This window comes from Nannobrachium achirus, assembly GCF_963921795.1.
Source record: "Nannobrachium achirus genome assembly, chromosome: 3".
Classification (NCBI taxonomy): Eukaryota; Metazoa; Chordata; class Actinopteri; order Myctophiformes; family Myctophidae; genus Nannobrachium; species Nannobrachium achirus.
The window spans coordinates 33,397,679-33,541,857 of NC_137812.1; the positions used below are offsets into that span (position 1 = coordinate 33,397,679).

Below are 144,179 nucleotides of genomic sequence, written 5' to 3' on the forward strand. Positions count from 1 at the left end.
AGCGACATTGTCATCTCCACTATCCCAAACCTCCTGCAAGTAGGCATTGTTTATGAATATTGAAATACAGTACATTAGCTGCTGTTATGCAATAGTGACACTTTCAGATTCATGCCTTGACGACTCCTCTGCACTAGTGTGCACAACAATGCGCATGTGTGATAGAATAGCCAGGAGCTAGCAGTGACATTATGACATTCTCTTTGCCCTCGTTTGAACAGAACTTGAGCTTTGCGAGTGTTCATCATTGTGAAATCGAGCCCTAGGTGTGGCTAACATCCATGTGTCAATATTGTAGTTCAAAAGCTCAACCCTAGAGTAATGGACTGATACACCTTGTTATGCAATTGAGTGAATGCAGATGAACAACAATAAGTCTTGGACAACTAAATTAATTCATCAACCAAATTAATAGGTAGAATAAGTACATTATTATATATTTTTTATATGAATCTGTTTTATCTAAAGATATATATTTATTTATCAGGCGCAAATAAACAAATTACTTAACTGAGTGCTTTAGTTTGGAACAGCCCACTACTTTCCACCCATAATCGATCTGGATTAATGATGTAGGGCCCTTTCCAAGCATTTCCATCCTCTCAGGGGTGAAACGGCAGCAGTAATGTAGCAAATGTGTAAAAACAAATGCCTTATGATTTTACAGTGGTTCCATACATCAGTGTGGCCCTGGTCTGCTTTTGTCCTCCAAAGGAAAGCTACTTGTGCTGTGTTCCAGCTTGGATGATTGATGTCTCCCGGTGCCTCGATGAGCCATATCCCTCCCACCTTCCCCCATAACCCCCATACCCTTCCACCCCTCTATCCTCCATTCGTGCTCCTCGTTAGGTACTGCAATGCGCTGGAGAGCACTGAGACTCAGCTGCTCTTTCATAATGTTTATGCAAACAAACACACTCACCTCTCCCTTTTCCTTTGTCTCTCTCTCTCTCACACACACACACACGGACACAACCACACTCAACCACACAGCCATTCCCCATGGGAGATTTATCGATACGATCATCACTTACGTAGGTGTTCTCACCACCGCGAGCATGAAGTCACAGACAGAAGTGATGACCGGATGCCTCACTGTGCCAGGTTTTGTCTGCCTCTTGGGACTCTAAGGGCTTGCATATACGCGGCACACAGTGTTCTCATTCTCATGTTAGAATCCTGCAGTTGTTTGTTTCATCCGTGTGACAAACCACTCTGCTCTTAGGTTCCGTTGCACCGTACCGCCCAGACATGGTCAGGCCCAAGTGAACTCTTGTGATTATTCTGCCTTAAAATAGGGGGGGGGGGGGGGGGGGGGGTTGGTTCACACTCAGCTGATTAAGTGCTATTGGTGGAAAGGGGGAGGCTTCGGGGGGGGGGGGGGGCTAGACGCAGTTGGAGGCTAGAGAAGTAGAAATATTTAAGTGACAATAGGGATGGGAGGGTGGAGAGGAATCGGGGATGACGAGTAGCATAGATTCTAGGTTGTTATTGACTTGTTAAATGTTGCATGATGGGTGGGTGGCATTGTGTTCCTTAACCATGCGCCCTCCTTTCCTCACCTCGACTGCGAGTGATTGTTTGGTTGCATCATTAACCACGTGGTCCTTTGAAAAGAGAGCTATATGTGTTCCACCTGAAGGCTGACACTAGGGGCTCTATTTTCATCCATGCCTTAGCTTACTCCCTTATCCCTAAACCTTTTTGCCATTTTTTACCATTTTGAAAATCATTCTTTAATATTTCAAATAGCTGATCTAGAAGCTCACAACGTGTTGATGTAGATTGGCTATTTGAAGTATTTTAAAATGTTTTTCTAAATTCAAATTCAAATTAATATGTATAGGCCTGGAGACTGGGCCATTAATATGTATAGGCCTACACCATGTTAATTACATTTATTTAAAATAAAATGGAAAGATTAAGATGTTGATTCCTTGCCAATATCCAATATGAATAATTCATATTGGGTGTAATTTTCTAATTGGCTGACAGATGGATACTTATAACAAGATGAACTTGGCCTCTTTAACTTAACACTTATTTGGCACAGAAATGCTGCAATGATACAGATGTTAAGGCATTTCAATCTGTATCGGTTGTCAGACGTGAGATGACATTTTGACTGAAAATGGTTTGAAACACTTAAGTATTTCAGTTGCATTTTTCTACTTTTGAAATCAAGCACAGGATTTCCTGTAAAAAATGGACAGATCCCATGAACTATATCCAGATTCTATTTTGCTTGCTGTTGGTTGATGTTCAGTATGTCTATATAGCGTCCTTTATACTATTCTATTTGCTGTGCCTTGATTATGCTGCCTCCTAGTGTTTAAAATAGAAATAGATCTATTCATTTTCCATGACAGACCTGGATTTGAAAATGTATACATCTACTCTTAAAGGCATCAATACATTATTTCATTTCAGACGCTGCTTTGATTCAATTTCATATACTTAATACTGGCACAATGTGAGTAAAGGGAAAATGGCAACATTCTTAATTGAAGATTCAATATGTTTACTTCTAACCAAAAAACAAATTTATGCTTCAGTGAAAAGGTGTCATCAAAAAGACTGCTGGAGCATCAATTCGGCATTGAGACAAATTGTGTCATTTCAGAGTTTTCCAAAAACCCATATGACAGCCACACATATTGTCAACTTCTTGTCACCAAAGGTTGGGTAGAACTCGCATTTCTGCTGTCTACTTCGTGAAGGACATGGAACCCCTTCAGGCCTGAATCTCATTTCCAACTAGAAGCCTCTGTGATTGGAAATAGAATGAGGACCAGCAAGAGTGTCCCAGTTATGAGCCTAACATAATATTGGATGACTAAGGCTTATGCTCAATTTATGCTCTGTCATATGACAAAGTATATATCAGACTTTAATGTATACTCCTTTACTCCTTGTCGCTTGACAATGAGATGCAAATCGGTTCTTGTCAGCAAGTGACACATTGTACTAGAGTATAAATGAAGCTATACACTCGGCTGTTGGTATGTAAGGGCTCAGCCCCCAAAGATACTTGAAATTGTTTTTTTGTTTTTGTTTTTAAGTCTTTACTGCTGCTTCTGAAATATTATCGTGTCTATATGTTTGTGTGGGTGTGTGGGGTCATCTTAACTGAAAGACTTATTTTCTGTACTTAAAAGGTTATAGAGATCTATTTTTTCCACTTGACAAATGTTTTTTTAATGGGGGAAAAACAAAATTAAGCAGTCTACTGGAGTGTTTTCTATTGATCAATAAAAATGGAAATGGATATGACAGTGTACAACTTATTTTAGTCCAGTACTAATGGTACATTATTTTATACACACATACATACTGATAGTGGCTAATCAATACTTGTTCAACGCTTGGAAAACCTGATTTTCAAATGAATGATTGTGTCACCATTAACTGTTGCTACACTACACTTGCACATACAAAGAGTTGGCTGCAATACCATAGAATCCATTGAGAGATTTGGGAGACAATTACAATGAGTATCAGCTTTCAGTTGTGGTTCTTTACTGACCACCACAATGTGAATACAATGACACCGACTCACCTCAGTGCATGAATAGTCAAGTACTGTGGTGGAAGGTAACTAATGCAATTGACGTATTTTAAGAGGTAAAACAGAGTGCTTTTGTACTTTGTTACAAGTAAGACCTGGATTATTTTACTTGAGTAAGAGTATTAATACATTGCGGTATTCCTACTTTACTTCCAACACTTGTGACCCTAATGATGCGAAGTATCCATATACTGTACTAGGGCATTCACGAATAGTGATTTTTAGTATTCGAATTATTCGACCTCAAAGTATTTGAATAGTCGAATATTCGACAGGACTGGCCAAACTGTCAATTATTAAGTAAGCAAGAGGCGAACATTGTGAAAATAGCCGATCTACATGCTCACGAGCATGTAGATCTGCTATTTTCACAATATTTATCTGCGGAACAGTCACATTAAATGTAATACCTACAATTCCAAGTGTTTGTCAGGGTGGGGGTCCCCAGTTGAAATATGTTTATTTTGTGGGTCACGGCCTAAAAAGGTTTGAGAACCCCTGGTATAGGGGCATTGACAACTCATTATGACTTCCTATCTAGCCAAGCTTTATAAACTAGATATTTTTTAAAGAGAAAACAATAAAATAAAATAAGCGAATATTCGACTTCGGTGAACAACGTCGAATAGTGACTTTGATATTCGAATGTTCGAATATTTGGTGAATGCCCTATACTGTACCATATTGTCCAATATCGACTGCAACCTGAAAGAGAAACTATTTTCTTTAAGAATCTAAATTGAAATAAAAGCCACAATGGTATTATCATACTGCTTGCAAAGTTTAATGCATCAATTTATACAGTCTGAATGCAACAAAAGTAAACTGTAAAAAAAGAAAGGGAAAAGGAAAAAAAGGGTACAATACACACACTCGTTTTATACATTTATGCCCCAAGCATTCACATGACTACTTAGAACTCAGTTAAATATATATGTATTTATATATTTATATAGTCATGACTTCTGTACAGAGGGAATCAGGCTACAAATCAACTTTATTAGTTCAATTTTTTATATATCAATAACAGGCCACTGTGGAAATGTAGACATCATACAGTCAAGTCTTGTGTTTAGCCCATTCAGGAGGCTTAAAGCAACATGTTACATGCTTTGGCTATAAAAGAAATCTTGCAATAACAATAATAATGGCTAGATCTGAATAATATACACACATACACAGAAAATTGTACATAGCTTCATGTGCTTGATCTCTCTCTGCATTTTGTTTTCCGAGAGCTAATCAGGTTTACATTTTCTGTCTTTGTTCACCGTTAAGAAAGAGGGTTAAAGATTTTTAGGTGGCACACACGGCAATCATGTTGCGGTGGTCACCAACTCTAATCTATCAGACCAAGCCGTGACCATTTTTAGGCCCCTGACTGTAATGGCTAAATTATACTTCTTTGTACGGCTGTGTCGCTTGCAAAAAAATAATAATCGGCAAGCAACACAGTCATACTACATAGTAGAAATTGGGCTTAAGAGAAAATACACTCCGTCATGGATTGAGCACTGGGTGAGTGACAAACATCAGGTAGTGACCGGGACGCAACAAAATAAGGCTACATGCAATAGTTACAGCAGCCCATGAAGAGCACAAAATGAAAATCAGGAAGAAGACAGTCATGGAAGCCTGACTGCTATGAATGGTATAGGAATGGAAGTCCCATAGTTGGGAGGGGGGAGACAATGCAACAGACAAAAGCAATCCCTCATTAATATGATATTTCTTCACATCACAACTTTAGTTTCGGCTCGCACTCCCTCACTCATTTACAATGGCACATGAATGTACTCTCTCATTCAAAACACTCTTAAGGATCTTTGTTCAAGTAAAATACCAGAGAGACAACTCTCATTTTATTTCACAGGTAAAGCAAGCTCAAGGGGTCCGGCTGACCTGTATTTGATATTATTATAATCATAGTAAGTGGCAAAACAGCAGTATCATGTTCAGGCTATGCTGTTAACTTCATTACTCATGGATGTTAACATATTGATATGATTTACCCAGGAAGCACTATCAAATCCATACGTTTTAAATTAGGTCGCAGCAAGTTGATTCACAGTACTTTGCAGAACAGAAGCATTATCCCGTAATGCGCAAGCAGAGAACAGCTCTGCCACTTGGAAATAACAGCAAGGAAAAGCAAAAAAATATAAAAGGTCATCATGAGTGCTGTGTAACATCTTTTACGTAGATTTTATATGGTTGTCTTTTTAGAGGGGTTTCTGTAAAGACACATTTTGTTATATCTGGAAAATTAATTAAAACAAATTCACACTGCTTCCCATCTCATACTCAATGGAATTTGGGTTCAAAATTATCTATTTGGGTTCAAAATTATCTAACTAAGCTTATTCTGTGGGGTTAGCAGTTCCCATTCGGGGGCTGGACAGTTATTAACCAGGCGTGCTTCAGTCAGGGCAAGCAAAATTAAACAATGTGCAGGTGTAATAATCGGAACAATGTTGGAAACATGTCAAAACAACTTCAGCATCAAACTTCTAATAGTGAATTGATTAATTAACTGCACTTGCATGGAAGGGCTGAATACAATATGACTAAAGTGTACTGTAAGACTGTTCCAGTTATCTTGGGAGGGGCATGGGACAGCGGTGGGTCTTCCATACAGATCTGGGTTCAGTTACATTATCAGCCTCAAGAATCAGCAAGGGAGGTAAAAACAGATCCAAGTACTATACTACAAAAACAAAAACACTGGAATAGGGTGTAGTATAGCGTGTGTGTGTGTGTGTGTGTGTATGGGTCTGTGTGTGTGTGTGTGTGTGTGTGTGTGTGTGTGTGTGTGTATGGGTCTGTGTGTGTGTGTGTGTGTGTGTGTGTGTGTGTGTGTGTGTGTGTAAAGCATGATGCAAGCAGCTCTTTATAATGATGGTCTTAAGAACAATTCAAGTAAGGCAACATGTCGAGATGAGATGACGGAATGGATGCTGTATCTTTTTTTTCTTTTCTTTTTTTTATCGTGTCATTTGCAGTGATGTGGGTCCACTTCCGTTAATGGCTGAAGAACCCGGGAAGGCGAAGGAGGACAACCTAAGCGGGCCAGCCTATCCCAAACTTTAACGTGATCTTAATTGAGTTAAGGTGAAACTTTAGCCTACAGAAGTGGCGCAGCGCTGTGTCGGTTTCTGGAGCCGACCGTAAGCAGCATGGAGCACTGTGTGAACAGGAGTCCTCTCCTCCTGTTCTAGGCTCGTCTGATAAAGAGCTTCACTGCGACCCCGCCTGACCTCCCGAGGTGATTGCCGCATGTAAACTTTGTCACTCAATGATCGCTGCGTGGTTCGGTGTGCGCAACTGGCAAAGTGGATGTGGGCGAGCACGGCTTGTGGACCACAACGTGGTGAAGCAGTCATGGGAGGCAGTTTTTAAACATTCAGATATTTGTACGCATGTGTGTGTGTGTGTGTGTGTGTCTATGCACGCGCGCTGTGTGTGTGTAAAAGAGAAAGGGAGAGAAAAATAGAGCGAGAGAGAGAGAGAAGAAAAATAGAGCGAGAGAGAGAAGAAATTGTACAACTAGTAACATCTACTTGAAAAACAAAGGGAAGAAGAAAACAAAAGAATCTTCCTGACCTACAGTTTCTATGGCCTCTGCCAGATCAGATTGTCCATTAGTATACTGTAGCAGGGTGACACAGCGATCAGAACAGCAGTGTTTTATGTGTGTGTACCACGCGATGCCATAACAAAGTCTGCATTTCTTTTTTGCGGTCTGATTGACAAAGCAGACAGGATTTGCGTTGCTATTAACATCAGGGAGTCAATGGCACCGTTTAGTTTAAATGATCGCTTGTGTTCTGCGTCTTTCTCACTCCCAAAGTCAAAACACAACTTCCAAACCTCGAGTTCCGCGTTCAGGGCCACGTGTCCACATGCTTAACGCACCCATGCCCTGTAATGCGTTGGTTCTCGATGCAATATCCAATCCACTATTCCCTCACGTCCAAGTACATCCGGCTTCTCTGTGGCAACATTGAAGGAGTGCCCCAAAACCAGGTCACATATCCACAGCAAAACACTGATCATTGTTCTTCTTATGTAAAGTGCTGTGCTCTCCCCCCCGTGGAGTATATTTGTGCCGAGGTGGGTAAAAAGGGGAATTCGCGGTTGGGTAGGCGCTGTAGGGGCAGTAGAGACTAGAGAAACAAAATGGCAAGGGTAAAAGGATCTGAGCATAGATATGGGGCAGGGAAATGAGCAGAGGCTCGGGCAGTGCTGGGCACACAGTACATCTCTGATGAGCGGTGCAATGGACCAAAGAGATGGCAGGACCCAGTAGAGGAGAGTACCAAAACCTCCATGGATCCAGGAGGATAATGCGCTTAAGAGTCGGTAGTCCAATGAAAAGAGGGCGGAAGGTTACGGAGGGTTAAGTGGCTTAACAGCTGCTGTGGGGGGTAGGGGGAGGCACTTACTTGTCTTCTGTGTGCTCGGGGATGCCGGCAGCGACCAGTGCAGCGCGGTACTGTGACATCACACTTTGGACGCTCTTCATGAAGCCCTTGGACAGCGGGAAGAGGGGGAAACCGATGTCCGGGTAGCCACTGCGCTCGGGGAGGAAACTCCGGTAACTCTTTCTCCGCTTCTTTGGTCGCACCGCAGGCTGCTGGCTTCCTGCTCCTGCGGAGCCAGAGTCCGACACCACCACGCCACGTACGAGCGGGCCAGTGGCGGAGACGCCCCCGGTCTCAGCTCCTGAGGAGGTGTTGGCCGTTGCCCCATCGCAGTCAGAGTTCTGGCTCAGTTCTTGATGAGAGAGTGCAGTGGTGGATGGGCTCAAACCTGAGTCCTCCAGCTCCTCCTCTAAAATACAGCTTCCGATCACACCATCATACCCAGGTTTATTAGGGCTGCTTTGAGCTATGGCCTTCACCGATGACGCTGAGACAAGGGTCACCTGTTCGTCCAGGGGTTCCACCGATGGGGGTCTGTCCCGGGAGGGCTGAGACCTGGAGGACGGCAGTGACGCAGATCCCCTCTCAGTGGCCTCGTGAAGCTCCAACCAGACTTCCAGGCGGTGTATGAGCCGCCAGCCATTCGTAGAGAAGTGCTCCTTGATCTCCTGGCTGAACACCTCAATGGGCGACTGCAGGAGTTGGGTCATGGACTGGACCATCTTGATCAGGGCCATCTCATTATAGCAGCGGCTGTTCTCATAGCCTTCCTGCAGGCCTCGGTCACTATCGAAGCCCGCCTCGTTGTAGTAGGGCTCGTTGACAAGGATCAGGCCTGTGGGGAAATGATATGATAGAATTACTTACGTTTTTATAAAGCATGGTACCATTGAAAGTTTAGTTTATCTAGATTAATTTATATAATCATGATGAAAAAACGAAAAAAACAAACAAACAAACAAAAAAAGGTCAAATATAACATAGGAAAAGACCTTGCCTAAGTTTAATTCAAATCTAACCATCCATTATCAATCTGGACCTTAAGCTTTGACCTTTTTGACCCAAAACATAAGCATCTCTTTGGGGCAGCCTACGGATCAGTGTTCCATTAAAGATATTTTGCCAAAGACTGATGGAATGGGGCAAAAACATAACCCCAGCCAGTCTCTGCTGGAGGATTAGAATCAATTATAAGCAAAATATCAAAATGTTTCATATGCTTATGTTTATGCTATCGTACAATAAGGTGTATGACAGATTCAATATAGGACAGGTTCAATATAAAAGGAAAAGACAAGATGTCAGTACATTATGTCTACCCCCCGATAGATATACTGTGTAGAGCAGGGGTCTTCAACGTTTTCAGGACAAGGACCCCTTTAATGAGAGAGAGAGATGAAGCAGGGACCCCCACAACCTTTTTTTTTTTTTTTAAGATTTGTTTTTGGGCTTTTTATGCCTTTATTTGATAGGATAGTAGACTGACAGGAAATGGGGAGAGAGATGGGGAATGACATGTGGCAAAGGTCGTCCGGATCGGGAATCGAACCGGCGACGCCAGCAGGCATCATAGCCTAGTATGTGGTATGTGCCTTGACCACTAGGCCAGCGGGCACCCACCTGACCTTTCACTCTGTCTACTCTTTTCCCCCTCTACACCGAAGCTCTTTGCTGAAAATAGCCAATCTACAAGCTCACAACGCTTCGCAGCGCGAGGCGTTGTGAGCTTGTAGATCTGCTATTTTTTGACTAAAGTTCTCCCAATATGGACACAAGGGTTCAAGTGGTTAATATAAAAAAGGAGAAAAAAAAAAGTTTGTATCACACAAAGATTTGGAGGACCGCCCTGTAGTAACTGAGCCCCTGTTGAAGACCCCTGGTGAAGATTATGATGAAGTACAACAAAATATGTTATAATGCCGATTCAAGATCCTAACATCCAGACAAACGTACAAAGTGGTTAAATGTCAGGAGTGTGTTACAGCTCTACAGCTGTGTGCATCTGGAGCAGGTCTGAGCAAATGAGCCTATGAATAAAACATGCTTCGGTTGCAGTGTCTGAATGCATGTGAGTGTGCGTGCGTGCGCGTGTGTGTGTGTGTGCATGCGCACTCACCTTGTATGGAGATAAGAACCTGCAGAAGGCTAGACTTGCTGGTCCATCTTTCAGTGCCCTGTGGATCACATCACCATATAAGTAGGTAGATATACAGTGCCATTTATGGTTAGCCTTGTACAGTCATGCAGTAAAGCCGAAATTAATTATTTGTCAGACGAATAATAAATGTATATAAATTAAACCATAACGTATCTCTTAGCAAAAAGCAAGCAGACGTGTCCCGATGAAGCCGGTCGATTTGACATATGGCCCAAGTGAGTGCCACCAAAACTGTCAACCTCTGGCATCCTGTGTTAAGCAATCGTCTTTACTCTTTAGTAGGGCATTTTTTCTTTGGGCTTCCAGAGTAAATGTGTTGAATACTAATGCATGCAGAATCCTTTAATAATTTATTTTTGGTACAAAATAACATTTCGGTGTGTATGTAATTATTTCAAGGGTCTATGGTTCTTTTGTATGGCTTATTCTCTGGCGAGAGAGTGGTGAGCAAACGGTTTAATTTCAAGGGCTCATCACCAGTAGTCCAAGGTAGGTTCAAAACAATAAATTGAAGCACCAATGGGCTCACCCAGACAATCTCTCCCTCGTTCTCTGTTTTACTGTTAGTTCAACCTGATGTTGGGTCAATCCACATCAAGGAGACTCAAGTGAAATTCAATACAATCCGCACTGAGGGAAAAGTACTTATCTACAATTTGGCCCATGCCTTTCACAGCAGCTACATGAGGAAGACAGAAACTAAAGGCATGTTTTCACTACAGTTCCGGATTCTTTCCTGCAAAATAATTAGCATAATCATTTTCAACTTTCTGGGAGTTTTGTTTTTTGGGTGTTTTCACATGCCCTCATTGGCAGCAAAAATGCAGGCATAGCCATAAAATACGTAGTTTTCACTCAACCATTGTCGCGGTATGAAAGTCTTACTCTGTAATCATCATACAACGACGAGAAACTATTAACTAATGACGCAGCTCTTTGAGTTGGTAAAGCTTCCAACTTTCATCACAGCATAATGAGCACATTGCGTCCCAATCAGACTAAAAATAGGCTAGTATAGAATAAAATAAGTTTAAACCATGAAATGATCTTGCAAGAGATTGTATTTCTCAGCACCCGCGGCCGTAGGCTGGAGAAAGAAAGATACTTCTGTCTTTGGCTTAATTTAGGCCTACACATTCGAATTCAATATGGATTCTAGCCTAATAATTAACCCCCTGGCCTTATGCAAGGTGAAGCTTTCAATCCCAAATACAATGCTTTAACTGTTAATATTGGCTCCTTGCACGCACCTGCTTGTAAAAAAAAAAAAAAGTTGCTCAGTGGTGTTTGAAGCACCCTGAAGATTGCTCTACTTGCGCATTAAATACGGAAGTATTGAGCACCGAGCAGGCGCACTAGGGTTTCAAACGATAGAAGCATGCGCAGTAGCATTTTAAATGCGGAAGTGATGCTATCCCAGATTTGACCACCAGGCGACGGCCGCTTCACTGTTTTACCGTGGCTCTGGGGGCTTGGTTTGGATATAGGAACTGAGCCCTCTGGTCGTTCCTTTATTCGAACGCACCCTAGATTCTGATAAGTCCCAGAAAAGACACGCCGTGATTTGCCAGTAGTCACTTTGAGTGGCAGCGTGTCTTCTGCACTCCCTTTTTTACAGGTCGCTCCAATGAACCGCAACGGCAAAAGTAGGTAGGTTTTTATGACATTAAAGGCCTTTGCCGACTGGAGGCGTGACAAATAAACGATATGAAAATGCAAAGTACTCGCAAGCAAATATTCAGCATTACAGATTTGATACCTCAATTATAAAAGTTGATGCCTTTACTCATAGAAGTTCAGAATAATCAGCCTTGTTCTTTGTAAAAATTGAGTCCTGTGAACTCAACCGGTGTACAACACAACCCGAAACCGCTCGAATCACCAGATGACTGAATTCATCACATGAAAAGGCACCGTAACACAATAACAAATAGTTTTTGGGTGAATTAATCGAATGAAAAAGCAAGGTCACAGAACTCAGAAGTGCACGGTGCAAGACCGAGAGGGAAGAATCATATTGTTTTGCATGTGTGGATTTGTTCTAAAAACTCTGCCCGAAAAATCACACTTTTCCACAGAAACTTAAAGCCCCATACTTTCCTCAGCAAACTGCATACAGGGTTGTACTTTGAAATGTCAATCAGGTGGTCTAGCACAGTGGTTCTCAATCTTTTTTGGCTGCAGTACCCCCTTACACTGATTTCTGAAGCCAAGTACCCCCATCCCCTGACTACAGTAAAATTGACATAAAAAGTCCAGTTACAATACCAATACGTTCAAAAATAAAACAGCATAATGGCAAATAAACATTGCTTTCTATTCAATAACATTTACTAGTCAAGTAATAGATGTAATTTGGTTTAGAAATGTACAGATGAGCAGGTTCACACCATCTCTGTCAATGTTTTATCATTAACCATAACAGTAAAATACATATTCCCATTTTCTAGTTTTTCCCCACGTACTCCCTGCAATACCCCCGTGTACCCCTAGGGGTACACTGGTCTAGCAGGCCGATTCTCACATACTGTAGACGTTGTAAAGGTGGAGTGTGAAAGTGAGCACAGCAACAGAAAGCACCCATGACAGTGTGGATAATGTTATGGCACAGCATATCACTTCTAGCCAAGCAGTTTCAGGAGGACTTGCACAATGTGACCGGCAAAATCAAGCTCACCTTGCCAATCCAGGTGCCCAGCAGACTGACGCAGACCTTGCCGTTGTCGTAGAGGTTGGGGTTGAGGCGACCGCTGCACTGGGACAGGTAGCGGAAAAGGGGCGGTACAGCAGGGTAGATGTTGGGCAGCTGGATATCAAACAGGAAGAGACCGTCCTCGTACGGTGTGCGGGTTGGACCCTTGATCAGAGCAGAGAATATATCCTGTACAGAGAAGAGAGGGAATTAAATGAGCGTATTTTAAAACGGAGTATAGTATTTTTCTATTAGAAGATCAAGGTTAACGTAGAAGAACATTTTATTTAATCAAATTCACAACAAAACAATTAAGGATGCAACCCTGGAATACTTTTTGCTTGTGTGTTCATTTGTTAATGGCCATCATACCATGCGATCTTCAAAGGTTTTGACCATGATGCCGTCAGGCAGAGAGGTAGCCAACAGAGCCATCTCTTTCCTCACTGTGCTGAAGAACTTCTTAGGCTCCGCTGGCTGGAACTCCATCTTCTTAAAAGTGTGTGTGTCTGGGGAAAACACAATAGAGATCATGTTTATGGAATAGCAATAGAAAGATATGGTAATTTACATACGTGTGTGTATGTTAAAGCCCGATTTATGCTTTGCTATAGTTCTGAAAATAAGTGTCAGTTTGGCAATACGAGAGGAAACTCGTCAAACTGACATTTATTAGCGGTTTATGCAATGCAATACATTCATGTCTAGTGGTATGGATCAGTTAAGAATCCACACCACACCACAGTTTAGTCGCTGAAGCATAAATCAGGCTTAAGGCTGGAAGACAGTTGGAGAGATACAGTTATGGATTATGGAATAGAAATAAAGGGCAGATGTGCTGATTCATAAGATATGAGGAAACACTGTATATTGGGAGCTACTTTCTTTTTTAAATATCTTCCAAAAGAACAGAACAGAAGTCTGTTCTCTTCAGAGACAGACGCGAAATATTCTCAAGCCTTCACAGGATCACTTTAAACAGAGACAAACTGGCATACAGAATCTCCAATTACAAATAAACGAATGAAAACAGACACAGATGAGATTTCTGTTGAAGCAGCAATGGCAGATTGATGTCATTGTTGTGATGTGCCAACCACATCTGTGGTCCCGTCAGCATAACCGAGTCCTTCTGTTTCACTCTGTCGGAGGCCGACGTAGATCAGATCGGCCTGTGTGTTGTGACCAGAGTCGGATTGAGTTGTATCAATCCGGTCGAGTACACCAGTGGTTCTCAACCTTTCATTCCCTCTTTTTATTGAACGCGGTTTGAATTGGGAGACGTTCATTAAAGCACCTACTGACTGGAATAATTTACCTACCTCACTTAGATCAATTACCTCATTTCCGGTTTAAAAAAAAAATCTTTGTTTGATTCAGTTAAATGCAACTGTTCCCGTTTTTGATTCCTGTTTTATATAATTGATGTTTTTGATTTTATTTGGACAGTTCATTTTTCAGTTACTTTTTATTTATCATTACCGTATTTTTAGATGACGTTATTAACAGATGTAGAATGGTCTGGGATGGTGTGAGAGCCCTTATATATTTTTTTTTAAATGTATTGTAGATTGTTATGTGATTGTTTCATGTCATTGTTTGTGTGTTGTGCCTGCAGGACACCCTGGAAGACGAGATGATGCATCTCAAGGGATTTATTCTCTAAAGAAATGTCCAAATAAAAACTCCTTGCATCAATGTCCTGTTGTCTCACCTGGTGAGTAGTCCAGCACAGAGAACACCTCTCCCTTTGCGCTGGTGAAAGTGACTCCAGGTTTGCCCCCACTCTGCTGGCACAGTACTGGTGTTTTACCGGGCCACTCGCTGGGCCACTCACTGGGCCACTCTGCACCAGTTGGTGTCTGGGGTTCCGGCTGTGGGTGATCCTCCCCGGCTCTCTCTACCTAAAGAGTTAACATGACAGATTGTAAGAACATTATACTGCAAATGATGAATAAATTACCTTTCGGTAGTGTTTGATATCTAAGCTTTATGGTATGTGCTTACTTCCTATGGCAGATTATAAATGGTTTTAGATAATCTTACATTCCATTTTCTTAACTCAGAAATAATTCAAACGATAGTTTAACAATATGTCAGAGCCATAGTTGTTAGTTGGTGTAGTGAAACCTGTATCGGCAGATCAGGTAACAAATATATTTACTAAAACAATATGTGCGATAATGTAAATATTGTTATATGTATATGACCGAATGCTCACAGTAACTGCCATGTACTGTATGTAAAGGTCGGTGTGATCCATCAACATTTCTCTACAGACGTGCATTATTATTACAAAAGTAGCATAGAGCTCTGTGACGTCACTGCCGCTAGATGGCGCCATTACCCGAGTTCAAGTAATTTGCCCCATAGGGGAATCTTTGATCACATGAACACTGTTTTCCAAAAATAAACAAATAATCCGGATGTTTCTGTCAGGGGGGTGGCTCTGCATCGTTTATGGTATTCATTCATATTTGATATAGCCAGTTTCTGGAGAAAATACAGTTAGTCTGCCGGAAAAAGTCAGAAACTACACTTCCGGGTTGAAATCACTGTTCCCTACCAGCCACGTTCATGGCAAATGCAGTCGTTGGGTTTTGTTTGACTCGTTTCTAGCGTTTATGGCGTTACTCTTTGGGTAAATGTGTACATTTCCACCTTTAGTTGATGCCTCATATCCATATGAGTAAAATCACAGACGTGGTGTGTTTATTTTTGGAACACAGTTCTTATATGAGGCGATCTAAGATTCCCTTATGGGGACATCAATACAAAAAATAACGTGAACCTGGGTAATAGCGCCATATAGCAGCAGTGATGTCAGACTATTGACGTCAGAATATTGAGACCCAATTTTACGATTTTCTCAACATGACAGAAGATCAATGGTGGACAGACAAGAGTCCCTGGGGACAAAACTCTTGTCTTCCTCCCGTTAAGCATCAGACCCACATTAGAAGAAGGATTGTGATTTTCTTCAAGAAAATCACAAACCTCTGCTCCTGTTGCTGCAGCGCTGCCTGGACTTCCCACCACGGCCTCCATCTTCTCCTCCTCTGCGATGGCCACGTTGTCCAGCGTCTTCCTCAGGTTCTCCTGGAGCTTCTTCATGTCGTCCAGGAAGCGCTTCTCCTTGGTGGGTTTCTCTGGCGCGGCAGGAGTCACCGAGCTCGCCGCGTTGGCGGCGGACGCAGGTTCGACGGAGGTGGGGGAGGTGGGTGAACCGCCGGTCCACAGTTGTTCCACCGTCATGTTCTTCAGGCTCTCCAGGATTTTCAGCGCCTCCTTCAGTTCCCTGATGCCCCGTGCCATGCCCTCCTTACCGGGCTTCTCTGACCCGTCGGAAGGCCCCGCCGGGGTGTTCAATGGGCAGATGCAACCACCCACCGCGGCGCCTTCACCCTCTTCTCCCAGGGTGAAGGAGGCCCCTGCTTTGCTGCCCTCCTCCGGTGGGATGATGTAAGGCGAGGTGCCCGTGGGTGTGGGGGCCGGGGTTGCCGTGGCGGAGACATTGTCGGCGTTGTTGACGCGGTTTTCGTCTTCCGTGGTGAGACCGTTGTCCGTCTCCCAGCTGTCACTCTCGTCCTCCCACTCCTCGGTGGACAGACCACTGCTGGTCTCCTCCACCGAGTCGTAGTCCGTCTCCTCGATCTCCGACTCCACGTTGTAAAGGTGCTGTGTGCATGGACAGGGGAAGACGGCAAGACTCTTACAAAGACTCTCTTTTGTCAGTTTCACTTCTCATGTTGTGTCTTAATTAATAGACCATGGGCCACAGACTGATGTAATCCATTTTGTAGTCTGCTGCAGGGCAAACCGTGACACTTCTTAACACATCTGCCGCCTTACACGTTTATAAACGTTCTATTTTGCCCAGCTATCTACCGCCTTACACGTTACTGTACGTTCTACCGTTTTTGGCCACTGGGGGGCACTGTTCACTAATATATGAGACAGCAATGTGTTCACAGCTCTTTGGGCAGCCTGTGATGCTGATAAAAAATTATAAAAATGTTATTCATGTAATCAGCTTTCTGCACACCTTCTTCAAGATGGCTGCCAAAATGGCCACCATCCACATGCTGTAATTGTTTGTGTGTGTTAATCTAAAAATAGATTTTTCTTGGGGTTGATTATATTTTTCTGCCAACTGCAAGGGGGCAATGGACATCTTCTGAGAGCTTATTTTTTTTCAAAAAATGTTTAATTTTTTTTTTATTTTCATTTTAATTTTTTGTAAAAAGCCGGGCAGTACTAAGATAGATTTTTTTTTAACCCTTGGCAGGCATTGTGTTAATAATGATAATAATAATAATAATAATGGATTGCATTTATATAGCACTTTTCTAAGCACTCAAAGCGCTTTACAATATCCAGCATTATGTGCATGCATTTGACATAGAATTTGCTCAGACGGTCCACGTTCTGTTAAGTGAAGTTCAATTTGAAATAGATCACATGGTTACCTGTGGTAGGACGATGGTCATGGAGTTGTCAGCCCACACTACCTCCACTTTGCTGCTCACATCCACCCTGGACACCTGGCCTACCGATGTCTGGCACAAAGAAAGAATATATACAATACATTTAATGTTTTTGATGAGTCTCATAATAATTATTATTAACTGAAGAAATTAAATCAGTAAACAATAACATCATCCAAACAAGGCTCGACATATATACAAATGTCAATATGTTTCAATAAAACTAGGCTTTTAAGAAGCAAGTTATAAGCTACTGATTTATCCTGAGCTGCTCATGCAGGTCATTCCAGAGCTGAGGGGCCTGGACAGTAAAGGGACGTTCACACTCGACTTCAACCAACTCAGAAAAGCAAGCAGATCCTACTTATGGACCTCAGGCTGCATACAAGCGTGCAATGGGTTAATACATTTAAAATATAATTAGGCCATGAAGTGCCTTAAAAGTAATCGTAGAAGAACCATTTCCTAAAAACAGACTGGCAATTAGTATAGTGAAACAGGAGTAATAGGTTCTTCTCTCCTGGTTCCTTGATAAAGTCTCTTTGGCAGAAGAAATCTGTTGTAAATGGGTTTCAACTTTCATGAGATGAAATATAACTGTACAATTAATCTGGCAGTCTCTCTGGGTGTTGAGGGGGCTGTCTTGGTTGATACGTCTTTTCAACATTGTGTGGAAGTCTGGAACAGTGCCGAGGGAGTGGCAGACCGGGGTGGTGGTTCCACTTTTCAAAAAGGGGGACCAGAGGGTGTGTGCCAATTACAGAGGTATCACATTGCTCAGCCTCCCTGGGAAGGTTTACGCCAAGGTACTGGAAAGGAGGGCCCGGCCGATATTCAAACCTCAGATACAAGAGGAACAATGTGGATTCCGTCCTGGTCATGGAACAACTGACCAGCTCTTTACTCTGGCAGGGATCCTGGAGAGGGCCTGGGAGTATGCATATCCAGTCTACATGTGGTTTGTAGATTTGGAGAAGGCATATGACCGGGTCCCCCAGGAGGTTCTGAGGGAGGTATTGCGGGAATATGGAGTGAGGGGGACCTTGTTGAGGGCCAAAAGTATAAGGTATCGGGTACAAGTGGCCGAAATGAGTTTTCTCAGAAGGGTGGATGGTATCTCCCTTAGAGATAGGGTGAGAAGTTCAATCACCCGAGAGAGACTTGGAGTAGAACCACTGGTCCTTCACTTGGAAGCTTAGGTGGTTCAGGCATCTAGTACGGATGCCTCTCGAGCGCCTTCCTAGAAAGGTCCTCGATGCACGTCCCACTGGGAGGAGAGCCTGTGGCAGACCAAAGACCAGATGTAAGGATTATATCTCCACACTGGCCTGGGAACATCTCGGTATACTGCCGGAAGGAGTGGAGGAAGTTGCTCAGGATGAGGAACACTGGAAGTCCCAGTTGGAACGGTTAACCCCGCGACCCGATTCCGTATAAGCGGTTGAAGATGGATGGAAGGTTTGTCTTGTTTAGACGAGGCTGACGTGAGTGAAGACCGTCAAGGGCAGTGATTTGGTTGAATTATTAAAACATTGAGAAGCAGTCACACCAAGTAATCAGCTTAAATAGTTTATAATCAACTGCAAACGCAAAGTCGATGATTATTCAAGGTTCGATTATTTATTTGACAACCCTATTTCACATTTCACCTCATTTTCACAGTCGTTGGTCTGTCCATTCTGTCCATTCTCAGAGTTCCATATTCTGATGACAATGTCGGTGGTGCGGAAGTGGAAGTCTGGGTGGTCCGCGATGTCGTAAACACTCACGTCCTCCTCCTCGCCTATGACCTGGGATTGAAAATGGAAAAAGTCAAAACATCTGCTCAAAAAGCAGATCAAATAAAATTTTTGTCCCAAGGATTTAACATTTGCCTTAAGGACGGATTAGACAAAACTCTTTTACCTAGGCTAGTGATGCATCAGTAGAACATCCATAACCTTGAACAACATACAATAGCCAGGTATCGAAGCATAGCGACCATGTTTCCCCTAATGGCAAATAAGAGCCATGTTGCTATGGTAACCATAATTTTTACTTGCACTCACTAACCTCCCTGACATGCGCATACAGCCATACAAGCTCACGCACTGCCTCTGCCTTGTGTCTGTATCTCTCCCTCATGCACATTAACCCACTATAATTGGGAAAGCATCCGTGTCATTTTAACCATTTTTTAATACTTTTGGGGAGATCGAAAATTGGGGGTCCTTCACATGAAAAGTTTGAGCACCACTGACATAGAAACAGGTTTTTCAAAAGAATTTAGAAGACAAATATATATAGACAAAATATATAATATATGATATAATTAAATAGTTAAAGCATAAATTAATGCTTAATGGGTTCCCGGTCTTAATGTTGAACAACACCGTCTCGTCTCATCGCTCGCACGGCACACACACACACACACACACACACAGTCCTTTGATGTTGACTGACCTCCACGTCGTCACTGGAGGAGTTAAGTTTGATCCACTTCACAGCGCACGTCCTGCCCTTGTGATCCCCAGACTGGATCACACCGTACACTGCAGGGTCTTGTGAGGCTTGAGCTGGAAGGACATGAGCACACAATTTACAATTATAATGAATGCAGGCATTTAGCAGACGCTCCTCTCCAAAGTACCAGGGTGGACTGAGCAACATGAAACCTAGTCAGCCAACATCAGCGTTAAGAGGCTGAACAATTGGAGTTAAGAAAACAGTTGACATGGTTAACAGGATGGTAGGTAGAACAGGCATCTATGAACAGGCAAACAACATAGATCTACTGTACTAATTAAGGACATATGGTATAGAAAACCTATGCACATGCAAACACACAACATAAACAATACCTGGTCAATATACAACAAGCAAGTACACACACAAACTTGTGACAGTTTGTGACAAGCGATCACAGCTTGCAAGTAAATCCCAACATTTCCTGTCCATTTCAAACATGCATAAACGTGATATGTTTTCAGGAAATGGCCTAGATACTGTAGGTGGCTGAAGATAGGTGGCCTAGATAAGGCACCTCTTCACAATCCTTAGGGACTGGCATGGGATACAGTACATGATATGTCTTCCACAACACAAACAGTTTACACTGAAACAATCTATGAACCAAGATTCAAAATGGTCACACACATTGTACAATTAATTTATATTAATCTCAGGGGTTGACACTAAGGTCTCATTGGCACTTGCCTGTCGGGCAAGTACAGGTTGCCCGAAAAGTAAATCGTCCATTATAAAGTATAAGATGTTTAATACAGTTCAATGTAACTTATTTTTTTCTTTACTTTCTGGGGCTGTTCAAATGAGTACTTGCCCGGTCGGGCAACCTGAAAGCAAACTTCACCTGCCCGAGAGTTTTATTTACCTGCCGAGGGCAGGTGGGCAAGCCTTAGTGTCAATGCCTGAATCTCATTAGACATCATTTAATATGCTACCACAATATGATGCACTGAAATAAAAACATTATCTATAATCAATAAGAACACTCAAACTTGAACTTGTTATTTATACACTTTCAAGAACCCCCCCCCCCTTAAATTCTTAATTATTTAGAAAATAGGGCTTAATCTTACGTCGCTTGTCAACGACAAAGTCCCCGGGACAGAACTCATGACTGTCGAGGTGCTGGATGGGGATGAGGGTGTTGGATCGGATCCCCTTCTCCACCCGACCATCCTTCCACATCACGTCTGCTGACGTCTTAGTGGACACCACCTCCACTGCCACCCTGAAGGAACACACAACACTCATTAGATCAGGGGTGGGCAACTTTGATGATGGAGAGGGCCACACACTCACTCCAGAGGGCCACAATGCATATACAGTCAAAAATAGCAAAAATAGCCGATCTACAAGCTCAAAATGCGTCGCAGTGCGAGGCGTTTTGATCTTGTAGATCTGCTATTTTTGCTATTTTTGAATTGGAATGCTGAATTATTTTTAGCTATTTTTGAATTTGGGATCCTGAAAAGTAAAATTTTTATTTTATTTCCAATGCATTTATATGTTCTTATGTTAACTTTATGAGCTTAAATACAAATACAAATACATTGTGCATAAAAAAGACTAGTACTAATCATTAAGCTACTAATATAGACTGAAGTAATTAAAGCATGTTTGGAATTGTTACAGCTGAAATCAATAGGCTAATATATCAGTATTCAGATATTATGCTGAGGGCCGCATTAAGTGAAGGTGAGGGCCGCATGTGGCCCCCGGGCCGCCAGTTGCCCATGTATGCCTTAGATAATGAAAATAACTATCAAGTCATTATGGCTGGATATCTTACTTGAAAGGATGATGATTTGGGGAACATTATTATTCGGTTGTGTTTTGCAATCTTCAACAACAGTGGGCGGTTCCTACCAATTGCATGAGGTGGACGACAACTATAATTAGCTCCCCGTGGGCATGTTAATGTGCAAGCAACACTTATCTTCAGAGTAAATAATCAGGTGATTATAGTGTTTACACAGAAAAACGTCCGCGACGTATAGTTTCCCCGCGGCCAATGTTAGACATGATTCTCCTGTCTCTTCTGTTCTCGGTACACATCCACGTGCCAAAAACGTTCTTCACATCGGTCACAATTACATAGTTTTGAACCCTTAAGACCAGGAACATTTTAACCACTTTAACTATTAAAATAATTGTACGGCACTGAAAATCTGGTATATAAAAAAAGGAAAAAGCCTTTGCAGTTAAACTACATTAGTTATGGCAAAACTATGGCAGCATAAGTGTTAAGCTTCAAAAACAACTAGGAAGATTTTATTTGTATTTTTAGGAGTTTCATTATTGGAAATGCTGAAATACGTACATTACAGTTGGAAGGAGCGGTGAGCTCATACAGTATGAAGGTCTGACCATTTACACAGACAAAGAAGAGGATGGATAGATAAACAATGGATGGGGGTGGAGAGACTGCAATCCAGACACTGACAGAAAGCAAAGGACAAAGAGATGGATGGACCGCGGTGGGGTAGGGGTGTAGTGGCTGTGCATGTGCACAAGTGAGAGGGCAAGAATCAAAAATTGAAGACTGAGGCGGATTGAGAGAGACAGTGAGTGAGTGAGTGAGTGAGTGAGTGAGTGAGTGAGTGAGTGAGTGAGTGAGTGAGTGAGTGAGTGAGTGAGTGAGTGAGTGAGTGAGTGAGTGTGTGTGTGTGTGTGTGTGTGTGTGTGTGTGTGTGTGTGTGTGTGTGTGTGTGTGTGTGTGTGTGTGTGTGTGTGTGTGTGTGTGTGTGTGTCCAAAGGTTGAGGATTTGACACCCATTAGGTGGTCAGCACTAAAGGCTGTCCATCTGTGTGGAGGTCACCAGGTTCAGAATGCAGTAAAGAATCGACGCCTTACAGACTGTCCTTTTATACGCCAAGGACAGAGTGAAAGAAAGATGGAGTGAGAGAAAGCAAAAGATAAGAGAAGAATAGAAAAGGACAAGTCAGGCACAATAAACACAGACCGTTCCACAAACCTGTCTCCGGGCTTGAACTCGCGGGAGAACTTGGTCCTCTTCTTCTTGTGCTTTCTCTTCAGGTTGCGGATGGACAGCGGGATGCTCTTCTTACGGTTGGTTCCCAGACCTCCGCTCTGGGAGGAGGCCGTGGAGCTGGCCGAGGAGGTCAAGGAGCTAAGGGTGGGGTCAGATGCACAGTTAAAGCATTGTCGTCACTGTCGGGCAGAACCCTTGTATCTCCAAGTTCAAATGCGTACGTTTTTTTTTTAGGTAAAGCAAAGCCCTGCTTCATCATACAAGACCGTTGCACAAAACCTGTGAAAACAGCATATCTACAAGCACACAGCGCCTTGTGGTGCGAGGCATTGTGTGCTTGTAGATCGGCTGTTTTTGATTGATTGATTGATTGAAGAGTTTATTAGCAGTTTGCAATAGAACAAAGTACAGTTTCATGACAGCACAAATCACTGGTACAAGGTCAACTAAGTAGCGAGTAGCAGCCGTCTGAAGGTGACTTTTCAGAACAAATTTGGAGGAGGCTAGGGATTTGCACTCCTTTTCACTAGGAGTTTTCACTAGTTTAGATCATTTTTAAAATGATAAATACAAACAACGGTTTTGGACATACAGTACAAGGTTTCCACGTGACAACGACGATATAACAATTAATCAAAATTGATATGTACCTTCTTGTTTGTTTGTCTGTTTAGAAAGGTTACTAAAGAATGGACAGCCAAATTGTCATAAAACTTGAGCGAATAATCAGAAGGCTTCCCTGAAGAGAAAGTAACTTTTGAGTAAAAAAAAGAGAAGTTAAGGTCAAGGTCAAAGTCAAGGTGAAGTCAAAATGTCATAATCAGTCTGTGTCTCTATAACCAAGAGAATGAAATAAAGAAGTTTAGATATGTGTTGAGTCCTTGTGCAAAATTTGATCAATGATGTAATCATTGTGTCATCACATATAAATCCAGGCTGTCAACAAAATAACTCAAGAACAGAGAGGCAGATTTTCATGAAACCTTTTTGGAATTATCAGTATGCTGCCCTGAACAGATGTGGAATGCAAAGGTCAAAGGTTAAGATCAAAATGAAGAACAGATGTGTGAATTTTAATGGGAAGGTCACAATCAGGGGCAAAATTAATTGGCCATACCCACTGCCACAGGCCCTCTTCACTGATTGGGATGAACAGTTATTTAATCAGTTTTTCCCTGGCCAAGGTCTTGTCCAAATCCATTCAAAACTGCTAGAAATAGTCTACCAGCAGACAGACAAAAAAAAAAGCCAAAAACATAAGGCCCTTGGCGGATGACATACTGACAACAGAAAATCCTATAAAACTTTAATCCATTTAGGTCTAGAATTATTGAATGCTTTAACCAGTTAAAAATAGCAGATATACAAGCTCACAGCGCGGCACCGAGTGCCGCGCTGCGAGCTTGTAGATCTGCTATTTTTGAAAAAAAAGGAGCTTGTAGATCTGCTATTTTTGAAAAAAGTCACTCTGTGCCGTGCTGTGAGCTTGTATATCTGCTATTTTTCAATAGTTAAAGCATAAAATAATGATACACAAAATGTGTACCCGTTCTAAATGGGTTAAACAGACCTTGTGTCATCCGTGTCCTCTGCAGCTTCGTCATCGGCATCTTGCTCCCCGGACTCGGTCCAGCCATCAGCAGGGTTTTGAGGGTCTGTGGGGTTGTGAATGATGGCTTCCACTGGACCGTTGTTGTTGTTGTTGTTGGGATAGGAGGACTCTGTCTGGACTGATTTGTGAGCGGCTGGAGGTGGCGGTAACACGTGGAAAGAGAGAGAGGAGCGGGGAGCGTGTTAGGCTTAAAACAGTAGAGATTATTACCAGGAAGACTGGATTCTCTTTGGAACAGGTTAGTGTGGGAATGGGATGGTCAAAGAAAGAAAAAAGAAAAAGGGAAAAACGTGATCCCCCCTTTTTTTTTTTTAGCTTTTCCCTCATATCCTGCATAAGTGTTTCACATTAAGGCAGAAATCAAGACAAACTGGAATTACCGAATGTTAAGCCTGGCCAAAGATAGCTAATCTACAAGTTCACAAAGCCTTGCGACCCATTGTGAACTTGCAGATCTGCCATGTGACACTGTCATGAAAAAGGGTATAAATGACACAGACATGAGGACATAATACATTATGATGAAGTCTCTCTCAGTCTCAATGTTTAAGCCTTTTCTTTTCATCTTGGGAGATATAAATTAATTCCTTATTTTGCTCAGGTATTAAAAGTCGTTCAAGTGCACATGCTGCTGCACTTCAGCATAATTTGCAATTACTAACTTTGCACTGCACTGAGCTTGGCCTCATTTATCACTGGAACTTTAATCATTCTATGAGTAGGAAGTCTTTTTACAGAGATCTCAAGTTCTCAGCAACTAGTGCCACCCTTAGGCCAACATGTCTAATTGTCTTCGGTTTAAAAGGTAATGTGTAGGTCCTTAATTATGGTACCATTTGATTTCACTTTAAAACTTTTGGGGGCTTTAAGGATGGCAATATTGGTCAGAAGAAAAAAAAACGTTGGTCTGGTTAGATGCAAGGAACAGCATGACCTTTGCTAGTGGGTCTTTTATTTTATTTTGACACACTCCCTTCCAACTCATGGTAAGGGATCCGATTGCGCTACTTGCTTGCTGTATCAGCACTAGCTAACTTTCCTTGAATAAAGGCCAAACAACACATTGGTTAGGACATGTATCCCAGAGGGGGCCCTCGTCTAAAAAGCTGTCCAAATAATGTTTATACTGTATGCACAAGTGCTGGCTGCAAATCACAGGACGCTAAGACGCCTAAGGCAATAAAAGGCAAGCAGAACCTTTCATACCCCAGGCCAACTCAATGTGCTTTACAGAATAAAAACAAATGCAATCAAAATGCGACAGTGCACATTAAAAAGAGATTTAAAAAGTGTGTGTGTGTGTGTGTGTGTGTGTGTGTGTGTGTGTGTGTGTGTGTGTGTGTGTGTGTGTGTGTGCCCACCCTCTGGTTTCTCTGCTGAGTGTTGGTTGGCACTTTGTGGGTCAGCATTCTCAGTCTTTTTCCCTGAATCCTTCTTGAACATTCTTTTCAACTGCAGGAGAAACAGAAAAACAAAGTCAAATAACTCTCAAAAAGACCAGCGACTGTATAACAGTCTGTAATAGCAAACGTCGTCCAAACAACCACAGATAATTCTATCACTGATATTCCTCTAGCATTGTAATCGTCTGTTTGCGTCTGCATGTGACACAGCTTGTTGAAAACTAACTACACAATTGAATGCTTTACCAAAATACATTTCTTATTTGTAAACACACACCTTCCTGGCGACTGGGTCTTCAGTCAAGACAGGAGCACCTTCGGGTCCTTCGCAGGTGATGCGTGTGGCATCTCCCTTAGCGGGGAAGACATAGAGTGCCCTCTCTCCCAGCTGCCTCTGGGTGTGGTCATAGTATCCTAGTCGCCTCACCCTGAGGACAACATACACTTTGACGTTAGTCCATGTTCGCATTCAACCATATTCGTTGAGGTTATGCGTCTTGAGTTCAATTAATATCTATTGTCAGAAAATACCATGATACGTTTAACCCATTTAGGCCTAGAATTATTGAATGCTTTAACCAGTGAAAAATAGCAGATATACAAGCTCACAGCGCGCTGCGAGCTTGTAGATCTGCTATTTTTGAAAAAGTCATGAAAATGTGTGCAAATCTTTGAATATATGTATTTTCAAAGCGAACGTTTTTTAACTCAAATTTGACTTCTGGGTGGTCCCTGGAACAAATATTTTGAGATGGGGGTCCGTGGCCAAATACATATCATTTTGAGGGTCCTTCACATGAAAAGGTTTGATAACCACTGACATAATATTCTCTCCAGAACAGACTAACGAACTGAGCTCCAGTTAAGTGAAAAGGACCTTTTCTTTGACGATGGCTAGCCAGATTGCTGACATAGAAACACAGGTTTTTCAAAAAATCTTAGAAGGATTCAAAAGACACTTATAGAATCGGGTAAAAATTCTACTTTTCCCAATTTTTCAAAAATAGCAGATATACAAGCTCACAGCGCGGCACCGGTTAAAGCATAAAATAATGATACACAATAATGTGTACCCGTTCTAAGGAATAGAAACATTTTAAGTACAGAATAAAGGATTCATGTCAAAGTGTAAAGGCATACATCTATGAATATAATGGCTACTAGCTACAATTTATTATTTAGGCATGAAATGGTTCAAAATGCTGTCCAACCTGAAGAGGTTTTCCTGTGTTATGGTGGAGGGAGGGGGGTAGACACTGTCTGAACCTTTGGGGGAGTAACTTTTGGTAATCCACGTCACCTTTAGCTCAACCACCTTGACCTGTCAAGAGGAACACAGAGTTACCTCAGAAGAGGAATTGTCATGCATTGTGTGGCTATGGTTTTACTTCATTTCCTGACTGAAAAGTGAACCAATTTAGTGATCGGTTTTACCTCTTCGACCACCACCCTGAACTTGCACTTCTTGCTGAGGACAGGTTTGACTCCTGACAGCCACAGTACATTGGAAAATACTTTTGCAGGACCGATCAGGACCTGACCTGGGTAGAAACCATATGCCTCATCGAAGAACAGACCCTGGGCAACAACACAAGAACCAATAATAAAAACATGTCAATAGGCTCAAAACGTGGCAATAGGATTTCTGTGGGCTAATGTGTGCCTGCAGTCATTGTCATTCAGTGTGCATTGCAATTACTACAGTAATATATTGAACACGTTTTAGCATGTAAGGGACATTTTCTTTGTTACTAAAAACTGAACATAAAACTATAGATTGTTCACCTTAACTCAGTCTCTTCCTGGTAGTCTTATATCGTCTTTATCCCTAGGGGGCTCCCTGTCGATTGTCTTATATCGTCTTTTTTTTTTTTACTTTCTACTTCCTACTACTACTTTCGGCATGATCGTGATCGCGAAATGCATGTTTGACCCCCAGAACTCCATCTTTCAAACATTTACATTTGAAGAGTATGGGCCTCTATCTCCTGAATGCCTGAACGGATTTCCAAGCAGATTTTTTTGTTTTAATGGTGGTGCATGATCTGTGCACGATCCGTGCACCATCGTGCACGCTAGTTTTTTAACCCTTTGTACCCTTGGGTGGTTTGTAGGTGGTTCTCAACCTGTGGGTCCCCAAATTATTTTGGGGGGTACCCAGATGATTAACTTAATGTGCAACATCGTTTTCTCACTCAACAGTAAACAAACCAACATAACATTTAAGTGTATAGAGGGTATCTGCACATTTCTAAAGTGACAATCTAAGGACTTTTTAATACCTCTAAAATGACAAATTAAAACATTGGCCAAATTGTCAAATATTAGAGGCCGAAATTTTGAAAATAGCCGATCTACATGCTCACAACGCCTCGCAACACGAGGCGTTGTGAGCATGTAGATCTGCTATTTTCTTAATGGAACCGTGATATACAAAATGTAATGCCTCAACTCTGAGTGCTCGTCATGGTGGGGGGTCCACAGTTAAAATATGGTTATTTTGGGGGTCGCGGCCTGAAAAGGTTGAGAATCACTGATCTACTAGCTCTTGTAGCAAATATGAGGTGAGAGCTTGTGGTTACGTACCGAGTCGCTGACATGAGGACAGACGTCGTACAACTTGGCACCGTCCTCCACACTCATGGAGCACCTGGAGGGAGGAGAGAGAGTATGGTTGGTATATGGTGCTTTTGGAACATGTGTGTCTGTGTGCAAGTAGGGCTGTCACCATTATGACACTTACCATGGCGATTAATTGTCACTTAAATAATTGCGATTAACGATTTAATTGTGTTTTTGTCGTTGACAATGACATTTCTGTTTGGCTTTTAGGCTTTGAAGTTGCACATGGCAGATATGACACAAACCTAAATATACTAAGAAATTACTGACATATTTGACAACTTTATACTTTAAAAAGGACATTGATAGTGGAAATAGGCAATCTACAAGCATACAGTGCGTCACATTGTGAGCTTGTAGATCTGCCATTTCCACTATTTTTGAAAACTTTTGAAAATATATGAAGATTTTTCAACATGGAAACAATTAATGTATGATGATTATGACAAAATAATTGCTATTATGTCAAATAATTGCGACAGGCCCATGTGAGAGTACACACACCCACATCAAGTATCCTCATGTGCTTGGGCACATGTATGCGCATGTAACACACGCACATTCTCGGAAGATAATGCTGACACAAACAGATTTTTGGTCATGATTGTGCACCACCGTACAAAGCACACACAAACACACACTTTACCTGGCTCCATTAGACAGCTTGAGGATGATGTGATTGGTCAGGTCGTATACTTTCCCCAGCCAGAAGTCGTAGGCTATATAGTCACCATACATAAAAGACTGAGGACCACAGTAGAACAGTAAATCAGAGTTTTGCACACTTCATCTTTTACATTACATTAAAAGTACTAAGTGATTACACATGTTTTTAATGTCTACTACAAATAGTTCTATTGATATTAGAGCATGGCATTGCCTGTCCAGAACTCTCAAAAACATTTTTAACCAATACAAAAAAGAATAATGAATAGCACACCATAACGATTAATTCAATAGCTTAGAAGATGTATATTAGAATTTTCAGGGTTCCCACACATTTTTACCAATGAATTTCCAAACCTTTTCCAAAACCTTTCCAGAATATTTAACCCAATTTCCAGGACTATAATATAGTCCTGGAAATTGGGTTAAATATATAACAAAAACTCAGCGCAATAATGAGTCGCTTACTCCTATGTGCAATGCCAAAAACAGGCATTGTAGCAAAAATAAAGCTGCGAACGGACCGTGGTGTGCATAAGGATCGTGCAAGATGGACACGCACGTGCCCACGTCAAAATGTACGAAAATCGTGGCAGGGAACCCTCAAAGTCGATTTATGGTGGCAGTAAATGAGTTAACAAAATCAATAACCAAAAACAATGCATAGCTATATTTTCAAGGATCTTCCAGGACCCCTGATCAATTCCAAAACTTTTCCAGTACTGGAAATATTTTTCTAATTTCAAAATATTTCCAGGAATTTCATGACAGTGGGAACCTGAAATTTGTACAGATCTTCATCGTAGCTTAGCATAATTCCACAGGTATCTCCATTCTTACCCAGATGTGCTGGAGGTCTTTGCTGTTGACTGGGTACAGCACACAGTTGGTCCCCACCAGTTTCACTGCACACTCTATATCGATGTTGGTCACAATACCACACTGGTTGTCCTGGAAGTCAAGCAGATGGCAAGAACGCAAGCTAAGTAAGTGATGTACTGTATACTGCTCCTAATAGTTAGGAAGAGTGAGGACATATTTCAAAACAGAAAATGTAACTTCCATCATCAAAGATCCCCATGACGTGGGTCATACGACCATTCTATTCAAACCTAGAATCAACTTCTTTATTATTGCAAATGTTAGGCTCTTGTTTTCTGTGGTGTCGTGCTAACGTTAGGGGCGTGCTATTCCGTCATGTGAATAACACACATTTTATTTTTACACTGCAACAGTCTTCAGCAACTAACGCTCCTTTGATGCCTGTTATGTGTCAGTCAGTAATGGTATTCCGGTCATGCCTGACGCAATTAAACCAACTAAAAGAACAGAGTGATGAAACCGAGGACAGACAGTAGCATGTGACAGGGATAAAAGGGGGAGTGAGAGGAAAGAGAGACAATGAGGACTCCACTTACATTGGAATTCATTCGTCGCACGATGTCTCTAATGACTATGGATCGATCTTCGAGATTCAGCTGTAAGAAGAAAATTGACAAAGGTTACAAAACAGACAATTGACCTCATTGTCAATGGGTGGGTAGGGGTCCTACTGGGTGGGTGATATTGATCGGTGGGTGATATTGACCTGTGGGTGGGTGGGTGGGTGGGTGATATTGTCTCTCAAAACACCAACCTTATCACATGCTTGTGACTATTCATCTACATTGTTTTTGTTTGTGATTAGATTCCATTCCCTGTTTAGCATTTATCAAATATCAATATTGTTAATTTGTTGAGCTATAGATAAATAGATATAGTATACAGTATACTTTATTAATCCTGAAGGAAATTTGTTTTGTGAAAAGGAATAAAATGGTGCATTGGAACTGCATTGGATAATAATCAGATAAATTATCAACGACACACACAGAGACGTCATTACGTGCGCGTCCCGCATCAGAGACGCGTTCACGTCGCCCAGAGACATTCATGCCATGGTCCCGTGGGTCCCAGGGACGCGCCCTCATTTGAGTACATGTTAAAATAATTTACAGCGTCGCGGTCAGGGTCCCCGCAGAATGAACGTGTCGCAAACAGCATTTCGTTTCATTAATATCCTCGCCAGAAAGTGCCAGCCGTCTGTCTCTTTCTGCATGCAGCGGAGCCACAGCGCTCTGCAGCAGAGCAGAGGCACTGAACTTCAACGCAGTTAACGGACAGGCCACTGCTCGCTCGCTCCCGGGTACATGAACGTGCTCTGTCGCAGTGATGTGATGCTACGTTTAGCTACACGCTAAAGCTACTGCCGTTTCTGTCTGCTCGTCTGAGGCACAGAGTGAGGCTGGCAGAGGGTCATAAACTCATTAAGTCATAAAAAGACGTCTGATTTTCAAAGCGGAGAAACTAATTATCTGTGATTTACAACAGCCGTTCTCCCGAGCGCTCTACACGTTCTCACCGTACTTGAGTAAAAGTATACACTTAGGACTAAAAGTAAAAGTACTCATTATGCACAATTATTACCAAATAATATCCTTTGAAAATAGCCATGGCTGAAGTGGTTATGTAGGCTATACTTTTCAAAGTAACTAGTAAAGTTTTCAAATAATTGTAGTGGAATAAGTACAATATTTGCCTCAGATGTAGTGGAGTAGAAGTAAAAGTAATGAAAATTGGAAATACTCCAGTAAAGTAAAATAACCTTAAATTGACCTTATAAGTACAGTACTTGAGAAAATTACCTTTTTATTACCCCAAGAAAAGAAAAATACCATTATTGCACCAAAGTAATCAACAAACTAAAACTATACTATCAAAAATGTCCAAACATTAGTCAAATTGTAAAATAATATAAGAAAGAGGCAAACGTTTTATAAATAGCCGATCTAAAAGCTCACAATGCAAAAAAAAAAAAAATGGGGACCCAAATTGGGGACCCATACATTTTTTCTGGGACCCATTTGAATGACCACCTGTGGGTCCCGGGACCCATTACATTGAAAACCTATTAACATCACTGCACACATGAATATAATATCAATATAATAGAAAACACAAGATTAACCCATTAACACTTGGGATGCGATTATTTTGGTAATTATTTTCCTAGAGTGCTGCCATTCACTTGCCACAATTGTGTCCATGTTGTGGAAATTCAGTCTTTTAATGGCGACCAGTAGGTTTATTTTCACAAGGAAAAGAGAAATCCTAACCGCAGCCGACCGTCACTGCCCAGCGTCGCTGGAAGTACTAGATAGCGAGATAAAGCTGTTTCTTTGCAGCAGCAATGAATAGGAGCCTATGGAGATGACATGCTTCCTGATGCTGGAGGCAGAGTTGCATCACGAGGTGTGATTTCTTTTCACTCAATCTACATAGTTGTAATGGTTAAAAAAAAGAACACTGCAATTTCTCACATTTTACACACATTTTATTAGGACCCATATCATTTCCCTGGGACACACTCCTGGGACCCACTAATTTGAAAACAACATCACTGAAAAGTTACATGAATGATTTTTGTAGAGAAGCAACCGTGGTTTAAATTAGCCCATGGACTGTAGGTCCACAACTAACGGAACTTCTGCTCACAAGCCTTTCACAACAGCTCTGTTCCAAGCTAGTTGCTAACTGTGGGGAATAAACGTCAAAACCAGTTCCCTCTGTTCTGGTGTCAGCCTGCCTATGTAGACACAGGCTTCAGGGCTTGTGTCTTGTACACAAAGCTGAGCCAGCACGTGGACCATGAGCGCGAGAATCCTGCAGCGTGAGGTACATAACAGAAACCACCCCGGTGATGGCAGTGTGAAAGTAAACACCATAGAAGGGAGTCAAATCCTGTATAGCCACAAAACAACATGATTCATTGTCAACAATGAACACAAAGTAACATTTATCCACAACGTAACACTAGAGAAAAGGGTGGAGCGGTTTGGATGTACAGTATGATAAAAGGATGAATGGGCAAAAGGACAAAGCCTATATTTATCGGTCGCTCTTGTAATAGATAAGCAAGACCACCGGTTCCGACACATCATATTAATTAAGTACGGCTTAAAAGGTTAAGGTTATACAATCTGATATTATCCAAAGAAAAACATCTCAATTATTAATGTGGGATACCAGTTGTTGATGTGGCCCTACAATGTATTCGATGGGTTTCGTTCTCACAGCTTGGAGCTTGGAGATGGAGCCGGGACCCCCACAACCTGTTCATAGATTCCATATAGTTTCATCGTTTGACAGCACAATCATCAGTGTATGTTGGATTCATGTCAATTTGTGCTTTCAGATATTCAACCACTTGAACCGTCAATACTTACTTGACCTTTCACTCTGTACTTGTCTTGGTCTGCTCGTTTTCCCCTCTACACCAAACATCTTTGCCAAAAATAGCCGATATAGCACACAACGCCTCGCAGCGTGGGGCGTTGTGAGCTTGTAGATCTGCTACTTTTTGGCTAAAGTTCTCGGAATATGGACGCTAGGGTTCAAGTGGTTAATATAAAAAAGGAGAAAAAAGGTTCCTATCACACAAAGATTTGGAGGCCCCCCTGTAGCAACTCTGAGGACCCCCTAGTGGTCCCGGACCCCTTGTTGAAGACCCCCTGCACTAGAACACCAAAAAAGCAAGAATTACAAATGTGTATATAATAAGACAGCTTGTCGTGTCGTGATTGAATTACTGTACTAGGAAGGTGGCAAGCAGACCAACGCCACAGACAGCCTGAGTGGGGAAAGGTTGAGACTTACGGAACTTAATTAGGGGAGAGCGTGAAGAAATGACAAGGAAAACGAGGTCTCCTGCATGCCGGGTAATAAGTGGGAGGAGAAGAATATCCATGATGTGATACAGTAATTTTAGAGGTGTTGAGAAGAGGATGTGGGGACCGATGGCACATGGCTAAAGAGATAATGATACAACAGTCTCATAGTTGTCACTGGTAAAGACTGCAATAAAGAGGGATTAATAACGAAGTGTCACTTCATCTTTAGTAGGTACAGTACATTATTAAACAGCATGTGTCTTCAACAAGGGGTCCGGGACCCCTAGGGGGTCCTCAGAGTTACTAAAGGGGGTCCTCCAAATCGTCAAATCCTTTTTATATTAACAACTTGAACCCTAGTGTCCATATTTTGAGAACTGTAGCCAAAAATTGGTATTTTCGGCAAAGAGGTTTGGTGTAGAGGGGAAAAGGGCAGACTAAGTACAGTGTAAAAGGTCAAGTTTATAAGGTAACGACGGCTCAAGTGGTTAAATATCTAAAAACTGAAATTGACATGAATCCAACATACACTGATGATTGTGCTGTCAGACGTTGAATCTATATGGAATCTGGGGGTCCCGGCTTCATCTCTCAGCTAAGGGGTCCTTGGCCTGAAAACGTTGAAGACCCCTGTTATACAGAGTATTATTGTTCCGATTCAATTAAAGGCCTCACAAGGATAGAAATACAGTACTACACACACAGGCTACATCCTTGGCTGGCAAGTATTCCCGTTTTGTCTGGTGCTGTGTAACCCTACTCTGTTGAATTCTTGGGAGAGGAGTGGAGGCAATCGATGGGCCGCCATGTTCCCTTGTAATCTATTAAACAGCAGCCTGTCTAGTGTCTAATCCTGCCATCTCTTCTGCTGGAAGAACATACATATGGCGACATACACAGCAGGGTCCTTTAGAGCAGTGGTTCTCAACCTGTGGGTCTGGGCCCCCAGTGTCTAAAGTGACAATTTAAGGATTTTGTAATACCTCTAAAATGACAAATTAAACATTGGCCAAATTGTCAAATATTAGAGGCAGAACTTGTAGTTGTGAGGCGTTGTGAGCATGTAAATCGCCCCCAGTTTGATTATTATGATTATTTTGGGGGTCGCGGCCTGAAAAGGTTGTGCCACTGCTTTAGAGCAGTGGTTCTCAAACTTTTCAGGTCGAGCCTCGAGACCCAAAAGAGTTTGCCCGGGACCCAATAGTGAAAATAGCAGATCTACAAGCACATATTACGTGTCTCATTGTGAGCTTGTAGATTGACTATTTTCACTACTTCTTAATTATATATATTTTTTAAAGAGTTTCTTTGTTTGTTTTAAACCCATTGAGAAAATGGGATTTTTACTCAAGTCATGACATAACAATTGGTCTGTGATAGTGTTCTCAAATTCTGCCCGAACCCGACCATACCCGAACCAACATTTAGGGCCGGGTAGGGCCTAAAATGTATGTTAATTAGTCGGGTTGGGTAGGGCCCAATGAAAAATAATTATTTACTCTGGGATAGAGTTCTCAAATTCTTCCCAAACCCAACCACTGTTTAGGAACCATGCACTGCTTTAGGGACATTTATTCAGAGGAACAACACACACACACACACACACACACACACACACACACACACACACACACACACACACACACACACACACACACACACACACACACACACACACACACACACACACACACACACACACAGTGTTTTTTTTTCAGTGGGCAGACTTCTGCAAAGTGCATGCTGTAGTAGGCCTAACCAGTGCCCTCACAATTTCAGAGTCACAGGTTTATTCTAATCAATAACAATTTGCCCCACTGTAAAAGGCCGTTATTGCATTACAATGTCTCCAAGTCATATCTCTGACAAAAGCTACACTGCACCGCAGCATGAGCCGATCATAATGAGTAGCATCACTCAACAAAGAATTAGTCCATTACTAAATGTAAATGATCTACCAAAGTTCAATAAAAAAGGTTGAATGAAAAATGTATCCAACTATGGAACTTAAAGTATCCCACTAATCATCTTCTGCCACTTAATTCAGGATGCTAATCCAGTTCCATAGAGACAACCAACCTGTTTGGATATCCTTTCTTTCCCATTCAATTAGCCACACTAGTGACGGGGCTCTAAGGATGGCAACTAACACTTTGCCATCGCCTGCTGTCAAACAGATTCTTGCAAACTCTGACATATTTCACACTCAACTCTACTCTGTATCGTAGTTTTGTTACGGTGTTCAAAAATGTCCTACGATTTCTATCCCTCCCAAATTAACAACTAAAAGTAAGTAATGTCACATTACAACTTTTACAGACACTGCCTGTGTGTGATGAACAATGCCAAGGACACTGGCAGGGGTCACTTCACAGCTTGTGCATGCAGACAGATGCACACTCACAGCACCTGAAGCACTACAACAACAATTTATACTGTTAGTTCTCTTGTTGTTTCAAATCAAAATAGAGTGCACACCAAGCAACATCTCCAGGTGCTCCCCTTAGTACTGGTGCCCAAAGGTTATGAGCACCCCTGGATATGTGTTAATCCTTCAAGGATGATGGGGTGGGGTTGGGTGTAATAAAAAGCATGGCCTCTAGGGAATGCTAGCGGTGCTTTAGTCTTGTTGAGGCAGGCATTTCCAAAAGATGATGCCTCTGTCATCTGTTGCTTGAACAAGCTATAGCAGTGTTTATGCGTGCATCTGTGGGTCTGTCTCACCCCACAACCTAAGTCAAGCAACAGCACAACACGCACACTGAATGCAAATCATCCAGGAGAACAGTTGGCCCAGAAGCACACACTAATGTATGCATGCAAGACAGTGGTGATGTGCATTGTGCACAAGAAACGGGCATATAGATTTCTTGTCAAATGAAACCCACTCCGTTTGGCTGCTTTAAGGCTTGAATGTCTCATGTTTACCAGAATGTGTTGTGTGTGTGCTGTGCGCCAGTGTGCGGTATCAAATAATATGTTATCAGTAGTATCAGTGGGGGGTTGTATGAGCATATGACTTGTCACAATCATCAATGCAAAGAGGAGATAATCATAATAATCTAAATAATAAATAATAATTGTCATCATCATTTGCGTTTTAAAAATAGTGGAAATAGACCTACTAGTAGAACAGACCAGCGTGGGACTGACAAATAGGAAGTAAACAAAGCTAGCTTGCACATGTGAAGTTTCCTCAAGCAACGTGTGTGTGTGTGTGTGTGTGTGTGTGTGTGTGTGTGTGTGTGTGTGTGTGTGTGTGTGTGTGTGTGTATATTGCTGTGCTGTCAGAGCATTTATTTCCTTGTGATTTCTCATATTCCATTTCCAATGGCTAGATTTGTCTTTCAAAGTTTGCAGGAGAGGCCCATTTGGCACAAACTTTCACAAACCATAAACGCATTGTCCAATTATCATGAAACTTTGTTTACACACACACACACACACACACACACACACACACACACACACACACACACACGTGTAGTAGCCTAAGGGAGATGAAATGTTTTCCACCATTTCACATTTTGCTACTACTCTTACAAATTGAGGCCAAAACTCACACAAATCGGTACATTAAAATGTATCAGTCAGATTTAGCAAATAAAATTCCCTAAGTAAAAAGCCACCCAGTCTGGCAGGGATTTTTTTGCATTAAGTTACATAATGTCATCTCTTACACAGCTGTATATATTTTTTCGAGTTGATTTTATGTTGGAATCATTTCCCAAAAAGTAAAATAAAATATGAATGAATCTTAAAAAAACATTGTTCACGAAAACAGACCACATCGCAGAATGTGACAGAGTACAGATGAGTGTAGTCTCCAAAAGTAGAACATTCCTAATTAAAGAGGCATCATTTCATAAGGTTAACTTACGCCAGAACCAATAGCTTACCAAGAGAAAACGTCCCAACTACTACACGTGACGTGACATGCACAATATACTAGGCAGAGGTTTGTGTGCATGCATGTGCATGTTAAATTGCTTGTTTTTTTGCTCTCAAAATTATGATGGCAGGGCTCAGGAACTCAGTGGAAACCGTGTTTTGGTTATGTTTTGTTCAGAGGTCAAGCTGCTACAGTACCAAAATAACACAATGAGAGCAAGTCAGCAGCATTGAGCGTGCAAATGTCCTGCCTCTTGTTCACCAGCCACAATGGAGAGAGGGGAGAGGGTTTCTCCATGATTCCTGGGCTATCTTTTCTCTCTTTCTTTCAACAACCACGTGTATCCTTCTGTCTGGGAGTTTCTCTCTCTTGCTCTTAATGATTAATACACCATCCACCACTGGTAGACACCGGCCTAAAAAGCCCCAATCAAATCCAGAGAAAGCACCGTTTCGTGCACTCACACGTCACGTGTCATGCGCGCACACTCATTAACGCAGGCCTTTAAACTCACACACAAGACACTTTCAAGACACACTCATTATAATGCAGGCCTTTAAACTCACCCACATACACTTTCGAGATATTTTGCATACTTTCGAGATATTTTGCCGTGTCTGAAATAGTTGGGAAGAACTAGGCTTTCAGGTTTATGCAAGCGACTACAGCTCTACCTCATATACAGTAATGTTAGGGAGAGAGAGACAGACAGGAGCCAATCTTGGCTTTCACTTCATCCAGGCCGATAAGGTTATAGCAGCCAAATTGGTTACCGGAATCCAAGGACAAGCAATTGCTTTGACTTCCTGTTTTCCTGGCCTAATTAACACAAGTCATTATTATTATTATTATTATTATTATTATACAGGTGCCGTGCAACTGGGGAGGTGGAGTGGGGGGGTTGGGGGGCCGGTAAAAAGAGAAAGAGGGAGGGAGGGAGGGAGCGAGGGGGAGACGGACAGAGTGACAAAGAGAGGGTGAGGCTGCAGCGGGACTGTAGGCGAGGACCCCGCCCGCGCTCCGCTCTAATAGACGCTCCATTAGCGACACAAAGAGTACAACGAGAGATGTCTTGACTTACAGGTTACTGTATGAGTTAACACAGTGGTTCTCAACATGTGGGTCGGGACCCCCGGAGGGGTCCCCAAATTATTTTGGGGGGTCCCCAGATGTTTAGCTTAATGTTAATGTTAACATTCTTTTCTCACTCAACAGCAAGCAGACCAACATACAGTATAAGTGTATAGAGGGTATCTGCACATTTCCAAAGTGACAATTTAACAACTTTTTAATACCTCAATAAGGCAGAAATTGTGAAAATGGCCAATCTACATGCTCACGAGTCACAACACCTCGCAATGCGAGGCATTGTGAGCATGTAGATCTGCTATTTTCACAATAGAACTGTGTTACACAAAATGTAATACCTCAACTCTTAGTGCTCGTCAGGGTGGGGTGGGTCCCCAGTTAAAATATGATTAGTTTGGGGGTCGCGGCCTGAAAAGTTTGAAAACCACTGAGTTAACACACCTTCCGCACCACTACACCGTCCAGACTCCTTACGGCAGGAAAGTGGCGTCTGGCTGAAAGCTATCGATTGTGACACACAGCCAGCACCCATATCTCTATTAAGGAAGCAAGGGCTTCTTACCCAGAGAGAGACAACATGGCACTAATATCACACAGGCCCTATGATAACACAGCGAGAGAGAATAGGCTGAACTGCACAGTAAAAATAAAGGATTTTATTGTGTGGGAGAGCGAGAGAGATGGATGGGGGAAGCCTGGTAACATTAGAGGAAGAGGAGAACAAAAGCAGTCAGGGGGTGGGTGCTCAAGTAGAATGAAAAGGCTAAGGTGAGTTGGGCTGCAAATATCTATGATCTTATCAATTCCAAGGATTACTCTGTTGATTAATAATCGAAATATCAATACGTTTTTTATATCATTCTTTTTTAATATAACAAATCAATTAGCACAAGTGTTGTCAGAAAGCAGAAATAGTGAAAATAGTAGAGCTTCTACTTCTAGATTTATTATCTTTTATAAATCGATTAAAATGATCCCCTAAAGGTGAGGACAGGCGGGGTCAATGAGGAGGAGGTGGAGAAAAGGATGGAGATGAGAAACGTTCAGCTGGTGATCAGAGCAGGGAGATGGGTGGGTGACAAGAGGGGGGAAAATGAAGACGAGCAGTGGACGAGACACACCGAGCACAACAAGTGGGAGATCAAAACAGAACCAGAGAGAGAGAGAGGAAGAGACAGCAACAGCCACGGCAAGTGCCAGAAATAGACAGTAGCGCTAGCGAGCACAGCAGATACAGAGATGGATGGGTGGTGGGGGGCGCGAGGGGTGGCAGACACCGGTCTCCACCACTGAGTGTCAGGGTCAGGGTGTTTAACTGTACTTGTACTGTACCCCATTTCAATTGTATTGACTATACTTTGTACTGTTCTCCATTTTTGTCTAATAAAATAATCAATCAATCAATACGGCAAAGGGAAGAGTGGAGAAAAGATGGAGACACGATATGAGACGATATTGATGAGGGGAAGGTATGGACGAGAAGCGTTCGCACTGCTAGCGGGCAGTTACTACGGAGGCTGTCCACTCCTGTGTGTATGTGTGTGGCGGGGGGGGGGGGGGGGGGGGGGGGGCAGAATGAGTGCGTGTGTGTATACGAGTCTCTGTGTGTTCTATAGGGAGATGGAAAGAGGATCAGATGAGATCCATTATCTGAGGGCAGGAGCTGGGTGTGGTGCAGAGCACGCGTCTGCGTTTCAGTGCACGTGCGTGCATGGACAGCCATCAAAACAGCACCACATTACATCACTGCAAGTCTCAACATTTTCCATCACAGGCTTAAGCGAGAGAGAGAGAGAGAGAGAGAGAGAGAGAGAGAGAGAGAGAGAGAGATAGATGAGCAGGGTGGAGGGTAGAGAGACACAAAGGAAGAAAACGGAAGTGAAGGAGATGAGCTTTTCATAGGACTTTACAAGGAGAGGAGAGGAGGTTCAGACAGAGTGACAGGAGGGTATGGAGGGCGTGGAAGATAAAAGACGGTGAGATGGGGAGACATGGGTGTCGCACCAAATTCTGGGCCCTGGGTACAAGGATTCACTGCGGGCCCCCCATGAATGTTCTTCATAGGGGGAGGGGGTTTAACCCATTTAGAATGGGAACGCTTTATTACGCATTATTTTGTGCTTTAACTATTGAAAAATAGCAGATATACAAGCGAGCTTGTAGATCTGCTATTTTTTTTAATCGTGAAAAAGTCTTTGAAAAACCTATGTTTCTATGCAAGTGGTGCTCAAACCTTTTCATTTCTGGGCCCTGGATTCACTGCGGGCCCCCCATGAATGTTCTTCATAGGGGGAGGGGGTTTAACCCATTTAGACTGGGAACGCATTATTACGCATTATTTTGTGCCAACAGGGATGGCCAACAGTTAACTGTTACCATTTAACCACTAAGAAACTGGTTACCGGTAAGCACTAACGGTTAATGGAGACCTGCATGCATGCAACTGTGAGTCTGCAACGCTTGACCGTTAACGGTTATTTAACCGATAAGGCCTTGCGGTTACCGGTTAAGAAAATGTCTCCATTTGGCCATCCCTAGTGACGGGTGTGGGAAGGAAGGAGGGTGAGAAGAGAGGGGAAAAGAGACGTGTCATACTGTAACTAATTCCACTTCACACCTTGTTCTGTCGAGTCATCACTGTGATGTCAGAACAGGTCAGCTATGTCCGTAGTCTGTGAGGTCAGATATAGAGGCATTGACCAGCTCCATGTATGGAGATCTAGGTGATTATCCAGTCGTCTCCATGAATGGATATCCAGGGTTTGATGAGGTCAGTGTCGTGACCTTCGGATATCCATGATAGTCAGCAGTCTTGACAGTCAACAACATGATGTCAGAACAGCTCAGCTATAGACACTGAGGCGTTACGGACGAACTGACTGAGTCACTGACGGACAGGATCTGCCGGCTTTCATAGTAAACTGAGACCTACGGTCGTAACAAATACAAATAATAATCGCGGTTATAAACTCGACACCGCGGTATGCATTGATTACATAACCGCGGTATGGTGGTAATTTACCCAGCCGTAAGTGCGAGTGTGTGTGTGCATGAGCACGTGTCTACCCTAAGGAACAGGGCCTTGACAGAAAACACAGGGGGGTGGAGGGGTGTACACGTGTGCTTTTGTGCATTTTCATATTCGGCTTGCATTCACAATCACATAAACGATCATGCATTCAGCGTATGTTCCTGGGACTGGCTGCCTGGCACCCACTAAACTGCGTAACTCAGGCTCTGTGTTCCAGAGCGCTGCTGCTGGGCGGGCCTTGGCAACAACCTTCTGTCCCAGATTACACACCGCCGGCTGCCCGTGCCTGCCTACCTAGCACACCTGCATTTAGCTTCCCTGAGCAGCACACAGGACTGCAGGCTACCAGATGGTGACAAATACAGCCCGTTTAGTGCATGTTCGCCGTTACAAACAACCTGCGCAAACTTAAATTCAACAAAAAAAAATAAAAACGGAAACTGGTCGTTTTTTTCTAATCTTTGATTATACCAATTGGAATTGTATTTTAGATAGTTGATATTGTTGATTAGTCACCTTTACGATGAGGTACAACATGTAACCTGCCGGCACACACCTGCTGGCAGGTCACAGGTGTGTGACCGGCAACCGAGCATGGGTCCTGCGACTTTGACAAGAGCTCTGTCTGTGGTACCACTGTGCAAATCTTGCCTGTAAATCTCTGGAAGAAAACAGTGTTCCTAGGCCGGGTGAGGAACCTGCCTGATTGGGGTGTTGTCCTCCTGGGGCGGCCACTTTGTCTTCACCCATCTCACAGAACTTAGTCCTAAGTTTGAAAAAGGGTACCAGTCTGACACTAGGGCTGTCCCAATTATGAAATTTTACATGACGATTAATTGTCACTCCAATAATTGCGATAAATATTTTAATTGCATTTTTTGTTGTTGACAATTAACATTTTCTTTGGCTTGTAGACTTTCAAGTTGCACATGGCAGATATGACCTAAATGACCTAAATAAACAAAGAAATGACTGATCATGTACCCGATTTTCTGGTTAAAATTATGCAAAGTTCCTCCTAAACAAACTATACTTTTGCGATAAAATGACCAAAAGTTTTTTTGGAAGTGGAATATCCCTTTAAATATTCTTAAAACTTCCAGCTTTTGCAGGTTTGTAACCATGTGGGAAATTAGGGTGAAAGCGCCACACGAGTAATGATTGATATATTTACTGAAGAAAATGTGTTCCAAATGAAATTAGAGATACTAAATCACTGCCTTTCAGTCAGTACGTGTGTCTAATGGAAGGGCTGCAGTCCACCCTTGCAGTGGTGCTAATTGCACACACAGCCACTTAATTATGAATGATCATTATCATATAGGCTAATGGAACAAGGTTGATCTTATGCTTGTGTCCAAACATGTAAAGTCTTCCAAAACTCAGTCTGTCTGGACAGTTATACTGTTTGTAAAATACAACTCAAAAACTCTAAAGAAAACTAGCAAACTAGAGGACTGATAGACAAGACAACAACATTATAGTATTTTAGACCAGTAAGACTCCCTACTCACGGCAGTCTCCGTGCTGCCGAGGCGGACGCGTGGGTACCGGCCCCAGGTCTCCCGGTCGCTCCTAGGCCGAGTTACAGCATTTTTTATTACGCGACCACTTTTGCATCCGTTCTGGAGCACCAGGAGTCGGTGGTACCCGGGAATTCCCTGTGAGCAGCTTGGGGTGGTCATTTTTGCACTTTTTGGCGGCGGTGCCAGGGGGTCCCTGGAGCTCTGGGGGTCCCTGGAGGTGGTCCCCGAGCGTGTGCCACTCTGCAGTCCCAGGCCACTGCTCTTGAAGTGGGTCAGTACTAGATTATGCAATAGAATTAATTCAACTTCTTCCAACTGGTTCGGCAAGAGTATGAACAACTGATGAAGTTTTTGTGTTTTTAGAAATGCTGTTGTGCAGACTTTTCTGTTGAACTGTCACTCTGTGTCCAGCACCAGCAACAAACTGGATTTGTCATGTTTTGAACTGATTTAACAACTGCCACATTCTACGCCCAATAATGATGCTCACAATGAGCAAGTGAAATTTGGCTTTGTAAGAATAGCTGAAGCCGCGCAACATCAGAACTAAGATGTGCTGTGATTGGCCAGTAGTCACGTGACTGGCAGCAGTCCCTTAGTTTTTCCAGGAAGTCCGGACTACAAATGTTGCACGTCACTCCAATGAACTGCAGAGGCGAATGAGGCATCTGTGCTGCCAATATCACTCTGCTCAGAAGAAGGAACTACACTCCTCATTCCTTTGACCAGTGCACTGATACTGTAGCACACTTTAGTTAGATGGATGAGATATGACCTCGGCTTAGCTGATGGAGTGGAGCAACCCAGCGCCGGGCCCAGGATCCCTCTCTCCCTCAACCAAACCCCTTCTGCCTGAGATGGATTCTTCCACCGTCCCATAGATCACCAAGGGACGACAGGCTTGACCAATAACAAAGCAAAGAAGGACCTTCCGAGACTACTGGGGGAGGGGTGGTGGTGGAATATTGACTGGCAAGGAGGCTAAATGTACACTGCAGGCTATCATGTTAATTTCACCCGCAAAAAAGTCAACTTCGCCAAAACTACTGAACAACATACAAACAACTTCAGACTTTGCATCCATTTAAGGGTTTTTCATAATAGGAGTAACTGATGTACCTTGTAATTAATTTTCAAGGAGGAATTGGGCAATCTGACAAATCGTGACACTATTGCATTGTGCTTTTTCTTTTTTTTCTACATGACACGTTAAAACGAGTCTATTCACACACAAGTGGATCCAAGCAATAACTAGTACAAGGCTATTAGCCAAAAAGATATCTAAACAGATATTTAGAACCAATAACTGACTAAGTTGATTAGTCTGATTAACCACTTAACACTGCATTATACTTCACACTACACAGTGCTCCCCTGTAACATGACACCATCCTGATTCCCATCAACGAGGAAGTGACTGGCTTGTTGTTTTCGTCGCAGCGTTTGGAGGATGTTCTCAGTGGACTGGATAGTCACTGGATAACCAAATTCTGGAGGATCAAACGTTTTCATAATTCATGGGGTATGCAATGCTAAATGAGGGCAAAGCTAGAGCAAAGAAGAAATGTACTGATAAGGTCCTTAAGGGGAAATGTGGAGATGAAGGTTCTTAAAAGACATTACTTGACATATTGAACAGAGATGAATTTTCTGAGGATTTACGGCTGTTGGCCGTATGTATTGTATGTAGTTTGAATCTGAGGCCTCTATTAGACGAAAACAGGCTTCACTATAAACGGCTAAGAGCCGTTTAGTTTTCATTTTTTATGTGGTCTTTAGATGAAAACGCAATTTGTCCATAAACGCGGTAATTTGCATGCCAGGTCGCTAGGTGGCGCATGTCGCCATGACCGCACTGCCCAAGTTCCGTTCTCTGGTCCTCCTCAGTAGAAATGGGATTTATGGCTCTTTGAAGTGAGCCGAATCTCTGGGATCCGTTCCTTTCAAAGAGCCGTTCAAAAGACTGGCTCATTCTAGTCACTAGTTGTAGTTACTTGGTAGATTTTGATTATAATTATCACTTATACATTAACCCTATATACATTTATTTCGGACATAATAGGTAGCCTACATAGGCCTACCTGCCATTTGAAAATAGCCGATCTACAAGCTGTGAGCTTGTAGATCTGCTATTTTCAAATGTTTTTTTCTCCCTACATTTTATTCATTGGAAAAATTGTGAAATGGAACATTTTGCATAATGAGTACTTTCTAGCTACTATTAGTAGCCTACTTTAACTACATTTTGATACCAATACTTTGATATTTTTACTCAAGTAGCCTACATTTTTTTATTCTAAACTTCAACTTGTGGCAGAGTATTTCTACATTGTTGTACCTTTCCCACCACTGTTGTTCATTAGAAAGGAACGGCTCCCTATACTGCAAACCGGATCCCATCGTTCATATCAAAGAGCCGTTCAAAAGACTCGATTCGTTCGCAAACATCCCGCCTCTACGTCCTCAGTCAGTCAACACAACTCACTGCCGTCACACAGCACAGGCAGACTGGCTGGCTGGCTAAAAATGCTTAAAAAGTTTGTTCCAGACGGTCGGAACAGACACATGTACCATACACACTCCGGGATATTTATTCCTTATGATACGATACAGAAAAAGGCGTTCACTTCACGTTTCGTTTCAACACAGAGGACTGGAGTCAATGCCTTTACTGCAGCTTATGGAGGGGGTACATACAGACGGCGACGAGCTATAGATGTTGGATCGAGTCATGATAAACATTATAGGCTACTGTCGCTATTTTCAGCGTCGGCTATTTTTGCAGTTGTCTGCTATTTTCACAACTTGTGAGCTTGTAGGTCGGCTATTTTCACAACGCACCGCGACGCGTTGTGAGCTTGTAGATCGGCTATTATCACAACGCACCGCGACGCGCTGTGAGCTTGTAGATCGGCTATTTTCACAAGCACCGCGACGCGTTGTTGTGAGCTTGTAGATCGGCTATTTTCAAATAGCTACGGTATGAATTAGGGCTAACGTTAGCAAAAATGTACTTAATAGTTACTTTAGTTTACACCACTGGGACAGCCCTAGGACGTCCCACATCTTATCATTTTCAGTGGTTTGCTGCGTTTACGGTATTTAGATGAAAGCGGGAGATACAAAGCGTTTTTACCTATTCCACTTTCAGAGGGGGGTTCACTTTGTTACGGTTTCACCCCCCGAAGACACCATTTTCGTCTAAATGACCCCCCACAAACGAATATAAACCATTACGTTTACAGTGAACCGCGTTTTCGTCTAATAGGGGCCTGAAGGACAGAGAGAGTGAGTGAGTGAGTGAGTGAGTGAGTGAGTGAGTGAGTGAGTGAGTGAGTGAGTGAGTGAGTGAGTGAGTGAGTGAGTGAGTGTGTGTGTGTGTGTGTGTGTGTGTGTGTAATGTAATCTTCACGTCATCTTACTCATAAAAGCCATGCTTAAACAAAAGCTATGAAAAGCTAAAATGTACATAAATACGATGGACTCTAATGTCATGACCAAAGGAATTGCGATTTACAATATTATCGCGATAATCAAAATACCACCAACATCCATCGCTATCTTTCTAGGCCTGTGCAAAAAAAAACCGATTTACTATATTATCGTGATGTTAATGCCGGCGATTCAATTAATCGATTTTCAAAGTTCAGAATCGATTTTCCCGATTTTATTTATGTATTAAAAAAAATACATACATTTTTTTTAAGGCAAACTTAACCTGAAGGTGAAATAACCACTTTCAGTCAGAGTAAGTACAGGTCCTAAAGGAACAGTTTTAGGTCATGAGGATGTCATGTTATGGCTAAAGCTAGCACAGTGCTGTAGGCCTGCAGCACAGCGATTTTTTTCTTTTTTTTATGACTGTTGTTGGCATCTTGACCAGGATACATGTTGTTGTAATGTTGTACCACTGGAACTTTGGCTGAAATAAATGTCAGAAAGATTGACTGACTTTATTTGGCTGCATTGATTTGAAGTATATGATTCAACTTTTAATGTTTTATATTGCTTAGAATTGTTTTAAAATGTTTCAATATAAAAAAGCTGTAGGAAGGAAGAAAGAAAGAAAGAAAGAAAGAAAGAAAGAAAGAAAGAACCTTGCTGTTACTGTAACAAGGGCAAAAAGTCCCACATTAACATAACCATCTGTCACCAAACTGCTGGCCTGCCTCATTATTAGTAAGATACTTAATATTCTACAAGTTCCACTGGCTCCTTATACCCTTCAAGACCATGCGATGCACTCTAAACTGATCTCAAACTTAAATCTAAACTCATCAGGTCTTCATCGCTCCTCACTCTCACTCAATGATGGTAGTGTGACCGCTGCATACCGTTCCTCGGAACAGATCACCCTCCGTTTGATGTGTACTCGGGAACGGTACGCTGCAATGTGAAGCCATCCGTAGCCAAAGAAGTAAGTGGACTGCTAATCATATACAATTTAAATATTTTATAATGACACATTATTTTTCCTGTTAATGTTTGATTAGCAGAGCCATTAAGAAAATCACATGTGTAGCGACTGCGATGCTGCTGCTAGGATAAAAATAAGGATTGGTTGAGATGCCAAGGATGCACTGACTGACGATGATTACTGACAACATTACATTGCGATGTTTCAAAGAACGTCAGCACACACTGCTTTGGTTGTCTATTGTTGTTCTGTTATAATTACAACTCAAAACTACAGTCAAACTTCTTATTCACTCTAAACTCTGAAAAGTGACACTTCTTCTGTGACATGACATCTCCCAAAGTGCCATAATCAACAGCGTCATTACAGTTGAATAAATTGTACTCTCGGGTATGTTAGAATCTTGGCCAATGTGAATGCTGGTCAGCAGGGACCAGGCAATCGGATTCGGTAACGGTTCAAATCAATCTGACCCAGTGTGAAATCTGTGAATAAGCCGCCCCCTTAATCCCTCCTGAGTGTTAAGTTGTTACTGAATTTCCTCTGCAGGATTAATACAGGTCTAGTTTTCATTCCATCTTTCAATTCACTCCAACACAGCCATGCGCATAGTTGCTATCACCTGACCTCGACCACTTCAGTCTCAGAAAGACGTTTTTGATACCTGATTAGTGATTAAGTTATCAATAAATGGCTACACCTTCAGTTAATTAATTTACTGTGCAGTGTGCAGTCTATACTGTACTAATAGTCTATAGCATCTTTGCTGAGTGAATAGTTGTAATTATTTTTACACAGTTTACTGTGTCAGTGATAAAGTAACTGTGTACTTTATCACTGACACATACGTAGTACTACTTCAACTTGTCAATAAAAATCCGGATTCTGATGATATTGATAGGACTTTACAAATTCAAATCTAAAATTTAGAGTAACTTTTACTGCAGTGCTGTGTGCGTGACCTTGTGCATTCTGTACCAGCTACAAATGTTGTTACGTCCTTAGAGTTTTCAAGGATACAACGGTTTGCCTGATGTGACTTCGGACTGGGGACAGTGGCAAGCCCCAGGGCAGCCTTGGTCATAGGCCTTGATGTCAAAGCCACAAACAATACTGGTTTCTGATATTCCTCAGAATACATTTAATCACACAGGCAGACAGCACCTCCACACCTGCTCGCTCACGTCTCATAATCTATTTTTATTTTATTTTTTAAAGATTTGTTTTGGGGCTTTATGCCTTTATTGATAGGACAGACTGACAGGAAATGGGGGGAGATGGTGAATGACATGCAGAAAAGGTCATCCGGATCGGGAATCAAACCAGCGACACGCTGTCAGGCATCAGAGGCAATGTGGTATGTGCCCGGACCAGTAGGCCAGCGGGCACCCATAATCTTTTTTTTTCTTCTTTTTTTTAAAGATATTTCTTGGGGCTTTTTTGCCTTTATTGATAGTATATACTAGTGGAGACTGGCAGGACACAGCGACACATACATGTCACATCTTTGTGACATGCAGCAACTCTTGTCTGGAACGGGATTCAAACCCGCAACACACTGTCAGGCTGCATTAGAGCCTATATGTGTGCACGCCTGTACCACACGTCTCATATTCATTAACACTGCAAGGCCACAACAGCCGGTAGTTGTAGATGATGTTTTCGTGCTTGTCAGTCTGTGCGTGTTCGTGAACAGGTCATCTTTGCTGCCACAAATCATGAACGCAGGTCAAAGGCTATATCACCTACACCTGACCTATGGTGAGTGTGTCACATGCTACAAATGTCAGCTGCCGTTGCCGAAATGTCAATTTGGTCAATGACCCCACATGGCCCCATTTCTTACAAAAAATGCCATGCAGTAAATCATGAACACAACATTCAATCAGACGCAAATTGGAATATCATGTTGAGAAGAGTATTCGATTCATCTTCACCCACCTATTCATCTGAGTCAGGAAAACCCCCGTGCAGCCAGGTGTATAAAATTAGAGCTTCATTATAAATACTACATGGCAGCTGCTAGTAGTGACTAGTGACACAGCATAACCACTTTTCTTGTATTTCCGTTGTAAATGTTGAAATGACGTGTCATTCAGCCATTGTTCTGGCCTCTACGGCACTCACCCTGGCTAGAACTTTACTCATTTAACAAATAGAACAAAGCAGGGTCCCAACATAAGCTTCTTCCCATGCATCGTCCCATGCGTGTTCTAGGCTTATCCCCCATGAAACCCAGTGAGCTTTTCAATGAAGTCCTAGAGAACTCTTCATACTGTAGGGAAAATTCTATTCTTTTACAAGGACAATCATCCATATTCAGCATTAGGGATGCGGATGTCATGAGTCCATCACAAGAACAAATAGGGTGAAGAAAGATTATATGAATCTTTGTGTATATCCACAACAGCATTGCATGCTGACAAAAACAATTTGAATGACATACCCAGGCCATAGCACTTTGACATTCTCAATTGTATGCATGAACATAGAACTGGGTTCAATGCAACTGGGAAACAATGCCTAGGTTGGTGTTTTCTTGAATAGTTATTGTAAACCTAAATCAAGATGCATGCTGCCCTCTGGCCAGAGTTAGCAGTCAAGTCATCTGTTAAGTGTTAACTAGTGAAAATAAAGGCCAATTAAATAATTGTACATTGTAAATCAATTACGACACCCTAACGTTACCTATTGCGGAATGTCACAATCTCTAAAATGTACTTTATTATATATTATGATGTAATGTTGCCAATGTGATACTAATGGCCAGTGTTTTGAGTGCAACACTAATCTGGTAAGAGCTCTGTAACCTACCAATTGTGAAGATACATTTTACCCGTCTTATCTGATATAATCTCTGGGTTTCTTTTAATAGGCGCATAAATCGAACAGGAAAGCTAAAGCTACAATATATTGGGCTTGCATTTTTCATGCTTGGAAACAGTCACACCCTTGGGCAAATACTCGTAATCTAACAGCTGTTATTTAATGTTAGCTAGCTACAAACACGTGTGAATGCATATTTATAATCTCCCAGAAAGTTATTGCTGGCAAAGCAGTCATCATAGACGATGGTCGTGATGGTGACAGCTAGCTGGGTGCAATCAGGTGGAAGTGGAACAGCCCTGCTTTGCTCCAGCTGGGTGTGATGGAGCTAAACGCTACATTGCTAGCTAGTAAGCGTGCTTGCTTGTTTGCTAGCTCGCTAGCAAACTAATTGCCGTGTATGTGTGTTTGCAGAGAGATAAATGAGTTCACCTTACTGCTGACAAGCTAGCAAGTTTAGCTAATGCCTCCACAATACACCTGACAAGTGGTCCGATGTTGACAGTGCATCTCTGGACACTAAACAAGCCCTCTCCGTGCATCTGTAGTATGGGAGGGGGGTACCTACCTTTGTCTCTTTGATGTCTTGCTTCCCTCCGTCAGGGTACCACTGGACGCGCACAAAACCCCTTCCAAGAGGCTGACTCTGCTCCGCGCCGCTCTCTGTGTCCGAGAACTGGTTATACGGATAGGGAGAGTCTCCGCGGCCGCCGCCGCCGCCTCCTCCACCACCTCCTCCTTTCCCTCCGCCGTCGTCGAGGTCCGAGTCCGAATTGAATTCTTCCTCTCCGTGGATCATTCGCACAAGGCCGAACCGGACGGAGCCGCGATGCCGCCCCGAGACCAGGTCGTGGGAGAACAGCAGCCGCTGAGAGCCGCCCGCCGTGGGAGAGAACGCCATGGACTGGGGCTCCTCTGAGCCCGGGCTGCCAGCGGGAGAGAGGGCTGAGGTCGGGGATGCTGGAGTTGCGTGTGTCGCTGCCGTCGCATCCGCTGCTACGGGCTCCGCCATATCGCTGCTGTTGTCAGGGAATGATGCGGGAGGGTGAGAGGGATGGTTAGGAGTTTTTTGAAAAAAAGAGAAAAGAAACCTGTAACCAGGGAAGTGCACGTGTTTACGTCGGTACGTAACAAGCGCAGTGCGAGGCTGCGCGCGCTGCATCGCCGCATCATCAACCCAGCCTTTACCCAGGCCACAGCGAGGTGTACTGTAGCCCTATTCGGCCGCTAGGTGTCAGTGTTTGAGTGTTGTCTGACACACGCCATGCTTTAGTGTGTACTCAACAACAATAACACTTACACTTACTGTACTGTAACGCAGCCTACAGTTTCAGATCAGTCTCACACACACATATATATATATTACTGCAGGAGCGACTTAATGTAAGGCTATATATATATATATATATATATATATATATATATATATATATATATATACCCGTCTTGTCTGATATAATCTCTGGATTTCTTTTAAAAGGCGCATAAATCGAACAGGAAAGCTAAAGCTACAATATATTATGGGGAGAAATTTGTCTCAATAATATGTGTGTGTCCAATACCATACTGCACAATATTTCCAGGATTTGCACAAATATTTTCAGGATTTGCAAATGTTTTTTGTGATTGCACAAATATTTCCAGGATTTGCAAATGTTTTTCCGTGATTTACAAATGTATTTTGCAATCCACAAATAGAATGTATTTATCTGTGTGTGCATTCAATCTAAAATATCATTTGTAACTCATCAAGTCTGCATTTGAATTGTGAATCTGCATTTGTGAATAGACCAACACACACACGCATTCCTTTTTTCTGTTCCATCATTTTGAGACAAACGTACCGCTTTTTAACAGAATTTTTACAAATGTTTCCACAATTTACAAATGTGTTTTTACGATTTACAAATGTCTTTCAATAATTTACAAATGTTTTTCCATGTTTTACAAATGTGTTTTTACGATTTACAAATGTCTTTCAATAATTTACAAATGTTTTTCCATGTTTTACAAATGAGTTTTTACGATTTACAAATGTCTTTCAATAATTTACAAATGTCTTTCAATAATTTACAAATGTTTTTCCATGTTTTACAAATGTCTTTCAATGGTTGACAAATGTCTTTCAATGATTGACAAATGTCTTAACAGAGCTTTTCTCTCTCACACTAAGATTTTCTCACAAACACCTGCAGATCCACACGTGTGTCTGCGCCCCCTCCCCCCTCTGCATTTGTGAATCTCTCTCACTGTGAGAGAAATCTCTGTTGTGTGATGTTTGTCTCAAAAGTCACATGATCGGTTGAGAGCCAATCACGTGAGGCCTTTTCCACTAGCCAATCAAAAAGCTCCAGGGTTGGCCAGGCAACCAGGGTTGCCATGTTCGCTAAGAGTAAGTTATTGGGCTTTCCTATCTATAAGTTAAGCTATTTGAATATATCCTTACGATATCTTGTCTGAAAACAATCAGTCAATGGCGAATTGTCTAAACCATTACAGAGTGGCACACGCTCGGGGACCACCTCCAGGGACCCCTGGCGATATGACTGTGGACTTGGGGATATGTATGGGGTTATCTTTGTGCCATAATTAATTCTTATTCGTACTTAAATAAATAACAAAATGATATAAATAAAAAATACATAGTTCTATAGATCTAGGGAGTCATCCATATGTTTTCAGATCTATATGCCCATCCCCATGTTCTATTAATAGATCTATGGAGTCATCATATGTTTTATTGTACTTCTTTTAAATAAAGGGGCCTCGGCATCGGCCGAGGAACCCCCCGGGGACCCCCTGGAGCTCCGGGGACCCCCGCGGACCCCCTGGCGCCGCCGCTAAGGGGCTCGGAAGGGGCCCAAAAATAGGAGCGGCACTTTCATGGGAAATTCGGGACTTTGACCGTGCGGACCCCCTCCATGGGTGACGGGACCGGGGCAAACGTGACAGCGCGGCCTGGTGGCGGCCCCCCGGTACTGCAGCGCACATAAAAACCCATAACTCGGGCTAGGAGTGACCGTTCGAGACGGGACCGGTACCCACACGTCCGGCTCGGGGCCCCGGAGCCGGCCGTGGCGGAGCGCCACCTGGTGGCTGAACGCTGGTACTGCAGGCAGGTAAAAAAGGCCGTAACTCTGCCACCGGGAGAGACGGGGCCGGCTGCAGGGGGGTCCCCGAGGGGTACCCCACCCCGGGGAACCCCACCCTGGGGAACCCCTGCGTTTCCCCGGAGAGACAGCCGCTGATCGGACCGTCCGTGTCCGGACGGAGCAAGCGGACACGGACGGGGACTGAGCGGGAGCTGATGTGTGAGCGGGAGCTGATGTGTGAGGACGGGCTGTGAGCGTGAGTGGGAGCGGACGGACACTCGGACGGACTGACGGACTGACGCTCGGATGGACGGACTGACGCTCGGACGGACGGACGGACGGACGGACACTCGGACGCTCGGACGGACGGACGCTCGGACGGACGGACCCTCGGGCGGACGGAAGCTCGGACGGACGCTCGGACGGAAGCTCGGACGGAAGCTCAGACGGACGGACGGACGGACGGACGGACCAAAAAGGAAGTGCCTCTATATCTCATGAACCATGTGTCGTACAGACGCGTGGGTTGCGTCATATGACTTGATTAGGAGTCCTTGACCTTAATTGGTGCAACAGGAAGTGCCCTTCGCCAAACAGGAAGTGCCTCTATATCTCATGAACCGTTTGTCGTACAGACGCGTGGGTGGCCTCATATTACTTGATTAGGAGTCCTTGACCTTAATTGGTGCAACAGGAAGTGCCCTTTGCCAAACAGGAAGTGCCTCTATATCCCATGAACCGTTTGTCGTACAGACGCGTGGGTGGCCTCATATTACTTGATTAGGAGTCCTTGACCTTAATTGGTGCAACAGGAAGTGCCCTTCGTCAAACAGGAAGTGCCTCTATATATCATGAACCGTTTGTCCTACAGACGCGTGGGTGGCCTCATATCACTTGATTAGGAGTCCTTGACCTTAATTGGTGCAACAGGAAGTGCCCTTCGCCAAACAGGAAGTGCCTCTATATCTCATGAACCGTTTGTCTTACAGACGCGTGGGTGGCGTCATATCACATGATTAAGAGTCCTTGACCCTAATTGGTGCAACAGGAAGTGCCCTTCGCCAAACAGGAAGTGCCTCTATATCTCCTGCACCTTTTGTCGTACAGATGCGTGGGTGGCGTCATATCACATGATTAAGAGTCCTTAACCTTAATTGGTGCTTCCTTCGCCAAACAGGAAGTACCCTCGCCAAACAGGAAGTGCCTCTATATCTCATGAACCGTTTGTCGTATAGATGCGGGGGTTGTGTCATAAGACTTGATTAAGAGTCCTTAACCTTAACTCATACCCTGCCAAAAAAACGTTCTCTATAATAAAAACGTCTTTTTAACTATGGACCTCCCTGCCAGACGTCTTCTGAACGTCTTTTTTAAATAAATAATACAAAAAAAAAAAAAAAAAAAAATCAAAAAATTGTTTTTTTTTTTAAATGTTGGACCTCCAACAGTGTACTAGGCATGATCGCGATCGCGAAATTGCATGTTTAACCCCCATACCAACCACATCTTTCAAACATGGCAGCCATGTTTGTTTACATTTGAAGAAAACATAAGGGCTGTTTTCTCCTGAATGCCTGAACGGATTTCCAAGCGGATCTTTTTGTTTGAAAGCTGTGAAAAGCATGCACATGCTGTGAAAAGCATGCACATGCATAGTGCATGATCTGTGCACGAATGTGCACACTATTTTTTTAACCCTTTGTTTGGCGAAACGGCAATATAAGAGGTCCCACTTTAAATATGGCACAGCCTGAGTTAATTGGTGCTTCCTTCACCAAACAGGAAGTGCCCTTTGCCAAACAGGAAGTACCTCTATATCTCATGAACCGTTTGTCGTACACTTGTGGGTGGTGTCATACGACTTGATTAAGAGTCCTTCAGCAGTGATGACCGGGCCCTCGCAGCTCTACCCATGTCACAAGGGGCAGATGCCAATCAGAAGAGGATGCAGGGCTAGTTAAACCAATTAAGCTGAAGGACTCTCAATCAAGTCATATGACACCACCCACACGTGTATGACAAACGGTTCATGAGATATAGAGGTACTTCCTGTTTTGCAAAGGGCACTTCCTCTTTGGCGAAGGAAGCACCAATTAAGGTTAAGGACTCTTAATCAAGTCTTATGACACAACCCACGAATCTGCACAACAAACGGCTCATGAGATATAGAGGCACTTCCTGTTTGGCGAGGGTACTTCCTGTTTGGCGAAGGAAGCACCAATTAAGGTTAATAAGGACTCTTAATCATGTGATATGACGCCACCCACGCGTCTGTACGACAAACTGGTTGATGATATATAGGGGCACTTCCTGTTTGGCGAAGGGCACTTCCTGTTGCACCAATTAAGGTCAAGGACTCTTAATCATGTGATATGACGCCACCCACGCGTCTGTACGACAAACGGTTCATGAGACATAGAGGCACTTCCTGTTTGGCGAAGGGCACTTCCTGTTGCACCAATTAAGGTCAAGGACTCCTAATCAAGTGATATGAGGCCACCCACGCGTCTGTATGACAAACGGTTCATGAGATATAGAGGCACTTCCTGTTTGGCGAAAGGGCACTTCCTGTTGCACAAATTAAGGTCAAGGACTCCTAATCAAGTCATATGACGCAACCCACGCGTCTGTACGACAAACGGTTCATGAGATATAGAGGCACTTCCTGTTTGGCAAAGGGCACTTCCTGTTGCACCAATTAAGGTCAAGGACTCCTAATCAAGTCATATGACGCAACCCACGCGTCTTTACGACAAACGGTTCATGAGATATAGAGGCACTTCCTGTTTGGCGAAGGAAGCACCAATTAAGGTTAAGGACTCTTAATCAAGTCATATGACACAACCCACGAATCTGCATGACAAACGGTTCATGAGATATAGAGGCACTTCCTGTTTGGCGAGGGTACTTCCTGTTTGGCAAAAGAATCACCAATTAAGGTTAATAAGGACTCTTAATCATGTGATATGACAACCACCCACGCGTCTGTACGACAAACGGTTCATGAGATATAGAGGCACTTCCTGTTTGGCGAAGGGCACTTCCTGTTGCACCAATTAAGGTCAAGGACTCCTAATCAAGTGATGTGAGGCCACCCACGCGTCTGTACGACAAACGGTTCATGAGATATAGAGGCACTTCCTGTTTGGCGAAGGGCACTTCCTGTTGCACAAATTAAGGTCAAGGACACCTAATCAAGTCATATGACGCAACCCACGCGTCTGTACGACAAACGGTTCATGAGATATAGAGGCACTTCCTGTTTGGCGAAGGGCACTTCCTGTTGCACAAATTAAGATCAAGGACTCCTAATCAAGTCATATGACGCAACCCACGCGTCTGTACGACAAACAGTTCATGAGATATAGAGGCACTTCCTGTTTGGCGAAGGGCACTTCCTGTTGCACCAATTAAGGTCAAGGACTCCTAATCAAGTCATATGACGCAACCCACGCGTCTTTACGACAAACGGTTCATGAGATATAGAGGCACTTCCTGTTTGGCAAAGGGCACTTCCTGTTGCACCAATTAAGGTCAAGGACTCTTAATCAAGTCATATGACGCCACCCACGCGTCTGAACGACAAACGGTTCATGAGATATAGAGGCACTTCCTGTTTGGCGAAGGGCACTTCCTTTTTGGTCCGTCCGTCCGTCCGGGGTGGGGTACCCCTCGGGGGACCGCCCTGCAGCCGGCCCCGTCTCTCCCGGTGGCAGAGTTACGGCCTTTTTACCCGCCTGCAGTACCGGCGTTCAGCCACCAGGTGGCCGGCTCCGGGGCCCCGAGCCGGACGTGTGGGTACCGGTCCCGTCTCGAACGGTCACTCCTAGCCCGAGTTATGGGTTTTTATGTGCGCTGCAGTACCGGGGGGCCGCCACCAGGCCGCGCTGTCACGTTTGCCCCGGTCCCGTCACCCATGGAGGGGGTCCGCACGGTCAAAGTCCCGAATTTCCCATGAAAGTGCCGCTCCTATTTTTGGGCCCCTTCGGAGCCCCTTAGCGGCGGCGCCAGGGGGTCCGCGGGGGTCCCCGGAGCTCCAGGGGGTCCCCGGGGGGTCCCTCGGCCGATGCCGAGGCCCCTTTATTTAAAAGAAGTACAATAAAACATATGATGACTCCATAGATCTATTAATAGAACATGGGGATGGGCATATAGATCTGAAAACATATGGATGACTCCCTAGATCTATAGAACTATGTATTTTTTATTTATATCATTTTGTTATTTATTTAAGTACGAATAAGAATTCATTATGGCACAAAGATAACCCCATACATATCCCCAAGTCCACAGTCATATCGCCAGGGGTCCCTGGAGGTGGTCCCCGAGCGTGTGCCACTCTGTAATGGTTTAGACAATTCGCCATTGACTGATTGTTTTCAGACAAGATATCGTAAGGATATATTCAAATAGCTTAACTTATAGATAGGAAAGCCCAATAACTTACTCTTAGCGAACATGGCAACCCTGGTTGCCTGGCCAACCCTGGAGCTTTTTGATTGGCTAGTGGAAAAGGCCTCACGTGATTGGCTCTCAACCGATCATGTGACTTTTGAGACAAACATCACACAACAGAGATTTCTCTCACAGTGAGAGAGATTCACAAATGCAGAGGGGGGAGGGGGCGCAGACACACGTGTGGATCTGCAGGTGTTTGTGAGAAAATCTTAGTGTGAGAGAGAAAAGCTCTGTTAAGACATTTGTCAATCATTGAAAGACATTTGTCAACCATTGAAAGACATTTGTAAAACATGGAAAAACATTTGTAAATTATTGAAAGACATTTGTAAATTATTGAATGACATTTGTAAATCGTAAAAACTCATTTGTAAAACATGGAAAAACATTTGTAAATTATTGAAAGACATTTGTAAATCGTAAAAACACATTTGTAAAACATGGAAAAACATTTGTAAATTATTGAAAGACATTTGTAAATCGTAAAAACACATTTGTAAATTGTGGAAACATTTGTAAAAATTCTGTTAAAAAGCGGTACGTTTGTCTCAAAATGATGGAACAGAAAAAAGGAATGCGTGTGTGTGTTGGTCTATTCACAAATGCAGATTCACAATTCAAATGCAGACTTGATGAGTTACAAATGATATTTTAGATTGAATGCACACACAGATAAATACATTCTATTTGTGGATTGCAAAATACATTTGTAAATCACGGAAAAACATTTGCAAATCCTGGAAATATTTGTGCAATCACAAAAAACATTTGCAAATCCTGAAAATATTTGTGCAAATCCTGGAAATATTTGTGCAGTATGGTATTGGACACACACATATTATTGAGACAAATTGCTCCCCATAATATATTGGGCTTGCATTGATCATGCTTTGAAACAGTCACACCCTTGGGCAAATACTCGTAATCTAACAGCTGTTATTTAATGTTAGCTAGCTACAAACACGTGTGTGTGTGTGTGTGTGTGTGTGTGTGTGTGTGTGTGTGTGTGTGTGTGTGTGTGTGTGTGTGTGTGTGTGTGTGTGTGTGTGTGTGTGGCGGAGAGAGTTGCAGCCCCAGCCTGAAGCCTCAAAGTCTAGTATCTGCCCTCCTTCCATAGGGATATTCCTTTGGAGTAAGTAATGGTTCAGATATTGGACTTTCACGCGGGAGACCCGGGTTCGAAGCCGGGTGGGGAGGTTCGGATCACCTCCGTTACTTACACACACACACACACACACACACACACACACACACACACACACACACACACACACATATATATATAGGGATGGTTTTGTGCCAATTATGCTATAAAGCATTGCATATCAATGCAGCACATCAAGCCTCAAGCACAGAAATACCCAACCTGTCTCTCTGGTCCATAGCATTAGAGTTCTCATTAACGTTATGGTGTTGGCCTGTAATAAAATGTAAAAATACACTCTAACTACTCACCAAAACAGACGGTTTTAGGGAGTTGAAAGCCTGCTTTCCTTAGTGGGAATAGTCGGAGCCCCCCACCCACCTTACATAGCCTATAAAATACACTTTTCTATCCAGACGAGAAAATATTTCTTATTAAAAAATATAGGCAGGGGTCTTCAACAGGGTGTCCGGGACCCCTAGGGTCCTCAGAGTTACTACAGGGGGTCTCCATATCTTTGTTTGATGGGACCCTTTATTTACATTAACCACTTAAAACACCTTAAATATCCCTTGAATGACCCCAGAGTGGAAGAACTGAGAGTTTTAAATGTCTGGTAAATACACTGATCACAGTGCTGTCAAATAAATGACTATGAAGCTATATGACAAGGTTTAATCTGCAACACAAATTGTATACAATATGTAGTGGGGGGTCCCAGTTTCATCTCTCCCTCAGCTAAGGGGTCCTTGACCTGGAAAACGTTTTGTTTAAATTTAGATTTTTATGGCATACAGCTCATGAAAACCAAAAAATCCATATCTCAAATTATTAGAATATTACACACAATCACTCAAAAGAAGGATTTATAATACAGAAATGTCAAACTTCTGAAAGGTTATGTTAATTGAATACTTTTGAACAAATGTCTTCATCAATGGGGCGTGGCATGAAGGTGGTCAGCCTGTGGTACTGCTGAGGTGTAATGGAAGCCCAGGTTTGCTTTGATAGAGGCCTCAAGCTCATCTGTGTGGTTGAGTCTGGAGTCTCTCATCTTCCTCTTGACAATACAACACAAAGGTACATACGGAGGTCGGGTGGGCTCGGCAGCCGCACAGGTTGTAGGTGATGGTGGGTCTGCTGGCAAAAAGCCGGGCAGTACAGCTCGGAATCCAGCACACCAAGGGTCTGGCACAAATTTAGCCATTATATCAACAAAAGTTGAATAGGCCTATCATAACTTGGTGGATATAGACCGTCAGGTCGCAGTTACTATCAAAACCTCCACCGGCTGTCAGTCAGTCAGTCAGTCAGTCAGTCAGTCAGTCTGTCTGTCTGTCCGTCAAGTCACGTCACGTCACGTCACGTCACGTCACGTCACGTCTCACATGGCCCTCTTCTAGCGCCACCATGAGGCCGATTCTTGCAAAACACGTTTTTGGACACTGCTCCTACAGATTTTGCCCTAAAATCATGCAAAGCGGTACACAGTATCTTGTAAAGTCATGTCATCAACATAGATCTGTCCCATTTCCCATATTCCCTCCTGATTGGCTACCATTGCCTTCTAAAGTTTGTGTATGCGACCTGACAGACACTTATCTCCCGATTAGGGAGTCTTACTGGTTGCGACCGTCAGGTCGCACTTACTATAAAAACCTCCACCAGCTGTCCGTCCGTCAGTCAGTCCGTCCGTCCGTCCGTCCGTCAGTCTGTCTGTCTGTCACACATCACACGTCACACTTTTGCCCTGCTCATATCTCCGCAACCGTTGCCCCGATCCATGCCAAATTTTGCATACACACTCCTTGCCTACCAAACCACAAACTCCACCCATCAATTCTCACATGACCCTCTTCTAGCGCCACCATGAGGCCGATTCTTGCAAAACACATTTATGGACAATTTTTGCCCTAAAATCACGCAAATCGGTACACAGTAGGTCTACACTCATGTCATCAACATGCATCTGTCCCATTTAGCGCCACCTTCAGGCCGATTTTTTAAAACACATTTTGGACACTGCTACTACAGATTTTGCCCTAAAATCACACAAATCGGTACACAGTATGTCTACACTCATGTCATCAACATGGATCTGTCCCATATAGCGACACCATCAGGCCGATTTTTTCAAACACATTTTTGGACACTGCTCCTACAATTTTTGCCCTAAGATCACGCAAATCGGTACATAGTAGGTCTGCACTCATGTCATCAAAATGGATCTGTCCCATATAGCGCCACCATCAGGCCAATTTTTTCAAACACATTTTTGGACACTGCTCCTACAGATTTTGCGCTAAAATCACACAAATCGGTACACAATATGTCTACACTCATGTCAGCAACATGGATCTCTCCCATATAGCGCCACCATTAGGCCAATTTTTTCAAACACTTTTTGGGACACTTCTCCTACAGATTTTGCCCTAAAATCACGCAAATCAGGACACAGTATGTCAACATGGATCTGTCCCATTTAGTGCCACCTTCAAGACCATTTTATAGCCCCACCATCAATTTTGGACACTGCTCCTACAGATTGTCCCCTAAAATCAGGCAAAGCGGTACACAATACATTTGCCACACACATGCCCCTACACTCAGGAACCAATGCCACTTACAGCCCTCTTTGTGTATACATGTGACCTGACAGTCGCTTATCTCCCGATTAGGGAGTCTTACTGGTACAATACAATACGATCTCTGTGTAGTGATGCGCGGAAGCGGGGATTGAACCCGGGACTCCCACTCGCCAGACCAACGCACAACCAGTCGTGCTAATAGGGCTGAGCCCGATTAGTAGGGCTGTTGTCGCTGGTTCACGGCTGGTACTAACTGTGGGGGCTACAATCACCCCCCGATCTTTGGAGCGTGCCCTCACGCTTTACACTTCACGCCGCGGACCGCCGCACACAACATAGATCTGTCTCTCACGCGAGGATATCACGCTCCTCGTCCTGCCGACTCGCCAGATTGTAGTGATGCGCGGAAGCGGGGATTGAACCCTTGACTCCCACTCGCTAGACCAACGTACAACCAGTCGTGCTAATAGGGCTGAGCCTGATTAGCAGGGCTGTTGTCGTTGGTTCATGGCTGGTACTAACTGTGGGGGCTACATCTGGGACCCCAATATACACTAGTATCCTAGTTCAGACTGTACTAATGGGACCAAATGGACCTCATAGACCCCTGGGTGTCCGAGACCCCAATTTGAGAACCACTGGCCTATACAATCGACTCAGCGCTGAGTGCTGTACTCCCTCAGGTCCTCTGCGATGCGTGAGCTGAATTTGAAGCCAATTGGTTGGACGGTTCTAGAGTTGTGTAGATACAGCTGCAAGAATACAAAGAGATGTCATGCTTTTATGGTAGGACAAAGAACAACAGGAATCGGCTTCCTTGATTGGTCAAACCAAACCGTCGCCTTGCAGATTGCCCAAGCTTAGCGTGATGTTTGTGCTGCTGAACAGATATAAGTGGTAGTTCACAATAATACAACCGATTACCAGAAGATCCTGTAAAGATTTGAGTGGACAGTCAGCAGAGCAGTTAGAATACATTTAAAGAAGAGGATAAAGAACTGTAGGGTTTAAATGTGATCCAAGGTTTTCCTGCTTTCTGGAATGTTTCACTGCACAGTGCATCAGAAAGGAATGAAAGCAGGATGTTCTAATGCTGTAGCAGTGAGGCACTATGTGTACTACTTTGGTAACACAACCAAGGATGATCAGATTTCTGTGCACATCTTCAACACTGTGTCTTTATGCTGGAAGACGTTGCCACCAGTGACTAATAGAAGAGGAAAATGTCCCCTTGAGGTTCCCTCCAGACGCTCAGGCCACACAGCTGTGCTCATAGAATATGTTGTCTACATCTGGGGTGGGACCGATCCTTCCTGCAACCTTCTTTATGGATTTGATGTTGACACCCACAGTTGGTTCAGACCTAAGATGTATGGAACTGTTCCAGAGGTGAGGCTTTGCCACTCAGCGTGTGTCTTGGGGAAGGTCATGTATATCTACGGAGGATATACTAGTATGAAACTGACATGCAATGAAATCTACACGTTGGACACCACCACAATTGTCTGGACTCGAATTAACACTACTGGATACTCTTCGACACGTGCTTGGCACTCTGCCACCTTAATCAAGACAAAAATGTTTGTATTTGGCGGAATTGAAGAGCGTTGGAGACTACACACTAATAAGGTTAGTGTGTTTGACACAGAGTCCAACTGCTGGCTCACCACGCCTTCCGCACAGTTTAATCCAGATCCATGCTGGGGTCATTCAGCCTTTGCCTACAATGGAGAGCTGTACATATTTGGTGGCAGTAACTGGAAGCAGAACTTCAATGATCTGTGGAAATTCAATCCAGAGGCCTTCTCCTGGAAGAAGGTTGAGCCCAAAGGGAAAATCCCATCTTTTCAAAAGACTACTATGTGCTGTTGCATGGTGGGAGATCGTATCATTATCTTTGGAGGAATACTTGAGGGAAAAGGTACAGATGACTTGTACATCTTAGATGCAAGTCCTAGTCTTAAGTCGTTATGCAAACTAGCAATTATTCAGTACGGTCTTGAGCAGACGGGACTCCCTGACAGCATCAGGTGGGAGCTGAGAATTGAGAATTGTCCCAAGTCCCGGGTCGTGGTACAGGCGAGACAGTTGCCAACCTGGGGCATCAGGTTGGCTAGGGGAGCTATGTAGCCCTAAAAATAAAATAAAAATACATAAAATAAAATTGCTTTTGGGCACCCAGGCCCTCAAGTGCCCTTCCCAATTGAACAAACTATAGAGATACAGGCCCCGATTTATATAGGAAGGGGAGCCTTATATTGGAAGAGGAGCCTCACGTGGCCCTCAAGTATAAAAAAAGGAAAACATAAAATATGGTGAAATCAGAAATAAAAAATGTTTGACAATTCTGGGTTAAAAAAGATGGATAATTAAAGGAGTTCCATGTTTTCAGTAATGCTCTCGTCATTATCCACAATGAAAACCTTGACAGTGCTGGCTTTCTTTCCTCTTGAGAATGCATATAGAGTTGGCCGTGAGACAATTATTGTCCGATATATGTATTTTTTCTTTTGCGACCGTCAGTCGTAAGTTACTATGAAAAGCTCCACCGGCTGTCCCTCCGTCAGTCAGTCAGTCGGTCAGTCAGTCCCTCCATCTCCCGTCACACTTTTACCCCTACGTATCTCCGCCACCGTTGCCCCTATCCATGCCAAACTTTGTCATATTACCTCCTGATTGGCTACGATTGGTAGCTCCCTAATCTCCCGATTAGGGAATCTTACTGGTGTAAACTGTTAAAGCCAAAACTGTAAAATATCTAGACATATGCTACATCTTTCAACTTCTACAGTCCACATTGACTGAACCCTTAAATCACTGGATAGTTATTAAATTATTTTTTCTCTTTTTTCATCATCTTCCTTTTCTTCTGAAAAGTCATCTTTATCTTTCATCAACTTTCTTTTCATAATCACTTAGTAATTGTATTCTTCCATGCTTGGACCCCATTAATTGTAGCCTGTGGCTGTGTATAATGTGGTCCAATGTTTCCAAATATGTTGGCAAATCGTCCTCTACATTTCTAACAATTTAAAATATTTAAATTGGTAGTCCTATATTATAGAAATCATCTGCAACTGCAACCACAGTTGGATCAACAACTTGGTGATCAATAACAAACTTGCCCACCCCGTAGGCCTAATCCTCTTCCCAGCAAGCACGGTCAGGACCTGGACCAATCAGTGACGTCTCAATTGGGGCCAGATCAAGTCAAACCATGACTGGTCACATCTGGCCTAGAATATCACCTGATTTCAACCAACATAAATCCTGCCCACGAAAACGGACATCCTGGATTAATCAGAGAGGGTCCGATCGAGGCCAGATAAATATCATAACTAGTCAGATATGTCCCAGAATATAACCTTACATGCTCATATTTCAACTAACATTACAAACAATAACAATAATCCATATGTCCCTATGACGTCCTGGCAATGACGTCAAGATCACCCCCATATGGGCTGTGATCTGGCCTAGTTCTGAACGTCACTGGAGTCACCGGAGGACGTTATCATAACACCATCATGACGTCATTTGGCTTGCAGGGTTAGTAATGCAGAAAGATAACATAGCCTAATGCCTGGCAAACCAGTCATTAGGCATCAACCAGTCTTTAGTCATTAGTCAATAACCAGTCTTTAGTGAAGACTGGAAAGTTTTGTTGAAAGAAATGTCAGAATGCTATTATCACAAATCTTGGATTACTGAATTATGTCTCAGAGTGAAATGTATTAATTATATTTCGGTATAATTGGTCTTATGATCAGAGTCTGTTGTGCGTAGACCAGGATTCCCATAAGGGGACGAATATCCCTGACCCGGTGCCCGGGTAAATGTTTATCGTTCAGAATGGGGGAGTTGGCCTCATATAAATACTCCAGGGGTGCCACTCAAACGCACAGGGCTGTATTTTGATTGTCTTAAAGAACAACTCCGCCCTAAATAACATCTAAGCTCAGATTATAAACCGGGAGATAAGCGACCGTCAGGTCGCATACACAAACTTTAGAAGGCAATGGTAGCCAATCAGGAGGGAATATGGGAAATGGGACAGATCCATGTTGATGACATGACTTTAGAGATCCTGTATACCGCTTTGCGTGATTTTAGGGCAACATTTGTAGGAGAAGTGTCCAAAAAAATGTGTTTTGCAGAAGTCGGCCTGATGGTGGCGCTAGATGGGACAGATGCATGTTGATGACATGACTGTAGAGATACTGTGTACCATTTTGCGTGATTTTAGGGCAAAATCTGTAGAAGCAGTGTCCAAAGATTTGTTTGAAAAAAATCGCCTTGATGGTGGCGCTAAAAGGGACAGATCCATGTTGATGACATGGGTGTAGACATACTCTGTACTGCTTTGCGTGATTTTAGGGCAAAATTTGTAGGAGCAGTGTCCAAAAATGTTTTTTGCAAGAATCGGCCTCATGGTGGCGCTAGAAGAGGGCCATGTGAGAAATGAGTGGAGGTTGTGGTTTGGCAGCCAATGAGTGTGTGTGCAAAGTTTGGCATGGATAGGGGCAATGGTGGCAGAGATATGAGTAGGGCAAAAGTGTGACGTGATGCGCCCGACAGACTAGCCTTGGAAACCCAGGCTTATTTTGGCGATGCGGACAGACAGACACAAGGACAGACGGACAGCTGGTGGAAGTTTTGCTAGTAACTGCAACGGTTACTTGCAATAATGATCCAAAATGACTGTTCATGGGGTCTATTAGGCACAAATGCCCCTGTTAAGTTTCCCCAGCAGAACCCATTTTTACATGAATGTGTACTATGTGTCTTTACCAGTAAGACTCCTTAATCGGAAGATAAGCGACCGTCAGGTCACATGTATACAGCGCTTTGTGTGATTTTAGGGCAAAATCTGTAGGAGCAGTGTCCAAAAATGTGTTGCAAACACATCTATGCCTTGGTTGTCCCACATAAGCTGCCTCTCTAAACTCTGCAAAACAGATGTTATACTGTTATGTGTTGTTTTGCCAAGTCCCGGAAAAGATGCACTGTGATTGGCCAGTAAAGTACAGTCACTTTGATTGGCAGACACATGATCTCACATGATTTGTGAGATTGTGGTGGCTTGTGTGGGACAACCAAGGTATGGATGTGTTTGTAATGACGACTAGTAACACATTAATGATCATGAAGCAGAAAATCTCTTTTGACCGCAACAAATAGTGGCTTATAGGCTCCACTCTATGCTAGGAGAGCTTCTGGTTTCTGCTCGGGAAACTGGACAACAGGGGCATTTGTGCCCAATAGACCCCATGGACAGTAATTGTGGATCAATAGAACTACGAAAATGAGCCTTATGCCTTAACTTAAAGGCCTGTCCATACTGTCTCCGACCACCAAACTGTTTCTCGTCTGGAGCAATGATAGTGAATGTCATCATATTGTAGCAAATAAAACTACATTGTTTGATTTGATTATTCATATCACCTTCATTTATATTTTTTTGTATTATTTGTGTGTCTACATTTTTTTTATCCCACATAACATAACATTCTTGTTCTACCTGCAGATCTGGCCCATGGGCTGCCTGTTGCCACAGAAGTTATTTGGGTGATGTTTTTTGACTATTTATTGTACATTTTGAATTGTACATAACTGTTGTAGCACTGGCCCTTTAAGGGCTGAGTGCATAAGGGCTGGCCAGGGTTTGAGGCCTTCTGTATGTTGTATTACAGTAATATAAGTATCAGTATATGGGTGACTCAGGACTCCAATCACACGTAGGGAAAAGTAAAGAGGAAATAAAGAGTTAAGTAGGTGGCGGTAATGCACGAGTATGTTTGCCAACCGCCAATAAACCCGAATAGAAGAAGAAGAAGAAGGCCTTCTGTATGGCCAGAAGCCTGAGCCAGAGTGTTTGGGGAGGACCTGGAGCCACGAGTAGTGCAGCCTAGCATTTGGTAAGAAATCTTTTAAGTTCATGTGTGGAGGCTTTGATTATTCATTATATGGGGATATAGATTAGTTATACTTTATATCCTATTTACAGCCTTGGCAGGTTGCTGGTAAGGGAGAGCTGAACATTGCCTGAGCCAACAAAGGGTAGGGGAATGCCTCCAGGTCCTGGTTAAACCAGTGCTGTTCTTATCCAGAGAGAGCTGTACATATATTGACAGGGTATGTTTTGGAATTTATATTTCATATAATGTATATTTGGTATAATGAAATGAATATCTATTGAGGGGTAACAATATTTATATTATCTATATTGTAGGAGAACATCAACCTTTCACTGCTTTTTACATAAGCCTATCTATCTGCCGAAGAGTTGGGAGTCCACTGTTGGCCACTAGAGGGTGTTGTTCACCAAGCCATGCAGTCAAGATGGGTCTCTGGCTGTTCCACAGCACTGCAGGTGTTCTCAATGACATGGATTATCGAAACTGGACAATTATTTTCTCCTAATTCTATGACATCAATGTGAACCATAGTGCACGATCTATGGCCAGAGTACTTTTTCCACCACTGGTCAAATTTAAAATGTCATGATGGTGACATTCCTACTTGTTCCACACAGGGTGTCGGTGTATCTCCAGGACAACTGGATCCACAAATTGATGGCACCCATTCACTGCTGCTGATTTTTTTTTTTTGCAAGTTGTTACCATACAGTGTTTGTCTGTTTGATTGGATTTTTCTAAAATGTTAAGACTGTTATGTTCAACATGTTTTTAGTTTTTTTGAACACTTACTGTCAGCACTTTTTGCTGCTGACTTTTTTTTAAAATGTTTGTGCAAGTTGTTACCATACAGTGTTGTCTGTTTGATTGGATTTTTCTAAAATGTTAACACTGCTTAAGAGAAGACGGTTATGTTCAACATGTTTTTTTGAACACTTAGGCCTACTGTCAGCACTTTTTTTTAAAATTGCAAACACATTTATTTTTGTTGTTTTGCAAATAAATGTTCATATCTACTGTACATTAGACACCAGCCTGTTTTTCTCTCTTTTTTTTTCCTTTTGTGCATGCTGTTGAATAACATTTTATTTTCAGTTTAACAACTTGTCCTGTGCAGTTAGGCAATTTCTTTATGTTTAAAAAGCACACTTTACTGTCAGCACTCCTCTTTCTTGTTCTGCAAATACATATATATTGTCTTTATCTGTGTCTTTAAAATGACTTCTTCATCAATGTGGGTGTTGCACATTTCGTGTGTAGCCTATTATAGCCCTATATATCTGAAGTTGAGATATAGAGTATCAATATGTAGATATATCAATATAGATAGCGCTATATGTTTGTGTGTGTGTGGGGGGGGGGGGGGGGGGGGGCTGGCTGGCGAGATATTTATATATAGAGCTATATATTTGTATGTATAGCTAGAAAGGGAGAGATTTGTATGTATAGAGATGGATATATATAGCTATCCATAACTCTTTTCTCATGTATGAGTAGTAGTAATAAGCTATGATTACCCAAGTTATCTTTCTCGTCCCATCCCTATCGTCTATTCAGGCTCTTGTGGACTGGACATCATTTAATTTGCTTGATTCAGTATTTAGATATTTGAGATTTATCAGAATAGGAACGTCCTGGGCCCCTTCCCATACACACCCATAGTAACTTCAAACTCCATTTCAACATGGTCATCAAAAACACCATTCTTTCTGGTCACTCATACCACCCTCCTAATACGTGAGCTGGCCGTGGCTTTTTGATAACCCTTTTAATTTATTTTTAATCATTCTTTATTGTGTTATATTTTTTCCATTTTCCCCACAAATTAAAAAGAAAATGAAAAAAGTTACAGAAAAAACATGGCCATCAAAGATCAAACCCTGGATATTCATAACTGTCACTGACATCACTGGTGATATCACAGTGACAGTCCATATATGGGTATCCCTTTTATGCCCATATATGAAGATCCCTGATGTCATTGTTATATATCACTGACCAGATGGCAAAGGCATGGCCCATATCTGTGTGGCTGGTTCAGATAGGGATCTGCATGTATAGGCATAACATATATTGTATGTGTATGGATACATCTATCTATAAATGCGAGAAGTCTCTGCGTGTGTGTTTGTAATCCGTGTATCTCGAGAACCGTTCGTCCCACCGGCTTCAGATTCGGCACGCGCGCTCCCCGCCGCGGCACGGAGTGCAGTGCCGGGCCTCGACCCGTCCCGACGCGCGGTTTTCCCTAACCGGCGCGAAACGTTCGGAATCTCCTTATGCGGGGCTGATTGTTGACATCAGGCTGTTCCGGAGGAAATCGGCGCAAAATCGGTCATTGTGACATCACTGCAGTGCCGGGCGCAAGCGCTGACTCATTGTGACATCACTGCAGTGCCGGGCCTTGCCTCGACCCGACAGATATCTCCGTATATGGGCATAAGACTGAGAACTCCATATATGGGCATATGGGCAGATACAGAGATCTCCATACAGTATATGGGCATACATACATAGACAGATATCTCCGTATATAGGCATAAAAGGGACACAGACCCTAGACCCGACAGATATCTCCGTATACTGAGAACTCCATATATGGGCATCTTGCCTCGACCCGACAGATATCTCCGTATATGGGCATAAGACTGAGAACTGAAATCGGTGCAAGCGCTGACTCATTGTGAGATTTGTGACATCACCTCATAAAAGGCTCTGACATCACGTACGCCACATGAGTCAACAAAAAATCTCTGTGAGTGTGTATGTATGTATGTAATCCGCGTATCTCGAGAACCGTTCGTCCCACCGGCACGCGCGTTCTCCATATATGGGAATAAAATGAATGCCCGTATGCGGAGCTGATGTCTGACATCAGAGTTTTCCACAACCGGTACTGTGTGTCCAGAGATCTTCATATATGGGCATAAGTGGACAAAGACAAACAGATGGTCAAAACGGGTCCTATGACAACAGGTATATTGGGGTTTGCATTAAAGGGTGGGGCATTCATGGGGTTTGCATTAAAGGGTGGGGCATTCCTTCCCTATTTCAAATTCGGCACGCGCGTTCCCCACCGCAGCAGGTAGTGCAGTGCTCGGCCTCGACCCGACCCGATACACGATTTTCTGTAACCAGCACGAAAGGTTCGGATTCTGATGTCTGACATCAGGATTTTCCGGAACTGACACTGTGTCTGCATAGATCTCCATATATGGGCATAAAATGGATGCAGACAGACAGATACAGATATCTCCATAAATGGGCATAAATGGACACAGGCAAACAGATGGTCAAAGATCTCCATATATGGGCATAAAGTGGACGCAGACAGACAGATACAGATATCTCCATATATGGCATAAATGGACACAGGCAAACAGATGGTCAAAACGGGTCCTATGACAACAGGTATAATGGGGTTTGCATTAAGTTTGTCTCCTCCTCCATCTGTTTGTCTGTGTCCCTTTATTCCCATTATGGAGATCTCTGTATCTGTCTGTGCCTCCGACTGTGTTGCAGACACAGTGCCGGTTCCCCCTTTAATGCAAACCCCATTATACCTATTGTCATAGAACCCGTTTTGACCATCTGTTTGAAAAAGCGACAGAGATCTCATATATGGGCATAAAATGGACGCAGATAAACAGATATCTCCATATATGGCATATATGGGCATACAATGGACGCAGAATCACAAAGTTCTCCATATACGGGCATAAAAGGGACACAGACAGACAGATACAGAGATCTCCATATATGGGCATAAATGGACACAGGCAGACAGATGGTCAAAACAGGTCCTATGAAAACAGGTATAATGGGGTTTGCATTAAAGGGCGGGGCATTCATTCCCTATTTACATTGTCCCGAAGGGCGGCCCAGCTTCTAGTATTAATAATAAACGATAAAATAAAAAGTCCATATATGGTCATTCCCAGAAACGAAATCCCTTTTATGCCCATATATGGAGATTTCTGATGTCATCAATCCCAGGCCGAAAACATTAAAAGTCCATATATATATATGTATATGTATATGGATATAATTATATTACTAAAGGATAGAATGAATAAAATGTCCATATACAGTATGGGCATTCCCAGATCTTCTTTCGTGTATCATCGTCCTTGATGATTGGTTGACGACATTTAATTTCACAAGATTCCTTGTTACTTAGGGGAGGCCATGGAGCTGGCTGTCGTCTTCTCCCCTTGCTGACGGCTGCTTAGGCAGGGTTTGAACCACCCACCTTCCGTGCACTAACCGCTGCACCAACGTCACGCCCCCATTCCCAGATGATGCCCTGTTAGGGTACCCCCTTATGCCCATATATGGAGATCTCCAAGGCATCAAACCCAGGTCCTAACTTGCCATGGCCCTGCTTGGTTTTACTAATTAACATACGTTTTATGCCCAATATAGGAGATTCCTATATTATCAATATTAAGGACATATCTGGGAATGCCCATATATGGGCATGTTTTGACATAACATTGTTGATTATCATGCAGGGGTCTCCATATTATGAGTAACTACTGGTCCCATATACATCTCTGGCCAGATGGCCAAGAATGGCTCCCTCCCTGAGGTGTCTTACTAGTACTGGCTACCTATGATTACCCAAGTTATTTCATAACACATGATGTTTAAAATCCCAGTCTGTTGTGCGTCTGACGAGGATAATTCTAAGCACGAGGACTAATATCCCTGACCCGGTGCCCGGCTACATTATCGTTCAGAATGTGGGAGTTGGCCTCTGGAGAGAATATAAATAGGCCTACTCCAGGTGCGCCACTCAAACGCACAACCTTTTTACGCACACAAGACGCATCGGACCTACAGAGTAACAGACAATGGACAGGAGAAACTAATTTATCACCATCAAGAAAGAAAACCAGCTAGACTTTGAGGGAATATTATTGATAAATCTTTGGGAAGGAAAGATCAGGGACAACATGTCAGTGGTAAGCGCCCTGCCATTTATGAAACCTCCCCACATGCGGTCTCCGGTTTCCCAGGGGCGCCGTCACACTCTCCCGGCCAGCGAATTTCGTTGCCTCAGCCCGGAGGATGCCATCAGTGTATTTGAGATCGAGAGAGAGGGTAACCACTAACCAGCCATTTACTCATTGTATATCATTGAAATAGACATCGAACTGTAACTAGTTACTATAGTAATCCTCCTCTTTTCTGACTCTGCCTGTAGCTTTCATCTCTGTGTCCGGAGAGTGTCCCCTCCACCTGGATGAAGTGCGACATTTCCTCACCCTGTGCCCAGAGCTGTCACTGGGCTGGTTCGAGGAGGGACGCCTGGTGGCTTTCATTATTGGCTCACTGTGGGACCAGGAAAGACTTTCTATGGTAAAATAGATTTTCTTCAGTGGAAATAGCCTACTGTTTTGTTTTTCTCTAGAAACTGTTTTTTTTGGTGGAAATCTTCCTCCACATTAGCCAGTAGACATTGGCACTGCAGGGAATCAAGAACTGCTATGATGGATCATAGAGAGACAGTCAGACAGACAGACAGACAGACAGACAGACAGACAGACAGACAGACAGACAGACTGCTAGCCTTGGCAGGTTCAGTGTATTCACCCAATAATCTATAGAACCAAACCATACGGTTTTACTGTGCATCCATCCACCTCCATGGCATCACCATACAGTTATTTTTATGGAAGTTCAAATACAGTTTAGAATGAATGGTGTATGATAGCCTACAGTATGACATTGTAGGCTATATTAAAGGGATATTTCACTTTCCAAAAAACATTTGGTAATTTTATGGTCCAATCAGGCTTTTGGGAACACCCTGGACAGGTTTTAATTTGCTTCATTCAGTGTTTAGATATTTTATATTCATTTTATCAGAATAGGAACGTCCTGGGCCCCTTCCCATACACAACCATTTACCATGATAAAAAAACACCCGTTCTTTTTTATGGTGACATATTACCCTCCTAATACGTGAGCTGGCCATGTTTTTTCTGTAACTTTTTTCATTTCTTTTTAATTTGTGGGGAAAATGGAACAAAATATAACACAATAAAGAATTATTAAAAATAAATGAAAAAGGTTATAAAAAAAAAAACACGGCCAGCTCACGTATTAGGAGTGTGGAGTGACCAGAAAAAAGGAATGGTGTTTTTGATAGCTTTATCATGGTTAAAATGGAGTTTGAAGTTACTATGGGTGTGTATGGGAAGGGGCCCAGGACGTTATACTCTGATAAATCTCAAATATCTAAATACTGAATGAAGCAAATTAAATGATGTCCAGTCCACAAGAGCCTGATTAGACGATAGGGATGGGACGATATGAAAATTTCATATCACGATTATTGTGACAAAAGAAATCGCGGTTTACGATATATTATCGCAATAATCAAAATCCATTATCTTGGGGCGGAACATTTGCCAAAGAATAGCAGATCTACAAGCTCTGCGACGGGTTGTAGATCGGCTATTATTTGGCAAAGACATTTGATAGAGTGAAAAAAATACTGTATCAAGTATGTATTATAAGTACCTTTTACCAATTATAGAGGGTTTAAGTGGTACCGGATATGCAGCTCTGCAAATAAAAGGTAAATTTATCCCAGTTCATGACGGAGGACTATATCACAATAAATTAAATCTCCACGATACGATTATCGTGAGTGTTTATCACTATTAGACGATAAAAAACGTTTTCTTTTTATTATTATTATCTTTTAAGTGGAATATGATATCCCTTTAATAATAGAATCAATTTTAGCACTTTTCAAAACCAAATTACATGTTTCATAATCATTGAAGAAAATGTTAACAGTTAACATAAAAAATAAATAAAATGTAATAAATAAGTATACAATCAACACAAACATATGGTGAACCACAAATGTTTACAATTAAAGCAAAGCATAGTGAACCATCCCTTTCTTCTCTCCAGGACGCTCTAACCCTCCATAAGCCTCATGGGACCACAGTTCACATCCATGTATTAGCGGTCCACCGGACCTTTCGTCAGCAGGGGAAAGGTTCCATTCTCATGTGGCGATATCTCCAGTACCTCCGCTGCTTGCCCTGTGTCCGTCACGCAGTGCTCATGTGTGAAGACTTCCTGGTGCCCTTCTATGACAAGTCAGGCTTCAAAGTGCAGGGTCCCAGTGACATTACAGTGGGGCCCCTGACATTCATCGAGATGTGCTACCCTGTTAGAGGTCACTCCTTCATGCGCCGCAACAGTGGTCATTGAATCATGGTGAACACAATGTGGATTAATCTCACAAGGGACATTGCTGAGGACATGAGAACAATCAGAAGTTTCAGAACATGCAAGGGGCTTCCTTCCCGAGTGGGGCCCAATAATATGTGGCTTGGTGTTTACTCTGAACATCATTGATTCATCATTCAGCAAGGTGTTTGTTTTCCACTTGAAACTGTATGTATTTGTATTCTGCTGGCAGATGACATCAATCTTTTAGATTTCAGATAAGTTAATGCTATTATGATACTTTTACGTATTGTTTTTTTACATTTTGTTGAAATATTAATAATTCCATTTTATTTTTATATGAATGCTGGACATTTTTGTAAATACTAAAATGTATAATGAATTATTCATGTCAGCTAGTTAAGACTACTTTTAAAGTTAATCTGCATGTCTGTAGTTGCACAGTATAGAATTAGGATTTAGCCAGCCAGCATGTCTATCTTCCTTAGGACGCATTAATCTATGACGGTAAACGTCTTGGGATTTACTGAAGTCTGTTTACTGCTGCCAAAGTCCTGAGAAAGAATTGTAAACATGTTCAGAATGCAGTGAGGGGCAAACATCAGCAGACCAGATCTGAAGAACGACTTGGTAATGTTTTGTAATGTACATAAATGTACACTGAATACAGACTACTGTAGAAATGAACTTTGATCATTTATATATTTTGTTTCATGATCACCAAAACTAATCCAATTCATGGCTTCAAAATGTATAAAGAGGAAAGATGTTAGATTGGTTTATTTATGCTGTCAATGCAATCAGATTGGATTATTTATGCTGTAAATGCAATTGTTAGCAAGGTAACAACTATTGTTCATGTAATTTGGCAAGCAATATGACCTGTGTGAAATTTAACTACTTAATAATGGAGTAGTTCACCCCCAAAATGCCTTTTCTTCTTTTGATTACTCATGCCATGGAGACTTGAGTTCAAAAGTTTTTGTCGCATTCCTAAAACAATAATTTGCTAACAATAAATATACCCCCATTGCGGAATCAATAGAGGTAAATTGACTATAACCAGTAAGACTCCCTAATCGGGAGATAAGCAACCGTTGGTCGCTTATATCCTGTCACACTGCTGACATCAGTATGACATCACACCGTACACAAATTACCCTTATATAAGACCGGCATTATCTACCGACAGATTAGTAACAAGATGTCAAAATCGTTGAAGGTTGAATCTCCAGATATGGAGATAACCAACACATCACTCCATATATGGAGATAACCGACAAATCTCACTAAGTCTGACCTCACAAGCCCCATATTTGGACACGAACAACATATAACTCCATATATAGAGACATAGCTGCTGACATCAGTATGACATCACACTGCTGACATCAGTATGACATCACACCGTACACAAATGACCCTTATATAAGACCGGCATTATCTACCGACAGATTAGATGCAAGCAGGATCTCGACTGACACAACTCATCGGCTCATAAGCTGGTTCTCCCTCCATATATGGAGATAACCGACAAATCTCACTAAGTCTGACCTCACAAGCCCCATATTTGGACACGAACAACATATAACTCCATATATAGAGACATAGCTGCTGACATCAGTATGACATCACACTGCTGACATCAGTATGACATCACACCGTACACAAATGACCCTGACGGCACACACCAAGCAGTGTGATGTCATACTGATGCGGAGATATGAGCAGGGCAAAGGTGTGACGTGTGACCGACGGACGGACAGACGGCCGGTGGAGGTTTTGATACTAAACTGCGACCTAGCGGTCGCAATCAGTCTTTTGTCTTAGGAACGCGACAAATGCAAAAAAGCATTATTGAACTGAAGTCTCCATGGCGTGAGTAATTAATAGAAGAAAATGCATTTTGGGGGTCAACTACTCCTGTGCATCTGCACACGGACCCACATTAGATTGGCATGTTTTTATTAATTTGATTGTTTTAACAAATAAACATTTGAAGCAGATCATGTTTTAACAGATTAACGTTTCAGGCAGATTGTATAAAAACAAAGCAACAGACCAGTGCCTTTCCCCTTGGCCTGAAATTCAAACATTCCCTTTTTTTAATTCCAATAAATAGAAAATACATTTGTATTTGGTCCTAACGCAAACATAAGTATTACACTCACAGGCATAGTATTGTGGTAGACAGACATTCAAATGCACACATTTCAAAAGGCACTGTACAGTACATTCCTTAAGAGGTCAGTGTTAACATTTGCTCCACTTCAACGGACGGATTCCTAGAAACCTGGGACAGAATATGCGATGAACATTTTAAATTGATAGCATGAAAACACAAAGCACTTTTAAAAGCTAGCCTATGTTTTACTAATTGGATTCTTTTGCAGAGGACCGATGCAATGAACATTGAAAACATGTTTTCTCTGTGATTAAAGGAGTAGTTCACCCCCAAAATGACTTTTCCTCCTATTGATTACTCACGCCATGGAGACTTGAGTTCAATAATATATTTTCTTTTGTATGTCGCATTCCTAAGACAACAAATATATTATAGTAAATGTACCCCCATTGATTCTGGATCCCCCATCCGGAATCAATGGGGGTACATTTATTGTAATCACATTTTGTCTTAGGAATGCGACAAAAACCTAAAAATATTATTGAACTCAAGTCTCCATGGCGTGAGTAATCAACATAGAAAATTTCATTTTGGGGGTGAACTACTCCTTTAAGAGTGACTACTGCATCAGTACAACCCTGGGCTGTAATGTCTCATTTCTGCTTTGGTGACAGAGCGTAGTGGGGGAAACAAAAACAGATTTTTAACTGATATACTGATTTTGTTGAGCAATACTTTGTCACCAAAGCATAAATTAGGCTGTACTATACAAAAACAAAACAAAGTATATCATGGGACTAGAAAGTGAGGACCCACCAGAATAAAGGCCAATGACCCATGTCTTGACTCAGTAACCGTTTAGGCAAACCCACCAAAGAGTTGACAAGGTAAGGTAGTCTTGTGTTTCCAAGACACGTGCAAGATTTTCACAAGCCTCCATCTCAGTTTGGTTGAAGTGGACTGTACCAATGGTAGTATGAAATCCTTGTTTCACTGGTTTTACCTCAAATTGTTCAAGACAAGACATGTCAATCTTGAACATTTCTCAGGGATGAGTGTGATGGCATCAATGCTCCGTTAGCGATAACGGGTCCTTCACACAGGATGCTGATAGGCTGCTGAAGTGACATCGACAACAATGAAGAGTAGAGCGGTCTTGCTGCACGTGCAGCGGGTTTCCGTTCCGATCCGTGCAACTTTTGACCCCTTCTACCGCTGAACTTTCAACATGCAAGCAATAGCGAAAGAGTGGGCGATAGAACACAAAGCAGAATTGGAATTTGGATACAGAATGAATTGTGTGATCTTCAAGCTTGAGCTTCTACTATATCTATTGAAAAATGTGGAAATTATAGTAAATCATTACCTAGGGACACTAGGTTGGAAGTGTTTAACCACTCAAACCCCATATGGATTATACTACTAGTGTCTGGATGCTGGGGTTTAAGTGGCTAATATGCTCTAGTACACTGGTTCCCAAACACTGGGTCGGGAGTCCCTTATTTTTTTTGTTTCCTACATTTAGTTTTATTATTATTATTCAAAAATATACAGTATATAAAAAAATAAGAGAAATCAAATTTCTTTTCATGAATTATTATTTTTTTCAGTAATTTTATGAAGAAATCAACGAAAAATGAAAATTCCATAAATTAGACAAATGATGTAGTGAAGTAGTGAGAGTACAGTAGCTGATTTACAAGCGGTGATCTTGTAAATCAGTTATTTTCACTAGTTTGTCCAGGGCAAAGGTAATTTAATTTTATCATGAGCTAAAACGTTTGGGAACCACTGCTGTAGTGTACCCATTTTGGCAAAGATAGCAAGTGTAAATGGTAAAAAGGACAGTCTTAAATGTATATTTCGAGGCAACGTGTTGGCGGAGGTTAGCGAATCCACAATCGTTCAACAAGGCACAGTTATACAGTACAAAATGATCAATGATACTTAAAGTGACAAAATAATATGCCCCTTCAACTATTAGATATCCTGTAATAATTATGTAATTTCAAATTCTACAAAGTGGTTTAGGCACAACTGTGGTAACAGATTAATACAAACGTAGGGGTGATTGACTGAGTCTTTTTGAGGCAGTGCAGTTAAAACCTTGCTTCTATTACTGAACAACATGCACATAAGAAGGCTGTGAAGCAGCTGGACAAAGAAGAAATCAAAACCTGTACTGTATGTTCCATCTCTTCTATAAGCTGACCATGAATATTATGCACATGTACTACTGTATATAGGTATCGTTATTGTAAGGCAACTAGTGGTGCTGGAAACTAATTACCAATATTTCTGTGTTTATATTTCACTCTATTGCCATCTTCTCATCCCTGTTGCACAGCTAATACTTAAACACTACTGAACATACTTTCAGCATCCCCCCATCCCATCTGAAAAATATTGACATGCAACAAAAGTACAAAAAGTGATTATAAAAACAAACGTAAATTTGCACCGAATGCACCATTAAAATATTGAAATGTTGCAGAACACAATTACATTTTTTTTGTGTAGTGTTAAATACATCCAGTGTTGCCAAAACAAATAAAAAAGTACCAAGTCAGACCCGTCTCTCGTCACATTTTTACAGTAAGTGGGTATATCATCCTCATGAGCCAACCCACCAGAGCCATGTCCATGATACTTGCATTTGGTAGTATTGTGACTTTCTATGGCGTTGACAACAGTCCAGTTCAGAATACATTTTCCTTTGTGCCCTTGTAGACACCACCTTCTTTCCAGAGCACCTCCTAGCCCATCAGCAAATTAGTGCGCTAGCTCATGCCAGCCTAAACTGAGGGTTAAATCGGATCATGGGTCAAGTTAAAGTATCAGTCTGACACTGGAGCAGCGCAATTCATATTCACATAGATTCTCTCCAGTTCCTTTGATGTTTAAATAAGAACAAACTAACCCAGCCCATTTCTTTGCCACATGTCCACCTTCTTAAGGCCCCTTTGAGACAGGACTTGTGTACCAACTGAGAGCTGCAGTATAGAGGATCATTATCACATACAGTAAGCTAGGGCCAGGTGAGGTTTGTTGGTAACCACTAATTATCCACATGGTCAATATCGTGGTCTATATCATACTTTTCACAGAACTTGGGGGTTATTGGTAGGCAGGTGAGGTGCTCCAGCCAGTGCCAGTTTATTGGGTAGATGTAAAACCAAACTATGAGTGAGGCGAACAGCCCAACATAGACAACCAGGGATATGGCGATGAGGATGCGTTTCCGGTACTTGTCAAAAGTTCCGAAGGTGATGTAGGGCAGGAAGGAGAAGGACAGCAGGAGGCCACTGAGGAAGCCAAAGATGTGGGCGATGTTGTCAATCCAAGGCAGCAGGCCACACAGGAAGAGGAAGAGGACAATACCCAGCAGCTTCAGAAAAGCCTTCCATGGCCTCGCCAGTATCTGCCAACCTTGGAAGAGCTCCACAAACAGGCATGCGAGGAGGCCAAACTGGGACCCCGCTGGACCCACCTGGAGGGAGAGGAGAAGACAAGAGTGGGAGGAAAGAGGGAGACAGTCGTCAGAAACTAAGCTCTGATTTATACTTGGCTGCATGCTGGAGTTGCGCACCTAAAATAGCACATCTACAACACATCACAGACACGTTGTGAGCTCGTAGTTCGACTACTTCCATGTGTGCGACACAATGCGCAAATTAGGTATACATCAGGTTTAACTACACAATCATTTGAAGCCAAAACAACTGGAAAGACGTCTAACTTTTGATTTGAGTGCAGAGCTAGGGGCAGTGGTTCTATACCCACTAAATCGGGTTGACACGAGGCTTAAGGTCTGAAATATTTGATATTTTTTACAGAATATATTTTGATGGAAGGTCAATAGAGAAAAGCACAACCAGAAAATACCGCAGTTGACTAATAAATGGATGACCTTTCATTTGTGGCCTTGGGCAGTTGATGTCAAAAGGTTGCAGCAATTATATTAAATCCCTTGAATAGAGCATCCCGCACCCCATCCATGTTTAATTTGCTCTTTGCTCAAGTTCTCCATTTTAACACTAAACTAAGCTCTGAAGAAGCAGCACCAACCTTGGGTCACATTAAGTGTGCAGATTAGCATGACGTCAGAGCTCAATTCTGAGATTTGACGCATGAGGCAGACGGCTAATCTGGCAGGAAGCTAAACTGCCACACGGTGGTCTAGTCCTGCACCCACACTGACACCAATGTTAGTTCAGATCAAGTGACTGCACTTCTGGTCCTTAGTTGTTCTAATGTCAACAGATAAATACATTCAGGCAGAGATTTTAGAATGTGTAATTTGTGGGTATTTAACAGTGCCTGGTGCTTGATCTTTCTCACAAAGGTTCTTTCTATTATCGCCAAGAATAAAGCATGAGCATTCCCCTGTTAACCTCTACTCCTAAAAAGGAATTATGAACCAAAGCTTTAAATCAAAAAGAGGGAATGGGCCTTTAATCATTAAGAATCAATGGTCAGCCTTGTTCATTTCCTGATCCAATTCCTCATCATTTCACAGGATATACTAATCACTCTTCAATTGGGGGCTATAGTTCTGTGGGAACCAGGTGCATTATCTTACCACAGTTTACAGTACAGTATCTGGTATCTGCTGTCTACTTACACGCACACAATCACAAACCTTTTCAAATATACTGCCTTAATGATTCACTGAATTCTTTTTTAAATAATTTGTTACTCTTTACCAAAGCATAGGGAGTTTCTGATCTCAGCAGTAATGGATAATGAAGGCCTGGTTAATCTTGTGAAACTGTGTGAACGTGTCAATACTGAGGCGTGCAGATGGGTAGGATCTTTGGCTCATGTCATGAGACGTCATGTCTGGCACAGTGACAGATGAGAGTAGAGCCACCATGTGTCACAGAACGATATAGTGTTAGGAGTTCTTAGAGGACACCCTATGGAGGAGATAGAAGTAAATACGCGTATGGAGCTGATAGTTTCGTTTCGACGTTAAAAGGATTAAGACGTAGAGGGCAGAGTAATGTCAGGGAACAAAGTAGATTTTAAACATTTTGAAAAAGCCTGGAAAAAGGGGTGAACTTAATAGTTCTGATTAATGAAAACAAAAAAGTCTCACAAAGTCTGCCTTACAAGGAATGGGTTTTCAATACAACGTACATGTTTGGAAAATCTTTGGTCACAGAAATAGGTTTAAGATCAGGAGCAACAATTGGGGATTTTGAGATTTATTTCCCCTCCGTACCTTCAAGTCTTTGGTGAAGAATTCACATGCTGTGCTCACACTAAGAATCTACCTCAAGATTCAAGTTTTAATGATAACACAGTGAGATTCATTGTATGCCGTGTGTACTGTATGTGTATATCTTAGTTGTATCATACAACTTACACAACCATTGATGGAACTTCACAACATGATACTTTTATATATCTACACTTTTGCCAAATGTTTAATACATTAAAGTTAAGCATGTGGTGGGGATGGGGCAGAGAGAGAGTAGCACTACCTCAGAACAGGGATAGACATCTGTGACATTACTTTCTGTTGCATACATATTTATTTATAGCCAAATTGGTGGCCATCCATGCATAAGTGCGTGCGCGTGGGCACACACACACACACACACACACACACACACACACACACACACACACACACACACACACACACACACACACACACACACACACACACACACACACACACACACACACACACACACACACACACACACACACACACACACACACACGAGTGGATTATCTGTGGTGATGATACCCAGATAACACTGATCACACCATTTGTCCTGATACTAGGCGGATAAAGATGGGTGTATGAGTGGGGGAGTGTGCGCGTATGTGGGTGTGTCTGTGAGAGAAAGATCTTTAATCGTTTAATCGATGGGTCTTTCCAGTAGGTTTTCTCAGCAAGTGTCTCTCTAATCTAGACCATTACCACCATGGTGGATTTCATTTTCAATACACACAGGGTTCCCACCATAGAGTATATATAAAATAGAGAGCGGACGGGCCCCGCCCCCACTATCATTTCAATGCAAGTGCTCAGTGGCGTTTTGAAGCAACGCCTACGTGCTAGCATGTAGCTAATCCAGGTGCATTCTGGGGGAAATTGGAACCAGCTCTGGTTCCAAAACGTCACAAATGACGTCACGAACGACGTCGACGTCCATTGAACCCTATTGTAGACCCCAGCGCTGCGCTCTTATGCTCGTGCATGTATGTTTCACCCCGCCTGAAATTCCAGCTTTGGCCAGTAGGGCGGCCGCTTCAATGTTTACAAGCCGTTCTGGGGGCTTGGTTCCCACACATTTTTACCAATTAATTTCCAAAACTTTTCCAGAATATTTAATCCAATTTCCAGAACTATATAAGAATAATTCAGCTCAATAACAGGTCGCTTACTCCTATGCGCAGCGCCCAAAGACAGGTAGTGTATGCCAGTGGTTCTCAACCTTTTCAGGCCGTGGCCCCCAAAATAATCATGTTTTAACTGGGGACCCGGCACCCTGACGAGCACTAAGAGAGGAATTTTGTATAACACGGTTCTATTGTGAAAATATCAGCTCTACATGCTCACAACGCCTCCCCTTTGCGAGGCGTTGTGAGCATGTAGATCTGCGTCTAATATTTGACAATTTGGCCCATGTTTAATTTGTCATTTCAGAGGTATTAACAAAATCAATAACCAAAGACAATGCATAGCTATTTTTTCCAAGACCTTCCAGGACCCTTTCCCAGTACTGGAAACATATTTTTCTAATTTCAAAATATTTCCAGGAATGTCATGACCGTGGGAACCCTAGTGTACACAGTTTATTATTTCGGTAAAAAAAGAAAAAGGTAAGAAAGAAAGTGAGTGTGTCTGTGTGTGTGTGCGTGCGTGCCTGTGTTTGGGGGCTTTCCAACCTAGTAAAGGCCAGTCAGGTCCTATAATCCTCAGCATCAGCTAACTCCATCCAGTAAATGATTTAAGCTGCTGGGGCAGAGCCAAGCTAATCTACTGACTGTAAACAGACGGGGATGTGGCTTCATCGGAATTGAAAAAAGAAAAGTTCTTGGGGTTAAAGTTCTTGGTGCTTATTCCTGCAGGACAGGGGTCTGCAACGTTCTCAGGCCAAGGACCCCTTAGTTGAGAGAGCGATGAAGCAGGGACCCCCACAACCTGTTCATAGATTCCATATAGTTTCACCGTTTAATCATCAGTGTATTTTGGATTCATGTCAATTTGTGTTTTCAGATATTCAACCACTTCAACTGTCAATACTTATGCGCTCGCGGATGTGTGCGCGCACATGTTCAAGCATATCACATACCTCAGCTCTGTAGGGCAGGAACAGTGCTGAGGCCAGGTTCCCAGTGATGCCACTGAGGATGTAAATGATGGAGATACGAGCCCAGCCAGCCAGCTTCTCCAGGTCCCTCAGTATGGTCATCTGGAACACCACCGACACCAGGCAGTGGAACAGCCTGCACACACACACACACACACACACACACACACACACACACACACACACACACACACACACACACACACACACACACACACACACACACACACACACACACACACACACACACACACACACACACACACACACACACACACACACACACACACACACACACACACACACACACACACAATATTGACTTGACAAACATTTGGAACAACTACAAATGCAGAGACATCAGATCAAGGAAAAGTAGTCCCCAATTAGCTGTTCTGAAGATAGGTACACACACATACAGTACAGTATGGTTTTTCAAAGTGGGTCAGGAGGACCCATGTTCAGCTCGCGAACACATTTTTATAGGTCGCGACGACCCCCCTTTTTGCTTCTTACTTCAATTTTAAATCCAAAATCTTTCTAAAATTTCCATAAATATTATTTTCCCAAAAAGGTTAAGAAGTAGTGAAAATAGCAGAACCACAAGCTCGCAACGTGACACGAAGTGGTGCAGCGAGAGCTTGTACATCTCATCTCATTTCCCTTTTTGGTCTTAAGCTAAAATGTTTGGCAACCACTGATCTCGAGGATGGCATACAGTATCTGTGTAAACCCATACTGCAGTACAATAAAATACTGTATGTTCATGCACAGACAGCAAATGGAAAACATTTGATTATTTGGCCCCAGTACTGTATGTTGTCGTGACCTTCCTTACCCAGCATGGAGGAAGAGCGAGAGCCATAGGCGATAGAACTGGTCAGGGACGTCGGGGTTGAGGAATGGTAACAAGCCACATACATCATCCAGACAGTGAACCTGGGCAAGGACAAATGACTGCTATCAAAACTACACACTCAGACACACATAGACCATATGAACATACACAAACAAACAAAAACGTTTACCGTAGCCTCCTCACAGGTATATGCCTAACGCAAACCTTTAACTTAAACCAGGAGTTCTCAAACTTTTTTAGGCTGTGACCCCCAAAATAAACATAAATGAACTGGGGACCCCCACCCTGACAAGCACTTGGAATTGTAGATATTACATTTAATGTGACTCGGTTCCACAGATAAATATTGTGAAAATAGCAGATCTACATGCTCAAAACGCCTCACAGTGCGAGGCGTTTTGAGCATGTAGGTCTGCTATTTTCACAATGGTCACCTCTGGCTTACTTCATATTTGACAGTTTGGCCAGTTTGGTATTAAAACGGTCTTGAAAGTCCTTAAATTGTCACTGTGCAGATACCCTACACTTATGTAGGTTTGTTTACAGTTGAGTGAGAATTATTTTTTACATCAAGCTAATCATCTGGGGACCCCACAAAATAATTTGGTGACCCCACTTGGGGTCCTGACCCCAAGTTTGAGAACCACTGACTTAAACTCAAATATAGAAATGTCCCTGATTCGACATGCTGTCCCAAATAACCTGTTTTAACATCCAAAATTACTGAGCGATAATGTGCCCTATGCCAAGAATGCATACACGCACACACGCGCACACGCACCCACACTCACACCCACCTGTGAGCAGAGTGTGGCCTCCTCATGGAAGTAACCATGCATAAAGGAGCAGTATTCTCTGGTAGTTATCTCACACCTGCAGGAAGGTGAATGCACAGTTGAGAGGTTCAGTACAACATGCTGGAGGCGATCTGAAACCATGTAACAGTGACAAGACTTTTCTGTTCTCTCACCTGCCCTTGGTTCCTATGCAGCAGGGTCTGCCCATGATGTTACAGTCCATGTGGCTGAGGCCAGTATGGTTGGCCTTCTGGGGGTACGTACACACCTGGAGGGACAGAGGGAACCCGGCCATGATGTCCTGCAGACTGCAATGTTTAAGATTGTCTAATTGTCTGTGTCTTTCGCAGTGTAAACTTCCAAATCGTCATAAATGATATGTGCATAAGGAGAAGCATATTTTTTTTATTAACGATGGGCTGGCTGACATCAATTATGCAAAGTGCAGCGGTTCTCTCACCGGCCACTTGGTGATGTCATCAGGCCAAGAGTGAGGCGCTGCTGAGGCGGGCTCTTCACACACTCTGGTCTCAGCACGGGCCGCGAGGGATATGAAATTGAGAGACATCGTAAATCAATGTTTGTATAACCCATTTAGGTCTAGAATTATTGAATGCTTTAACCAGTGAAAAATAGCAGATATACAAGCTCACAGCGCGGCGAGTCCGCGCTGCGAGTTTGTAGATCTGCTATTTTTGAAAAAGTTATGAAAATGTGTGCAAATCTTTAATATATGTATTTTTAAAGTGAACGTTTGTAACTCAAATTTTGCTTCTGGGTGGTCCCTGGAACTAAATATGTTGAATGGGGGTCCGTGGCCAAATAAATATAATTTTGGGGGTCCTTCACATGAAAAGGTTTGAGAACCACTGACACAGTAGTCTCTCAAGAACAGACTAACTGAGCTACAGTTAAGTGAAAAGGACCTTTTCTTTGACGATGGCTGCCCAGATTGCTGACACAGAAACATAGGTTTTTCAAAAAATCTTAGAAGGATTCAAAAGACACTTATAGAATCTGGTCAAAATTCTAATTTTCATGATTTTTCAAAAATAGCAGATCTACAAGCTGTGAGCTTGTATATCTGCTATTTTTTTAAATAAATAATGATACACTATAATGTGTACCCGTTCTGAATGGGATAATACATGGCAAAGTCAACCAGTTTTATGAATCAGTCAGTATTTCACACTAAAACATCAATGCATTACTGTGGTAAGTAGTGTTCTACTAAAATACTTAAGTATGCCATAATGAAACATCCAACGATGTACGTTAACATACTTTGATTTCAATCCCGTAAAAGTTGCCTGACACACTCAGTTCAACAGGATTGCAGTACTAATGTCTAGTATTATAGTCTACCATTTCAAACAACGTCACCACCTTATAAGACAGATTATACGACTTCGGCAGAATGTAATGAATGGTATTCCATTGGTGATGTAATGGTATAGCACTGAACTAGAGCTGCTACCTGGGGTCCTGGTGACAGACAGCGCCAGAGGACCTGACAATGTCCACCGTCTCATTCTTCCATTTCATAAAGGTGGCCAGCGATTCCTGTACGCAAGGTGTTATTTTAGCATTTACGCACACACGCACAGTTGCACACACACACACACACACACACACACACACACACACACACACACACACACACACACACACACACACACACACACACACACACACACACACACACACACACACACACACACACACACACACACACACACACACACACACACACACACACACACACACACAATCATTTGAATAACAAATAAAACTGTTGTTTTTTCCCCCCCAGATTTGCATTTGCTACAGTAACTGGAAAACACACAAAGAGAAAAGACACTCTGCAGCATGGGAGGCTCTTAGAGAGCTCACCAATAGGAAAGCCTTGCCAGCTATCAAGATCAAAGGAGCTGATGCCAATGAGCATCTGAAAACATGGTTTGTACACTTGAGAAAGCACCTTCTATAACAGCATTGATCTGAGCAACCGCCAATTGACACCACTCCTTTGAGAGAGTCTGAGAGAGCTACAAGTATGCCTGGCAAAGATTCAGAAATCCAAAAGGCTCGGCCCTGATAATATAGCAGCAATAATCTGGAAGAATCCCATGTTTCACAAACAGCTTCTAGAGTTCTGAAATGAAACATTCAAGGGAATTTAACCAACATCACTTTTCCTAGTCTTTTATCATCCCACTCCCAAAGAAAAGTGATCTCCAGTTGACAAAGTAATAATTCCACTGGTGGAAATTCTTGTCAGGCGGGAAAGTGCGTGGCCTATATGAGAGTTGTAATGAACTAACTATTGGCCACAACATGTTTTAGTACCACCATGAGGCCGATTTGAAAAATGCATTCCTTGGCTTACTGGGAGTGTGCATGCTAAGTTTCATTCTGATCAGTCCAATGGTGCTAGAGATGAACTGCTCACAGACACTTGAAGATTTTTAAGTGTTGTTCTCAAAAATAGCAGATATACAAACTTGTGCTATTTTTGAACATGTTTGAAAAATCTTGAATGTGGAATAGTTATTTTCTTCTCTTTCTGGGGGTCCCTGGCACAATTTTAGATTGGGGTCTGCGGCCAAATATATATATATCAATTTAGGGGTCCTCGCCGGCACGAAAAAGTCTGAGATCTACTGATTTAAAAGGCATTCATAGAATCGGCCTCAGGTCTTGATTGGTTAATACAAATGTTAATCTTGAAAAATGCATGGCAAACATTGTGAGTGCTATGGAAAAATGATGCAGGTGTACTACGTGGAGAGAGCCCTGTTGCCTGTTGAAAGTCTGTTGACTACTGTTATAAGCTGAGGGGGAGCCCTAAGCGTAAATGCGTAAGCACATGATTGTTTGTTATGAAGAGGATTACAAGCTCACGTGCAGGCAACAATGTGTTGATATTATATGTAAATAGATGTGTGTAAAGCCATAATCCTAATTGGATTAGGTATGTGAACTAATTTTGGAGGTCATTTAAGGTCAACTGGTCAGCACTGTGCCATTTTGACAGACATTCGTGTTTAGTTAGGTTTTTCCTCCATGTTTTCAGCTTTCAATACGCCGTTGTAATTTGTCATCCATTATTTATCTACAGAAAAACAGTGCTACAGTCAATCTGATTATGTTACATTCAGCTCATTCTCTTATCCTTTTATACAGTAGTGAATGTTTAGCTCTAGGGGTCGTCAACAGGACTATAAGTACATGGGAGGTTTCCACTTAGGAATGTTCACTGAAACCACTGGACAAATCCTCTGATTGAAAATAATAAAGCCTTTCAGCCTTCAGAATACTGGATGTAAAAACAACCTACCGAGCAGCCAGACCTGAGGGTCTGCACACAGCCAGAGTTGTCATTCTGAACACAGCAGCCCGACTCCCTCTCCTGGTCCTTGGCTTTGGAGATCAGCTCCACAACCTGGTGGTCTCGGCGGATGCATGGAGAGAACTTAGCCCCCAGGTGGATCAAGTCATCCTGAAAGGGGGTGAGGAGGTAGAAGCAATCCTCAAGGTAAAGACAAAGCCACAAGCCAACCCATACATCAGGGGTCTTCAATGTTTTCAGGCCAAGGACCCCTTAGTTGAGAGAGAGATGAAGCAGGGACCCCCACAACCTCCATATAGTTTCATTGTTTGACAGCACAATCGTCAGTGTATTTTGGATTCACATCAATTTGTGATTTCAGATATTTAACCAGTTGAACCATCAATACTTAATAAACTTGACCTTTCACTTTGTACTTAGTCTACTCTTTTTTCCCCCCTACATCAAAGCTCTTTGAAAATCAAATCAAATCAAAGCCCGAAAATAGTCAATCTGAGACGTTGTGAACTAGATCTGCTATTTCTTTCTCAGAATATGGACACTAGGGTTCAATTGGTTAATATAAAAAGGAGTAAAGAACTTTCTATCACTCTTGGGGTCCCGGACCGGCTGTTGAAGACCCATGCCATACATATTTTGTTGCATGACCGATACAAAAAAGTATTACCATGTGATTACTATCTCTCTTATACCAGAACATCTAGACACCGACTTAAGCTTTCTTTCAGGATGATGGCCTCCCAGTGCCTACACATTAAAAAATAATGCAGCCAGCCTCACAAAAATAGAGTTAGCAAATTACATGGTCAGCTCTAAAGCTGTGAGGAGCCAAGAAAGTGCCTGGCATTCCTGAGTAAGTCACTTAGCTAATCAAGTCTGCAAAGGGCCATGAGATTGCTTCTCTCATAATACCACAATACAAGGTATTGTGGTATTATCACAGCGGCACCGAGTGCAGCTCTGCGAGCTTGTAGATGTGCTATTTTTGAAAAAAAACGTGAAAATTTGAATTTTGACCAGATTCTATAAGTGTCTTTTGAATCCTTCTAAGATTTTTTGAAAAACCTATGTTTCTGTGTCAGCAATCTGGCCAGCCATCGTCAAAGAAAAGGTCCTTTTCACTTAACTGGAGCTCAGTTATGTCAATGTGTCTATGTCCAGGCAACATGGATAGGCCATCAAATACTTATTACATAACTGTAACTCCATGCAAAATGAATACATTATGTCATACTATTGATCTCCTTTAAATACCAGTAGTATGCTGTAGCAGAGATACACACAGTAGCAGTGTTCAAATATATATGTTTGTATTAGAGAATCCAGCTATGCTCAGTGTGCTGACAGCTTCTAAGAAGGATCACTTTACTGACCCAGAAAGTCAACATATTAGTAAAAAGTAAAACATTTCAAATTAATGAACACAGTCTTTTCTAAACAGTAATTAATGGATTAATATGTATTTGTGATTAAATAATCTTGTTATAAGATTGCATTAGTTAAGAGGCAAATAATTAAACACAGAAGATTAATGAAGGCAAATCATACAATCAAGGTGAACGATACTCACAGAACTAGGGCCAACCCAGAAGTTTTGTTGTTGGATGTATTTGACACTTTCATAGATGCCTTTGTTCTTCAATACCTACAGAGGTCAACAGAAAGACAGAGACAAATTTGTATTATTGGCAAAATATCTACCCACATTTCCCACACAAAATTGAACTGCTGCATGCACTGGACAGATCTTTAAGTGCTTCTCAGTAGCATTAAGCACATTCCACTTGGGCTCAACAATCACGTTTTCACTATAAGCAGTGAAGATGTTTAGCTTTTAATGAGTACATTTATGGTGGGAAATTAACAGTTTATTAACAGTTATACAGTACATGAGTTGAGCATATAATGGCAAACAAAGAATAAAATGACAAACGTACTCACTCCAGATCTAATTTGTGGAACAGTAGTGGGTGACTACTACTGGACTACTACGGTTGAATGTCCCTGCCCACAGCAAAGACGGTATAAATTAACCTCAAGGGTTGAATTGATGACTCACCAGTTCAGTAGTGGAATGCTGTGCAAAGCCGACAGGGGCAAAGCCATATGTACAGCAGGCCAGCAGGGTGATGACAACGTGGACAAAGGTGATCCAATAGGTAAAGTAGGGCCTGGTGGGTTAAAGCACAGTGGGGTTCAACTACACTTACAATACATTTCTGTCATTACAATTATGGCTATATTAAGGATTTTTCTAAGAATGACATCACCAGCGCTCCAAAGTCCTTCTGGTACTTTTAATTCATCAATGTATTACATGTACCACAAGGACTTTGGAGAGCTGCTATGTCATTCTTACTGTGAATCTTGGCGAGCCGTGCACCCGCTAAACTGCATATGATACAGACTGAGAGTGCTCCTTTTAGTTTTCTACTGTGTATATTAACTTGCATAATATGTCAAATGAAAGTGGCATTTTAACATAGAAAACCCCAAAATACATGTCTTACTTGCTAATTTAACATCAGTACACATCGCTTACAGCAGTAGTTCTCAAACCTTTTCATGTCAAGGACCCCCAAATTGACAGTTATTAGCTCACAGACCCCCATTTGAAAAGATATGCCAGAGACCTCCATAAGAGAAGATTTTCATGGCTCTAGGAGTGATTCTCAACCATTTTACAGACCTCCATTTAATGGCATTTCTATCTCTGGGACCCCAATTTATATTGTAAAATCAATGTTAATTTAACTCCTAGCTATCATTTAGCTGGGGACCCCACTTTGAGAACCAATGGCTTACTGTATAAACTATAAAGTTAAAACACACACACACACACACACACACACACACACACACACACACACACACACACACACACACACACACACACACACACACACACACACACACACACACACACACACACACACACACACACACACACACACACACAGAGTATACTGTATGGGCTCATTTCCAACCTGTGACTGTGGAAGTCATCTAGCTGCTTCTGGACGTTGCTGCTCAGACTGCGGCGATAGTTGCGGTTCAGCCACTTGCCCACCACGCCCATCCCATACTGACGCTTGTGCTTGTCAAAGGCAAAGTGCTTCACCTGGGAGGCGATGCGGCGGCCCCGCCGAGGGTGGCCCTTCTCGAGCGCAGCCACCGGCGTCCTCACGATCGCTGGGGTCCTCGGAGTCCCTGGAGTCCGAGATACGTCTTTTCTGGTGGTGGTGTTGGTTTGTGAGGCGGGAGTGGGGGATGTGGAGGGAAGCAGGACATACAGTAGGAGAGGTAGAAGAGAGGTGGCATGAAGGAAAACGAATGGCAGGGATATAACAAAAAGACATGTCAAATGTAAGAATTATTTATTTTCTGGCGCTAGAGACCTCACACATGGTCGGAAACATTTTTGAATTAACGATCAAGAAAAATACATTTTGTGTATTTTATTTCCTTAATGAACAATGTGTGTAGATTTTTTTTTTCTTCAAAGAAGTCAATGCACCCAATGTTACATTAGTGGGGTAGTAATCTCTCAAGACAGATTCACAAGACAGATGCTGTGGATTTCTCACCATCTATCCTGCAACAGCACCATGGTATGTGTGCATAGTGGGGGTGCAACTGTCAATCAAACCAATCGATTTAACTGATTTTCTTTTTTAAATAGCCTTTCTTGAACTTCAAACAAGTCGATTTAACAGATTATTTAAAAAAATATGTAGCCTTTCTTGAACTTCACCCCTTGTTTGTTTTTTTAACTTACAAGCTCAAGTGCTGGTCAGGATGCTCGCTGGGGGCAAAAGAAGCCGATATGGGAGGAGACTCGAACACGTCGTCAGCCATGGAGTACTCCTCATGGACGTCCATCTGGGAATGATGGAGGGATCGAGATGAAGGTGCAGGAAAAGAAACAGTTTTTTTTACAGAGAATAAACTTTTTTGCCTTCCATCTACAAAAAAAAGGAGGGAAAAAAGGAGGAGGGGGATCACGTTGTCCGTAACACAAACACCTCCATTTGCAGTGGAAGGATAAAAGCCATTTCCCCACCCGAAACTCAGCCACAATACCATCTCCTGTAGTACCCTTTACTACCCATCTTTCTCTTCAGTCCCTCTTTTCTCAGCCTCCTCAAACTCATTCACTCGCTAAACTCAGCTCCATTTCCTCGTATTCTTCTCCCATCATTTCCAATAAGTCATTTTCTTCCCTCTCATGTTACAATGCTCTAATCAGCTAACAGAAGATAGCTGGCAGGCTGTATTACAGTATGTGTTATGGGGGGTGAGATAAATGTGATTAAGTCACATGAAAAGAAGTGCACAGAGAGAGACTCAGAGAAATCCGAACACTGTGAGTGGCATTTACTCATCTTTAGCTACAGTATGCCTCCTGTATATATGTGTGTGTGTGTGTGTGTGTGTGTGTGTGCGTGTGTGTGTGTGTGTGTGTGGGGGGGGGGGGATCCCAGTTGTCCGGTGTCCCAGTTGGGTGAACAGACTGTAATTATTGTCCACGACATTGTAAGCGGCGCGAAGGCCAGCGGACCTTGGTCCTGCTCTTCGCGCCCGAGCGCCGCAGGTGCGAGTGCCCGCGAAGAGCAGCCGTGGTGAATGCAATCGTTATATTTATATTTTTATAAGCGCACGATAAACGCATGAATGGGATGAAGATCGCTTGCTTTACAGTCCGTTCGCCCAACTGGGACACCGGACAACTGGGACTAGTGTGTGTGTGTGTGTGTGTGTGTACAGTATGTATGCATGTGAGAGAGAGGAGTGAGAGCAATATTGACATAGAAGCATAGAAGGACACAATAGAAGTTTCCCCCAATTTAGTCATGCCAATTCCCAATTTGTGTACGAAGTGTAGTACCTGACTGTCACTGCTAACCCCTACAGATGGTCATGTGGGAGGGGGTACACTACATGTCTCTTCTGATACAAATCTAACATCATTACGTTATAGTCGCCAGCCACTTCTTTTCACCCGAGTAGAATAGAACGTTGAAACCTTACAGGAGGGCAGACAAAGAGTGCTGACCTTGCTGAAGAAGATTGACTCTGAGGTGTCAGCTGAGTCCACAGTGTCTTCATCCATCCAGCTGGGACGGACAAAGCTCCTCCTCGGGTGACTACGACCTGTCTGGGTGCCCGCTAGGCCGCTGCGCCCCTGCAACACACAGACACAGGGTCAGGTAAGGCCTCAACGCGGTGTGAAGCGGCACATTGTGAGCTTGTAAATCTGCTATTTTATCTAGTTTGGGTCCCGGGCGAATGTGTAATTTCTCTTTTGGGTCACAGGCTAGAACGTTTGGGAATCTCTGCATTGACATAACGTAGACATAATTCAAGTATGGTACATTGTCTGGTGACAGTCAAAAATTTGGTATGCACGATTAATCAGTCATCATGTCAGAGACGGCAAAATAGGCTTTAAAAGTAACTTGTATGGGAAACTTGGTCCGCTACTGGTCAAATCAACATTGATTAATTGAATTCATACTCGGACCACAATGGAAACAAGTGCCCCAGACTTTTTGTGTCATCTTTTTAGCCTTAATGTCAGACTGTACCACGTGCTGTTGACATTTAAACAGTTACATCTAACCCTAACCCTAACCCTGACTAATAAGTATTCTATCAATCAGTCAATTTGACAACGCAATTAACCGGTAATCATCCATCCCTATAACAATTATAGCTAAATCCTACAGAAACAGTCAAATATAGAGCTAAATAACACAAACACCCAAATCTACCCTCAGCAGGTTGTTGGCGGCTCGGATGCTCATGCGAGCGACGGACTCCCGCTTGCGCTTGGGGAAACGGTTGTAACCAGAGCGTTGGCTGGTGTAGGAGGACAGCGAGGTGACGCCCGGGGTGACTGGACCCCCCTGGGTGGTGTGTGGGGTCCGGGGGGGGCCGCCCTCTGTCTCATCTGGGTAGCGGAAGGCCCGACCCCGGGCCAGAGGGTCCACAATCTACGGGAGAACGGGAGATCAGGAGAAGGAGAGAGAGAGAGAGAGAGAGGATTAAGACCCATTTCAGATGATGCATTTATAATGAGACAATTACAAAGTACCAACTGTCCTAATGGTTAAACTTTGACCGTGTACATACACAGAATCACGGATGCCCCGCTACAATGTCACAGTAAGACAAGGGATAGGTAATTCTTCTCAAGCAGAACAGAGAAGAGAAAAAAACATCAGTCACACACAACTTCATACTTATGATAGATACACGACAGCTGAGGAGGTGACAGACAAATCTAGAGATATGCACGCTACTTACTTGTGTGGGTGCAACATGCATGTTGAGTGTTTATCTAATGTGAGAAAAGTGAGTGCATAATATGGTCATGTTAAGCTTAGGACATAAAGAGGTCCACAATCCTTGGACAGAATCAGGTCCACACCCCTTGTCAAGTTTGGGCAAGTGTGTTGGAGCATAGCTCAATAACAACACTTCTCAGTCTGATTAAGGTCATATTATGACAAAATGATAAAACATATCAGGGAGTGATATTTGGAGAAATACCATGTATTAGCTGTTATGTCTTACCACCAGCCCTCCAGAATACAAAATAGCTGACAGAGAAAAAGCATGGAGAGAAAAGGGAAGAAGAACATTTCAGAGAAGAGTCAAGTTAGCAGAAGAAGAAGGAAAGCTGGAAAATAGAAGAGATGTGTGTTGAGGAGTACAGGATGTGACATTCAGCTGTGGCACAGATGCTCCTGCACTACTATTGTGACATCTACATTATCCTGGAATGCATTATCACGCATCATTACTTTGCCGCCCCCACCCTTGCCGTGTTCAAAGCCTCCCTCTTTAGACTTGCTTTCCCCTCCTAACTCTACTCTCCCTCCCAGCTATTTTAAATTTGTTCTGTGTTCTTTTTTAGCCTTTCAACATTTTAATTATTTTCTTAATAAAGTTTTTTACCTTTATTTTGTTCTGTAAAGCGACTTTGAGTACCTAGAAAAGCTTGGGTTGGGTAGCATTTCTTAAATCAACATACTGTATAAACATTACAGTGACCATGTTTTAGTGTGTGTCTGTGTCTGTGTGTGTGTGTGTGTGTGTGTGTGTGTGTGTGTGTGTGTGTGTGTGTGTGTGTGTGTGTGTGTGTGTGTGTGTGTGTGTGTGTGGACGTGTGTGTGGACGTGTGTGTGGACGTGTGTGTGTGTGCGTGCGCGCGGGCGTGCGTGTGCATGTGTGAGATCGTTCCACACGGCATAGTGTACCTTTGGCATCTTGTGTGCTGCTGGTGAGTCCAGGCCGGGGTCAATGCTGGTGACCGTCTCAGGCTCTCTGTATTGGGCCTTGAGCTTGCCATAGCGTTGGCTACAATGGCGCAGGCTCTTCCTCTGCCACACTTGCTGTTTGGTCTCACAGTCCTCCCCAACACCAAACCACTGGGCTGTACTCCTTAAACGAAAGGGAAGCCTGAGTTATTCAGCGTTCACACGAGCCACATCAAAAGTTAAAAAAGGCTACCCTGCATAAATGAAATGGCATAGGGTTAAATTAGCACAGGGAACTAGTTAACAGCAAGATTTTGCTTCCACTTACGGAACAGAGCAGGAATTGTGGGGAGAGAGAAGGGACTGGAAATTGTGAAATAAAAACATGATTTGATTGATGCTTCATTGCGTCACTGGAGCACTGAAAAACGTTGAAGCCAGCGAAATGAAGCTACAAACTAATACCTGACAGGCCTGACCCGCTACAAAAACAAAGTTGCTCTGGCTCTGAGGCGTGTGTCCACGCTAGACGCTAGCAGCAACTAAATATTTTACTTAGTTGCATGTGGGTGTCACACAATGAAAATAGCCTATCTGCTAGAAGATCTATTTACTAAGTATAAAATCATGCTAAAGGAGACAAATGAGACAAAGAGGGAGTCAAGCAAGCCCCATTAGTGAGGATATCTCGAACACTACTGGATGGATTGCGGTGGAATGAATAAATCATTGATTCCATCCATCCATCCATTGCTGTGCATCGATCCGGTGAGAATGTGTGGACGTGATTTAACGTTACGTCAGTGTACCAGCGAACTTGGCAAGAGGGTAATAGAGCAGGTGCAGGTGCAGATTGGTGCTGGTGTCAAACAAAGTTCTCGCTTTCATTGTAAAACATTCAACTTATTGTGGAAATGCTCAAAGGACTTTCAGCTTGTTTAAAACAAAACAAAAATGTATTGGATATTGTTGAAGCTATAAGCCATTTATGACGTCAAATACCCTTAAATGTCTTTGTTTTCAATTCGGTCAGGCAACGGCACCAACCATGCTCACACAGATCACAGCACAAGTACAGTACACCCCCCAACACAGAACACATATGGGTGGACGATATGGAAAAATACAATATCACGATATTTTTCCAAGCAGTATCACGATACACAATCTTATCACGATTCTTTTTCATGTTGGTTTTTACATTTGTATACGGTTAGAGTTAAGGGGAGACCTTGACATTTTAAAGTTTGAAACTACTGATTTAGACAAAAATGCAGGTATAAATGAATTCTGCAATGAATCTCTGTATTAAAATTTCAACAGGATTTTCATTGTATCACGATATATATACGAAAAGGCATATCGTGGAGAGACATAGTATCGTCTCAACGATATTTATCACCATATCGCCCACCCCTAAGAACACACCTGCGGATGCTCTGCGAGAGTGAAGTGCGTCTCCTGAAGGTGGCCCTCCTGTCCCCGGCAGACTGGCCTGTACCATCAGCTCCATCACCCTCCAGCATGGGACTGGCCTCCTGAAGGGTCACGCTCTTCTTCAGAGAGGGACGCAGTGGCTGTTAGCAGACCAGAGAGGTTCACAAAATAATTACTGTAAAATGACAACACAGATAAAGATCTTCTCCCATTGATAGTTTGTGCTGTCAATTATTGCTGAATGAATGATTCCCAAGGTTACCTCACATCGCACCTCGCACGCACACGCACACACACAGCTCTTTGAACGCTGCAGGCTACAGAATCGTTACAGAGTTGTCTAATTTCATTATGCGAGGTGCCATGACTCCATTATCCTGCCCAGCAGTAACTGCCAGTTGGCAGGGATAATGGTCTTGTCATTTTGTGAGCAGGAAGCATAACTAAGCCATATGTTCAGCCTTTACAAGGAAATACACTCTAAACAATCCAGTGACCGTGCTGCCACTTAGTCATAATTTATGTACGAGTACCATGATTCACGGCTAATACATGGCGTTGGATTCATCAACTTTATTATGGACTCATGGACCAATAAAAAAAAAAAAAGAAAAGACATGACACAAACAAAAGAAAAACATACAGAAAAGGCTGCTATACCAATGCCTCCACAGGGGTAACTGGTATGCCATATACAGTAGCACTAACTTTCATTTTATAATGGACGTGCCATATACAGTAGCACTAACTTTCATTTTATAATGGACGTGATTGGCAGTTGGATCAGGCAGCTGTCACAGTGTCCAAATATGGGATCATACACAGTAGATGCATCATACAACTGATGTCATAGACTAGCCAGATGAAGCCAGAGCTCCACATGGGAGCCACGCCGTTATTAGACACTGTGCTTAAGTAATTCCACCTACAGTGATAATAGGCAACATGAAGCTTATGCATACTGTATGCTCGCCTTTTTAAACTTGGCCCACAAGGGGGCAGTATATTGTATTGGTATAGGATTGCATTGATTATCCACTTACCACCCTCTAGTCTAGACCCCTTGTCTCTGTACTTGGACTGCTACACCTGTCTACACCAAATCTCAATAATTATTTCTATGTGGCATTTGTGTTGAGTATGTCACATCAGATGTATAGCTGGATATTAGCAGCCTTTGTCCGTTAATCAAACAAAACACTACAGTATATCTGAACCCCAACCCCTTCACACACCCACTATAAAGCACTTGTTTCCATCTATACTATAATTTTGCGAATGTCTGAGTGTCTGAGTGTCACAGCGTTTCTCCTCAGTGGCTGGAGCAATTGATCTGAAATCGCATCACCATAAGCATATGAACACACCTGACATAACTGTGAAGCCCGTTGGTCACTTTCACAAATCATATGCTGTATATTAGCATTTTTATGGTGTATCTACTATCTATTCTGCATCTAGCATGAGGCACATCTATTCTGCATCTAGCTTGAGGCAAAATGTTTAACCAGCTCTGTGTGTGTGTGTGTGTGTGTGTGTGTGTGTGTGTGTGTGTGTGTGTGTGTGTGTGTGTGTGTGTGTGTGTGTGTGTGTGTGTGTGTGTGTGCAGGCAGGCGGGTGTGTGTGCAGGCGGGTGGGCGGGCGGGCTGGGGGGGGGGGGGGGGGGGGGGACAGTATCTCTGTAGCCATTAAACGAAACGGGTTTCTTACATTGATGCTCCTACAGCACATCATGCAAGCACCAGTTAAAGTTACTTTCCATCCCTCATATACTGTGTGCACAGTGCACATCCCATAACCCACACACTGCACATCATCTTGGAGCTCATATCTTTGAACGGGTAAGGGCTAGTTTACTTAAATTGAATGCTTTAACTATTGAAAAATAGCAGATATACAAGCTCGCAGCGCTGCAAGCTTGTAGATCTGCTATTTTTGAAAAAGTCGTGAAAATGTGTGCAAATCTTTGAATATATGTATTTTTAAAGCGAACGTTTGTAACTCAAATTTTGCTTCTGGGTGGTCCCTGCCCTGGAAGTAGATATTTTGAGATGCGGGTCCGTGGCCAAATAAATATCATTTTGGGGGTCCTTGACATGAAAAGGTTTGAGAACCACTGACATAGTAGTCTCTCAAGAACAGACTAACTGAGCTCCAGTTAAGTGAAAAGGACCTTTTCTGTGACAATGGCTAGCCAGATTGCTGACATGGAAACAGGTTTTTCAAAAAATCTTATAGAACCGATTTTTCAATAGTTAAAGCATAAAATAATAATACACAATAATTTGTACCCCGTTCTAAATGGGTTACTTAATCACCACTTTTTGGCAACTTTTGATATTGTACATAAACTGCATACAATCTTAGACAGTTGTGATGCCTTTTTTACCAGTAGTTCTGTGAAAGCTTTGTGTCTGATGGGAAGGAAATGTGGTCTTACACAACAAAAGAGCACAAGAGTTAACCACAACTAGTAGGTACTGCCAAAATGGCATTCCTTTTAAAGACATGTTCTTAAAATAAACTTGACTACAGCGCATAGACCATAGTCTAGAACAGGGGTTTTCAAAATGGGTGACGGACGGGGCACCCCGGGGTGCCGCAACGGCAGTCCAGGGGTGCCGCGAGATCATTTGATAATATTTGGAGTATCATTTTAAACTTGAAGTACTTAAGTTATTTTCAGTCAGTTCTAACCAAAATGGCTATTATCTCAACGTTTTCCTCGCAACATAATCACTAAAATATCGTCACTGTCGGGCAGAAACCTCGTATCTCCAAGTTTCAAATGTGTACGTCTTTTGGTAAAGCAAAGCCCTGCTTCATCATACAAGACTGTCGCACAAAACTAGTGAAAACAGCCGATCTACAAGCAGCCGATCTGATGCGAGGCGTTGTGTGCTTGTAGATCTGCTGTTTTCACTAGTTTAGTTAATTTTATAGATGATAGCCCTTACCCGTTCAAAGATATGAGCTCCAAAATGATGTGCAGTGTGTGGGTTATGGGATGTGCACTGTGCATACAGTATATGAGGGATGGAAAGTAACTTTAACTGGTGCTTGCATGATAATATGTAGGAGCATCAATGTAAGAAATACCCGTTTCGTTTAATGGCTTCCCCCCCCCCCCCCCCCCGTGTGTGTGTGTGTGTGTGTGTGTGTGTGTGTGTTTGTGTGTGATTGTGCATGGCCTGAACAACAGCGCCCCTCCCTTAACATGTGTGGTCACAAAAGGTACTGTAGGCTAAATAGATATAGATACACCATAAAAATGCGAATATACAGCATACGATTTGTGAAAGTGACAAACGGGCTTCACAGTTATGTCAGGTGTGTTCATATGCTGATAGTGATGCGATTTCAGGTCAATCGCTCCAGCCACCGAGGAGAAACGCTGGGACAGACAGACACTCACTCACTCACTCACTCACTCAGTCAGACATTCGCAAAATTATAGTATAGATAAATACAAAACGAACTGTTTTGGACATACAAGGTTTCCACCCGGCAACAACGATAAGCTATAGTATAAATATAAGGTGCTGGGAGTGAAAATTATAATGTAGGGGTGCCTCGGATTAAAACAATTATTCATGGGGTGCCCTGAGACAAAGTTTGGGAACCCCTGGTCTAGAAGACCATATACTGTAGATTCATAGTTTTACTTTTTGACTTTATCAACCAGTCCTGTGAAATATATGTTGTGGTTCCTTGGAGCTGTAGTACAAGATACCAAGTATAATATTCACTGAAGGTTTTTTCACAAGTGTCACAAGTTCGTTTTCTCTCAGAAACCAATATATTAGGGGACTGTTTGGTGTAGTGGCATTACTGAAAGCCACTCCAAGAGCTCTGGTTCCGCTTTGGTGTGGTCTGATCTGTGTGTTCTCTCGCTAGAATCTCTCGCTGCCAAAATATGCATTCAAAAATGCAAACAGAGCCAGAGGAAATGCAAAGAGGCCAACAGGGGCTATATAAAAATATAGTGTGCCAAAATGTATATTGATGTTTGCACCTCTTTACCCACAAAGAATAACAGATGTGATTGAAATAATGGAAAGGAAAGACACTACCTTGAGGTGACACCACAACAGTTGCTTAGTTAGTTACTAGTTAGTCTCGCGTGGCCAGACTGTTGCCTCCGCGATTTGGTCAAATGCTCCCAGCATACAGTCTGGCAGACGGAAATAGAAACGGTGAGTGCGAGATAAAGCGGATGTGACGCAACCGCTCCCTTAGTGCAGTAGCAATAATATGTCCTACTGGAAGCGTTATGTCTCCTTTCAACATTTCTGGGGGCTTTATTTTGTCTTTCTCTGGTGTTATTGGTGTCACCTTCATGATGTTTTCAAACGTTTCATAAACTATACACTCATAACAATAATAGGCAGCTCGAATGACTTTGTCTGAGCAATTGTGTTTCTCTTATGTTTCCAATGGGACTACAGTTCAGTGCAGCAGTGGCTACTTCCGATACTCGCCGTTCGGGAGCTGCTGTTCCAGACTCTATATAGCATTCGGAGATTGTGGAATAGTTGTCTGGCTACGCGAGACTAGTTACTAGTAGACTGAACTCCATATTATAGAAATAGAAATGAGGTGACAAGACGCCATAACAGATAATCATCAAAGTAAAGCCCTTTGCACACAGGACAGTTGCGTTTTTTTTTCCGTTTGCGGCATGAATAAAACGCATTGGATTTGGTGTGCAAGGCTGTGCGGAATCGGCGCTGCGGATCCAAAAAGGAGTCATAAAAGGAGTGATGAGTTTTTTACCGCATGCGACAAGACGCACAAATCGAACTGGGTTCGATCGAGAAAAAAACGCACGGCGGCAGCCACTCGTCGCACAGCTAATTCGGAGCCGGTGTGCATGAGGTCATAGAGAATCATTGTTTTCTTTTCAAAAAATTATATTGTCCGTTTTCCGTGCGGTTAAACGCGCCTGTGTGCAAAGGGCTTTACTGTTGCTAATGTGGTTCCTGCTTCTTGTTAACTTCAGTGGAAGAACAGTAACATTTTGAAGATAGTGTATTTGAATACTGTACTTACTAGATTAATCATAATATAGTTAACACCATTATGTACTGCATATTAAGATCCTAAGAATGGACCACTCACAGGGTTAAATTAAATTGCTGAGTTTAGCATGCAGAGTCATGCATACATACATTGTAAAGGAATCTCAACTGCAAGTTTGGGAACAGTCTCTGCTTCCGCTTTTGTCTTCTACTCAGCCAGTGCTACATAACTGTCTGGGACTATACATACAATTTATTTAATAGATGACTTCGTATTAAAAACTGTGCAGTAACAGTTAAGTGTTCAAATATATTGATTGTCCAAAAGGTCAACTTTGCGGCTCATGGTTTGTAGTCTGGAAACATGGGGTCCACAATGGGGAAACAAATGGCCCTGTGCCCATAAACGCTAGGCAGCCAGCTGACCCAAATTCTACCCTGTACTGCGTATATAGGGACAGGACACAGAGCTTAGGCACTTCAAAGTCATTAACTGTTCAGAATAACTAGGGCTCTATCACATAAAAAGACATTATAGCTACTGTATGTTAATGATACATTAAGAGGTTTAAAGGACAACTTTGTTTTTTTACAACAAGGGTTCATATTTTAGATTGTAATTAGAGGAATGAAAAGATGAGTGTTAAAATGATTTCATTTACTGCTTTCTATTGTTTTAGCGATTTTAGTGTTTTGATTTCAGTGATTGGGGGCATGCGTACAAGTGGCTAAATATGTCTTTTTAGACACAATAAGCCGGCAATTTCTTTTTTACTATTTACACCAGCCCCATAAGTCACATCTGCCCATGAAAGATCTTGGGAATGGGCTTATTGTGTCTAAAAATACATATTTAGCCACTTGCATGCATGCAATATCCTGAAAATCACTACATTTATAGAAAGAAGTAAATGAAAACATTTTAACACTCATCTTTTCTTTTCTCTAATGACTATCTAAAATTTGAACCCTTGTTGTAACTTAAAGTTGTCCTTTAAGTTACAGTTTTGCAGTTTTCACAAGGCGTTGTTTTCAGAAACATTTCGGTTCCTTATTTATTTGCTTATTTTGCTAATGGACTTCCTATTTGGTCTGGGTTCAAATGCTAGCAACTTCCACATTTTCATTCAAACCACAGGATTTCTTTCGAATCCCTTTCACACCGTGATGGAGGGATGGGGCTGTGGTCATAGTACATGAATTAATCCGTTTAGCAGATACCAAATGGTCATTTATTTTTAACAATGACAAACACTTTCATTGATTTTCATGAACCAGGCTCATAATTCGCTTAATAAGCTCTCCAAAAAGGACTGTCATTGAATAAAATATAGAAGGCGTACACTCTGGAAAAACAATAACAGCAGCATGTATATAGGAGACAATGAAGTCATTTGAATCAAACTAATTCAACTCAAATTAGTTTGATATATCTACTATATTCAGAATTACATTCTTTTCACAACACCAAAGGCAAAGCACTGGCCAATGCCCAACCAAGAAGCTGAGGGTTTCCATGATAGATGATGTACCGAGGAAGCGGCCCTAGCAGTGTTGATTCTGACATAAAATTCCATTTACTTTTAGTCACATTTTTGTCATCTGGAATGTTTTAGTTTTAGTCGACTAAATATCGTAAGATTTTAGTCGACTAAATCTACAGTAGATTTTGTCGACAAAAAAATAATTTTGGAACGCCTTAATGGCGTCGTAATGCCTAATTTTACACTTCTTTGTAGCTTGTAGATCTGCTATTTTCAGAGCGCAACCAAACAAAATGACTCTTCTTAATTATACTGGTTCACTTCTCCATTAGTCCCTCCCTAACACTTTTGACTTGTTTTTATTTGTTGACAAAATTGTCAATATATTTAGTCACAGGTTTTTCGTCATAGTTTTAGTCGACAAAATTAACACTGGGCCCTAGCAGGCTGAGACATACAGTAAATCAAGCAGGGGTCATCATCGCCATGTTGGCTTGTGGTGTACATTTTTGCCACGGACATACAAAATGAGCGGTCAATAATATTACCAAAAACACTTAAAGAGATAGCCCTTACTGACCATAAGGTCTGTAACTCTGAGTCTACAAATGGAACCAAATGGACCTGTAACATTTGTAAACTCTCAGAGTTATGGGGGTCCTTGCAAATAAAATGTTTGAGAACCACTAGTACCGGTACTAGTGGCCTCCTAATGTGCATTAGTGTCATAGTAAATCAGTGTCATACATATTCTGAAGAAAACCTGGAGACTGATATTCAGTAATTACTTGCGCCAGCAGAGTGTGCGAGTACTGCGTTAGGTTGCGTATCTGTCGCGTATCCACTTGTGTTTGCACCCGTAGCCAATCAGGGACCAGCATTCCTGGTGACGTCACCATTAACAGCCAATGAGGGACCAGCATTATTGATGACCTCACCATCAACAAGTGCGACCTGATATACATGGCCACGAGTGCACAGGACGCAAGTTGGCACCTTGACAGAGTGCAGTATAGTTGGGTCTTATGATTGAAATAACATTATAGTACGTGTGTACGTTTTCCACAGAAAAGGCCTATGCTTTGCCACAGACACATTTGTCCGCGTACAGACATATTGATGAAATCAAGGCCAAGTCAGGCTACCTGTTTAGCAGGACCATGGCCAGCAGTGTCCTGCTGGTCTTCAGCAGGAGGGATGTCTATGACCAGGCTGGGTGGCTTCTTGCTTTTCAGTCGGCTGTCTCCCTGACTGCTGCTGGGAGACACAGGCTCCTCGGCTCCCGGTGAAGACATCTTGTAAGAGTTCTGAAAATGTAAAAAGAAAAAAAAAAAACATTATGAGATATAACATGCAAAATTTGGAGTAAAAATACACAAAGAACATCAATTCAGAGCTCAAAGCAACTAGAGAAGTGTAAATTGAAAGGTGAAATATAAAAAGGAGAAAGAGGGATGTCTCTCACAAGGATACGATTTTTAATAAGGTTTTGGTCTCTCTTTCGGCATCAAGATAACTTTTGTTGAGAGAGATAAACTCACATTTCTGCTTTTTGCAGGCCTCACAATGACCTAACATAATGACCTATATGTTTCTTATACAATTCTGTTGTTTTGCATTGTTCTTTTCTTTTTTTGCAATAGAAGGTAATTATTCACATATTCATAGAGAATTGAAAAATGTACAAAATAAACAATTTACTATATAGAACTTAATTAGTCTTTCCATAAAATGTGTGGGGGAATAACTGACGCTATGTCTATCACGGTATGTGGACCATGTCTCTGGGCCAAACTTAAAACCCTGCGTAACCACAGGGGTAATCCTAGTGTCATACACAAGCACGAGAGAGGCAACATGGAAACATGCTAGCTAGCCTACAGCGGTCACTGCTCGTGGACATTGGACATGTTATTTATGTGTGCTTCCTGCTAGTAGCGAGCTCCCAGGAGGAATTTCCTACAAGCACCGGCTCATCCCGTCCATACAAATCAGGCACTGTAAATTAAATAGCAGTACTTTTTGGCTCTCCTCCAGGCAAATCTAATCATTTAAGTGGCTCTTTCAAATATCCATAATGGGTACAAGCAATAAAGAAATAGACAAATTTAGATGGATGTTGAATGCTGACATCTTTCTCTGACAACATTGATATTTGCCTCAGACAGTAAAAAAAAAAAGAATCCAAAAACATTATTTCGCAGTGTAAGCAACATCAGTGCTGTGTTCTACCTGATACTTGGGGTCTGTATGCAGTGATGAAAATACATTGAAAAAGCGGATGCCCTCTTGAACCTTTCAAAGTAGCGTATCTGATAGGCATTAATATGCATGGCCACAAGAATAGCCACGGATCGTAGATTATAGTATGCCCTAAAAAAAAAAAGAAAAAAAAAAAAAAATCTTAAACAAACTACTAAGCAACGTGTAAGCAAAGGTTCTTCTTACATGTTAGAAACCATCAGATACATGATAATTGCATTTATACAAGCAGGGCCAAAACAGAGTGGCCAATGTATTTAACAGCAGCATACTACTTAATTAAAAACACGAGTAAGCTACATCAGTAGTTCACTGAAACAATACTAAATGACAAAGAATCAATATAAGTCTTCAGCTACATCGAATCAAAACAATGTTGCAGATTAACCAAAATCCCTAACCAAAGGGGAGGATCACATTACAGTATGTCCACTTGGGTCGATCCCTGTGACAACCGCTCAAAACAAAGAGACCCGTTTACAAACAGCATACCACCTTCAATGAACCACATGCAACATAGTTAGGGAAAGTTAGCAGAATCTTTGACCAATCTGGGAAATAAATGCTTACTAATAGCTTTCTTCACAAATGTGTTCATAAAGGTGTCTATTATCACCTCTGAATTTGTTCCAACCCAACTCCCTCTGGAAACTTTGTGGGAGCCAATCAAAGTTGGGGTCCCATTGACTTTACTATACAGGAAAAAGGATTTTCTTTTTTTTCAAAGATTCGGCTAACCTTCTGTAACTAAAAGATGCACATGCTGAAGCATAAACTCCAGACAAAACATGACACGTTAGGGGCGCCCGCTGGCCTAGTGGTCCAGGCGCATGCCACAAAGGCTCTGATGCCTGACAGCCTGTCAGGACGTTTGCTGTTTCCTGTCTACCTACTATACTATAAATAAAAGGCAGAAAATCCCCAAAACATATCTTAAAAAAACAAAAAAACATGACACTTTAAAGCCTAATTTTGCAGTGTCACTTGCAGAAAACAACAGATTTTCAATCGATAGACGTGATGCTCGAAGTCACGTTTCTGTTTGGTGACTGACAAAACAAATTTGTAACCATGTTGTCAGATTTTCAGGCCAGCTGATCTAATTGACAAACTTCAATGCATTACCGGTCTTCTAAATTCAGGACACGGGCAACGTTGCTTTCCACTTTACCAATCAATTCGTGCCCGGGTAGCTCAGTCGGTAGAGCTCTCGCCTTTGTACCGCAAGGTCATGGCATGGGTTCGATTCTGGGCACCGCCAACTCAGCGTATGAGTAGCACGGCTTGGCAAGTCGTGCGGCAAGTACTGGGAGCTGATGGTAGGTGTGGCGCTCCACCTCAGCAGTCCATCTCCCAGGGGTCTAGCGCATTGTAACGGGGACAGACTCCCGCGTGTTACCGGCTGATACCGACAATAAGCCACTCCCGACCTACTTGTTACCAATCAAAGAAAAAACAGCAAAAATCCGTTGTGTCCATCTATTTATGGAGTTCAGTACTTTCCAAAACCATGTTCACGTTTGACGTTTCCACAGAAACAGAAAGCTTCACTAGTGTCGTTTCAGTTTTGTCCCATACACACCTATCATCATAATGATCTTGAAGCCTTGGGGTTGTTCTGGAATTGTGGCTGTATAAAATCAATAGAAGGCCTTGGGTGTTAGCAGAAGGAATGACAGCAACAGGGAAATCTGACACCGCCTCGAAGAATAGCCCAGTTTCCACTACAGAGCCAAACGCGGGCTAGCCTTGGGCTCACTCACAGTTCACTCCTAACTGTGAACCCAAAGCAATAAATTCTATAGTTATTTATTTCCGGTATTATTTATTTATTATCTGGAATACACTTTTAAATAAGCTTTTTGTGTTAAGTTGATAAAAAAGCACTGAGCTGGCCCAGACCTAATGCCCCTAGTACCCCGGTTGAGGGAAAGAGGCTAGACCAGGGCAATCTAGGTTGTGGGTCAGTGGAATAGTAGAAAGGGGGTGGAGGCTCTGATGTGGGCCCATGGGAGTACTGCACACACCCCCACTCAGATAATGAAATAGCCAGGAATTCAGCTAATGGACAGCGTTCGATGGGAAGGTTGATTGTTGCTGACCGCACTCTATCCATGTGGAGAGACTGCCGGTAGGTTTTTCACACAGGGAGACCAATAGAAATGGATTGGAGATTATTCTCCCAAGAGGAACACAACAAACCAGCCGGTCTGTTGAAGCGGCATGTCTGAGGCAGTAAGCAGCAGGGGAAAATATATTATTTTAGACAGGCTACTTAATCTTTTATGCATATATCAAAACAATTCTTGTCTGCCTAGAGACGTTCTTTGAGCTTGTTTTTCAAGTAAATCCTGTATAGAGAATCCTTATCAGTTGTAATTGATCTCCATTCTCACACTGGGTGTGTAAGTCAAAATACTATATAACTAACTAGGTCTTACACCACTGAACTGTCTTACATAGGGTGACCAGACGTCCCGTTTTACCCGGGACAGTCCCATTTTCAAGCTGCGTGTTCCGGTGTCCCGACAAATATCTCTAAAACGGGAAAGTCCTGTTCTGGCGAAGCCCGAACTGGCGAAGTGGGGATTTGTCTCCTACCGTAGCGATCTGGCGAATCGATTGTCCACGACACTGCAAGCGGCGCGAAGGCCAGCGGACCTTGGTCCTGCTCTTCGCCCCCGAGCGCCGCAGGCGCGAGTGGCCGCGAAGAGCGGGCCAGGGCCGCGCGGCCGGCGGAGCGCCGCGCGAGTTACGAAGCCGTGGTGAATGCAATCGTTATATTTATGCCCAGGCCGTAAGGCCTGGGCAAGCGCACGATAAACGCCCTGTCCAGAAGACGTTCGCCAGATCGCTACGGTATCGGACATTTCCCCACTTCGCCAGTTCGGGCTTCGCCTAAAAGGTACGTGCCCCTCTAAAACACTGATATGTCCCGCTTTTCAACATTCACTGCAAAATTGTCCCGGTTTTCGCCAGAATTAAAATAATAGTAGCTGTTTTCAGTGGTTGCATATACATTTATCATGTTCTTTTCATGAAAACATGCTCTACTAACCAATCAGAAAACAGGAACAAATTCATTGCGTGTCTAAATTCAAAGCTGAGGCTGTTTGTCAATCACTCACTGTCTGTTTGCAACCCTGCGGTGCGTGTGTGCACGAACGTTAGAGAATGGGCACGACGGCACGTGCGTGCGCGGTAACGTGCGCATTGCTTTTAGGGTCCCAGTTTTAGGCAACAGTGTTTTGCGTCCCGGTTTGAGTGGCTGGAAATATGGTCACCCTAGTCTTACACCAGGGAACTCAATTAGTATACATTTTAGGCTGATTATGGCAGTCTTTCCCAAGAGTTTGCTGTTCCATTATGCCGTCACAGCCAGGATATTAAATTACATTTCAGTTTTAGTTTCAGTTTCTCTGGGAACAACAAAGCAAAAGCATAGTCCATTGTTGATGCCAACCCAATGAGTGGGTGAGGAGTTGTTTCAGGAACTGTGGCTCTGTATCACACAACTGCTTTCACCCTCCATTCAAGGATAACAAACAAATGAAGATTATAGGCAAACGTTGGATTAGCAACAAACTGCATTGTGTTCTGCTTCTGAGGAAACAGCCATTGATGATTAATAATGGAGGTCATTTTAACAATGAATTTAGTTGCCTGGTTAAAAAGTTGAATTAACATTATCTATCTGCCTGTACAGTACTCAGTCAACAAGTGATTTGGTGGCGTAAGGGCATGTTTTCTTAAATAGACATCGAACATTTCTATTTCCAAATCCTTAATTGTCTGCCTGCAGCTCTCTCAAATGGAGTGATCCATACAATAGGTAGAGCTGATATATTTAAAAAAACTGTATGACTGTCAATCTGCAGTGCCACTGCCAAGCATAGATTAGTTTACCTGGCAACAGTAAAAATATTTAAAGAATGCTGGAGTAAGTTTAGGAGCCAATTAAAATAATGAATCACCAGTTGCACTTGATTTATACATTGCTGTAAAACAGAATAGTCAAAGTAGACGAACGACAAGCTCACAATATGGCTTGTACATCAGCTATTCTTGCTATACATTTCTGGGGATTCTTTTGAACATTCTGGTAAATGTTAAATGTTTGCCAATAATGGCGTGCCCAAACAGGGGTGCCAGGTTGAATGTGGTTAACTACAGATAGTGTGAGGATAAAAAGAACATTTTAACTCCTAGTTCCATTCTTACAGTTATACATGCCAGTGAGTCAAATGTGTGTCAGAGAGAGCATGGAAGAGATGTGCCCAGAATGACATCATTCATTGTCATCTCATCGTGTGACATGGAAAACAGTCTGTCTTTCTGCTAAGTGCAGCTGATTGTGTTTGTCTCCCTTTACTCTCCCTATACTCCAATAATAGAGACCACACCAAAACCACACCTTGTCTGCGAGACTACTGTATTAGACAATGTTGTGGGAGTTGGCATGTGTCAGAAACTACCTTCACCGCTTGTTCTGTGTGAGTGTGTGTTCCTATGAGAGTGTGTCACCATGGTTTTACCTCTTCCCCTGAGAGCAGTATACTGTGTGCATGTGTGTGTCTGTGTGTGTGTGTGTGTGTGTGTGTGTGTGTGTGTGTGTGTGTGTGTGTGTGTGTGTGTGTGTGTGTGTGTGTGTGTGTACGCGTGCCCATGTGTGCTTCCCTGTTTGCCTGATGTCTGAAATGGTCTGACAAAGCAAACCTCCCACTGACCTTTCTACTGTAAATATCTTTTTTTGTTTGTTTGTTTTACGACTGTCTTATGCTATTTTCTTTTGGATAGTACTGTTTTATCTGTCATTTAATGTTGTAGGAGTTAAAAAAGGACTCGAACTCGGATTTGAAACTAGCCCAAAAGCTTTCTTGTGGTGTATCCTTTTAATTGACCTTGTACCAGTGAACGGTACTGTCATGTACCTTTTCCTATGCAAACTTCTAATAAAGTCTTCAATCAATCAATCAATCAATCAATCAATCAAACCACATACATCTGTATTGCAGCTTCGAGCTCATTTCCACAACCGTTCTTAGGCCAAAATCTCGATATTCCGATGGCCTGAAAATCCGACGGCACAGAGATCCGAATCCGATGTCCCAGAGAGAGAGAGAGAGAGAGAGGTCCGGTCCCCCCCTCATGCGCAGAGGTTGGCATGATTAAAATAATTAATTAAATAGCCTAAAAGCCAGCAAATAGCCAAATCTGAGCACATATCAATGTATAAGGCCAAATCTCATTAAAAATAAAAACATTAAGATGTTTCTCATCCACTGTCCGCACTGGTCTGAACAGAGCCTGAGCAGCTCCCTTAGTTTAAACTAGGCTATAAAATGACATATAGCCTATAGAATGGATCTTCAACCAAGCAGTTGTGAATGAAAACGTAGGCCTGTGCTTTCTTATTGTCCTACATCAAATGCTGGATTATTTATTTCTTCAAATTGACTGAATCCAACGTGGATCACACAAGTAAGAGGTAACATCCATCACAATGCTTTCACATCAAACAAAGTAATCACTCAAACCTATGTGTGACCAAGTTTAACATCTTTTTGCTTTTTTTCGCGTGCGCTCTCTCCTCTCCAGCCTTTCGGACTTTAAGACTCTCGGACTTTAAGGCAATCGGAAAATCACCACACGCCTCAAAAGAGTTCCATGATGGAGTCTTTTGTAAATGATTTCCTTTAGCAGTGGCATCACTGTAGTTAGTCATGAGGCAAAAGCAAATTACTATTGACTTACAGCTACACAAGTCATCAGTCATGATGCATATAACAAATGAAATGGCATGTACTGTAGGTTGATATTTACCAACTGTAACTGAAATGATTGACTGGGATCAGGACCTGCTACAGTGGTGTCCAGAATTTAAGACCCAGAGCTCACCGTGACATGTTGTGAGCTTGTACTGTAGATCCACTAGCCTAGTAAACTGAGTCTTCCCATCTTCTGTTCGAATGAAGACAGGAGGAGTCTGGTTTACGAGGCTATGGATCCACTATCTTCTGTTGCGAAGAGACGCTGGTGAGGCAACCCAAATATAAATCAGGCCTCATTTAAATTGTTCCTGCATTCAACCGTGTTAAAAAAGGATATGATGCAATTGCATTATAGTTAACGTTATTGGCAGTTAATAATTGTCATTTCATGGTGCAGTGGAAAAGCCCTGTTTATGTCAATGTCACCTTTGAACTGAATCAATAAATGTAAGGAGCCCAAAGACATGCTCTGGTAGTTAATTAACATAGATAACAAGTTCTAGCAATATTCAAGTGGACCACTGGCATAATTCAAAAAGAGGGGTGGTAGTTGTCTTGTGCTACATTATTTATATGCAATATTGGACCTGATGTGCTGCAGACAGTTTGCATGAGGCAAACTGCTGCTGAGTGATCAGCAAACCAGTGCCAATAGAGACCTCACGTGTATTCAATCTTTATTTAAGACTCTAATACAGTAGGTCCATATAAAAAACAATACAGGGAACAACAAAACAGAGTTAAAGGGGGCACTAAAAAAACATACTCTTCAATGTCTCCAGAGACAAGAGGAGTACCTATTGCTATTAGTATAATCATGGATAGTATTATCAATAGTATCCATAGAAAGCAGAAGAAAACTACCTCACCGCTAAAGGTGGTGGTGGACCATTGCTACAGGTTAAGGTGGATCAACAAGATGGATGCGTTCAGAGCACAATATCTACACTGATTATTTGCATGCATCTCATATGAGTCATATTAAAATCGTCTCATAAGAATTGTAGTCCAAAAATAAACAAACTGTTCTGGCGATATTGTCAGGAAGGTGGCTCTGTATCATTCATGAGTCACTCATATTTCTGGCGAAAATGTAACTGATTTGGCAGCAATAACATTAGCGTTTTCTCGGCACCAGTTGATGCTTCACAAATAGGAGTCGCAAGCCTCTATCATAGTCCAGGGTGAAGAGCTATCACCTCACCACGGTGCAGTTTTCTAGCTATCACCTAAAAATGTTTAACAAAGCCTAGATGATAGCTAGAAAACTACACCGCGGTGAGGTGATAGCTCTTCACCTTGGACTATGATAGAGGCTTCAGACAGACAGACAGACAAGACAGACAGATCAGTGAACGAACTAACTGTTGAACGCATCATCATTTGAATGAATTATTTGAACGGAACTTGTTAACCCCACTGAATGATTCAGTATATCGAAAAGAAAGATGATCTGATCTAGTTATTCTCCCTGCTAAACAGGCAACCTCACCCACCTGTCCAGTCCCTAGTGCAGCAACAGACAACGACCTCAGTTAGGAACGCCTGGCCAAGCCAAAGGCAGAGCTCATTTGGTTCAGAATCCTCACCAAATTATTTATTATTATTATTAATCTAACAGGGTAGAAAAACGTGCATATTATTTTACAGCAATTCCCTGTCGGACGTAACATTCATGTCTTTTTGGTGTCACACAGACAACAGCTGTCATGGAATGTTCCCCCGGCCATAATATCTACATGGCCACACATGTCATACAATCCTGAGCTTAACGTACTTGGCAGGAATTTATATACTACTCCTTCTTGCAATATTTTCCATGATTTCTTCAGTTGGAGCAGTTCCAGCCCCAGACAGACACACTTTGTACATTGAATGAGAAACTGCATGTTGTCCTGTACACAGGTGTCAAATGTTTAACTTGGTTAATCTGTGTTTGCAAGGTCTTCATCAAAGTAAACCCTTTTAATTCCAATCAGGTGTTGGTAGCTGTAACATGGAAGCAATAATGATCTAAAGGCCACTTTTAACCAAACAGATTTGTGGCCGAATCGGGGGCGGATAGCGGCAGAAAGCGTCTGTTGCTGAACGGGAGGTCATCGGTAGGTTTTCGGCAGCGGGTCGGGAACGCTATCGACGGAAAACTGGAAGACTGGACTTGCTCAGTTTTGTAGAGTCGCCCCTGGACGTCGGTGAATTGTAGTGAGTTGTAATGGACCATTAGTTTGATACTGCTGCAGCAAAACCAAGCCTAAATAAGCCAGAGACATTTTCCCGTTGCACATTTTAACTAAATAGCATATTCACAATCTCAACTCTCAATTTCCTATACTAATCAACTGCAAGGCAACGCTAGTAATAGTGATGTGTGTTGTTTTGGTGTGAGGAGAAGAAAACACCGCACAGGAAGAATCTCCGCTTCTGCTCCCCGGTTGCCAGATTCTGGTTAAACAAGCGACCAGGTCTATGAAAACAAAGCCTAAAGAAGCGTCCAGTTTCACCTATTGAGCTCTATTAAGGCCAAATAAGCAACTACAATTCAGAAACATTCCCAAACAAAAGTAACCCACAACTAGCAACATTATAGGAAAACAGGATCAAAGTCGCTTGTAACGAGCCGATATGGCAACACAGTGCGCATGCGCAAAACTGTACAGTAATTACAGTCGGCATACAGTCGGCTGGATTCAATGTGCTTAGTTTTTTGCAGTTCTTTGCAGTCTGTGAACAGTTTGAACAAGTCTCCTGTAGTATTTTCGGTGTGGGGCCACCTTAAGACAGCAGTTTATGGTTCAACATAGGGGTGTGTTATGGGTTTATGTAATTGTGTGTGTTGTGCTTCATGGCTATGCTGTCTTATTCAGAAATACCTATGGGGGCGCCCGCTGGCCTAGCACAGTGGTTCTCAACCTATTCAGGCCGTGACCCCCAAAATAATCATATTTTAACTGGGGACCCCCTCCACACCCTGACGAGCACTAAGAGTTGAGGAATTACATTTTGTATAACATGGTTCTATTGTGAAAATAGCAGATCTACATGCTCACAACGCCTCGCGTTGCGAGGCGTTGTGAGCATGTAGATCAATTTCTGCCCCTAATATTTTTGACGATTTGGCCAATTAGTGTGGTACGATGTGTACATCCGTAGGATTTTTGTGCTAAAATTGATTTTTTTGCAGATTCTGGTTCTATAGTTGTGGGCTCGCCTGGAAGGCGAGCACACGTATGTTATCTTCATTATTTATCTATCAGTCAGTCAGTATCCTCAAAACTTTGGCGCGATTCATCTCTTAAACGCTTACACCTTTCAACACCATTCAAATTTTTATGTGTTCAGCTTACTGAGGACACGTGTGCTTGTATTTTTGGTTTTGAAATGTTTTGTAGTATAAATATAAAAAAATAAAAATGTTTAACTTTAAGCACCCAATGCATTTCCAATGGGTTTAGTGAGTGGAGAGAAGGATAATAGACCCATGTTTATGTTAAGGCGCTGTGGCTGCAGTGTTCACACTTCAGATATGCTATCTATATCATTGCGTTCACACAGGTCTGCTCTCTGATTTGATCCAAATGTCTAAGCTGTGTGATGTATAAAACTATAGTTATAGTTAAAACTATAAATAAATGTCCCTCTCCACTCTACTGATTACACAGCTGTGATCAAGAATCAAGTCCGGGCGATGGGATGTAAATCCCATAGCCATATATCCTAGAGCCCGCAGGGACAGTCAGCCATATTAGTGGTTGTTGTTGGTTGTCAGGGAGATATCAAAACCAATGCATTTCCAAGTCAGATCCACAAACACAATAAAAGCCATGCTCCACTCCTCAGTCTGGAGTGGCCACATAGAAGAACGCCTTGGTTATAGACATAGTGGAGGACAGATGTGATCTGGGATTGTTAGCCTACAGTATATGCACTCAATATACTCCACTACAGTTGGAGTCCATTTGACAGTTGCTGGTTCCCAAACACAGAATCAAAAATGTAGATCTAGAACACATAGAATATGTACAGTACAGTAAGGTTCAGTAGAGTACAGTAAAAGTACAGTAAGGTTCAGTAGAGTACAGTAAAGTACAGTAAGGTACAGAAAGGTACAGTACAGAAAGGTACAGTAGAGTACAGTACAGTAAGGTACAGTAAAGTACAATACAGTACAGTAAGGTACAGTAGAGTACAGTACAGTAGAGTACAGTAAAGTACAGTATAGTAAGGTACAGTAGAGTACAGTACAGTAAGGTACAGTACGGCAGAGTAGAGTACAGTACAGTATAGTACAGTAAGGTACAGTAGAGTACAGTAAAGTACAGTACAGTAAGGTACAGTACAGTAAGGTACAGTAGAGTACAGTAAAGTACAGTAAGGTACAGTACAGTAGAGTAGAGTAAAGTACAGTACAGTAAGGTACAGTAAGTTACAGTAGAGTACAGTAAAGTACAGTAAGGTACAGCAGAGTACAGTAAAGTACAGTACTGTAAGGTACAGTACAGTACAGTAGTGTACAGTAAAGTACAGTAAAGTACAGTAACGTACAGCACAGTAAGGTACAGCAAGATACAGTAGTGTACAGTAAAGTACAGTACAGTAAAGTACAATACAGTACAGTAAGGTACAGTAGAGTACAGTAAAGTACAGTAGAGTACAGTAAGGTACAGTAGAGTACAGTAAAGTACAGTATAGTAAGGTACAGTAGAGTACAGTACAGTAAGTTACAGTACGGCATAGTAGAGTACAGTACAGTATAGTACAGTAAGGTACAGTAGAGTACAGTTAAGTACAGTACAGTAAGGTACAGTACAGTAAGGTACAGTACAGTACAGTAAGGTACAGTAGAGTACAGTAAAGTACAGTACAGTAAGGTACAGTAGAGTACAGTAAAGTACAGTAAGTTACAGTAGAGTACAGTAAAGTACAGTAAGGTAAAGTACAGTAGAGTACAGTAAAGTACAGTAAGTTACAGTACAGTACAGTACAGTACAGTACAGTAAGGTGCAGTACAGTATAGTAAGGTACAGTACAATACTGTAGGGTACTGTACCTTACAGTACCTTAAAGTATCCTATTTGTTGGGTTGGAATCGAGCCCACACTGTTTCGAAGGAACAGTATTTCTAGTTTAACTTAACATTTCAGAGGTATTAAAAAGTCCTTGATTTGTCACTTTAGAAATGTGCAGATACCCTTTATACACTTAAACGTTGTTGGTTTGTTTACTGTTGAGTGAGAAAAGAGTGTTGCACATTAAGTTAATCATCTGGGGACCCCCCAAAATAATTTGGGGACCCCCCTGGGGGTCCCGACCCACAGGTTGAGAACCACTGGCTAGCTACTGTACTATCAATAAAGGCAGAAAAGCCACCCAAAAATATCTTCAAAAGAAATAATAACAATAAAAAAAATGTATTTATGATGACGTGCCGAAACTGACCATATTCACACTGCAGCCCTTTTATCACACAACCCCCCCCCCTCACCACCACCCGAATATGGTCAACTATCATTAATGCTTTTGTTTAGACCTCTGCTGATCAGTGAGTCCGTTTCTTCAAGGTGATGTCAGTGATCACAAATAAATTGATCACTTACGACTGCACAACACAACCGACACAATCCTCTTCACCTTGACATTTAGAGGATTAAAAAAGGAAGAAAAGGGGAAGAGTCATCTTACTGTGTGCATCCACAGTAGAAAGCACTGCCGTTGCCTGATGCCACTAACACTTAGCAGTCGCGGTTCTGAAACTCTGTGGCCAAATGGGGAAGTGGCTTTCAGCTGATTGCCTCATCACCTCTTCTTCCGATCTCCCACCATCGTCGACATGAATTCTGATGAACAGATCCAAGACAAAAAAACAGAATTCAAACAGGTTTAGGTAGCAATTGGCACATATATGTCATATTGTTTATGTCGGGCAGAAACCTTGTATCTCTATACTTCTTTGTGTTAGTTTTTTCCTAAATTAATGTCCTACTTCATCATACAAGAGTGTTGCACAAAAGTAGTTAAGATAGCCAATCTACCCGCTCACCCGCTCACATTGTGTCACATTGCAAAATACGAAGGTTCCACCGACTGCGGCGATATGTCACAAACAGAATTTCAAAAGGAGGATGATATGACTTATTTGATCAGCGTTATGACAGCAGCGTTCAAGCTGTGTGCATGAGTTGAGTAGAGACAGGAATCGCTTCATGCCAGCCAGCAGGAGCTGAATCAATCGACTGCGACTGATGAGTAGACAAGCGAGTGATTCAGCCACAAGCATGTTTGTGTTTCTCTGTGTGTGTGTGTGTGTGTGTGTGTGTGTGTGTGGTGGGTGTGTTTGTGTGACTTGGTGAGCGTGGAAGTGGCAACTGAAACTGTCTCTTTGTCATAAACAGTGCACCTAAGTGACCTAACCACACGATCTCATGATATTGATGATAGTGACAAAGATAAGGACATATTACCAAAGCCATTTTCTTTTTTTGTGAAGTGAAGAAACAGACAGGAAACGGTGCGGGATTCTAAAAGTGCTTAGAGTGTAAGAATTGAACCAAATGGACCTGTAATCATATCATTCATATTTTCCTTGAAATTACAAAGTTTGAGAACCACTGTGTTACACTATACGTATTGGTTGAAAATAATGTCATGATGTCACTCACCAATAACCACCCTCATTTGAAATAAAGACCACTAAAAGCCGGTTTTTCAACCTGTGCAGAGACAGCACCCTGACATCAAGTCTTGTGATAGTTTGCATAAGAGTCCTTGGTTTCAAAGTAAGGGATGAATTTAATTATTTCAGTCAGAGATAGCTGAAAACCTTTCGAGAGCTTGCATGCCCCAACCCGCATGCCAGCAAATACCTCAGCAGAACAAGGCAAGCCAGCTACCATTGCTAAACTCTCCCTGTCAGTTTAACTGAGACATGATGACATACCTAAACTTAACTTTAGGTGTCTTTTTACACTACATGTATATGCACATGCAGGCATATAATTATGCAGAATTAGTGAGGAAATTAAAGACTGCTGCCCAGATATAAGCCGTTTATACATTTCAGTTTGTCATGCATATGTGTGGTGTGTGACTGTCTAGAATTTGGCCAGCACAGCTAGCAAGTGTCTTTAAGGTTTGGCACTGCAATCCCTGTCAATTTGCCAAGTATCCCGATTTGAACTCAGAAAAAAATATACTAGCATAGCAATACTCTACACCAGGGGTGCCCAAAAGGTAGATCTACAAGTAGATCACCAGGGGTGTGCAGGTAGACCACATAACATGCCTCTAAAAATATATAATTAAAATATAAAATATATGTCAATATGACATGAAGAAGGGCCTGTCAGCTCCCTTCACTGCTTCTAAAGTAGGCAAACCTCCAATGCAATACTTTGTTCAAGAGTTAGTAGCATTACAAAGAACCCCAAAACCTACTGTACCACTTCCATACAGAATGGGATGAAGACATTTTCCCCAGTATTTCCCATTTATTTCCCCCTAAAATGTAACGCCAGTGCTGCTATTCCAAAGCCTCCCTCAGGCCCTCAGCTAAAACATTTTGGATGGGTAAATCATGTTGAGCTAGTCATTTTAAAAGTAGATCTCACGTCAAAAAAGTGCCAGAGGAAAGATACATGTGATGATCGCCTCCTATCCAACACCATCACACAGCACTTCCTTTAAAAGCCCTGGAAATTCACAGAAAGCTATGAACATTGTAGTAGACATCACCAAAGACAGAGAATGCAACCACAAACTGTATTACAGTCAGTCAGTACAGTTAGCCCTAGGGCCTAGTAGTATCCACCACAAAAACTTTAAACATTTAGGAGGCTTTAGATTTCATTTCAAGTATTTCCATTAAGTCCATCTCAGGTGATGCATCACTCAGGCACTGTGGAATGTGGTTTGGCATGACATAGCAGGAAGGAATCACAATAGTCTGCCCTGCCATTACACTCTTGGGATTGAGGTGGGTTTCTTGCTAGAGGAGAGACGCACCATGTTTCTGGGTGTGTCCCAAGCACCCAGCAAAACAACTGAGGAAGAGGAATAAAACCATGGAAGTAAAGTCCCAGGAGAGATGGGACAGAATTTATTCGTTTCCCACACCACTCCTTACGAGGAAGTAACAAATGACACTGGGGGAATATCCGTGCTGAAGTCAACTAAAAAAACTGGCGCCTCAATCACACAGGATAGTCTAAGTGAGTAGAAGAATGGTTGATAGGGGGAAAATTACTGCTGTAAATAAATACATGTTTGCACCTATGCAACTTTTTACCCCCCCCCCCCCCCCCCCATCAACTAGACCAACCAGTATACAGTATAAGGCCAGGGTAAGTGTCAATCAATTCAAAACCAAAAGCGTTTCAGTCCCTGTGACATGAGCGTGGATCATATTGGCAGTCATGTAGGGGAATTACAATTTGCATTACTTAATCACATCTTAAGCCCTATTTCAAACATATCAAAAATAGCTGCTCCACAAGCTTACTAGTTACTACGCATCGCTACACATTGTGAGCTTGCAGATCGGCTATGTTCACCCACCTGCATTATAATGATCATGCCAAAAATAGAGACACAGCTTGAATGTGTTTAACTTGTAAATGTTAAGCGAGCTGAATGTGACCCATGACCCTTCACATAACTTATGTTTTTTTCTTTTTTTGAAAGGGCAGAATGTAAACGTCCTCATATGCACCTGATCACAGTTGACATACCGGTAGCTTGGTGGCAGGTGTATTTGTCGTGCAACAGACGCACAGGGGCTGTTCAACCTAAAGGAGGCCATGCAGGTGTTGTGTGGACTGTATCAGCATGGGATAAAAGCAGCATAGCATAAATTATGCATGCTATTTGTATTGCATATTCGAACTGTGGTTTACTTGCATGATATAAATAACACAAAAGGGCTGTGTACTATTTCCTCCTTATACATTAAACACTAACAAGTTTTTAATTAACTGACACGGAGGGCACATTATATGATTTTCCCCTTAAAAGTAGTAAAGTAATGTTGCAATTTTGAGGTAGTGCTGCTGGAGATGTTAATTTAAAAAGTGTATTTAAATTATGGTGAAATAAATAGTGACTTTTTAAACTAGTCTACCACCATGCGTTATAATAACCGAATTAACTTATGAATCACAGATAAAAGCACCAGACTGACTAGATGATGGTGATTAATTATTTTCATTTTGTGTTTTAAGAAGATGACTGTTTCTGACTATTCGTTAATATGGTATCTGAACTGAGACAGCGGACCTGTTAAAAGTATTTAATAATGGCCTAAATAAAATCAGTAGATCCGAAATCAGATGTATAAGCAAGTAGCAAGAGAAACACGCCTCTGTCATAGGCTACTGTAGTTAACATTCTTGACCTACATGTTCACTCAACTGGACATTATTTACAACCAGGATGTCACTTCCACTGCTATAATAAATGATGAGTATATAGCAGCATAGTTATTCTTCTGTACATGTGAAAGAGAAATATGAAAATAGAAGCACCAAGAGCTTCACCACTTGATGATGTGTCTCTCTGTAGGCTATTTATTTAGTGACAGACCCCTGTGTTGTCAACTGAACAGTCTGATAATGTAAATTTCCATAACCAATTCCAATGAAACACAAAACAGACCGCCTGACAACATGCCAATTCCCAATCCCTCCCACATTCTTTTGAAAAATGGGAGGTTGTTGAACCCATGAACCAATTTCTTGGCAAAGGACTGGTGTGATCAAGTTTATAAAATAGTATGCCTTTTAAGAGAACATCATGAAATGGAAAGACAATTGTTTTCCAACAACAAACAGAAACCACCAGCACGATAACAACTCATGCAACACTGAAGCATGCAATGGTGTAGAATAACTAAGTACATTTACTTAAGTACTGTACTGTTTTTGGTATTTGTACTTTTTTTTGTACTTTTGGTACTTTAAGTCCATTTTTATGCCAATACCTTATTTTACTCAACTACACTGTGCATTCCAGACTTTTACTCTTCTTGTAACAGAGTATTTCTATATTGCAGTATTGATACTTTTACTCAAGTACTGCGAGTACTTTTTCCACCATATAGGGAGCAGCATGCTTTGAACGGCTCGCTTTCCTGGGAACGTGTCCAGACTCCACAAGAATGGCTCGCATGTTCTTTATGTCATTCACTAAACTCAAACACCAATATGTGAAACAGAATTTCAGCACGAGTTGCCTTTGTCCTTTCACCCTCTTTTTCACAATTTAAAAACACGAAAACGACTTTACATGCTTTGGTCGAAAGAAAGAACATCGCGCAATCGCCCGCAATATAATTGAGTCACAGTGCAAAAAAATACGTGTTTTTTTGGATCCAAGGAAAAAGTGATTCCACTCACCTCCGAGATAAATATCAGCTATTTTTCCTCACATTAATGCAAAGCAGAACAGCAACGTGTTGTTGACGAACGGGCACTTCCCTCTTCTTCTCCACTATCTTTAATTGTAGCTCCCTGGACAGTGGGCGGAGATATTATGTCCGTGTTCTATGCTCCTTCGTACGACGGTGTTGCGGGCCGGGGGGAAAAAAATAGACGATCTGCAAGCTCACGACTGGTCGCGGATGCAACAAAGCTGCGTCGGCTGTGAGCTTGTAGATCGGCTATTTTGAGCTGACCGTCAGAGAGGGAGAAAGGGAGGGGTCGACTAGGCCGGGGACGGAGCTACTGGTGGTCCTGTCAATGAAAATCAAGTGTGGTGTTGTTCTAAAAACAGCCTTAAGTGTTTTAATTATGCATGAGCATGATCTCTCAGATCTAATTCTAGAACACATCACACACACTCAAGTGTTTGGACGCATAACTTGACTAAAAATACAACTTTTATTATTTCTTCCCAGACCACAAACTATCGTGATTGTAAATATTGTAATTATATATTAACTTAATTTAATTTGAATTTAGAGCAAACGATTTGAATTAATTTGTACAGTATTTTGTTCAATATACACAGGTATTAACTGGCGGCCTTGAGGCAATTCACAGTTCACACATACAGTGTGTATTTCTTATTGCAGCTGGCCATCTAGTGGTTAAATACAGAACAGAAAACACACAGCTAATTCAAACCTTTTATTAATAGAATCAGCATGACAAATTATTTTCCAACCATTAAAATCAATACTAAACATCTGAGGATTCAATACATTATCATTCAAGAAAAAATATCACCTAAAGCTAAAACAAAACTTCTTGGATGGGATATGATGATAGTCATAAATTTCATATATACAGATTCAGAAAACAGAACAAAAAAACTACGAAAACAGAAGTGAAATGCATTCTGTGTTAGTCTCATTAATCGAGGACATCTTCCTCAGGCACATACAGAAAATCATGTTTATAATCCAGTCTTTAAATTACAGCTCACTTATTATAATCGTATTTGTTGGCTATGGCTACGATTTAGGGAAAACAAGTGGTAAAAGATGCCAAAAAAGAGAAAAGTAGAATTACAAAAGTATTGGTGTTCATAGAAAAAAATGTGCCATAATTTAAAGGGCTGTCTATTGTGACTATTCTCTGTTATAATTAAGCCCCACATAGCAGGGAGGGTTTTCTGCGCAAACTGTAACATGAGTAGTTATATTACGCACTTGGATCTGAAAGGCCTTTTATCACCCACATACCAGAAATCTGGTTCACAGATGTTTTATTTTTGTATAAACACATTCAGGGGCGTCACAAGGGGTAGGAAAGTGGGACTGAGTTACTAGGGCCCAAGGTGGTGGAGGGGCCTTAATTATTTTATACTTTAGCTATTGAAAAATAGCACTGTGCCGCGCTGTGAGCTTGTATATCTGCTATTTTTGAAAAGTCATGAAAATGTGTGCAAATCTTTGAACATATGTATTTTTTAAGCAAACATTTGTAACTCAAATTTTGCTTCTGGGGGGTCCTTGGAACTCAATATTTTGAGATGGGGGTCCGTGGCCAAATACATACCATTTTGGGGGTCCTGCACATGAAAAGGTTTGAGCACCACTGACATAGAAACATATAGGTTTTTCAAAAAACCTCAAAGGATTTGAAATATTAAAAGATTTTCATGATTTTTCAAAAATAGCAGATCTACAAGCTCGCAGCACGGCACTTGGTGCCGCGCTGTGAGCTTGTATATCTGCTATTTTTCAATAGTTAAAGCACAGGGGCCCCGCAGTGAATCCTTGTACCCAGGGCCCAGAGTTTGGTGTGACGCCCCTGAACACATTTGACATCTGACTTCATCTTGCAACCGTCCATCACGTGTAACATTCAAAAAGCAGTTTCACCCAAGTTATACTCAAATGCAAGAGAGTAAACATACATATCCTTGAATCTTATATTGCTCATCCATTCCTGCTCCAACAGACAGCACATTGTTTTAACTTAACCCATTTACGTAGATTTGTATGTTTTTTCGTAAATTAAGTTCCAAAATCATCATAGAAGAGTGTCGCACAAAAGTAGTGAAATTAGCAGATCTACTTTGTGACGTGAAGCAGTGTGTGTCCTATTTTCACCATTTTGAACAATATACAGGTATTGCAACACAATTATAATAATTTGAATACAAAATTTAAGTTGAATACAAAATTTAAGAAAATCTAGGTTAGGATTTAGAAGGTGTTTTTAGAATCACCCTCAAGTCTTAATGGGTTAATCCACGATGAGGAGAAATCAAATGATCCGAAAAGATGAGGAGAGATCACATGATCCAAAAGAAAGAAGGAAAAAAAGGCAAATGCTCTCAAGGACTTTGATTAAATGTCCATAAAAATACAAAAATTAATCATATTCATGTGCAATCAATCAAACGGTCTCTCAGCTCTTAAAAGTTAACCCACTACTCCACATGGGTTATACAATTTTTAACTTGTATAAAATGTTAGTTACACTAGGTAACATGTCAGGCTTATTAGTGTTGTGCAATTTATGACATCTAATTTATAGTTTGTCATACGACTGTGTTCAGGGTTCATTTTTACCAATTAATTTCCAAAACCTTTCCAAAACTTTTCCAGAATATTTAATCCGATTTCCAGGACTATATAACAATAATTCAGCTCAATAACGAGTCGCTTACTCCTATGTGCAATGCCCAAATACAGTGTATGCCAGTGGTTCTCAACCTTTTCAGGCCGTGACCCCCGAAATAATCATATTCTAACTGGGGACCTCGGCACCCTGACGAGCGAGTTGAGGAATTTTGTATAACACGGTAGATCTGCTATTTTCACAATTTCTGCCTCTAATATTTGACAATTGTTTTCAGAGGTATTAACAAAATCAATAACCAAAGACAATGCATAGGTATTTTTTCCAGGACCTTCCAGGACCCTTGATCAATTCCAAAACTTTTCCAGTATTGGAAAAATATTTCTCTAATTTAAAAATATTTCCAGGAATTTCATGACCGTGGGAATCCTGTGTGTTGCTTGCCAAAATAACTGACACTAAAGTGAAAAAAGTGACCCATCACATTTAGTTGAGCTGATAGTGAAGAGTGGGAGGAAAGGCAGAGATAACATGGGTCCCCAATCTCCCCATCAAATTGAAATGTAGTTAGGACACTGGCCCTGCCAATCAAAGATGGTCTTAATGGGAAGCACATTGATGCAATGATTGCCTCGTTGTACTTAATACTTTTCAGGGTTTAAAGGATGATGAAATCCCCAGTCACGTTTCTTTCCTAGATACCTCACTGGTTTAAAAATACAATGAACTGAAAGGGGGCCTAGAGAGAGCAGCATTGAAGAGGGCGAGAGAACTATGACCACCTGCAGTCTCAGGTTACAATGAGCGGGCTGAATGTCCGTGCAAAGTCCATGCATAATGTTAGCTTACATAGCAAAGACATGAATGCTTTAGATACTGATGATGTTTCTTCGGATAACAGATGGAGATTTATATATATATATTTTTTTTTTACCAAAAAGGGCACCATCTGGCGCATGAAACATTGTTTGTTGCATACTAACATACAACCATTTAAATGGTAAAAATATGGCCGGGAATGTTGATTCACAAGTGATTTATATCAATGAACTAAAACATGTAATGTGTGTGTCACACCCTTTTAACTGTTACCATGTGTGAGAATAGATCAAGCTCATTTCTTAGCTCAATTCTTGAACCCCCCAAAAGATATATTTTCTTTCCAGTTCCTACCAAATCTTGTATCTCAGTAAGTTATCGATTTGTGCCTGTCAAATTTACACTGCCAAACATAATGACCATTTACCAAAAGAGGCTTTAAGACAATAGGCTCTTCACACAGCTATAAAAAAAAGATGTGAGGAAAGTTGACAAAACAAACAAAGAGATTCCTGTACATTGTCTATTACTTGCAAATACATATTTGAAATACAGTACACAATATTTTGATTCTGAGATCTTGTCGGGGGAAGAGGCATTTGTCTGACAAAGGTCTACAAAACCAAAAACTGGTGTATTGTCTCCAATAAAAGTATTTTCTCTCTTTTTGTTTGTTTTATGATAGAGGAATAAGGAGGCTGATCCCCTGTAAGTGCTACGGGACATCTTCCATTTGGAGAGGCAAGTGACAGAGGAGAATGGCAGACTGAATGGCCCCTTCTGATTGGTAAGCAGCAGCTGATGGCAGGTGGCAGCCATCCTGGGGTTCGCACACTGGAGTAGTATTATTGTTAGCATGACCTTGACCCTGTTACAGTCAGAGGTCCAGGGTCAAAGCTCAACTCACAATTTGGACTGCAGGGGCTTCAGGTACTTGTGGAAGGACTCGTGGACCTGGAGAAGAGTGGGGGAGAAAGTGTTAACTCTCAAATACCTGGAACGCGCCCGAGTCGCCTTAGATTTTAACCACTTTAACCATTATTCTATGCTTTAACTATTGAAAAATAGCAGATATACAAGCTCACAGCGCGGCACCGAGTGCCGCGCTGCGAGCTTGTAGATCTGCTATTTTTGAAAAATCGTGAAAATCTTTGAGAAAAGTCTTTGAGTATCTTTGACCCGATCTTTGACCCGACTTCTAAATCCTTCTTCTAAATCATGTTGTTCTCAAACCTTTTCATGTCAAGGACCCCCAAAATTACAGGTATTTGGCCGCGGACCCCCATCTCAAAATATGTTGTTCCAGGGACCCCCCAGAAGCAAATATTTGAGTTACAAATGTTTGCTTTTAAATGGATATATTCAAAGAAAAAAGAAAAATCATGATTTTTCAAAAATAGCAGATCTACAAGCTCGCAGCGCGGCACTCGGTGCCTAGTCTAGTGCCTCCCTGCTTGGCACTCAGGACCAAGGGTTGGATTGTGGGTAAGTCCTTGCGACATACTAGCGTCATGTCCAGGGGGTGTACTTACATAACCAAACACATACTAGATTTAGTCTAGCAACAATTAAGAAGGTTTGGACAAGACGTACAAAAAGTGCAAGGAACTTCATAATTGCTGGAAGGCATTTATAAAATAATTATTTACCTGGCTGACACTACCTGAACTGTCCTGGTAGATACCTTTATACCTTTATTATCCCAAGGGGGAAATTCTGTGGTGCAGAACGACCACAGTTGTCTGGTAGGTTTGGGCTTCAAAAGGATTTTATTGTATATGAATTAAATGTGAAACTGAATCATTTTAAATACATTATCAAATCTTGGGTGATTTGGAGCTGGAGAGAGGGAGGAACATCATCTCTGCACACAGCCTTTAATGCACTTGATCACTGCAGTGCACACGTTCAGTATTGTAGTTTTAATTGGCTAGGAGCTCATCATATTGTATTCGGAACAGATTCGAAAATGTGACCCCCTACTGTCCGGTTGTATTCCAAGTGGGTTAAAACAAACGCTTAAGATTATTAAAACTGATTCCTCCACTGGGCCCCCAGTTTGACCTGGCACTCCAACAAATATACCGGTAATTGGCCCTGGTTACAGGTGCAAAGCCGACAGGAGAGGCTGATCTCTGCACTAGTGACCCCTATGGACCCCTATGTTGAGCAGCGAGTAGAACTGGGAGGGATAGCATGTTCTCTAAACTTTCACTGTAAGATGAATAGAAGCAGACGAGGAGACATGTGGTTGTCTACACCCTCCTCAAGACCGAAAAGGAGGGGTTGGCAGTGACATTGACCATACACATGGGGGAAACGGCGTAGTCTAAAATCAACAAGAAACAATATATTTACAACTACTATGTGCCTCAGGTAGAAGCCAGACTGACCTCTGTGCGGTTGAGGGGAGAGCTGCGGGCCCACTCGAACATGTGCTCATAGACATTTCCATCATATCTTCCCAGGGATGATTTAAGCAGCTCGTCGCGGTAGTCGAAGGCATCTACGAGCGCCACAGCATTGGGCCTCAACTGTGACAGTAGTTCCTTCAGACGAAGCGAGACCTGATGCATCTGTGGCACACTCAGAAGATCAGCCTAGGGTAGGGGGAGAAAGACAGATGTGGAGAAAGAGTGAGATGGATGTAGCAGTTAAGTAACTATAAGCACAGCTGGGGTTTTCATTTTCTACTATAAGCCAAACTGAATTTAAATCTAAATTAAAACCCTGAATACAAAATATTATTTTATTCTGCTGTGGAGCAGCAATTCCTCATATGACTTACAGTTACACCACAATGTTGTACAAATGAATCTCATGATCATGAATAGCATCTCTCACACAAAGCCCCCATTTTCCAAGCTAGGATACAACGGGGGCATTCAGCCCAGTCTGGTACACAGCTGAACCACTTATTGCTGTCACATAAGTGGTTGTGAAGATGATAGCATTTACAGTATGAGGAACATGCAAATATCTAAACAATTGGAGTGTCTTGTCTTGCAGAGTCAAACAATTATACAGCATGTTCGGCCCGATCCTTGATGTAGTAAAATGTGTGGCTGAAATGGAGCCACATCTTAGAAGCATCCTGTACTGTTAGTCCATGTAAAAAAGTACCGTTACAAGTATCCCACCTTGACACAAGTAATTCAATCAGTCGGAGATTTTATGTGGGGACAGTCTTCACAGTTTTGTACAATACCATACACTATGATGGAAACTAATGCAAATACTCATCATGTAGGTATTTGGTATTTGCATTAAAACTGTTTCCCTTACCAGTAGGAAATCTCCAGAGTTCTGAACAATGCCCTGCAGGGCATAGAGCAGAGCCAGGGTTGACAGCACTGAGTGTACCGCGGTGTCTCCGATCTCTGTCAGCTTGGCTGAAAAAAGCTTCACCACCACATAGTGACAATGGGCCTAGTGAGGAGGAAGAGAAATAAGATAAGGCAGCCCTGAGTCGCCCACTGGACACAGTGCAGAGTACTACATGAAAACATTATACTATGTTTAGTCATCCTCCTCTGGGTCGTGTGTAGATTAAAAAGAATTTATCAGTTCAGTAAAACCGTTGAATTTACAAACTGAATAAAATAGCCTATTAATTACCAGAGGACAATAGCAGATTTAGAAACCAGATAAAGGCAAACAAAAGAGTAACACAACGAGTTGCAAATATGGATGGTAATGATTCATATATTTAAGCCCAAAAATCAACCTAGCAAGTTGAAACATCTGGACTTGAAGTGCGTGGGGTAGATATATCCTGTGTTGTATTGTGTTCAATATTTTAAATTACCTTTACGCCGCATTGGCTAAGGATCAAACACTGTGTGCATGTACACACGCAAGCACGCACGCACGCACGCACGCACGCACGCACGCACGCACGTGCAGCAAACTTACATCTGATGCTCTGACCAGGTCTATGGCGCTGTTGTTCCAGGCGTCCTCCTGGCTCTTTCTGTGATGCAGCTCCTGCTGGATGCTCTTAGCTGCCAGTTCAACCAGCCTACACACACACACACACACACACACACACACACACACACACACACACACACACACAGTCACACACAGACACACACACACACACACACACACACACACACACACACACACACACAATCCCCATTATCCCATGTCGCTGTCAGCATAACCAGAACCGCATGCAAAAAGACACATACACATTGCCACCAGCTCAACAATGTACATGATAAAAACATAGTCATCAACACTGACCTTTTGTATAAATATAAAAGAATGATGAAACTACGGAGACAGGAATGTATTCAAAAGGAAGAGGAGACGTTCAGCTATATCTTCGTCCATGTCTTACCCCTTATCCCTAAACTTCTTTTCCTTTTTACTATTTTGAAAAACATTTTAATAGTTTAACTAGCCGATCTACATTGCCACGTTGTGAGCTTATAGATCGTCTATATTTTAAAATGCTTTTCAAAATAGTAAAAAAGTTAAGGGATAAGAGGTAAGGCATGGACGAAAATAGAGCCCGTTATCTCAACAAATACCATTGCCTTTTATCTCTGCATGATTCCATACCTGGAACATGGTTCATTTGGAAAGCCACAGTAACAGGTCTGTGATGACTTTCACAGCCGATGAAATGGATTCAGATTTGACTAAGCCTAGCAGTATGCAGGCATGCGAGTAGGACATCAAATGAACATAAATAGGACCGTGTCAGTTAGCAGCACATTCAGGGATACACCTTGGCTGACATGAAATCAGAGTAGCAAGAATCAGAGTAGCTGGAACTTGCTGTCTATTTACTATTATACTCTGCATCCTGTCGCTTCTTAAGCTCATAACGCATTGCGACACGTTGTGAGCTTGTAGATCGGCTATTTCCACTATCAATGTTCTTTTTAAAGTATAAAGTTGTCAAATATGTCAGTAGGTTATGTGTCATATCTGCTTTGTGAAACTTCAAAGCCTAAAAGCCAAACAGAAATGTAATTGTCAATGACAAAAACAGAATTTAATCTTTAATCACGATTATTTGAGTGACAATTAATCGTCATGTAAAATGTCATGATAATGACGGCCCTATGCACACGTGCACACTAGTGTCTCTTACTTGGCAGCCCGTAGTTTGTAGATCTCCACCAGGCTAGTGAGGTCATTGATATTGACCACGGTGGGTCTGGCTGAGACAGGCTGGGGCTGGACCATACGCAGCTCTGCATCGTTGAGGTAGGACACAATGCCACTCAGCTGGTGGCCAGCCCGCGCCTGCTTGTAGCTTTTCAGCAGGTACCTGAAAAGTTAAGAAACACAGGGGTAAAAAGCATAAAGAGAGACGGGGAGAGTCGCAGTGAAAAAAAAAAAGAAAGGGAAAGAAAGAAACTGCACTACTGTGTCACTCAAACTAAACTAATGTTGATTAGTACTGTAGAATAGATACATAAGACAAACCCACTGTTAGATGAAACACGAGCACCAGGTTTTTAGCCTTCATAACACAACAGAAGTTTTAATCAACTATTATTTTATCTTAACTCTTGCTCATGCCTGTATGCTTACTCATTGACAGACATAGAATCTTTAGATTGTGTATTTACTTTTTTGTGTAATTATATACATTATATACAGTACATCTTCATCTTTATCAAGATGCATGGTTACTCTCTCTCTGTATAGAGCGTCGCAGCGGAAGTGGATTCCTGGGGTCACTTAATATTCCCCATTCATTTTCGCCATAGACCTTTACAAATATATGTATAACAATTATGTTAAGCCTCGAACCAAGCCATCCAGGATGGAGGTGAATCATGATCATATAACCTTTGATCCTATGTGAAAACATATTTTAATATTACATTATTTGATATACTACATTTAATAACTACCCTTTGTTTAGCGATTTTCAAAATGTTCTTTTCATAGAAAAAAAGGTTATATGGTCATGATTCACCTCCATCCTGGATGGCTTGGTTCGAGGCTTAACATAATTGTTATAAATATTTTTGTAAAAGTCTATGGCGAAAATGAATGGGGAATATTAAGTGACCCCAGGAATCCACTTCCGCTGCGATGCTCTATATGTGGGACAAACCTACCGGGCAGTCTGCAGCATCATGACCGTGTTCTCTCCCTCGTAGGTGCAGGTGGGGGTGAAGTTGACATAGATGTCGGGCAGGGCGCTGGCACAAGAGTAGCCGTGGCCCCCGCACGCCATGCGGCACACCTCGATGCCTGCGTTGGCCGCCCACGTGGTGAAGGCCTTCAGCCCCGCAGACAGGGCGTGGAGCTGAACAAGAGATGGCAAGAGGTTGACCCGTTTAGACCGGGAACGTGTCTATGACGCGTTTAAACTTGAACCGCTTTAACCATTATTCTATGCTTTAGCTATTGACAAATAGCAGATCTACTACAAGCTTGCAGCTTGTCTTCTAAATCCTTCAAAGGTTTTTGAAAAACGCATGTTTCTATGTCAGTACAAGTAACAATAGATTAGTCATCTGGTTTGAGAAGTGCAGGTGTGTGTGTGCGTGTGTGACGTATCAGTACCTCGGGCAGTTCACTGAAGTCTCCCTGGCTGATGTCTCCAGTGATACGGTGGTAGGTCTGGGTCATGTACTGGCCCACAAAATGAAAGGCATAGGCCATAGCCAGCAGTGGGAACAGTTTGTACTGCTGCGTTTGGTATTCCAGGATCTGGGGCTCTGGCTCTCTGCAGAACAAGAGAGGGCAGGTCTAATTATTCCAATAGAACCAAAAACAAACACTGATTTACGTTAAATTGTTTATTCGTATTTTTTTTTAATGGCAATCTCCATCATCACCGTAAATTCACCAAAGCCAAGGATTAATATTGTAAACAGTAAAGCATGGGTATTCAACTGGCGGCCCGCGGGCCAAATGCGGCCCGCGGGGACCTTCCTTGTGGCCCCTGGAGCAATTTTGAAAAAAAAAAAAAAAAAAAAAGATTTTGAAAAAAAAAAAAAAAAATCCAAAATCTTTTTTTTTTTTGTGGAGACTAATGCACGTTATAGGTATGGTTTGCGCGATATGAAACGTGAGCTTCATCTTACCATAATCACAGTAATCCCTAATCATATTCCATCATATTCAAATGAAGAGACTCCAGTCAGAGCACTGCAGCAGAGTGGAGTGCGTGTGTCTGCGACCCACCTGATCCTCGTTGAGCATCGTTAAAGCATCAAAGAAGGCGTGCACTGTCAATAAGGTCGACATCTACTCTAGATAGCATCAAAGCCAGGTTGGCCATCACTAGTGTGATGTAGTTAGCACTAGGTTTTAAACAAGAAAGCATGTGTACAGTTGTCAACTTGTTGAACAGAAATTAAGCACATTAACATGAAAAGTATTCTACTTGAAAAGTATTCTGCTTTGCAATGTAGTTAGATGAAAATGTGCTTGTTTGTGAAAATGTGGTCGTGCCCGTTGTTACAAGTGTTCATTAGATTAATAGCTGGGGGGGGGGGGGGGGGGGGTGGCTACGTTAGTGCGGCCCCCGGCCCCTTGGGTTTCTGTCAATGTGGCCCCCTGGACAATTTTGTTGAATACCCCTGCAGTAAAGAATCAAATTAAAAGCTAAAAGAAACGATATTAGACTAGGTGCAGATAAATAAAAAGTGCGATGAGTGGGATTGCCACGTGTTTTGGTTCATTTCCTTCATTTGACACGGATTGCATTCACACCTACAGTGAACCACACTCTGGTGTGTTTCTAAGCTTTTTTGAGGATTAGAATTAGTTTGTTTGATCCGCACCAGAATTCACGAGCCTTCACACCAGCCCAAATGAAGCACACTTTCCGACAATCTGCACCAGGATTTGTTTTAATCCTGGTGTGAATGTGCCCCAAGTAATTTCAAGATGTCTATTTCAGTTTCGATAACTTGTAATAAGAATTATTCATTTTGTACCGTATTACCTTTATTTTCCCTCAATGTATGTTATAAATTAACAATAGATTCTTAACTCATTTAGTGCCACCCCTTTCACCACTAGAGGGCGCCCAGTGGCCATAGAAAATCCCATAGAGATATGCTGGTATATGCAGAAGCCCTGCAGCCATGACTTGCCTGAACACTTTCCTTTGTGCATGTACAGGAAGAGGATGAAGTTAGCTTGAAGTTAGCTATTGGCTACCAAGCATTTTAGAAGCCTTATTTTCGTCAACTTAGCCATGATTAAACCTTGCACACCTCATGCATGGGAAAAAAACAGAGAAGAATGAGCTCTAAAAAATCGGATTTGTGCAGTTTGTTCACAGCTTTCAAACAAAAAAATCCGATTGGAAATCCGTTCAGGCATTCTTGAGATAATCGCCATTATGTTTTACATGTTATGTAAACAAACATGGCTGCCCTGTATGTTAGATGGGGTTGTATGGGGGTGGAACATGCAAAATCGCGATTGAAATCATGTTCACTAGATTTGATGGGGTCCAAAAAAAAATTTCAAAAAAAACATTTTCAATTTTTTTTTTTATTTTTTTTTATATCCCGAACTAGTTCGGGATAGGCACTCTGGGATGCGATAATATATCCCGAACTAATTCGGGATAGGCACTCAATGAGTTAAGAACAATGTTAGACCGTTTAATTAATTCTGAAAATGATGAGATTTAAAAGCTTAAACTGGATATACTGTACATGAGAAAAGAGTCTTTTCCTCAACTTTGGTCTTAGGCCTTTCAAAAGATTATGCCCTGCGGCCACAGTATAGCCTTGTTGCTCAGACTGCAGTGCCCCAGCTGATTTATCCACTTTGTGCTCTGTCTCTTTCCTGTCAACATGCTTTTTAGACACAACTGTCTTTTGTTGAGATTCTGAGGTCTTATTGGGCAACATCAAGTGAAATACTGCAAACATAATAACCTGTAGTACGGTAGGTTCAATTGTGGGCATGGATCACAGTGCATAGTTACCACAATCCCTCTCATTCGAAAGACCACAATTCAAAGCCTTTGAAAGACGTCAATTATGATGTTATAATTGTATGGTAATGCATTTGCTCCTTGGAATGTTATAGGCCTGGCCACTGTTGGCTTTGTTTTGTCCTTGTTGTGTATGTTTTGCTGGAAAACTCTTGTGTAAACAAAGAAACTGTATTCAACAACTGGCACAAGGTTGAGTAGATAATGTGCTATGTGGGTCCTGCATAATTGCCTGTCTAAGTGAATGTGCATGTGTCTGCCTGTGTATAATTGCTCACCCAGGGCGGATCTCAGACTGATGTCGGACTGAACTGTAGCGGATGGCAATGGTGCATGATTTGGAGAGGGCCTTGGAAGACTCGCCTACGATCATGGAGCGGATGAAGACCATGGTGCCATAGGTCAGCTTGGCACTGGGAGGCTTTTCATAGCTGCCGTCTGGTGCCACCTTGTGGACCAAAAGAAGAAGAACAACAAAAGAACAGTAACAGTCAAGTCAAGACTACATTGGCAGTCATACAAATCAATGCTTTCTGCATTGTTGCTCTCCAACCCAGAGGAGTTCTTTCAAACGTAAAGTATTTATACAGGATGGGGGAGATATGGTCAGGGGACTTGTGAAATTCCTAGTACTAGAACCTTAGCAGTTAGCACACATACAGTAGACCCACATTATATACTGTAGCAAAACAAGCTCACAACATACAGGACAGGTGATTCTATACTTTTTTTGCATGCTGTCATACGGTAGATGTTATCTCACACACACACACACACACACACACACACACACACACACACACACACACACACACACACACACACACACACACACACACACACACAGTGTAGAACACAGTGTACAGTATACCCTATATTAGTGTTTTTTGAGAATGTTTCAATAGACGCGCATCGTAGTTCAAACAAATATTTTTTTGAAAAAAGAATTCTAAGTTAGAAAATAGCAATTACATTATAATTGTGCAGCGCCTTGCACTGTCTTGCGACAGGTGGAAGAAAGAATCCCTTTCAATCTTCACTTAAGTGTGTGGCAGTGTCTGCATCTGCAGAGATCCTTCCCCTGTATTGTCTAGTCTTACTTTGTTCGGGTTCTGGGTTTCGCTATTGGTGTCGTTGAGCTGGGGAGGCGATAACCTTTAAAGTTGTGTTTATTACAAACTGCAAATCATGATTGATATACCATTGACTGTTTTTATTAAAACCGTGTCCTTATGTTGTTACTTTACGTCAGTCAGTGGCGGAAGTTTACCTTTGCGTATTTCATTAGCATGTTGTCACGTGGGATTCGCACATTCTCCAGTTTCAGATAGCCATTATCAACCTCAGCAAAGCCAAACTTTGGGCCGATATCGCCAATCACAATTCCTGAGAGGAGTCAGAAGGACATAGACAGTTAGGAGAGATGGGAAGACAAAGAGACAGAGAAATATTAAATTAAGAAGGATGGCCAGGTTTTTCCTCATAATGCTGTTTTCGGCTAATGTTATTATTTAATCAATTATCTCTCATGATAACAAAATGTTCAATCATAAGGAACTCAGTGATATAACTGTAATTTGACACGATCGCTGGATCAAGTGATGTATTAAAGATTGTGATAACTGTTAACTCATCTAGTGCCAAAACCGAACATGTTCGGTTTATTAAAACGTATTAAGAAATACAAAAACCGAACATGTTCGGTTTTTTTCTTTTTTTTTTTTCTTTTTTTGAAAAATCACATTTTGATTTTTAATCTGACAAAGATCTGTTGTTTTGCGATGTTTTCCATGTGCCTAGGACATCCAGTGAGCATGTGATCACTTAGAATCACTTAGAATTGATTTCCTGGTGCACGCAGCACGGCTTTCGGCTCTGGTAGCCAGAGGCGTCAATTGGGTATGGCAAGCTATAGCAGCTGCCATCCCTTGGCTACAGGGGAAATAATAACATGTACTTTTCATTGTGTCTGTTGCTAAGGTATGGCAACATGACTGGTGTCTTGCATGCGCGTGAGGGCACGCGACCGTGCGTGCAAGACACCAGTCATGTCGCCATACCTTAGCTTTTGCTGAACTGACGCCACTGCTGGCAGCCCCCACCCCTGGGAACTGCGTGTGAACTCAGATTGCTTGTTGAAGAACCAACGGCGTCGTGGTCGCGTTCGCCGGTTACTGTTAGGGTTGGGGGTTAGGGTTAGTTTTATGTGTCGGAATACCTGCCCGTAGTCGGCTGCGGACCCCCGGAGTTTTGCTCGTCTGTGGATTTCACGATCAGCTCGGATATCATCTACGCTACGGCCGTTGAAGCTGGTGGCGGTGGACCCGCATGCATATGGATACAGGTACACTACCAGTAAGACTCCCTAATCGGGAGATAAGCGACCGTAGGTCACTTATCTCCACAAATAGAGCAAAAATTTGTTTTTCCAAAATCTTCCTGAGCATGTTGATGACATGAGTGTAGACATACTGTGTAGTGATTTTCGTGATTTTAGGGCAAAATCTGAATCGGCCTCATGGTGGCGCTAGAGGGCCATGTGAGAAATGAGGGGTGGGGTCTCCGCGCCGCCAAGGCGGACGAATAGGTACCGGCCCCGGCTCTCCCGGTCGCTCCTAGCCCGAGTTACGGCATTTTATGTGAGCTGCAGTGGCAGGGGGTCCTCCACTGGGGGCGCCACCACTTTTGCATCCGTTCTGGAGCACCAGGAGTGGGTGGTCCCCGGGAATGCCCCGTGAGCAGCCCCGTTGGGGTGGTCATTTGGTAATTTTTGCACATGTGCTCATTTTTTACACTTGGGGGTCCCCGAGGGAGCTGGGGGTCCCTGGAGCTCCGGGGGTCCTTGGAGGTTGTAGTTTGGCAGGTAAGGAGTGTGTGTGCAAAATCTGGCATGGATCGGGGCAACGGTTGCGGAGATATGAGCAGGGCAAAAGTGTGACGTGTGTGACGGACGGACGGACGGACGGACGGACACCTCGAGCAGCTTTCTGTAGTAAGTGCGACCTACGGTCGCAACTAAACACAAGTGGGTTTCTAACTGACTGAATGTAGAAGGAGGAGGATGGATCGCACAGTGGCAAGAGTTGTTTTTTCTTTATTGTTGCATTTGCATGGATGAGAAACAAACGTTTCGGCTGTAAGCCTTCTTCAGTGTGTGCTTCTTCACTGTGTGCGATCCATTCTCCTCCTTCTACATGTTGATCTAAAGGGATACCGCACCAGTAGTCAGAGCGCGGTGGTAACCAAAAAGTTTACTAACTGACTGAATAGCATAAACATAATAATCATTGTAGCACAGCACTGCACGCTGTTATCGCTAACGCTATGGACCAGAGCTATTGAGACTATTGATCCTGTTGAATTCAATCGCACGTTTTTTTTATACAAACTTGTATAAAAAAAACGCATGGTTGACGCGGGTCAAGTATCGCGTCAACCTAGCTATTCTTTTTCTTCTAACTGTATTAGACAATGACTATAGACTATGAAGGTGATGACATTCATTCAAAGACAAAGTAGATTGTTTGTCATGAGCCTGAGGAGGACATAGAGACGTTGTGACTGAGACGTTGTAATATGTTCATCTGACTGCCAGGTGGCAGCATCGTTGTTTTTTTGCTTTTGTTGTTTTTTGTTTGGTTCAGATTGGTTTTGTTTACACTTCTCAAGGCATGAACATGCAGGCTGTATATGCCGATCATTAGTATATATATTTTTTTTTGAATAGGGGGCAGGTATTTATAAGAATTTATTCTTCTGCTTGCTCCTTTTCGTTCATGTGTGTGTACTGTAAAATATTGAAATTCTGAGTATAAATATAATATAACTGTAATGTACACTACATGTGCGAAACAAAAATAAATGAAATGAAATGAAATGTTCAAATCCCTGAAATGGCTGATCATACTGTACGAGTGTACGTGGTTCACCCGTCCCCTCCCGCCCCTCCCCCCCTGGCTGGCAGGGGGGTTTGATTGATTGATTGATTGAAGACTTTATTAGAAGTTTGCATAGGAAAAGGTACAGTTTCATGACGGTACAGTTCACTGGTACAAGGTCTACTAAAAGGAGATCCATGAAAAGCCTAAGCTTATTTCCACTGGAAACCATTGAAGTATCTCATATAACATTGAATGACAGACAAATAGAACACAGGGGAACGTGAAATGATCCGTTCACTGAAATGAACTAGATTGCCCATCACTAACACAACGTGAGCTTGTAGATCTGCTATTTTGGCTCTGAATGGATAGTCTGAGGTGTTTATACATTTGCATTCTGAATGAGCAGTCATATGACCGTCAGCTTGTAGATCTGCTATTTTGGCTAAAGTGCTTGGTCAGAACTTCTAAGTAGCAGGGGCGGCATAGCTCAGGGGTGGAGAAACCGTTATTAGAACACGAAGGGTTCCCGAAGGGTTCCCAGTTCGAATCCGGGTTCCCCCTGAGTTAATGTCGAAGAGTCCTTGGGCAAGACTCTGAACCCCTAGTTGCTCCCGGTTTTGATTGATTGATTGAAGACTTTATTTGAAGTTTGCCTTGAGTAGGTTGGTGCCTTGCATGGTTTCCTCTGCCACCGGTGTATGAATGTGTGCGTGAATGGGTGAATGTAATGCACAATCTATGTAAAAGCGCTTTGGATAAAAGCGCTATATAAATGCACCATTTACCATTTAGTAGCCTCGCGCGACGCGTTGTGAGCTTGTAGAAAATATCATTGATCAATCTTGTAAAATAGCCGATCTACAAGCTCACAACGCGCTGCGCTGCGATGCGTTGTGAGCTTGTAGACCTGAAAATGGTAAATGATAAATGGTGCATTTATACAGCGCTTTTATGTGCTTTTAGCGCTTTACAATGTGCATTTTTTACAATGGGCTATGTCACATTGTGAGTTTATATATATATATATATATATATATATATATATATATATATATATGTGTGACGGAGAGAGTCGCAGCCCCAGCCTTGAAGCCTCAAAACTCTAGTATCTCCCCCAGATCGAAAAGATGTCTCTTTGGTCTAGTGGTTAAGTTATTGGACTTTCGCGTGGGAGACCCGGGTACGAAGCCAGGTGGGGAAGTTCAGATCATCTCCGTTACACATATATATATATATATACAGGGTGCACTTTTCGAACAAATGGTATAATTTTTCTTTTCCTCAAAATGCATTTACACTCAGCAACCACTGTTATTCATACACTGAATTCTCAAAGCCCAGATAGGAAGAGGTGCAGCAGTTTTTACTATTGTGAAATAAATGCAAATGTCTGTTCTGCTCTGTTTGCCATACCTCCAAGCTCACAAGAGCTTGGAGCTCGAGAAGGGTCAAGTTCAGGACAGGCCCAGGCAAGGCCAGTCTAATAAGATAATTTTTTTACCAGACTCGAACTTGTAATCTTGCGCATGAGGTCAGGGTGCTACCAACGGAGCTATTGAATCATAAACATGTGATTGTAATATGTAATAGATACACACATAGATCTGCATTATGTGTGTTTATATATATGACATGTCACCTGAACACTATACAAATGTGTTTGTGGTAACTACTTTTTGCAAAGTTGCCAATGTGAGCCCATAATCTCTCTCTCTCTCTCATTCCCAGTCAAGCTAAGACGATGTAAAGTTTGAGTTCAAGTAGATAGATAGATAGATAGATAGATACGTGAGCTTTAGATCGCAAGTTTGCGAGTTCAAATCTGGTCTGCAAATAACATTTCAATATTCTTAGTGCTGTTGTAAATACTTTGAATTGATGGTTTGTGTGAACAGTTCAGACTATACAGAGGGTAAAATATATGTGTTAGGATGAGATGAGAGTGAACGAAAAAAGTTCTCTCTCATCTCAGAGTTGTATATTGTGTGTGCGCGCGTGTGTGTGTGTGTGTGCAAGCACAAGGTCAGATATATATAGGGGTATCTTAGCTCACTGAGTAAAGTGGGTGACCAGTGATCCGAATGACAGCAGTTCGAACCCCAGCCTCTACTGTCATCATGGTGAAATGTGTGAATCATTGGATGTCGTAATGGCTCTAAAAATGCACCATTTATCATTTGTGTGCATGTATGTGTGTGTGTGTGTGTGCGCGCGCGTGCGTGCGTGCATGTCACACTGAGTCACAGTGTCCCCCTGCTATCTTCTTTGACAGTCAAAACTCTAAAAATACACCATTTATCATTTTTGTGCATGAGTGTGCACGTGTGTGCACGTGTGTGCACGTGTGTGTGTGTGTGTGTGTGTGTGTGTGCGCGCGTGTGTGTGTGTGTGTGTGTGTGTGTGTGCATGTGTGCATGTGACTGTGCTCAGTCAACAGTGATGTGTTTTGTTCCCCTCCGACACGCCCTTTCTGTAATGCAAATGTTGTTTGTGTGTGTGTGTGTGTGTGTGTGTGTGTGTGTGTGTGTGTGTGTGTGTGTGTGTGTGTGTCACAGTGTCACAGTGAGAGTGAAGTGTTGTGCCCCTGCTGGCCTCCTGACAGACTGCACACAGTGTTCTGTTTGTGTTCACTCAGACAGCACTGCCATCTGGTGGGGCCTTTTAGATGTTATGAATGTGGCCAAGTTGAACTAAATACCCAGGGGGCAAAGGAAAGTGTGCTGCATTTGCCCCGACATACAAAGTTGTCCACCAGAAATATTATCTATGACCCAGTAGGATCACAACCTATATGGACAACCCGGTCAATTTGTACAACAAAGTCCAATATGGCCGCCTTTAAGTCCAATATGGCCGTGAATAGGGCAAAATTTTAAACTGAGGGATATTTCCACAAAACTTCACAGGTTGATCAATGGTATACATATGAACATTTTTTGTATTGCAAGTTTCCATGAAATCCAATATGGCCGCCACAATATGGCCGCCATAATGTAAGGACCCATGCCTCTAACTTCTGAACCAGATGAGCTAGAAACGCAAACTTGGTGTCTATTTCATGGTGTCTGACCATGGGAGACTCAATGGAATAGCTAATTTTATTATTGGGTGTGTCTGGACCTTTATTGTGCATATTTACAAGATGGTGGACTCCCGAAATAGAGCTTTAACACAATTTCTACCATGATTGTTGACTGCTTTTGCAAATACAAGCAATATGAATCCATTTGCTAAGATTTATGGCACAGAAGGGACTTATACCCATAGGCGCCGAGTTTTGTCCCTGCCGCTGGGTGCCGAAGCATCGAGCGCTTCCCCCCCCCCCCCCCCCCCCCCGCTAGCCCCCCCCCCCGCTAGCCCCCCCCCCCGTCGCAAAAAAAGGGCGTTTTTTTTCTCAAATGGATACTTTATTTACAGTTTGTCAATAGTACACTGGGTACATTTTTACAATGAAAGTTCAGCATGTTTCAACAGTTAAGCACCATAGTATCAAAGTATCAAACAAAAAACTAGCTAATGACATGCCATGGCATTGTATTGATTAGAGAAGACACTGTGCCGTCTCGCCCTTGAATTCGTGCATCGTGCAGTAGTCATAAAAAATAGTAAGTAGTAGTAATAAAAAATAAAATGCAAAGAAAGACAAAATAGTATTAAAACCATGGCCACGCTATTGCAACAGCCTATTAGGCCTATAAAGTGAACACCGCATACAAGTAGGCTACAAGCAGCAAAACAAAACCAAAACAATGTATTTACTTCTTGAGGAAGGTGCTACTCCATAGGTGCACGGGATATGAAGTCGTTGGCTATGACATCCATGTCAAGTTTCAGTGCCGCCTCCGTGTGACAGTTCAGCAGAGTAAGGTGGTTTAGTCTTCCTTGTCCCATTGTGGATCGCAGATAGGTTTTCAGTCTCCGCAGACCTGAAAATGACCTCTCTGAGCTGCATGACGTTACAGGGATAGTAAGGACTTGTTTCAGCAGCCGTGTGAGCTCTCCCAAAATGTCTCGGTTTTTCTCTCCCTTTTCACCTTGGCTGGCGTACCGAAGTTCAGGGTCTTCTGGGTCAGGAGGCGTCTCTTCTTGGCTGTTTGCATGACTGGCATCTTGCTGTACACTGCAATAAGTGAAGGCATAGCTACTGTATGCTGGCCTTTATTCTCTACCTGCCAGGTTAAAACAAAGGAACTATAGGCACTAATTCTCCGCCTCCCACACCAGCCCCCCCACTGGAATTTACCTGGCCGGTTTAAACAAAAGAATGATTAGGCAGACATGCAAATAGGCTGGGAGCGCTCCGCCTCCAGTTTCAACGTTGGTTTCTATTGCTCCCTCAGCCCCCCACCCATAGGAATGTGGGGGTGGGGGGCTGCCGGGCTGATGTTTTGTTTTCCCCACAAACAAAGCTGTGCGTGTTAATTTTTCGGGCTTGATCTTCCTGGGGGCTGCGGCCCCGCGGCTCACACAGAGGCGGCGTCATTGCTTATACCTATATTATTCTTGAGTTTGCATGTTGTCAAAATGGCTGTAAACAAGATATTATATTTCCTGTACAATTCTACTGTATGTAGTTGTAGCAATGACTTCAGATAAAATCAGAGACCAAAACAATGTATCTTAGAAATTATTTTTTAATAAAAAAAAAAAGAACTGCCTTTTTGGGTCTTTCACACATAGACATGCACATGCTTTCCAACAACTTCAGCTTAAGGGAAATTATAATGAACACATGATTAAAACAGGCTGCATTATAATGCAAATTATT

The 144,179-nt window shown here is 42.2% G+C and overlaps 4 protein-coding genes across 6 annotated transcripts in view; 1 reads left to right on the forward strand and 3 right to left on the reverse strand.

Moving 5' to 3' along the window:
• Window positions 1-4,414: 4,414 nt before the first annotated feature.
• ube2o (ubiquitin-conjugating enzyme E2O) lies at window positions 4,415-51,647 on the reverse strand (the record flags this gene model as incomplete). 2 transcript variants are annotated; one of them, XM_080721182.1, is made up of 21 exons in its annotated part: window positions 4,415-8,827; window positions 10,109-10,166; window positions 12,828-13,031; window positions 13,215-13,351; window positions 14,557-14,746; window positions 15,798-16,520; window positions 17,312-17,401; window positions 18,979-19,119; window positions 19,772-19,884; window positions 20,908-21,062; window positions 22,810-22,965; window positions 24,398-24,572; window positions 25,801-25,891; window positions 26,120-26,270; window positions 27,054-27,163; window positions 27,277-27,420; window positions 28,429-28,492; window positions 29,111-29,208; window positions 29,971-30,081; window positions 30,549-30,608; window positions 51,189-51,647. In XM_080721182.1, 21 exons carry the CDS (start codon window positions 51,630-51,632, stop codon window positions 8,010-8,012), a joined length of 4,233 nt encoding a protein of 1,410 aa, XP_080577308.1. In that variant the 3' UTR covers window positions 4,415-8,009. The 2 variants fall into 2 exon arrangements, with proteins under 2 accessions (XP_080577308.1, XP_080577307.1); XM_080721181.1 differs by having other exon boundaries at window positions 15,840-16,520; window positions 51,189-51,632.
• Window positions 51,648-72,778: 21,131 nt separating this feature from the next.
• aanat1 (arylalkylamine N-acetyltransferase 1) lies at window positions 72,779-75,059 on the forward strand (the record flags this gene model as incomplete). The annotated part of the gene is made up of 3 exons (XM_080722530.1): window positions 72,779-72,926; window positions 73,030-73,184; window positions 74,754-75,059. The coding sequence occupies 3 exons, from the start codon at window positions 72,779-72,781 to the stop codon at window positions 75,057-75,059; spliced, it is 609 nt and encodes a 202-aa protein (XP_080578656.1).
• A 2,603-nt stretch (window positions 75,060-77,662) lies between these two features.
• On the reverse strand, window positions 77,663-123,224 carry LOC308281957 (inactive rhomboid protein 2-like). The gene is made up of 19 exons (XM_080722302.1): window positions 123,131-123,224; window positions 118,425-118,579; window positions 105,858-106,019; window positions 98,199-98,347; window positions 96,771-96,954; window positions 95,280-95,501; window positions 94,562-94,690; window positions 93,284-93,387; window positions 92,493-92,738; window positions 91,565-91,676; window positions 91,076-91,150; window positions 89,494-89,655; window positions 87,631-87,716; window positions 86,614-86,677; window positions 86,327-86,421; window positions 86,154-86,229; window positions 85,336-85,436; window positions 84,480-84,633; window positions 77,663-80,653 (listed from the first exon to the last, which is right to left on the reverse strand). Exons 2-19 carry the CDS (start codon window positions 118,431-118,433, stop codon window positions 80,222-80,224), a joined length of 2,562 nt encoding a protein of 853 aa, XP_080578428.1. The 5' UTR covers window positions 118,434-118,579; window positions 123,131-123,224; the 3' UTR covers window positions 77,663-80,221.
• Window positions 123,225-123,849: 625 nt separating this feature from the next.
• Window positions 123,850-144,179, reverse strand: part of acox1 (acyl-CoA oxidase 1, palmitoyl) — a 32,348-nt gene continuing 12,018 nt past the window's right edge. For both annotated transcript variants that reach the window (XM_080722013.1, XM_080722014.1), the window contains exons 6-14: window positions 136,798-136,913; window positions 135,806-135,975; window positions 133,130-133,292; window positions 132,679-132,869; window positions 131,697-131,876; window positions 130,502-130,607; window positions 129,872-130,015; window positions 128,980-129,186; window positions 123,850-127,540 (exon numbers count right to left, since the gene is read on the reverse strand). In XM_080722013.1, coding sequence (XP_080578139.1) covers window positions 127,490-127,540; window positions 128,980-129,186; window positions 129,872-130,015; window positions 130,502-130,607; window positions 131,697-131,876; window positions 132,679-132,869; window positions 133,130-133,292; window positions 135,806-135,975; window positions 136,798-136,913 — 1,328 coding nt within the window. In that variant the 3' untranslated portion in view covers window positions 123,850-127,489. The remainder of the gene's footprint in view (window positions 127,541-128,979; window positions 129,187-129,871; window positions 130,016-130,501; window positions 130,608-131,696; window positions 131,877-132,678; window positions 132,870-133,129; window positions 133,293-135,805; window positions 135,976-136,797; window positions 136,914-144,179) is intronic.

Excerpts from the sequence above, each read along its gene's own strand:
- LOC308281957 (XM_080722302.1), bottom strand. Across the intron at positions 95,502-96,770 it reads CAGCACACAAGATGCCAAAG|ATTGTGGACCCTCTGGCCCG; the intron begins GTACACTATGCC and ends GTTCTCCCGTAG. Across the intron at positions 91,151-91,564 it reads AGCATTCCACTACTGAACTG|GTATTGAAGAACAAAGGCAT; the intron begins GTGAGTCATCAA and ends TGACCTCTGTAG.